The 121,896-nt window shown below is 37.3% G+C and overlaps 3 protein-coding genes across 4 annotated transcripts; all 3 read right to left on the reverse strand.

The window, feature by feature from the left end:
• Window positions 1–21,515: 21,515 nt before the first annotated feature.
• Window positions 21,516–44,803, reverse strand: LOC131152314 (probable ATP-dependent DNA helicase CHR12). Its single transcript, XM_058104138.1, has 12 exons — window positions 44,428–44,803; window positions 43,068–43,224; window positions 41,660–41,724; window positions 40,930–41,118; window positions 40,433–40,582; window positions 37,947–38,345; window positions 36,994–37,253; window positions 36,679–36,897; window positions 24,694–24,901; window positions 24,459–24,612; window positions 22,977–23,582; window positions 21,516–22,547 (listed from the first exon to the last, which is right to left on the reverse strand). Exons 1-12 carry the CDS (start codon window positions 44,626–44,628, stop codon window positions 21,850–21,852), a joined length of 3,306 nt encoding a protein of 1,101 aa, XP_057960121.1. The 5' UTR covers window positions 44,629–44,803; the 3' UTR covers window positions 21,516–21,849.
• A 25,249-nt stretch (window positions 44,804–70,052) lies between these two features.
• On the reverse strand, window positions 70,053–101,113 carry LOC131150185 (uncharacterized). Of its 2 annotated transcripts, none has more exons than XM_058100781.1 (11): window positions 100,746–101,088; window positions 100,330–100,377; window positions 99,866–100,042; window positions 99,685–99,751; window positions 94,886–94,950; window positions 92,614–92,692; window positions 91,649–91,767; window positions 91,431–91,510; window positions 86,325–86,394; window positions 81,925–81,992; window positions 70,053–70,220 (listed from the first exon to the last, which is right to left on the reverse strand). In XM_058100781.1, the coding sequence occupies exons 1-10, from the start codon at window positions 100,962–100,964 to the stop codon at window positions 81,939–81,941; spliced, it is 978 nt and encodes a 325-aa protein (XP_057956764.1). In that variant the 5' UTR covers window positions 100,965–101,088; the 3' UTR covers window positions 70,053–70,220; window positions 81,925–81,938. The 2 variants fall into 2 exon arrangements, with proteins under 2 accessions (XP_057956764.1, XP_057956763.1); XM_058100780.1 differs by lacking the exons at window positions 70,053–70,220; window positions 81,925–81,992 and adding exons at window positions 83,741–84,145; window positions 84,232–84,309 and having other exon boundaries at window positions 100,746–101,113.
• A 1,677-nt stretch (window positions 101,114–102,790) lies between these two features.
• Window positions 102,791–121,533, reverse strand: LOC131150186 (protein phosphatase 2C 70). Its single transcript, XM_058100782.1, has 13 exons — window positions 121,279–121,533; window positions 117,945–118,134; window positions 117,618–117,815; window positions 117,335–117,510; window positions 117,068–117,226; window positions 115,861–116,004; window positions 115,155–115,216; window positions 110,586–110,721; window positions 110,077–110,171; window positions 104,123–104,238; window positions 103,909–104,038; window positions 103,113–103,167; window positions 102,791–103,008 (listed from the first exon to the last, which is right to left on the reverse strand). Exons 1-13 carry the CDS (start codon window positions 121,405–121,407, stop codon window positions 102,850–102,852), a joined length of 1,749 nt encoding a protein of 582 aa, XP_057956765.1. The 5' UTR covers window positions 121,408–121,533; the 3' UTR covers window positions 102,791–102,849.
• Window positions 121,534–121,896: the final 363 nt, after the last annotated feature.

The following is a 121,896-nucleotide window of genomic DNA, read 5'->3' on the forward strand; positions in this document are numbered from 1 at the left end:
TTCTGAAAATATATCTGAAAATTCCTTGACTACTGGAATATCAGCAAGTTTCAATCCTTCCTTTGGCATCTCCTTTATATAAGCAACATACCCCTAACAACCTCCCTAAAGTAGCCTCCTCACTTGAATAGCCGACATTGACTGTGACGAGGAGTGCACATGTGATCCCACGAATTTGAATTCTTGCTCACCTGAGGGTCTGAAGATCACTTCATTTTTATGGCAATCAATACTGCCATAATTAGCTGTCAGTCAGTCCATACCCAATATTACATCGAACCCCTGCATGTCTAATACCACAAGATCGGCTGGTAATATTTTTTCCTGAATGCCTACTGGATAGTTTTTAAGTACCCTCCTACATTTCAGTACTGATCTAGTCGGTGTTGCTATTGACAACTCAGCATCTAACAGCTGTGCCTCAACCCCAGATAATTTAACATATCCCGATGAAATTCTCCTATATCTCTTTGGCTCGGTGTTCCCACATCCCTCTGATTGCTCTCCTCTACTACTGCGGCCCTGTCTACTAGTTTAGAGAAGTCTTGCACCTTTAGAACTACTACCTGTTTATAGATGTCCTGCCTCAAGCCCCTTTCAAACATCCTTGCCTTCTTAGCCTCATCCGGCACAATGTAAGGAGTAAAACGTGACAGCTCGATAAACTTTGCTGCATACTGCTGAATTGTCATCCGCCCCTGGGTCAAACTCAGAAACTCCTGCACTTTAGCCTCTCTGATAGTGGCGAGAAAATATCTGTTGAAAAATACCTCCCCAAACCGGCTTCAAGTCATAGCCACTAGGTATAAGCCTCTGCTCCTCTAATAATTTATAGCCATCCACCATCTCTCGGCCTCGCTTGTCAACTTGTACGTGGCATAGAGAACCCTCTGCTCATCAGTGTAGTGGAGCACCGTTAATACTTTCTCGATCTCCTGCATCCAATTCTCAGCAACTGTAGAATCAGCTCCTCCTGAAAACGCCGGAGGGTTCATCTTGGTAAACTTCTCTATCATACACCCCTAGACTGCAAACGAGCCTCCCTGCTCTCTGGAGTTCTGTGCTATCTTAGTCATAACCTGTTGAGCTACACTACGCAAAATAGCATCTAAATCCCCGTCGTCCATGCTAGAAGGCCCTGCACCATCATCGCCGCTAGCGTGAGCACTACTACCTCCAGGGTCCATCTTATAATAATACCAAATTATTCTAAGAATCCGAATCTCGTAATGCTACTTTTACATTAATCTAACTAAGATATCCTCATACCACCCATCACTAATTTAAGGTTTAGTCCCACCATATGGAAATAGAAACTGACAATAGTTTACTATGGTTTTCTTGAAATCGTCACCCCAAGAAAATTAGAGAAACCACCCCGAAACTCCTGCTTCCAGACTGCAGAACAGAACCCTAAATTCTCATCGTAATTTCCCAATATTAACTCACTAAAATTTCGTTCTATCCCAATTTCTATCCTTCTCAAGATTCTATTCCTATATTCTGGTATTGTTTTTCGCTGTACACTATAGTCTACATAACCTAGCAACCTAGGCTCGGATACCAAACTATAACAACCCAAAAATTCGTACCATTTTTTTTTAAAATACTTTAGAATCATACTAATATGAAAATCTACTATAAGTTCTTAGTCCCAAAGTGGGCACTGAGGAATACTTGTTCATAAGATAACACACCTATGCAGCGGAAAACATAAAATCATTAAACCATAATTACAATATCAAAATTTAATATTTTCCCAAAACATATATATACACATCTCTCTAGTATTCTCCACTAGATCATCTAGAATCTACACAAAAATACATCTCCCAGCATTCACTTACCCTACAGACAGGGCAGTACAAGATCCTCTCTATCTCCAAACCTAATCTGCCCATCTAGCTGGATTACCTGAAATGTGTTAAATTATTGGGACGAGACAACTTTCAGTAAGACGAAATATGCTATTATCAGTGTGTGGCAACTGAGTTTACATGAACAATATACTTTTGATCAACTGAAACTGAACATGTAAAATAAAATACAATATAACTCACACTTATGTGGCTTAAAATATAACTATTTCTGAACTTTCTATTTAATCATACTTTTAGTATGTATAGGTATATTTGTTGTTTTCTATAAATCTATATATATATATACACAAATATATAACTGTGAAAATTTCCCTAGATGGATAACTGTAAGTCATGATTTAACCCCTCATGACAGGGTTGTGAGGTCCGTGGGCAGGATTTAGCACTGGTTGGCCTACCAGGATAAGTCAACTGAAACCTCTTTCGTTAGATCAGCCGCCTTAACTCGGACTACCAGGGAGCCTGCAATCTATCCCAAGGCACGATCGAACTCATAAAATTCACACACTATCTGAGATATGTGGTTGCACTCTGAACTGAAATAGCTATGGTACTGTGCTCTGAGAGCTGATTTGGTCAATCAGGGTCTGATACTATATAATATTGAAACCTAAGGTGTAGTCCCAAAAGGGAGGGGGGTTGAATTGGGTTATTCAAAATTCCTGAGAGTCTTTTTATAAGTTCTTAATTTGTTTTTTACAATCTATTAAAAACTTCTTATATTTTTGTTGATTAGACAATCCACACAAACACTTACTTCAACTATTCAATCCACAACCACAACATACACAACCAATTGAATAACTATTCAAGTCAAACAAGCACCATACAAGTAATTAATATTAGCTTTGCAATATTCAACAACCCTGTTTATGAATGTGCAAGTCCTGTAGTTGGCCTTTGAACTAAAAATTTAAATAACATCCAACCTCTTTTTCAAAATCAGAATTTAAATAAACTTTCAGCTAATAGGTTTTGGGTTGTTAACCAATCAACGTACTCCTTAGCGATTTCCACAAAAAAAATTATTAACCAACTTACTCCCTTTTGATTTCTGTAAGTCTAAGAACAAATTAGGCTTTGGTTTATTTAATTTCTAATATGCATTTTTTTATAATTAAAAGAATTACAACATCCACGTAGTTTATATTTTTGTTGGAATTTAAAGAGAGTAAGGGAAATAGAGTGACACCGCTGTTTTTACGAGGTTTGACTTACCTTAGCCTACGTCCTCACCTTAGATCAACTACCTAAGGATTTCACTATACCTTGTTCCTTCTGGGTGGAACAAAAACCTTTACAATAACCAACCTCTTTTTCAGGAAGAGAAACCTCTCCAAACAACAACCTATGCTTGGTCCAACGATTCAACAATACCTTGAACCATCAAAGATCTAGTAGAAAGGAATGAATATCTGCGTACAAAAACACTCTCAAATACAGAACAAGTTGTACAAGTTAAATCTCAAATCGTACTTCAAAACCAAAACTAAATAGAAAATGTGAAGCTCAAGGTTTAGAAGTCACCAAAGTTTCTTTCTTATTGATATAAGAATTTTAGATGCAACTCAAAATCAGAACCCCTTTTTAATCTAGCAATTTTGTAGAGTTTTCCCCCAGCAAAGGTGTGATCAAGAATGAGTTTTAGGAGAATTTTAGCATAGAAATCATGTACTGCTTGAATGTATTCTTTATTTAGTAAGGAAGGTAATTATAAACCTTTTTGAGGAAAAGTTTCCTCATTTAACATAAAACATCTAGGTAACTTTTCAAAAAAATATTAAATTATAAAATTAATTTTGAAAATTTTCCATTTAGGTAACTTTTTAAAAAATATTAAATTATAAAATTAATTCTGAAAATCTTCCATTTAGGTAACTTTTCAAAAAAAAATATTAAATTATAAAATTAATTTTGAAAATTTTCCCGCAAGTTTGAAATTGAAAAATTCTTCGCAGAGTCAGTCGGCTGACTCACTTGACTAGGTCACAGACTCACTCGACTGGGTCTCTTAAAAATATTAAATTATAAGATTAATTTTAAAAATTTTCCCACAAGTTTGAAATTTAAAAATTTTCCGCAGAGTTAGTCGGCTTAACAATCTTTTCTTTTCAAATATTTTATATTTCTGATTTCTTTAAAATCTAGTTTACTTAAAAAACTTAATTATAACATTTCAAAAACATTTTCAAGAGTTTTTTTTTTTTAAATGCTAGTCTCTAAGTTTTTGTATCTTAAGGAGTTTCACATATCTAAATAGTGATAACTTGAAGTACTTACAAATATCCTTATAAGTATGATCTTCTTAATCACTAAGTCTTGCAGCCTCTTGATGTTCAGTCTTTACTTCAAGGTCTGCTTGGCCTTTAAACTCTTTATGTATCTTTTATTTCTTTAATGTTCTAAGAAGTTTTCATTTGATTGAATTTGATCTCCAACTTACTTCCATGATTAATCGTGAGTGTCCTTTTACTTAGACCTAAATTAAAACCACTCAACAACACATGTTAAAACATCATTCATTTTGTTATCATCAAAACAAGATTGAAAAGCCCAGTTAGGCCAACAAATACTATTATATATATATCTTACTATTTTACCATGATTCTATTTCAACTGATATAACCATAACAATATAATAACTGATCTGAATAAACTATAATATCTGAGTAAACTGTAATATCTGAATATTATGGTTCTGTAATCTGTATATCATGGTATTTTGTAAATGTTGTAAAACATCTTTCCGTGTGTATACTGAAAATTATAATTCTGTAAATTCTGTAAAATATCTTTCTGTAGATATACTGTAAATCATGATACTTGAAAGCTGTGTAAACTCTGTACTGAACTGATATTTACTCATGCCACACAATTAAATAAATAAAACCTATGTACTATAACCTATATTTTTTGATAATAAAGATAATTTATAATCTGTAGAATTTCCTTGAAAACACATAATTTCATACCTTAAAACATCCAGCATTCATATCCCAAAATACATATATTTTACTGGTAAAAATTTCTAAAATTACTAGCATAACATATTTTCCTTACCTGACTAACTGAGCTCGTTTACTAATTTCTAACTCACACCTACGATGTTCATGACTCCAAAACCCTGAGAAAATACATTTACATATTCCCAGTCAATCAATAGAATGCCTAGAATAACTATCATAGTCATATTTGCCCCGAATCTGCATATTCATAATTTCATAAACTATATACCATTATCATCTTTACCAGAGTCCCTGAGGAAACACCCACTAGGATCCTTAGCCTGCTTGTGGTGTTCAGAAGCCCAAACCTTGAAATCATAACACCCTAGTTTAATCAACTCAAACTTCACTATATTTTCATCTAACACAAAATCTGGGTTTAGAAAAACCCACTAACCATATATACCCTAAAATAACCCACTTACCCTGGTTTTGGGATGGTACCTGAGCTTCTCAAACCAAAATTCTGCTTCGGCTAAGTTGTAGAGAATCACCCTAGGATCATTGTGTAACTTCTGATCATCAAAATGGGGTGAATCGAAGCCGAAATCGTAGAGAGAAAGTAGAGAAACTGTAGGTAGAGAGAGAAAAAGAGAGAGGAAATGTTTTCCTTGCTGAAAATGTGATTTTTGCATATATATATATATATATATATAGACGGCTGTCCATGTGGCCTTGTCGACGAGACACATGGACTCATTGACGAACCGAAGAAGGTAGTTTGTCGATGAACCCATGAACCTTGTCATCAAACCTGAATGTTTTGAAACCCTGATCTCTATATCTTTTCGTCGACGAGACATGTGTCCTCGTTGACGGGTCAAAGAAGGCAGTTCGTCGACGAGCTCAGGGCACTCGTCGACGAAGCCCTATAGATTCACTTTACTCTTTTCCTTTATTACTTTCATAATTTAAATTTTCCGGGTTTCTACATGTAAGGAATCTGATTGTGGATGGAGAGTGTGTGCAATGAATCAGATGAAACATAGATTATTCGAAATCACCCAATATGGTGGTCTGCACACGTATTTGAATGAACTTCTCTCGCAAGACCATAACCAAATCACATCATACCTCATTGTTAGGTGATTACGTATCCAAATTGCATAATTAGGTGTTTAAAATCATGTATTAAAGATTATATTTTTAATTAAACGCTTAATTATGTTCAATAATTTAACATTGAGCTTGAATTACAATATTTGGATCATTACTCAATAATTTATGATTTCTTGGTAACTTATTATTATAAGATAATTTTTGGACATTAAAGCTGATATTAAAAATGTATGTACGTGAATGTGAGCTAGAGTTCAAATCAAGGTCATGTGCATGAAGCCAAATATTGAAGACCAGACCATGAGCCACATGCCTGCAAATGACGAGCCATGCACACAGTTGTTTGAAACCGTGTGCGTGTGTAAAAAGTGCTATGCAATGTGATAATTTTTGAAATTAAAGGAGTCATAAAAGAGAACCGAGTGCCATGTGAGAAGACTACGTGGGCATCATGCACATGAATCCGTGTCATGCAATGAAAAGTGGGCAAGAATCCAAGTCCAAAATTCGCTAGGAGACAGCCTGAACATATTTAGGTATTTTAATCATAACTCTTTAATCTGACATCGGATTGGTGTGATTCTAGTGACATTGAACAACTTACTAAGATATTTACAATTCATTTTGAAATAGTATTTTTCTAATTGGAACGTTTAATAGGTCAAAATGGGGCTTGAAATTGAAGTTGCCGCACTAGGCCGTGTGCAGTGCTTAAGGAAAAAAGGAGTCTTGGGCCACTAAAAAAATGACCCATGCAACTATCTCAAGAGGAGACACAGCAAAATATTAGAGGGGGAATAAGATATTTTATGGAGGAGGAGGGTTTATGGGGGAAAAAGGGAGCAGCGGGAGGCGGCGGTGCGCAGGGCAGTAGAAGACTCTCGGCCTCTCTCAGATTTTCTGCTATCTCTCTCTCTTCTCTCTTCTCTCTTCTCCCTTACTCTCTCATCTCTCTCATTCTTGGAACTCAATTTTGTTAAAATTAATTTTATTGTTAAGTTTTTAATTTATTCAAAGTTTGGATTAATTTTTGTTTAAAAATAGTTTGTTTAATTTAAGAACTTTTTTTTACTAGATAAATTTATGTTTAAATCTCTCTCTCTCTCTCTCTCTCTCTCTTTCTCTCTCTCTCTCTCTCTCTCTCTCTCTCGCTCTCTCTCTTGCATTTAAATTCTTGTTTGAGCATTATTATTATTAATTTCAATTTTTCTTCTTATTTAAAATTTTTATAGGGATTTAATGATTTTCTTTGGGTGTTTTTATTATTAAAGTTGATGTTTTTATTTAGAGTGTATTCTTGCTTAGGTTTACGTTTAAAGTTAATATTTTTATTTAGTTGAATGATTGTAGGGTTTAGTTCTTTCATTATTCTGGCATTGAATCTGGTATTTATTTAAGTTATTTCATGTATATTTAATTTTTAGTTAAAAATTTAAATTCTATTGCAAAAACCTCAAAAATCCTAGGAAACTGAATCTGAACTATGTTCAGTAAATTTTTCTTTTCTTAATTTCTTTTGGAATTACACGAGTTTGGAATTAAAATGCATTCCCTGAGAAGACATTCTGGCCTTTGGGCTAAGTATTACACGACTGAACTCCTATACTTGGGATAGCTTCCGACCTACTCATTTTTCAAGTGAGTCATTAGGAAGACCATGAATATAACCAGGGGAGATGCATTGATATCAATCACCACATTGAAAGAGTTCATAAATCATCATTTTGACTATTCGATCTAGTATAAGAAGGTTTGGTTGGGTAAATAGAAGGCAATTGGCCAAGTATTCAGCGATTGGGAGATGTATTATCAAACTTTGTCGAAGTGGATAAAAAGCGATGTGCGCGTACAATGCTGGTACTGTAGTCAAGTGGAGGTGGACTCCTATTCCAGGTAGCGAAAACACTGCAACATTTGTATCTGTATTTTAGTCGTTCGCAGTATCTATTTAGGGTTTTCGACACTACCCTTCTATTATATGTGTGGACGGGACACACTTGTACAGTAAGTACAAGGGTAAACTCCTAATTGCGATGTGCCCGGATGCAAATAGGCAAATATTTCACCTTACATTTGCTATTGTTCAAGAGGAAAGCCAGCACACATGGAATTGGTTTTTGTGTTGTCTTTGTTCCATTATCGATAGGGACGACATTTGCTTTATATCAGATCGGCATCCAGGAATTCTTGCTACAGTGCAACGCAATTCCGATCGGTAACCACCACGTGTCCATCACCGATTCTGCCTTCAACACGTGGTCAACAACTTTAATACAAAAGTACACAGTGTCAATCTTAAGCGTATGGCTGAGTGAGCGGGAAGGGAGCATCAGGTAAGAAAATTTGACAAGTGAATGGAGAGAATATTCATTGAGGGTGGAGAACCAGCAAAGTTGTTTTTCAATCAGATCCCTCCTCATATATGGACTCAGTGCCACGATGGTGGACGAAGGTATGAGAACATGATCACTAACTTTGTGGAGTGTTTCAACGCTGTCCTGAAAGGCATTTGTAGCCTCCCAATAATGGCCCTTGTGCAACTAACATTTTATTGCGTTGCACATTATTTCAATAGCTGACGGGAGGCTGCTCATAATGCAATATCTGAAGGAAATGCATTCACTCCGCATATCCTGCTAGCGAAGGAAAGAAGGAATCTGAAGGTGACCGGACATCGAGTTATGACGTTCAACCGGTCTAGGGGTAGTTTTAGCATCACTAGTTGGGGTCCCATAAAGGAAACAACGTCTAAACTTTGAGCATTCAGGGTAGACGCGAATGCTCATGTGGGAAGTGGCAAGCTTTACACTTTCCCTGTTCCCACCTTCTCGCTACATGTGCAGAGACGGCTAAACGCTGTTTAGTACGTTGAGTCATGTTGGAGCACTATTGAGCACTATACGACACTGCGTATTTTTATCCGATTATGCACGAGGAGTACTGGCCAGCATCCTCGTTGTCGACTTTACAGGCAAATCCTACATGTACTCGACATAAAGGTCGGCCTAGGAACTCACGTATATACAATGAGATGGACGCAAGGGAAGGTAGAAAAAAGAGCACGTGCAACATATGTCATCAAGAAGCATATAACCGTACAAGGTGTTCAAGAAAGACCCAACCTGGGGATACAATTGGACCATCACATTGACTTCGTATGCACTTATAGGACTTTTAGTACACTTTTTTTTTTTTATATATATATATTTATTGTGTTGCGCTTGTGCATTTTGCAAGATCGATCTAGGGTCGTTTGATCGAAGTGTTTTGACGATGGGCAATGATCACCAATCCAGCCGAGCGTAGGCTGATGGGCATGCCGACCCCTTGTTCTGCCGAGGGGCCGCGCAGTTTGCCGAGCGCTGGTTGGAGGCCGACGACTGCATCATTCAATGGATACGCGATGCAGGGTTCTACGGTATATATTGGATTGCCCATATTCAGTTGGATTAGCATCTCGTGACAGCTTTGGTGGAGTGATGGAATCGGGAGATGCACACGTTTCACCTACCGCAAGGGGAGGCGACCATCACACTCTAGGATGTTGCGATTTTTTTTCGGGCTGCTGATTGATGGGAGCCTCGTCACATGTTGTACTGCCGAACCAATAGAGGGACCTACAGACCGTTAAGGACGACTTGCCCTGCATACTATGTGCGAGAGGTAGTTAGGAGTCGTGTAAAAAACCCCAAAAAGAGATATAAAAGATTAGTGGATTGATTTTCAAAATAATAATAATAATAATTAATTAATTAACTAATTAATTAAACGAATTTAAAAATAAAAATAAAAAAAATTAATTAATTTTAATTAATTAATTTTTTTATTAAAAAAAATATTATTATTAATATTAATTAAATATTATTATTATTATTATTATTATTATTATTATTATTATTATTATTATCCTCCTGAAGCTTCAACAAGCTTCAGGAGATTCAAAGTATATTTATTATTATTATTATTATTATTATTATTATTATTATTATTATTATTATTATTATTATTATTATTATTATTATTATTATTATTCTTCTTCTTCTTCTTCTTTTCTGTTCTTTTCTTTTCTTTTCTCTGTAACTCTTTACAATCTCTCTCTCTCTCCCTCTCTCCTCAATTTCGTGACGGATTTTTGTCCGATCGAAAATCTGAAGATACCACTGGACTCCATTCCTTGCTGCCGTCATTTCTACCGAAGCGGATCGGTGGTAGGAGCGGCGTAGGCATATTCCCTGGGGTAAGTCATTTTTCCCTTTTTCTTTAATTTCTTACAAAATATAAGCCCAATTGACGAACGGACACCACCACGAGAATCTAGGGATGATTCTCTACAAGTTTAGTGGGACGAAATTCTCGTGGGGGTGTCAGGCAAAAACCTCAAATTTGGGGTGCGACGATTATTAAGGGGCTTATTTTTAATTAATTAGCATTAATATAGAAATGCTAAAATATTAAGCATCTAGGACTGAAGTAGGATTTCTGCAATTTAGGGCTCGAGTGAGCGCCGCGGGTGTAATTTTGGGACCCGCAGATAAAATTCAGAAAATTAAGTGGGGATATTAAATAATAGTTTAAATATTAATTTGAGGTATATGGAGCTTAGGGAAGGCTAGATGAGTATTATTTTGGAGAAATAGATTAATTAATCTGGGAAAAATGTAAATTGCAGGAATTAAATTTCAGGCGCCAAGGGCATGAAATTTTGGGTCCTAAGGAATTTCTCAATAGTTAGGTAAGGGAATAAACTAAAGCAGTAATTTTTCATACAAATTATTATTGATTATGAGTAAATTTATTTTCAGAAAAGCATATGTTATATTGTGTATTACGAATGAAATGTACGATTGGGATAATACTACTATGATGATTAAAATGTATATGTATGTATGAGATGTAAGGAATTCACGATTTTAGAATATAAAATATGACTTTTAAAAGCATATGTGTGGCATGAATATTATTTTATATGAAATGTATTATGATGTGAAAGATTTTACGAACAAAGCATGATTTCAGGTATTATGAAAATATGAGTTATGTTGTGATGGTTTTGACGATTATGTGATAAATGATGTATTTTTAGAATATATATACCTGAAATAATTTTGGCGCGAGGCCATATATTTATGTTATCGGCACGAGGCCGTATTTATGTTATTGGCGCGAGGCCATCTATTCGGCACAAGGCCATATTTATGTTATCGGCACAAGGCCGTATTTATGTTATTGGCGCGAGGCCACATATTTATGTTTTCGGCACGAGGCCGTAATTACTATATTTTCGGCACAAGGCCGTAATGATGTTATATATATGATCATGTATTATATGTTATCACCACCAGGATGTTAGTTTAGTTCAGTTCAGGGGCTCGGTACCGTAGCTATATGTGTAGATCAGATTTCTACGTCAGATTAGTGCTAACCATCCCACGAAGGGATAGGAGATGGATAGTCGATGTGGTTTTCAGTAGAGTGTGGACGTCCACCTGGCAGTCCGGACCAAGGTGTGGCGGGCTCATCGTACTTACAGACATATTAGATTCGGTAGTGGTCGGCCAGCCATTGTCGGGTCCCGCCTTCGGGCTGCACAACCCGTCATGGGGGGTAATACATTACACCAGCTAGCTATTCATCGTGGGTTTGTTTTCAGTACTACAGTTATAACAGATGATTTTATGTATGTTATGATTTATTAACAGATGTGAAAATATATGTTTATCCAGTACGATATGATGATGTTTATGGAATTATGAAATGTACTGTATACGTATAAATGCATTAAATATTCATGTTGCCACACAACTGTATTTAGTTTATTTTTCCTTACTGAGAAGTGTCTCACCCCCGAACATTAAATGATTTTCAGGAAATCCAGTGAGACCGGCGGGCTAGAGCCACCATTGAGTGATTGGAGCTTCCCTACTAGAAGGGTAAGCATTGAACTAGGATCGGGAGTTTTTGTTATTTAATCCTAGTGTTATTTTGACTTTTGGAGGTTGTATATCATAACAGTATTTTGATGTTATAGAAAGCTCTGGTATTATGTTTTATGATTGGATGTTTGAGATTTTATGTTTACTGCTGCTAGGTTTTCCGCTGTGTTTGACAGGTGTCCCCGCTACCCATGGGTTCGGGTTGACCATTTTATTTATTATGTGATATTTTATGTTAAGAAATTGAGGATCTTTACAAGTCGTGCCACCTGAAAATGAGTTGGTTGGTGCACACATTCGTATGTGGTTCCTCAAAGCGGTTATGTTTTGTCAGGTCTCAGCAGATGTAGATGCGCAGATTATAACGTGCCATGCACGAGCCCACCTGTTGCGCTTGATATGTGGGGTGCTATTTTGTGACGTTTCGGGGAGTTTAGAGCATCTGTTCTTCCTCCCACTCCTTGCGACCCGGAAGCGATTCCCTCGTACAGTTGGGGGTCCGCAACTTTGGCGTGGCTTTACAGAGAGATGTGCTGCGCCGCTCACCTGTCAAAGACACATATTGCTTGCCTGCTCCACTTACTACATATTTAGGCCTAGGAGAGATTTCTGTCCTTAGCTCCTACGAGACGAGGTTTCCTGTTGATTCAGAGGGGCCAAGACAGTCGTCCGGTTGACCCACTCCCACTTGCATACCAGTTAGTACCAACATCATTTATCCCTCCTCATTCGTTTTATAAGTACTACGAATACTAATTCGTAGTACTTACTAGTCGTTACATTCAAAAACTTACGTTTCATCTTGTGCAGATGGAGGGACGACTTGAGGGCACCGTCAATTGCGCAACACACATTGCCTTGGTACAGGTTCGAGTTGGACATGCACCAGGAGCATGAGGTATAGTCCGATTAAAGTGTAGCACATAATAGTCTTTTTATACCAGATACGTTAGTTCGCTTACTTTTTACATATGTTTAAGTGCAGTTCCTATGGAGGCCCTACACGGCTAAGATTATAACTGACCTACCTCCTGATTATACAGTCGGGAGTGACCTGTGGGTAGCCCGAGTGCCACTTATATGCTTTCATATTATCGAGTGGTATCTCCCTTACTGAATCATGCGGCAGTTCGGCTATCGGTAGGACATTCCCGACCACTTCTTGACGTTGGGGGTGGATGTACTTGGGGATGACCTCCATGGCATGGATGGACTCAGTCGAGGGGTCACAGACTGGGCAACTATGCACGAGATATTTGTGACTGCGTGGGAGTATCGGCGAGAGTACATCCTACTAGGAGTGGCGGAAGACGGTCTGATGCGTTCGGATGACCTATGCTTTACTTGGTATAGGTCATCACACGACGCTTAGTCTACAGCACCGCTATTGTATATCTAAGCCTCGTAAGAAGATTTTAACCCAAACTTACTTTTGATATGTATATGTTACGATCTGCATGTGTTAACCAATTTTTTTCGTATCCTGCAGGCTGACATACTACATGAGGCAGATTAGATCTCTCTAGATCCCACAATCCACCGATTGATGAGTGCTGCATTGGACCTTGTCCACAAGAACGGTCGACGGAGCCTAGCTACTCGACTTGAAGTGTAACGACCTACTTAATAAACTGGGTTTTATTTTTTTATTTTTTTAATACTATGATAATCTACATGCTTTGATACCATACTGGATTAAACCCAATTATCAACCTAAGCAGCAAGAAGCGGAAATCAAGTAAACATATCCATACATAAATATATACAATATAATACCAGAGTGCTAACATGTTTCCTAAATATACACACATATCTGTTTCCCAAAAATACCCTCAACTATACTGGGATATACAAAAATCCTCCACAATACTCACTTCACTGACAGGGCACTACTGAAGCCCCTCTATCTGCGAGCCTGGTCTGGTCGCCTACCTGGATCACCTGAAAAATGATTCAACACTAAGATGAGCCAACGCTCAGTGTAAGAACCCGAAATATGAAAAATGGGTTTAAATATTAAGAGAGGGGCAAAATTGGAAATTTCTCGGTTCAAAGGGCTATAAAGGAAATTCTCATTTCTTCCAAGCTAAGCAAACTTAGACTTTTATCTCTCTCTCTCTCTCTCTCTAGACCTCTCCCTACTCCTTCTCTCTAGAATTCTTCGCCGATCATTGACGAAATTGGAAAACGAAAGCTACCACAAGGATCGTGGAAGGATTCTCTACAACTTCTACGAATCGGAATCTCGTTTCAGAGATTTTTGGGTTTCGGCGTAAAATCGAGGTAAGGCTCGGTTTTCAATTCTGATCCGGTAGATTTGTAGGTAATTGTCTTGTGAACATATTCTGTACTGTGATTTGTAAGTTTTGGAACTCGGTTCACTGTTTAGGGACCTTGGAGTTCGGGATTTGCTTACGGGGTTAAGGTAAGGGGAACTATGTTTATATTGGTTATTTTTGAAATCGGACTCGGTGGAACTATGGTCTACTGTCCTGTGTGTGTTTTGGCTACTCATTTGGGGGGGATCTAATGGGAAAAAATATGGGTTTTTCATTATTACAGTTTTGGGAAAAAAGGGGCGAGCTGAATCTCGGGTTTTGTTGAAAATCGAGTATATGTGTGATTTATACTGTGATATTGGGATGGTCGTGCCTTGACTTTGTTTAAACTATATTTTTTTTGGAAAACCATGATTTAGATTACCAAATGAGTGTGGTTTGTTTGGTTATATGAGCATGCATGTGTGTGTGATACGTTGAAATGCTAGTAGAAACGCGGTTCCGAAATTGTCCCAGGTACTGAGAGTGTCCGGCTCTATATCCGAGGGCGTGTTATTGCTTGCCATGTAGGCAAGAGTGTTCGGCTATATATCCGAGGGCGTGAGCCTATTTCGACAGATCAGGCCGAAGGGTGTGGATCCACCAATTTAGCACGGGTACAATGCCATAGGAGTCGGGGACTAGCCATGTGCCGGTGGCGCCGTTTTCGGGGGTTGGCTACGGGCCAACGCCATATGCCGCGGGCCGTCTTTGGGCCGAAAAGTGTGACGACACTGAGGATTACTGATCATGTGTATGTATTGTGACGGGGCTGCGTATAAATGGCCGCCGTATGTGTGCGTGTATGCACTATATAAATTAGTACTGGAATGCATTTAACTGCATGTATGTTGTATCATGACAACACTCAAATGCCACACACCGATATAACCTGTGTTCTTCCTTACTGAGAGGTGTCTCACCCCTACTGTACGTACATTTTTACAGGTCCTTCGGGTAACCAAAACTAGCGTCCTGGTGTAGGGAGCGTAGTGGCCGGTGTATTGCATTAGCGCTTGAGTAAGTGCTAGGACTATAGTTTTGTTGGGTTGCCATTTTGAGTTGTATTTGGGCATCCAGTTTGTACATTTTGTTAGAGCCATGTTCTGCTTTTGTATAGACTCTAGTATGGTACTGCATATGTTGATATAGAATGACTTTTTTCGCTACATATATGATTATGATTGGATGTGTTTAGGGTGCCTAGGAACCCCATGGGGTCGGACCCTTATCCTTTGTACTGTATCTGTGATGATTTGTATGATACAAGGATAGGTTAGATTATATTTTCACCCTCGGGTCCCATTTCCGGGTTCGAGGCGTGACACTCAGTAAGACGAAATATGCTATTACTAGTGTGTGGCAAATGAACTTCAGTATTATGAAAATCTGTTTTCATATAATCATGTATAATTGGATACGTAAATACAGTACAAGTAATAAAATACACCACCCTTTCCATGTTCCTTAACATAATAGTATTGTAGGTTATTATTCAAAATACTTCTAGTGTACATAAATATGTTTCTTGTTTTTGTAAATTTGTACATACGTAATAGTAACTGAAAACTTTCCCTGTGGATAACTGTGTGTCATGATTTAACCCCTCATGACAGGGTTGTGCAGCCCGTATGCGGGATCTGCACTGGCTGGCCGACCAGGGTAAATCACTATACTCCATCGGTCTAATCTGCCCACTTCAACCCATATCTGATGGGGAGCCTGTCCATATCAAAGGCCTAGGTGATCGACCTACTACCACGTATTATCTAAATAGGTGGTTGCACTCATAACATAACATAATATCTGTAGCAACGGTACCGTCCTCTATAACTGCATAGTCCAACAGGGTTTGATATTATATAATATATCTCTATATACCACTATCTGATTAATCATGATTCTGAAATAACCGTAACAACCATGATGCTGCATAAACTGTAACTGTAATTCATACATCATAATACAAAGAACTGTATAATCATAATACTGATAACTACATAATCATAATACTGTAATTCGTATAATCATGGTACTGAGATTCGTATAATCATGGTACTAGAATTCGTATAATCATGATACTTAAATTCATAAAACATATCTCCATACTATATTCATATTCTCAAGTCACACCATACTTTAATACATAATTTCCATAATTTAATAAACTGTATAATATTTTAAAAATACCTAGCATAGCATATGTCCCTTATTTGACTAGTAGAAAGCCCCTATGGTATACTGGCCTAACACTTGCAGGGCCTCCTACACAACACCCTGAAACAATATTTTCTAGAACCAAATATCAGTATTTCTTCACCTACGTCATTTCCTATAACTGTCATAAGGCCAAAAATGGGCTAAAAGGCCTTACCCTGAATTTGGGATGAAATCCAACTTCGTTTCACCAACAATCCGCTCTGGTAGACTTGCAGAGAACTTTGCCAGGAGCGTTGTGGTGGCTTCGGATCATCGATTCGGCGTTTGGCGGGCCCGAAAATGAAGAGAGAAGTGAGAGGATCCATAGGAGAGAGAGAGAAGAGAGAGAGCGCTGTGGAAATGTGATAAAAATCCGATTTTTCACTGCATATAGGGCTAGATTCGTCGACGAGACACGTCACCTCGTCGACGAGTCCTTTATTAAATTCGTCGATGAAACCCTGTATTCGTCGATGAAATTCAGAGCAGCCCATTCTTCGCTTGGTAGTTTCTCGTCGACGAAATCTTGTGTTCGTTGACGAGGTCCTGAAAACTTTCGTCGACGAAACCCTGTATTCGTCGATGAAATTCCTTATGCACTCGTCGACGAACCCCTGTATTCGTCGATGAGTCCAGGCAATTCCTTGAAATTATTATTATTATTATTATTATTATTATTATTATTATTATTATTATTATTATTATTATTATCTCCAAAATGCGATGTCGTCGATGAAGTCTACGGCCTCCTTCTGTTCCTGTTCCCATTTTCCTCCTTCTTATTATTTAAATACTATTATTTTTCAGGTCACTACATGATGTACCTGCACGAGGAGGTCGACCAGCTCCAATACGAGGAGGTCATGCAACACCAGTTGGAGGGCGACATGCCTCCTCCGGTCGTCCAGTGAGTCCCATCTCCTCACCACTACTTGTACAGGAGGAGTACGTGTTCGGTCTGTCAGTACCATATGCGCTTTCGTTAGGAGCTGATATTGCGAGACCATCCAGTAGACAGGTTGACGCCCCTTTCAACTATGCTACCACCCCATCGATGTCATTTTTATTGTACAACATTTTTGGTGGGGAGAAGATCGATGCACCTACTATGCCACCTCGTTCTCGTCCAGAGACATCATAACAGTTCTTTCCCTGTGCGCTTGGCATGAATGATGATTACACAACACCTCTTGGCGGAGATGATGCACGGACAGGATGATGACTGGATAGGACACCTGATGCAGGTGACCAGCAGGGAGAGGGCAGACGCAGACGGCAGCCACCGCGACCCCAAAGACAACCTTGTTGTGGCACTGGGTAGTAGCATTATTTTCATTTCATTTGTATAACATTGATTATTTTCATTTCATTTATATAACATTGATTATTTTCATTTCATTTGTATAGATTCGTTATATTATTTATGAATAATTGGGAATATTTATTAATTTTTCCCAACATGTAAATGTGAATGAAAGTTGTGCAATTATCAAATTTCTATTACTTGTTTTATATTTGGTTTGGTAAACGAAATATGATAAGATTCAAGTAAACAATAGTTTATTTATAAACTAATAAATAAGTACTTTTAACTTTCATGAAAAGAAAAAAATGACTTTTTTATCTTTATTTTATTAAGAAGCAAAGTATACAAAGCTAACTTCTACACTAATTAATAATTAATGTGAAAGATTGAAGCAGATAAGACTATCTTCTATGTTAATTAATGTGGAAGATTGAAGATAATGTTGTGATTAAGCAAAAGGCCAAACCTAACGCTAAGTTATGAAAAGATAATGTTTCCAACTTAAGGGAAAAAATCCCTTTTGAACTTGTACCAAAAATAAATAAATTGACAATAAGCTTGAATTATTTTTTTCTTAAGTGGTGAAAATACATTTATTTGCTTTCCTAGTTTTAAGTTTTTTTTTTTCCAGTAACTACTTAAAGCATTTAGATGTTTTGTTTTTAATCATTGTAATTAAGTTACCCTTAAATTTTTCAAAATTTTGAATAAAATTTACTAGTAGGTTGTTTTAGAAACAATGAAAAGTTTAAAAATACAATAATAATAAAATAATTAGAATTAATTTTATTCTTTACTAGAACATCTTTTGATTTATGGTAATTTGTATTCTCATAATTATAATCATAGTTATTAATTTTTAATTAATTCAAGGACAAAAAATTTGCTCACAATTAAACAATTGTATTTTTAATTAATTTGGTTGACGCGTGGCAAAACTCGCAGGACCAAGCTGCGAGATTTGATTGACTAGAGTTATCCGAATTTTAATGCGTGGTAAATCTTGTAGGACCAAACTGCGAGATTTGATTGACGAGAGTTATTAGGTTTTTGATGGTGCTGCGAGATTACGAGAAAATTTTTCTCAAACGGTGTTTTATTTAATATTTTATTTTAAAATAATAATAAAACGGGAAAAAACTCGATGTAGTGGGTCGGCGGCAAATCCTCAAATCTTGCTACTTCATGTAGCGAGATTTGCACCTTCTCACTGGAACATCTCTCTGGTCGGATCAAGTGGATGGAGTTGTAGAACTGGGTTCCCTCCCTCCTTATCTTCACTGGGAACGTTGATTTGCCTATGGTAGACCAAATTTAGTTTTTGATCTCTATAAAACCCGACTCAAAGGGGCCGCCTCCCTCCTTTCCTCCTCGTCTTTATTGGGAACGTTGAAGCCATTGATCACCGGTGGAACTAGCACGGGCTCGGCGGCGACAACATGAGTGGGAGTTGCCGCCGCTACTTAATCAAATACATAATTAAATAATTACCAACACCCATTTGCATCAATCAACAGTGACAATGGCTGCCTAATTCCCACTTTGTTTCAATTTGCATCATCAAACACAAATTAAATCTCACACTCAACGGAATCCATGGTCGTAACTCCACGGAAGCTCCAAAAATTTCTCCATTTTTTCAATGGATTTGTTGGGTTGGTGGCATTAAAATTAAAGTACCAAATGAACATGATTTGGTAGGCAAAAAACAGTCGTAAAGGAGATGGAAATTAATCTGGTTGGAGAGGACCAGAGGACCATGTCTGATTGTGAAGCTGGAATCGTGCAGATAGCAAGCAAGCCAAACGGTCCCTGATTCGGATAGCAGCCGAACGCCAAACCAATTTACCATTTTGATTTTTGGATTCTATTAGGACTGGAGGAGTTTATGGGTGGGATTGATACACATGGGTGAACAGTAACTTGATCCAAAAGCTTAAGCCTATTGGATCTTGGATCCAAACATGTATATATGCACCCATCATCCACTCTAATTTTCCAATGTGGGACAAACTCACAAGTGGAATTCTCAACAATCTCCCCCTCACTTGTGAGTTCCAACTGCTCCCCCTTGAATGGAAATCATCTCCCTTATGAGAGTAAGCTCAATTCCCTAACAGATGCTCAAGTGGGCCTTACCACTGGTCCCTTATATGCCTCGAATTGCATTTCACGTGCTTCCGAACCAATCCTACCTCTGACGTCTTGACCCTATTCAAATCCATTCCCAGGCTAGATGATCCTTATAGGCTTCGGTCACACACTTGATCCTCCAACTATTAGCATGTCAGGAGAACTAACTTCATGTCTCGACTTTTACGATATCACTCACCCAGAGTTACGAACCGTCGGCTTTGATACCACTTGTTAGGACCGGAGAAGCCTATGTGTGGGCTTGATACACATGGGTGAACACCAACTTGACCCAAAAGCTTAAGCCTATTGGATCTTGGGCCCAACCATGTATATAAGCACCCATCATCCACTCTAATTTTCCAATGTGGGGCAAATTCACAAGTGAAATCCTCAATAAGTTCCTTATCCGTGAGGCAGAGAAGATGCTTTTAAGCTTTTTTCATGTCTTTTTCTAGTTGGAATCTCCACAACATTACTCTCAAACTTGAAAGAGGCTTTGGCTTTTCTCCATTGCCGTGGAAAAAATATCAACCACAACTCAAGACAAGAAAACAGAGACCTTGGCCCCCAGGGCGTGATTCAGTTGGTTGAGTGAATTCTGGGAGTGCCTCTCACGAGGTCAATGGGTTTCCGCCTCCCGGGTTCGATTCAGCTGTTGGGCTCTTGAATATTTACCCTCTCTGTGGGTTGTGGGGCCAGCCACACAGGGCGTGGGATTAGTCACAGACCGTAAAACGAACGTGGACACCCTGGACGTACCTAAAAAAGAAAACAGAGACCTTGCACTTTTCTCCTTGCTTTTAATTCCTTGCTTCAAACATCAAATCCCACTTTGATTTTCACCTACTTCAAGAAAATTTCTATCTAAATCTCCCTTTTTTCAAACATCAAAATCCCATCTAAATTCAACACACCCCCTCTCTTTGTTGCTAGCAGAAAATCAAGCAGAACCTCAGCGGGGCAAGAAAGACACTGCAGTTTTATTCTCAATAAAAGGTTTGCTGGCGGTCGGTGACCGGAGTGCTCTACTCTATTTTTCTCTTTTCTGGGTGAAAAACTCACTAGGCTGTTTGAACAAAAAAAGCCAGCAATAGTGAATTTTCAGCGGAGCCTTCTTGGCGAGCATCTTGCTTCGGCGCCGACAAATGGGAACAAGTCGCACCATTCTGATGTCAACGAAACGAACTTCGACACAAACATGGTCGTCGTCCTCGCCGCCAGTAAAGATGAGGAGTAAACCCACTTCTGCAACTCCTGCCAGAGAAATGTTGTAGTGGGAAGGTACAAATCTCGCTACATGAAGTAGCAAGATTTGAGGATTTGCACAACTCGCTCTAGCAAGGTTTACCCGCCTACTACCTTATTGTTTAAATCAAATAGCGAGATTACCAGAGTGTCAATGAGGAAATAATTTTCCAAAATAGAGTATTATTTAATATATTATTATAAAATAATAATAAATTAGGATAAAAAGAAAATGAGTCACCGATAGTCACACAATTACGTATTCATGAGGGTTGAAAACCCTGCCAAAATTTTGGCTTGCCCTAATGGAGAAGGCTACTCAAATGAAACATAATGTTTCCCATCAAACATAGAAGAAACAGCATTAATATTTTATCTACAAGAGAGTTGCAATCTAAGAATTTTGTGCTGTACATTCTTTGAAAATATCCGCTGGTAAACTGAAATTTTTTTATCGATGTTCATGTCTGTCATATTGGCAATCAAATCATACATAAAATTAAGAAAAATGAGAGCAATTACATGTTATGAACTTACAATTTGTACACGATATGCTAAGAAATGGCACTACTTCTAAATTATCAAAATAAATTGGAAGTGGCAGATCGCCAAAAATATCACTTCAACTTTCTGTTGCCCAGGAGCTGCTGAAAAAAAAAAAAAAAAAAAGGAAGCCTAAACCCACAGCTAAAGCTATACCTGAAATCCCAAGCTACAATCTTGCTATGTGAAGGCGCAACTAAATCATGCTTAGCCTAGTTATACCAATCAAAGCCACCCATTTCCTCTGCCACTTGTATTTGGCCCCCTGGCATCAGACGTCGAACTCGAGGCAAAGCTTGATCTCCTCCTCTTATGAGTCTTCCATGTCAAGATCTCCCCATTCAAGCCGCTTCTGTCGACCCCCTGATTTTCAGGTTTGTCAAAAGACTTGGACAACTTGGGGGCTGACCCAAACGTATCCACACTTGTGCCCTCACTTGTAACGGATGCATTTTCATGTCTGGATTCTGAAACTTTTTTCTCTGCCCTGGCATTATTATAAGTTGATTCATTGCCCTCAGAGAGAATGTGCTCCCTTCTCTTTCCTTTAATCGAAAACTTTGCCACACTTTCTCCATTTTCCATAGCCTTCAGCCACTGAGAATCACTAAGTGTGTCGCCATACACCACCTCTTTTCTTCGTCGCTTTCCAGTGAGGTTGCCAATTTCATGTTCAAAACTTTTGGTTTGATCTTCATTATCAGGTGCAGAATAGGCCCAGTCAGGTACCTCATGCTCTTCCATGAGACGAGATTTGTAGTTCTCCTTTTGCCGTCTCTCCTCATCCATTTTCTCAAACAACCAAAACTCTTCTTCTGATCGAGCTGCAAGGCGATTAATCTCTCTCTCACTAGGCACGTCTGTTCCAAGTGAGCTTGTGCCTTTACGCATTATCTCCTCCAACATCTCTCTTCTATCTTGAGCTGTGCAAACAAAGATGAATTGCCTTAATAAAAAGACAAAAGAAGATGAACTGCCTCACTAAAAAGATAAAAAGTGACATTGGGCAGGGAGGACTGGAGGAGCAAAACAGTGTTCATTTTAAATATGCAATGGATAGCAATCAAGACAGGACAGAGAATCATGCTTTTCTGCTAGCAAAACCTCCTGACAGCTGAGGCCAAATATTTGCCCCATGGGTTCCTAATGAGCTGACATCTTGTAGTTTGAAAAACAATCACGACAATTTATACACGTAAATATTCATGTTCCTTTTATCAGTTAGCAGGAAGCTGCAAACCTGTCAGTGCCTGTTAATCCACTTGCTTTGTGGCAACAATGAACAAACGCAAACCATTTCTTTTTTATTTCCAAAAAATAAGCACATGCATGAATTCGATATCATGACAAACCTGTGGAAGTTGTGTTGAACAGACCCGCCTGGATGACCTTGGCATCGATGCCCATCTTCTGTTTTGCACGCTCCAAGATTACCTCTTCAATTGATCCAACACTAACCAGCACAAAAACCCTCACTTCCTTTTTCTGCCCGATACGATGGGCCCTATCCTCTGCCTGTTGGTCCATTTGAGGGTTCCAATCGCTGTCAAAGATTATAACAGTATCTGCTGTTTGTAAGTTTAGACCTAGACCCCCAGCACGAGTGCTCAAAAGAAACATGAAGAAGGGAGAGTCTGGTGCATTGAATTGTGCTAGTAAAGAACCTCTTTCCTCAGTTTTGGTGGATCCATCCAGTCTAAGATACTTGAAATCATGAATTTGCAAATAGATCTCAAGAATGTCCATAAGTCGAGTCATTTGAGAGAAAAGAAGGATTCTATGCCCAGATCTGCGGAGTTTTGGGAGTAGACGATCAAGCAGCTCAAATTTGCCTGATGCCCTTACAATCTCCTCCTTGCGCCACATATTATATTCTCCCACAAACAGGTATGGGTGGTTACAACACTTTCTGAGCTGCATTGACAGGTTCTGTAAACTCCTGGATTTTTTCCCAGATCCTGCAAATTGTGTACTTGTCAATGAAAATGGAATAACATAACAGGATGTTTTAAAACACGATTTTGATCACATGAAAACAATATAATAATATCCAAATTCTATTGTGTTAAATGAAATGAAATTGACATTAATAACACAAAAAATTCATGAATATCCAATTCAAAAAAGATTAAAGGAAACCAAAACACAGTTAAGCTTCCATTTCACTATACAAAATGCTCAAAATGTCATTTGTCAGGGTAATATTTATGCTAAAATTCTTCAAACAAGGACCAATCCCCAAGAAAATTAGTATTTCAAGAGGACAAGTTCCATTGTGAAACATAGTTTTCATTTTCATTTTTTTTTCCAAAAAATTACAAAACAGCCACCTTGTTTTCCAATTTTCCAACAATTGCATAGAAAACTTGGAAAACAACAAAAAGATGTTTTACGACCTTTTTAATCAGATGTTGGAGAACTAGAAAAGCTAGTGGTAGTTCTTATTTCAAAAATTGGAAATGGAAAAATAAAACTCCTTGGAAAACAATTAGAAAAAAAAGTTCTATCAACCTTCTTATGAAAGGGCAGTCGTAGTTTTGTAATTATTTCAAAAATTGCAAATGGAAACTAAAAATTATTTTCCACTACTAAACAGGCACTCACATTCTTCACATGCAAACAGGCATGCAAGTGCATACAGACATGCCCACACAAGCGCTTTACGCAAATGTCATGTCTAGACCACATTCAAGATCGTCCATGATTCAGGCAAGTCCAGTATTTGAATGAAGTCACAACTAAATTTTATAGATCAGGTTACATCAGAGAAAACACCAAAAAACAAGCAAACAAACAAAGGCACAGCACAAAGCTATAGGGAAGAATCCACATACCAGTACCCGACCCTACTCTGCCCAAGTCTGTAACTTGCTGATAATATACCCTCTGCCATGCTGACATATCACATTTCAGTATGACCTGGGTTTTTCCGGGTAGGTACTTCTCCACCTCATCTTTCTTCCTCCTCAATATGAATGGCCTTATAACCTGGGAAATGAGAAGTTGCATTAAAAATTGACAGTAAATGAAAATAATAAGATGACAAACATATTAACAGCCAACACTGACATGATGCAGACGACGAATAATCAATAACTCTTCTTCATCAGTAAGAGAAACATCACTGCGATCTGCAAATGGTGCATTGAACCATTCCTCGAAATTCTGAACTGAATTAAAAATGTGTGGGAGAAGAAAATTTAGCAAGGACCACAGTTCCTGTAAACTGTTTTGTATTGGGGTACCAGTTAAGAGAAGTCTACGCCGAACACGATAGCTACATACAAAAACAAAGTAACAAAAAGCACATTTAGTTTTTTCTGCAAAAAAATATATATAAAAAATGTCTTGGAAAGACCAAGGAAATTAAAGAAACAAGTTGCACAGGGGCAAGAGAAAACTTCACAAGTGCTATAGGACACAGTACATACTATAGAACTCAGGTGACTTCAAACGTCACCTTCAGAGAGAGCGAATGAATTATGACATACCAATGAGACTGTCAATGCAGATGAAGAATGATGCAGTAGGTCAACTTTTTGTTTGCCATGAAAAATGCAAAGAAGCAACTAACAAGTTCAAATACTGCAAGAAGATGAACTAAATTGATTTTAAAAAGGAGAAAATTATTTACAAGAAAAATATCCTTTTCAAATCAACTTGGGGAAAAAAAGAAAGATGAAAGCTGACTGAAGAAAACTAGAGGTAATCATCAGAATCCAGCTGTAACATTGCATAGACATGCTAGAGATAATTACACCTTTATCCATTAAAAAAATATAAATTGTCTATTCTTTCTTGCTTAAAGAAACAATACTCCATTCAAAAATCCAACCAGATGCATCAACAGAGTGCAGAATAAATAATATCAGGCACTGATTCCCAAATTTAAGCAATTACACATGGATATGGGTTTGGCGACATTTACTACGAATTCTACAAGTAGAAAAAAAGAGAGTATTTTTATGAGTTAAGACCCTATTTAGCACCACCTAAAAAAAATGCTTATAGCACTTATTACTTAAAACAAGTGTTTGTGCACGGTAAGTGTCGTTTGGCACATTGAAAAAAAAAGTGCTTTTATATATAGCACTTAAAAAAAATTATTATTTTTAGTGGATTCAAATATTCAACGAATAATCTATTACGACTCAGGGCACTTTTTATGAGTGCTATTGTTATCACACGGTGGGAGATTGACAATAGAAGATATACCTACTAAGAAGATTAGTAGAAAAGTTTAGAGAAAAGAAGAGGGATTTGCATATGTTTTTATTGACTTAGAAAAAGCATTTGATAGAGTACCTAGGGAAGTTCTATGGTGAATTTTAGAAAAGAGGAATAGCACCTAGTGTTATGATTGCAGAAGGAGAATCTAGAGAATTTCCAATCACAATAGGTGTACATCAAGGTTCAACTTTGAGGCCCTATCTATTTGCTTTAGTGATTGATGAACTTTCTAGGAATAGCCTAAATGAGATCTCATGGTGTATTTTTTTTTTTTTTTTTTAAAAAGGTGTATGTTATTTGCAGATGATATTATTTTGATTGATGTGCGTAAGATTAGGGTAGAATCTAAGTTAAAACTTTGGAGAACAACCTTAGAGTCTAGAGGTTTTAGGATAAGTATAAATAAGACAAAATATATGAAATGTAATTTCAACCATGTAAGGAGGAATATTGAAGACAAGATTAAACTTGAAAATCAAGAAATAAACACAAATAGATTTCAGTATCTTGGAACTATTATGCAAGTGGAGGGGGAAATTGAAGAGGATGTAGCACATAGTGTCAAAGTAGGTTGGGTAAAATTAAGGAGTGCATCAGGTGTGCAATGCAATCGTAGAATATCATTAAAATTAAAAGGAAACTTCTATAGGACGACTATAAGACCAGCCATGCTTTATGAATTAGAATAGTGAACAACTAAGAAACAATACACTCAAAAAGTAAAAGTGGTTGAAATGCGCATGCTAAGGTGGATGAGTGGCATAACATTAAGGGATAAATTAAGGAATGAACATATTTGCATTAAGTTAGACATAGCACTGGTAGAAGATATGACAAAGGAGGAGCAACTTAGATGGTTTCGGCATTTGAAATGTAGGACAAGTAGTGCACCAGAGAGGGCGAGCTAGTCATTATAAATAATACAATAAGAGGGGATAGACCTAAAACAACTTGGAATGAGGTAGTAAGGTAGGTTTTGATAGCTTTTAAGTTGTCAAAAAAAACGCCCTTGATTGCGTGAATTGGCGGAAAAAGATTCATATAACTGACCCACATAAAGGGACTTAAGGCTTGTTCTAGTCGTCGTTATCACAGTGACATACTCGTAATTTTGTTCAATTGGACTCAACTTGAGAAAACTTTTTATTTTAAGAATAAATTATTATCTTTTGTAGAAGTGTTTTAGCCTATTTTTTATGCTCCATGAACTAGTAGTCACTAAGATGCAGTTTGGATTTTAAGGTATCTCAAAAAAGTGAACTAAAATTGCGGTATGTTCTATATGATCAAGGTATTCAAGATTTAAGGTCATATCACTGCAGATTCGGCTAGATCTCCAGACGATAGTAGATCCATTGCTTGATATTGCATATTGGTTAGTTGTAAACAAACTGCTGTTGCTAGATCAACTGCTGAGGCTGAATGGAGAGCTATGGCACACTAGAAGTGAGTTGATTTGGTTGAAGCACTAGAAGAACTTAGTTTTTTGAAGTGGTCACAGCCTTTGAATCTTATACATGATTACCAAGCAGCTGTCTATATTGTATCTACTCTGGAATTCCATGAGTGAACCAACTTCAAGTGAGGCAGACTATGTGAGTTGATTTGGCTAAAGCACTAGAAGAACTTGGTTTTATGCAGTTACAGCCTTTGAATCTTATACATGATTATCACGTAGCTGTTTATATTGTATCTACACTGTAATTCCACGAGTGAACCAAGTTCAAGCAAGGCAGACTATCAGTTTATTCAAGAGAAGCTCTTAAAAAATGTGATTCATACAGAGTCAGTGGTATCAAAGGATTGAGTAGCAGATTTTTTACCGAACCTTTGGGGAGGGGAGTTTTATAGTGACTTATATATTTGTAACAATTTGATAAGCATGATATATATGCTCCAAGTTGAGGGGAGTGTTAAGTGAGTTAAGGTTATATTTGTCATTTTCATAAATAAAAGTGAAGTTGACCTTAGGGTGCTGTGATGTTATCTCTCTTGCATGTACATATAAACTTTCTCCTCTCCTCTCTCTCCCTCTCTGTCTCTCTCCTCTAATAGCATATCTCTCTTCCTCTCTCTCACCAATAAATTCTCTCTTCCCATAATGTCATGAGCTAAGCTTGCTCAGGGCATTATGCTTGCCTATGACCGCTTGTCTTGTGTGCTTGGGATGGGTTTCCATCATGTAAATACTAGTGTAGGGTTATTTTCTGCTAGTAGTGTCTTTGTATGCCAAATAAGGCAGTATGACTCCTCGATCACTTTGATGTTTCCTAGTGCTAGAGTGGCAATGGCCTAGAAAGCTCTCTAGGGAGGGTGAGTGTTCAATAGTCATTGTAAAACTCACTAGCTATTGTCAACGTGTTTAGCCTGCTTGCCTCCCACGCTAAACACACGATGTCAACGGAGGTGTTGTTAATGAATTTCGTAGATTCAATGTTTACTGCTTGCTTGCCACTGCTTTCATGAATACTTACTATTTCCGCTGCCATTTGATTAGATGCTAATGAAAGTATTTCGTGGATGAAAGTTGGTAAACGATAGGCTGACTAGTTAAACAAGAGTGCTTTACCTAGCACCGCACGGCCCTTTCACAACGGTGTGAAAATAGTCAGACCGTGACACTTGGTATCAGAGCCAAGGCTCAGTTGCTACGAGAATTTAGTTACCTTCATTGTGGGATTTGGATAGCTTTGGTAAGTGACCATGGCACCAAACAATGCTGAGAGGATCAGCGTGCTGGAAGCACAGGTTGAGGCAACAACCAATATTGTGGCCGCAAAGGTGGCCTAGATGAGAGAACTTGTTGATGAAGTGATGGGATCACAAAAGCATCAAGCAAGTTTGCTAGGTGAGATGTCAGAGGACTTTCACCATACAGTGGAAAATTTGCAATCTCAGATGGTGGATCTAGATGCAAAGCTGAATCTGATGGTTCTTGCTATGGGCAACTCCAACACTCCGGGAGTTAGCAAGACCAAGGAACCAAAACCCAGGACGAATGGGGGTGCCCAAGATGCCAAGGAGTTAGAGAACTTCTTGTTTGATGTGGAGCAGCACTTTCGCGCTGTGAGGATGGCCTCAGAACAAGCAAAGGCGGATATTGCGACCATGTACTTGGTTGGTGATGCCAAACTGTGGTGGCGTACCAAGTATAAAGAAATTGAAAATGGAAGTTGTGTAATCGATAGTTGGGCAAACTTAAAGAGAGAGCTCAAGCCCCAATTCTTTCCTAAGAATGAGTATAATGCAAGGAGAAAGCTGAGAGATCTCAAGCATACGGGGTCAATCAGGGAATATGTGAAACAATTTTCTGCTTTGATGTTGGATATTCGGGATATGTCAGAGAAGGACAAGTTGTTCTATTTTCTAAAGGGGATGAAACCGTGGGCAAGAATTGAACTTCATAGGCAAAGGGTTTAAAACTTGTCAACAGCACAAGCTGCTGCAGAACGCTTGACTGACTACGCTGGTGATGATAACGCTCGTCCAAACGGTTTGGCGGAGAGGGAAACAGTGGAAAGTCTTTCAAAAAAGGCAAACCCAAGAGTGGGGGAGCCGACTCTAAATCATCAACCTCAAAGGAAGTTTCGTCGTCTTCAGGGTTCAACACACCCAATGGAAAGGGGAAGAGTAAAATTTTGTGCTACTTGTGTGGAGGACCTCACAGAGTGAGTGAGTGTAACACAAGGGATTACTCAATGCCTTACAAGCTTCCACTTTGGGAAAAGTGGTGGAAAGCGAGGAGGAAAAGGATGATGCCCTGAGGGTAGGTTCAATGCGGTTGGTAAGCGCATTGGAAAAGCAGGCGAAAGCACCAAAAGTTACACGAGCAAGAGGGTTAATGTTTATGGACTTGAGGATAAATGGGAAGAGTACCCGCGCTATGGTGGATACAGGGGCTACTCATAATTTTGTTTCGTAGTTGGAAGCATGGAGACTCAACTTATCCTTAGAGAAGGATACCGGACGCATGAAAATTGTTAATTCTGTAGCCCACCCTACTCTGGGAGTAGCCAAGCAAGTGACTGTAAAGCTTGGACAGTGGGAAGGTCATGCGAATTTCACAGCGGTGCCATTGGATGACTTTCCAGTCATTCTAGGAATGGGGTTCCTAAGGGGGAAGAGGGCAGTGCTGATGCCTTCGGCTGGTTCCTTGTGTCTGATGGGAGATCACTTGTATATGGTGCAAGTCGTTGCAACGAAAGGAGACGACGGGAAGTCCCTTTCATCCATACAACTCAATGAGGGAATGGGTCAGGGTAAGCAGACACGTCTAGCCACGGTGGTGGTAGACAAAGAAGTAGGCTAAGAGCTGGAGCCTATGACCATCCAAGCGGTGTTGGATGAGGATAAGGAGGTGTTTCCAAATAAGATGCCTCACAATTTGCTTTCACGACGAACTGTGGAACATGAGATCGAGTTGTTGCCATAAGTGGAACCACCTGAAAGGGCCATGTTGTATGGAGCCTCCAGAGATAGTAGAGTTGGGGAAATAGCTTGATAAATTGGAAGCAGGAAGTGTTTGCCCTTCCAAAGCACCGTTGGGAGCATTGATGTTGTTTCAAAGGAAACATGAAGAGCATCCGGAAGGTGTTCAACAGGCTAAGGGGAAACAATCTGTATGTGAAGAAAGGGAAGTTCTCTTTCACTCAATGGAGCAACAAATTCCTTGGTCATGTGGTTGAACAAGGTCGTATTCGGAGGCGTCTAGAGAAGGTAAGGATGATTCAAGAATGGAAGATCCCTACAAAAGTGAAGGAGTTGCGTTCCTTTCTTGGCCTTACTATATATTGTAGGAAATTCATATTCGCGGAGAATGACTCCAATGACAGGACTACTAGGGAGGTATTGTTGGCTGCACACGCTGGATGATGTGGTTGATTATACCAGAACTTGTCTCACTTGCCAACAAGACAAGGGGGAGCGGAAGAAGTATGGTACTTTCATGGCCGCACCAAAGTACTATTCGGCAAAGGAGACGACACAATTGTTCCTTGTGACTGTTGTGAAACATTGGGGTATTCCCCAAGTTATTATTTGTGACCGAGACTTAATGTTCACTGACAACTTCTTGACAGAACTTTTCATGATATTCAGGTCACATCTTGACATCTCTTTGAGTTACCACCGATAGATAGACGGACAGATGAAGAGATTCAGAGAGCTACTAGAAGAGTACTAGGGCTATTTTGTCAACGACAACCAGGAGAATGGCGTGCAACTACTTGATGTGGCTCCGTTCTGTGGCAATGCCCAAAGGAGCTCAAGAACCAATAAGAGCCCTTTTGAGCTTGTTACATGCCAGCAGCCGCTGTTACCTCACACAGTGGGCGAGCCGTACAGACGAAAGAGTCCCAGGGTGTACATCTTCACCAGAGAATGGAGATAGAATGCAGAATTTGCCCGAGCCTATCTGGAGAAGTTTCTAAGCAGATGAAGAAGTGGGCAGATCAGGGGAGAAGACCGCAGTTTCATGTCAGGCCTCAAGCCGTGCAACGCCGACACCAATGACCTGAGCAAAAGTTAGTCCAACAGAGCAGAGTTGAAGACAGTGCAACCTGACAAACATGAAGTTGAAGAGATACTTGCAGACAGAAAGTTCATATCCTCAAGGAAGAAGTGGCAAAAGTTCCTAGTGAAGTGGAAATGCCTTGATTACAAAGAAATCAATTGGATTTTTGCGGGAGATATGAAACCATTTGTGGAAAAAGTTGAAGTGTACCTAGCGCCAAAGTCTACAAGGACGTCGACCGCATAAGTGGGGGAGAATGTCACGAGCTAAGCTTGTTCAGAGCATTATGCTTGCCTGTGACCGCTTGTCTCGTGTGCTTAGGATGGGTTTCCATCATGTAAATACTAGCGTAGGGTTATTTTCTGTTAGTAGTGTCTTTTTATGCCAAATAAGGCAATATGACTCCTCGGTCACTTTGATATTTCCTAGTGCTAGAGTGGGAATGGCCTAGAAAGCTCTTTAGGGGAGGGTGAGTGTTCATCAGTCATTGTAAAACTCACTAGCCATTGTCAACGTGTTTAGCCTACTTGCCTCCCTCGCTAAACACACGATGTCAATGGAGGTGTTGTTAATGAATTTCATAGATTCAATGTTTACTGATGGCTTGCCACTGCTTTCTTGAATGCTTACTGTTTCCGCTGCCATTTGATTGAATGCTAATGAAAGTGTTTTGTGGATGAATGTTGGTAAACAATAGTCTAGCTAGTTAAACAAGAGTGCTTTAGCTAGCGGCGCACAACCCTTTCATAACGGTGTGAAAATAGTTGGACTGTGACACATAACCAGCCAACAAAGGGACAAAGAATTGCATCCTAGAGAATCCCATCCCTCTTCCTACATAAAGAGCCTTTCCATGCTTCAATCTCTTGATCAGCCTTCTTAGCTGCTACCCATTTGATGCCCAAAGTCACATAGATCAACTCCATAAAACCTTCGCCCACTTGTAATGTTAAAGAAGATGGTTGCCTGTCTCCTTCGTATCCTAACACAAAAAAACTATTAACTATACACAAACCTCTTTTCATCAAATTATCTTTAGTTAAAAACCTACCCAAAGTTTCCTCTCAAGAGAAATTCTACCCCGTGATTGAAAAGTTTGAAAATTGGCGGGATGGAAACAATGCCTTCTATCCAAAGATGGAAGCTAACTTTGTGTACCCTATCAAACTTAACAATTTACTATGTGTCAATTTTATTCATTCTAGTTTCAATGGTGAAAAGGTTGGAAAATATTCATAAAACATTCCTTTGGAGCACTAGTGAGGAGACCATAGATATAATTTAGTAAGATGGGGGCTTGTAAAGATCCTCTTGACAAAATAGGATAGGGGGTGTTGGATCTTCACATAATGAACAACGATTTGTGTGGGAAGTGGATGTGGAGACTTATGCAGGAAAAAAAACAATCTTTTGAGAACAGAAGTGAGTCAAAATTTTGTTAATCTTTGGTCGGTTAAAGAGAGTTGGAGAACACATGGTTTAGGCCTATGGAAGAATATTAGAAAATAGAAAGTGGTGGATAAATTTCTTCTTTAGATTAGTCTTTGACATCAGGACTGGAATGGAGGAGCAGTGTTCTTTTGACTGGATGTGTGGTGTGGTTAGACAACCCTGAAGGATCAAGATCTAGTTAGTAACCAATCCCAGTGACACAACTAGCAATTGGCTCAGCATGGAAAGGGATGAACTCGTGGGATTTGAGGCTTAGAAGGAATGATGCAGAGATGGGCAAGTATCTGCCTCTTGAATCCCCCTCAAGGTCGTGGGAAAGGAAGGGGGGTTGAGAAAGTAAGATGGACTCTCCCAAAGCCCTGAAGTTTCAAAGTCAAGTCTTATTATTCCAGGTTTCTAAAAGAGAGGAAGGGACCTGAGAAAGATCAATCAAAGCCTCAAAGTAAACAAAATCAACAGAATCATGACAAACCAACCTAGATGCCTCACACATTCTCTAGTGTAAGAAATTAAAATTCCCCGCAATGCACCATGGAACTGCCCAATCATCAGTTGCTCACCTCAATTCCTACCAAAGCTTTTCACTTGAGCCCATCTGAATTCTGTCCTTTGTCTGGTAACCCAATCTAAATCCACAACTCCCACAAAAAAAAAAAAAAAAACACCGAGTACATAATTCTCTAAATTTTCCCTCCCATGGATGGACCGCATAGCACAAGGGGCAAACTCAGAGCTCCTTGAGTTAATTTTTTAAGCCGCTCTCTGCAGGTAGCAGGATGCCACCAATCCAGTAGAATTTCAGCCCTTTCAAAGCTCCATTTCCTCTTAGAGCACCTCCTTAGCATCTTTTGTATTTTTGAACACAAAGGGGACCAATGAGCCATATTCCAAATCTCATTATTTATCCTTCAAAATCTTTATATGTCTCCCCCTTTCTATTACCCAAACTTGTGCACAAAACTCAAAGGTTTCAAACTCAAGCTACAAAATCTTGTGTGTGTGTGTGTGTGAGAGAAAGAGTTCGACGTTCCTCCATAATAAGTAATCCGTTATATGAGCTCGAGTCAATTGACTAGCATCCCATCCAACCAGGTGGGATCTATATTTATTTGCTAACCTAGAGGTCTATAAAAAATACCAAAAAAACCAAAAATAAGGCAAAAACAGAAGTATTTCCATTTCAGTTGCCATTTTCTATTTTCTAAATATTTGGTCTTTGATTTCGTTTCAATAAAAAAAAAACCAAAACACATACATTATTTTTATTTACAATTTTTATTTTTTTATCTTCAGAGATTGTTATATTTATTATTCAGGTTTCAATCATTATGTTAAATTCTTTTAGTATTATTACCTTTAATTTTTCTCAAAATTTTAGGAGAAATATAGCTAAGAGAAGTGAGGAAGGAGCAACACTTTATAGAGGTGGGAGACGCCCACGACCGTCATCCCTGCGTGCCCAGTAGCCTCAGGTACACTAATTAGAGAGGATTAATGTCAGATCCCCAAGGACAAATGATTGATTTAACCATTCAAAGCAGGGGGAATTACCTCCAGACGAGGGTACTGGGCCTCTCCCTCTATAAAAAGCACACCCCTGCCCCTTACCATCATTAGGCCAAGCCCCATTTTGGGCATATTTTGCCTGTTTGTGCTGTTGGCCCATTATAATTGGGCCTCTACTACTTAGCAATCCCAAGAATTTACCAATGTAGTTATAAATTCAAATTTTTTAAAGGGCTATTGGGCTTTTAATTTGAGCCCCTCTTATTTGAGAACTTAAAAAAATCAAGGAAAACAAACCAAACCAATGAACTGACAATCAGTTTTTTTAAAATTAAATTAAAAAATCAGCAGGTTTTATTTATTTATGATTATATTTTTTTAAAAAACTCATCCATTTGGTTGAAAATTTCGGTTTTGGCCAAAACTGAATACACCCTACTACCTCCTCATGCTACTTTTAGACGTTAACCGATCAGGGCAACATTTACCACATTGCCAATACAAAGCCTTTGTAAGTACTTCAAATTTCAAACATGACTTAATTATGAAAAATATATATGCATCCTATCTTTTGGTAAGCAATAACATGATATGATAATTCAAACAAGTGGATTTCCAAAACACTAAACAAGGAAAAAAAATTTCATAAGACTTTAGTTACCAGTTTCAAATTGTTGGCTTACATTTCTTAAATAAAGTCTGTTGGAAATTGCTAGGAACAAATAGATCAAGTTGCATATCTCATAAAGCTACAAAAAACAACAACAATTTGATGGTAATAACATTTTCTTACATAAGCATTACAGCAGAAATATGTCAGAATTTTGGATGTAAAAGGAATCTAGTGACCATGTCAAAAGATCCCAGAAAGTATCATGCAACAGAATTGACAAAGTGACAAACACAAAACACGTAACTGTCCACAGATTCAATAGTATGACGCTATGATGAGAACACCCATAAATCAAATGGGAAAAGAAATGCCATAGTCGCCATAATAATGTTTCTATATATTCTTTGAATGCCACTTCAGGTATTCCTAGTCCAAGTATCCTTGCAGAGGCATTTTCTCCAGTATCTTATAGTTTCTAGGGGTGTTCGTGGTCACTTCTAGTCAGTGTTGGAGGAGATTTTTACACCAAACTGAACATATCAATTCAAAGAAATTTCAGACTAGCACTGACCATATATTCCTAAAACCAAAATTATCAGTTTGAAGAAATTTGATTGGTTTCGGGTCAGTGTTATAAATTCCAACCAAATAGGAATGTAATTTTGAAGAAAATAAAAGTGTTCAACAAGCAACTGATAGAGTTCAATCTCAAATAGCCATGACTACAAGTAGCTAGAATGAACTAAAAGGATCTCCACAGGATCCACTAAGCTCAAATGGTTTTGATCGAATCTCTCAACAACCTTCTCCTTCAAAGTGCTAATGGTGAGAGATCTCCACAGAATCATCCAGCTTTGAAATTAAATGGATCAATTTTAGATGTATGGCAATTGTAAAGTCCAACAAGAGAGAAGATATATTGAATGATAGCCAGCACTGCAGAATAGGAAGGGCTGAATGAAGAGCAGAAAGTGGAAGGCGGGACAAGGAAAAGAAGAAACATTGAAGTATAAAATGGGGGATATAAGAAATGAGTAAAAAGAAAGGGGTTTGGGGAGTCAAAGCCACACCATGCTGGCAATATTGTAATTTAACCGCTAAAGCAAGGAAGCAAAGAGAGTCTGGAGTGTATGAAATATACACACACACACAAATGATTGAGTTAGGAACTTACGACTTAGAAGCAATACGGCCTCACTAGATAAAGAACCAATCACTCGGTTTTCCGATTCTCACAAGCAAGATTTCACCAAATACAGACTGAAACTGCCAAAATTAATTGGTTCCAGTCTATTCAGCCAGTGCGTGCAGTCATGTGAACAACCCTAATAGGCTACTAACTCCTCTCAAGTAGAAGATATTACAAATAAAAGTAATCCTCGAGCAATTAATTTTGACCACCCATTACATCACAATTCTTCCATGTGAACAAGCTTACTGCAATTTGAAAATGAAATTAGTGGAACATTTTAAATGTGCTTGATCAAGAAATGAATATTGGTTCTTAGGGTCTCAAAGGTGCCAAAATCTGGATCTTAGGGATAATATGAATGTGGTACCCAAATAACAAACAGTAACAAGCAGAATAAAAATAGCTATCCAAGGAGACAAACATGGTCTGATATAAGGAATTCAGACAAATTAGGGAAAAAATAATACACATCATCAATGGTCAGGTGTCCTACACAAGATGAAAAATAATAATCATATAAGCAGAGCCCATATCTTGAAAGTAGCATACCCTGCCTCAAATGTCTTTGCAAGTTCGCAGTCACGATTTTTTAGCCGATGTCCTTCGTCAACAATCATGTAATACCAGTGAATTTTTCTCAAAAAAGCTTTATCTTTCATAATAAGATCATAATGTGTGATCAGCACATTGAATTTCCCCTCTCCTGAGTACTCTTCTCTCATGACCTTTCTCTCATCTAGACGCCCATCATAAAGAATAACTGAAATACTGGATCAGGAAGACCATCTGTAAGTGATTTCAATCTTAACATTGTGATTGTGTGCACATACACATGCTGGTTTTCAAAATGAACATTGTGCATACCTCGGAGCCCACGTTGAGAATTCATTAAACCAGTTTGACAGTACAGCCTTTGGAGCCACGATCAAGTGAGGCCCAGCCACACCCTTGTTCTCCAAGAGATATGCAATCAATGAAATGGTTTGAATTGTCTTCCCTAACCCCATCTCATCCGCTAAGATTCCATTTAAATTGTTATTGAACAAAGAGAGCATCCACTGAAGTCCTTCTAGCTGGTATGTTCTTAACTCTCCACCTTGAAGCATGGACGGCTGCTCAGTCACCTATAGAATTTGAAATTGAATTAAAATTTTGTTTTTAGTAAGACTAAGAATTTCTAATACAAGATAAGTTCAATGGAACATGCAACTGCAATTCATTAAAATAGCAAACATTTATATGCAAAGGAGTTCAAGCTCACTAGCAAAAAACGCCTAAAGATAAAGGAAGTACAAAAAAATTACTCGGAGTGGGTGGCTCTGCCAGTGGACACAATTTGAGGCACTGAACTAAGACTACTTAATCCATTAAGACAAAAATTAGTTTATTAATCATGATCAACCACAAGTCTACACAATTTTAAATGTTCAATAACCAAAACAACCCAAACATTTCCAGTAGATGGGGAAGTTAATATTAGCAGTTTCAATCCATAATTTCCCTAATAACAACTTCTAGAAGGCATTGACGAGAAGGAAATAAATAAATAAATAAGAGGCCACATCCCCAGTGCACCAAAGATATCCATGATCTTTCCTTAATTTTAACAATTCATATAACATAGTCACAAAGACTGTTCTCATATAGTTGCAAAGACTCTTCCCATATCCTTGTGAAACTTTGCAGTTTATAGTTGCAATAGTTCATCTATGGAGCAGGACAACACATTCAAAAATAAATCACTTACGAGTTGAACATAATGAGTTCCATTAGATCCAGAAAAATAAAATACGACAAAATAAAGTTTTAATCATTACCTTTTCTTGAATTGAATGGATAGCTGAATTATATTGCCGCTGACCTTCAAGCAGATCACCCGTCTTAACTTGGTGATCAAAACCTGCGTCAACTGTGTTTGAATCTTCCGCAGGAAATGGCTCTCCAGGGGTTCCACTCTGTGTACCAGACAACTCAGGCAAATCAGCTTCTTGCCCTTTCAGAAGTTCAATGCCATCTGTTTCAGCATCTTTTTGGCGTTGAACAGCAGCACCCAGACGGACAAGAAGCTCATTTGTTTTTCCAAGAAGCATTGTTAATCTTTCATTCTTACTCTCCTCCACCATTTTCAAATATGCTTCTTGATCATCGGCTTTCAAAGCTTGGAACCTCAATTTCTCTGCCCGAGAAACACGTTGCCTTTGCCTTCCATGCCATGCCTGTTAAAAGAGACACATTGAATGATTCCAGCCTCAGTAAAGTTGTTGAAGCAAATGCAATGCATGTTTACACACTATGCACGACACCATAAATTATCCCATAGAAGAGATATAGCATGGTGGATCGTGCATTAAAATTTTAAAAGACTAGTATTTTACCTTTGTAATACTGTTTTATCCTATCTAAATCTTTGCTTTTTTAATGCTACCATTTGAACCTTAAAACAAAATCCACAATGATAAAAAAGCATGCACCTAGAATTGGCCTATTTTATTTTATTTTATTTTTTTAATTTTTTTTTTTTGTTTTCTAAAAGAAACAAAACAAAAGCATCCCGTTGCCTGAATAGTAACATACATGGCAATTTCTAGATTGACCTACATTAGCCTGAACTTGGTGCCTTCTGTTTCAGGAACAGCAATGGGATAGCATACAAAACATGCTATAAAATGTGGAACATTAGGGGTATACTAAACTAATGGTGAAAATTGAGTAAATAGATTAATAATGACCAAAAAATAAAAGCTGCTGAGATGCGAATGTTAAGGTGGATGAGTAGTTTAATATTAAAAGATAAAGTAAGAAATGAACATATACATAATAATTTAGACATAGCACCAGTTGAAAATAAGATAAGGGAGGGGCAGCTTAGATGGTTTGGGCATTTGAAACGCAAGCCTAGTAGAGCATCTGTAAGGAGACGTGAGTTGGTTATTGTGTCTAGCATGAAAAGGGGTAGGGGAAGGCCTAAAATAACTTGGAATGAGGTAGTAAGGAAGAATTTAATATCCCTTAATCTAATAGAGGAAAACACTCTTGATCGGGTGAATGATTCATGTAGCCGACCCACCTAGTGGGACTTAAGGCTTGTTGTTGTTGTTGTTGTTGTAGATTAATAATGACCAAAAATATGATTATCCACTTTTACTAAATAATAAGAAAAATATCTTTCAGCCAGAATATGCTGAAGTAAAACTTCAGACTGCTCTATTTCGCATTCCAGGGCATAAAGGTACCATGTTTCGGAACATTTGTGCCAATTTACAGATCCCAAGGGTGTTGCTATTCCTAGTACATAAGATTGACATCAGGTTCTGAGAATTCCAAATATGTGCCCATGCACTTGGGAAACATTTTAAAAATATTGGTAGAACTAAGAAATTTTTAACCAGAATCATTTATTGAACTCATGGGGAAACAAGTTTCTCATTATAGTTTTTTGTTTTTTGTTTTTTTGTTTTTAAGTGTTGGTAACTACCAAGCCTTAGAGAACTAGTGCAGCTGAGATAATGAGATAAGTGGCAATAAAAGAAGATATAAAATAAGAAATGACTCAATTGTTTGAAGTTTGAAGTAGCACTAATTGCAGAGAAAAGAGACAACTGGTTAATATGTTACAGGCATGTACAGCTTTTTTCAGAGTTAAACTTCCATTTATCCATATTTCGAGAAAAAGTATCTCTTGTTTTTCATTCCCATTCCCATAGGAATGAATATGATTCGCATTTCAAACAGGCATGAATACAGCATCTATGGGATAACTTCCGTCTTGAAAGTTATTTGGCATTTTTAGACGATATCTGCAATTCCTCTCGATTTGTAATTCAATACAAAAATCAATTTACTATTAGGAGAAAAGGAAGACCGAGGAGGCCATGGGTTAAGGCAGTAAAAAAAATTAATAAAATTTAATTTAGTAGAAAGGCAGTCCTTAAAGTCAGTTGAATGGAGAGAAAAGATCAATGCAAATAACGAATTTTAAATAGTTAGGATACAGGCTTCGTAGCTGTCTTTGTTATTTTTGTAACAGCAACCAAGCCTTTTGACATTGACTAAAAGTGATTGGTAAAAAATTGGCAAGAATTTCTTCTTTTCTTTCTTGAAGCCACCTTTTTTCCCATTTTTTTAAACCAGAATTCCTCACTAGATACTGTACTAGTCTTCCAGCTTTTCAATTTGATTCCAAACCAAGTCTCCCATCCTACAGATCCTTTATTTTATTAATTGCATTTCCTGCAAGTGTCAGTTTTGCATTCTAGTAACTTTTTGCAAGCCATAAAAAGCAGGCCCAGAGGAGTAGCAAAACCTGAACACCATCATTTCTTTGTTTCCGGCGTTTCAAAGCAGCTTGTACTTGCAATTGGAATTCACGGACTGCATTAAGTAATTCTGCAAAAAATTTCCTTTTCCTGGTCTCCACACGGTTCTTTTCCTCCTCCTCAAACCTGGACAGTCTCTGCAACAAAATATTTTGCGACATCAGCAGCATATCTGAAAGTCATTTTTAACAATTTAAACATTGGCAGCTAAGATGACCTATAACTCATATCTACATTTTTTTTCCCTTTTTATTAAAAAAAAAATGTTGACCTGTAACCATCTTAGTTTTCTTCCCTTCTGAATAGACTTAAGATATCAGAGGCCTAAGATATTTAGAAAAGAAAAATCTTGGACCAGCCATCAAATAGCTAGTGTCATCTCATTTCACAACAAAGCCCATACACCTAAAATCTTCTGATATTGGTTCTGCATAAGTGAAACTTCTAAGCTATAGAAAGAAATGCATGAGTTCTACTAATTTACCTCAGCATCCCGTTTCTTCCTCAGCTGATCATCAGCTTCCACTGCAAAAGCATCCCCCACACCATAAAATGGGCGACGGAACCGCATCATTTCCCAATCAAACAATTGTTTATTAGGATATGCACAATTCACACGAATCCAATGCTCTGAACAGACATCAGAACGAACTTTGCTCTGCAACTCTGCTAGCTGGCAGAAAAAAGTCCTTGCCCAGAAGGGCAGAATCAATGTTATAGCCTAGTAATATGGAAAACCAAATACCAACACACACATGCATGTGAATAGTATAGCTAAACGAAAAGAATAATGTTTCACCAATCATTATTAGTAGAAAAAGCTCCTTAAACTGCATTTATAAGAGTCTGAATATTTATGGAAGACAAAATAGGATACCGCATTATATAGCCAGCTGGCTCAATATTCAGGCTGTATTTCAAAAGTAACATATTAGATACTCAGTGGAATAACTCTGAAAATTCAGAAAAAAAAGTTTATTTTTATTTGGGGAGAAGACCAAAACAAACTAGCAGTTCTATTTCTAAATTTTTAATTTTCTCTCACTTGGCTGAACAGATTCTCATGGCAAGAATTGTTCACAGAGTGCATCCAAATGTTGCCTCAGCTAGTTCATATGACTTGCCATAGACCCACAGTAAAATATAACTATAAAATTCGTATCAATGTAAACACTTAAAAAGATTTCTAAAACCATCTTTAGCATCAATCTTACCTTTAATCCATAAAGTTCAAGCAAGCACTTTGTCTGCAGGTCCTCGCCTCTGCTTGAAGGTAATTCTGTTTAAACATGAATTCACAAGTAATCTGTTCATAACTGTATCCTGAAAAAAAATGATATATCTCTACAAATCTAGTAAAAATCAATGGGTCATATCATACTAAAGAACGCCCCAAGGACACTTGTTAACATTACCATTTTAGGAAATATTCTTTATTCACTGTAGTGGTAATTGCCCTATTCAACGTAAAAACTGGATCAAATGTAAGAATATTTCCTAAAATAGCACTTCAAAAAAGGCTCTTAGGGGATTAGCTAGTAAATTCCAAGATCAATTTGGAAGGACAAAGAATTTCCAATCACATTGTTCAGCATAAATATTAGAAAAATCAAGGGTCCAGATTCACGAAGAATATCTTTCCAATAAAGTATTACTTGGAAGGTACATTAAATTGATTCCATACAGCACCACAGAGAAAAAAAAAATACTCTCATTGTAAGATCAGTGGCACAAATATACAATAAAATAAAATTAACTAGAAACAACAGCTAGACAACTTACAATACCCAACAGTGTTGTAAAAACCAAGTAGGAAATAGGGTAAAGATTACATAAATAATTAAAAAGGGACCATCATCATTCAATGCACTTCTCTAAGTGAGTCGATCAATACCGTACTCATAGTACGATTTTTTTAAAATATGAAACTCCAGCACGCGCTTGAGAGCAGAAAGCCATCCAATAGGCAATCTAAAGGAAAATAAAAAATAAAAAAATCACTGAGCATAAGCTTTAACTTAGCATTTAGAAACTCACCAACTTTCTGATGGTTTACAAACAATGTCAAAATTGAGCTCTGACAAAATATCATGCACAGGTCTTACAACAATATATTAGTGAGCCATTCTTATTCCCTTTATGTTCCACGTGCAAAGCTGAGTATCATTTTTCCATGTTTACAAACCCACAGTAGCTTAACCAAAAAAAAAAAAAAATTCCAACACTTAAAAAATTTGGATTGGGGCTTCAATTAGTTAAAGTAAAGCAATGATAAAATGAGGAAAAGAACAGTGCGTGACCCTTCTTACAAACCAAAAAATTCCATTTTTCCCCAGGCATCAGTGTACCCTGCAAGATAAACTCTATAGCATTTCTCATGAATCAGAGCAAAGAATCATTAGTGATAACTGATAACCAAACAATAAGTTAAATGATCTAGATTTTTTTGCTTCCCTCTGATCATTAGAAGTCTAAAAACAGCATCATCTAATGCAAATGCTATAAAGGTGCAATTCATTCAACACAAGTTTCCCACAACCTATAATCAGTCTTAGGGGGCAATACTCATGAATACTGAAAAAATTAATAAAAATAGAAAATTTCTTTATAGACAAGGAAGACCTTCAAGTTCAGTCAACCGACGCTGAATCTGGCTTTGAAAACGAATTTCCCTTGATTTCAACAATCCAAAACCTGACATGCAATTTGGACGTTGTTTCACCAATGCATCCTCAAGATCCAACATTAAATCCCCTGCTCTAGAAATCTCAGGACCATCCTGCAACATAATTATTATATTAAAATTCCAAATCTAAGTGAGAGATAAATCATAAATATTGTGGTTTCTTTCCCTGCTTATGACCATTTTGCATGGATATCTCATCAGTTGCTACTAACATGAATCTATTTATGAATTGTGTTACCGTTCGTAAGGCAATTTGATAGAGTACGAATTGGCTGTGGCATGAAATAAGGTCGTGGCATTTCTACAACTACGTGTTTCCTTTTCCCTACATCATCAGTAGAGTTGACCAAACGTGTCTTAGACTGTAACATACACACTTCAGTGGACTGCCTGCGTAATCGCCCTATCACTTACGTGTTAGACCCACTTCACAGGCATCCGCAACATCTCTATTTGAAAACCATAAACCCTTAAAAATTGCTTTTCTGCCTCTAAGCTACAGAAAAAATAAAAAAATAAAAAAAGACCTACAAATTATTTTCTCAGCTCATAGGGGCAAAAAGGTACTTTAAACAGCTCTGATCATGCGTTAATGTCTATTAATCAAATTAATGATCAAATCACATTGCAAATTTTTTGCAAGTTAAAGAAGTTAAATGCCAGAATCAAAACAACAAGGACTAGCTGCACCATTTGCCATAAAAATTTGAGAAACACATGCCCTGCTGCGCACATGCGCACACCAGACACAAGGGAATGGAGAAAATGAGAAATAAAAACCCTCCATAGCTGAATTTTCATGCATGCGCACAATCCTTGGAACTACAACAACTAGTAAACAAGCAACGTCTTCTAATTTTTTTTTTTTTTTTTTCAGAAGGCAAATTCGGAACCTAAGCACTAGTATTCCTCAAATCAATCAGATGCATCAGGGACAAGGAAAAGAAACAAAGGAAATCATCAATAACAATTATAGAGCCCTTTTTTTAGGGAAAAATGCTAAAATAAATATCATAGTACAATATTTTTTTTTTGTATGATGGGGATGTCCAAGCCCCTTTGAGGGGCTCTCAGTACATATTAAGACTTAACCCCAAAATTCAACAATACAGGAGACGAAGAAGGGTAAGAAAAGCCAAAGGAAAGCAGAATTTTCAACATACTTGAACCCAAAAAAACACCAATTCACCCATAGAAGCTAAAAAAAAAACCGCAGATTAGGAGGAACAACTCAACCCTAACCATGTGCAACCCCTTACCGACAAAAAGGACAAAAGGGAAGTGATAGAACCATACCGAGACACCGTCGAGGTGGTCCGCGTGGTCAGATCCGGCGAGGGGGCCATCGTCCTGGTCATTGTAGATGGAGAAGACGGTGTGGAGGACGTCGGGAGGGAGGGGGAGGTTACGGGAGAGGAGGTTGAGGGCACAGATCAAGGTTCTGGTCTTCTGTACGTCGTCGAGGGAGGCGGGTGGGTTCTCCGGCTGAGCTCCCATGGCGGGAACCGTATATTAACGGCTATATAATTGGAGAAATTTGAATAAGGGGTTTATGTTAATTTTTGGTGACAAACGGCCCTCTCTCCCCCGCTTTGCTCTTTGCCTTCGCCAAAAACCCTCTCTCTCTAGTAGTTCGAGTATTGGTTCGTTTTCTCTCTCTCTCTCCGATTCTACAAGAACCAGAATAGTGCCGAATTACGGAAAAGTCCTCTTTTTACCGGCTTGGGCACACCTCTACCCACGAAATGACAAAACTGCCCCTTAAATAAATATATATATATTATTTTTTTATAATATTATGTATTATAATTAACTATAATTTATAATTTATCTCTCCTATAAAAAAAGGTACTTGGACTAAATATTTTAAAGGTTAAAATTCAATTTTTAGAATATGACATTCTATTTGTTTAATTTTTCAAAAAAACAAGCAAAGAATTTCTTGACATTTAATTTGTTTAATAAAGTAAATTTTTTGTCAAAAAAAATTACTCTTAACAAAACACCATTTTTTTACATTTTTCTTTCAATTGCGGGAGAAAAATAATATGAACTTAATAAATTAATTGAGAAAATGTGCCAGTTAAGTATAATATCAAACAAATCAAAAGATAAGTGAATCGAAAACTACAATCTCGAATTGACTAGGCGGATCAATTTGGCTCAACCATCGACACTCGTAACAACATAATTGTGTTTTTAGTTTAAAAAACATTAAAAAAAAAATTAAGACTTACTTATAAATCATAATACATATCATCAAAACACTAACTACAAAATATTTGTTGATCATATTGGAACCAACCAACTTTTTGGGATGAGGTGAATGTCATTCGTAACATAACAATCTCAATAAAATTGAGAAAAATCAACGAGTCGGTTGATTTGGATAAACTAGTTCAAATTGCAAGTTCAATCAACGAATATAAGTTTGAATTCTTTTTTAAATTCAATTATTATTTACATTTTAGACAAAAAGGACTAAAATTTAATTTTAGTCTTTCCATTATTTCATCTTTCCTTTACCATCATATAAGATTCTCTTTTCTTCTCTTACCTTCATGAGCCATGTTCATTGGCTCATCTTCTCACATATGGTAATTTGATGACAGACCCAATCACATGCACAAAAAGCATCAATGATACATGATACGAGGAGAGTTTTTTAGTCAATTTTTCTTTGATCCCCCGCCCTTTTATTTCTTTAACTATTAGACTCTATCCATTTGCATTGATTAACTCCCTTTCTCTCCTTTTTCTTTTGTTTGAGTTGAGAAATAGCATATGGAACATTAAAAAAACAAATGATAATTATAAAAATTGATATCTAATGATGCCTATTAATTCTTGCTTCATTTTTAAGGGAAGTCAACTATTAATGTTGTGCTTCAATTTGTTTGGATTGTTTGCAATCTCGACTCTTTATTTTAGAGGGATACTCATGAGCTTATTATAAATATCGGCTTCACTTATGATGAAAAACAACTTCTCCAAATTTAATTATGGTAATCTCGTCAAGAAAATGTTACACAATAATCTTGCACAAGTTCACTTTAGAGAAAAATTTCACTTTACACGCAGAATTAATGATATGTTCAACCTAGGATGAAAATATAAAGGAATTTTTATTATTGTGTTAATTCTATTTACTTCTTTAAGACTAAGTTTTTGTTTGTGATGATAATATTGGTTTATGAATATTAAGCATGTGGTAGTGACAAATAATTTTTTAAAAAAATTAATATAGCTATGTGTAAACCAAATCTTATTTGGGGAATTTTCAATAACCTCACAAAAATCCTATTAACTACACATAAAAATATATAATGATTAATCAAACAAGCTGTAGAATTTCATTTTACAATTTAAATTATTATTCTCAATTATACCTCATTGTGCTAACAATAATATGAACTAATTTGTAAATATTGGGGATGTGGTTCATATTCTGAGTGGAACGCATGCACCAGGGGAAAGTATTGTGAAGCGAGAGACAAAGAGAGGTTTGCAAGAAGGCAACTTTAAGGGTAAACCGTCGACGGTTTGGGTGTTATCATCGATGGTTTCAGGCAGTGTTGCAGGGTATTCTTCTCAGCTTCAAACCATTGATGGTTTGGCCTAAACCGTTGAATGTTACTGTAACGCCCCGACTTACCACATAGGCCTGGGGTGCTAGTTTAGTGACATATGTATTCCTGAAACCATATTCATCATATAAAAGCAGCGAAAATAAATTAAACATCCTCAAATGCATTACCAAAGTTCTAAACTACTAGCATATATAGAGGTCTCCAATTAACCATATTACAAACCAAAATAAAAGACAAAAACCAAACTTCATTCATACAACAATGTACATAAACTAGAAAAAACTACACTCAGCCCCTTTAGCATGCTAAGCACGATCCCTGATATCCCCTAAAATGTAAAATGATCATTAAGGTGGGACACCTCTCAGTAAGACAGATTAAGTTAATATCAAGGTGTGGCCAACATGAGTTTTAATAAAATCAGAAAACAGGGATTGCGCCAGTGAAGTCAAAAAGAGCAGGGTGGAAATGGGACTCCCTGCATACCTATACCGTTGAAAATACATATTCATTCCCATGGTATAAACCAGTTAAATCAATAGATAACACCATTTACATAAATTCACATATATGTGTAGAAGACACCCCCTAGAACAAACGACATGATTAACTCCCATGACGGGTTGTGCGGCCCGAAGGCTGGACGTAGCTTGAGTGATCAACCCAAACTAAATCAAAGTAACCATCTGCAAGTACGTCTGAAGACATCTGCAAGTTCATTTGCAGGTCCGATTGTCATACCACATCCTGGTTCGGACCCCAGGGAAGGTACAACAACTCTTTGCAAGTCAATCGGCTGAAACCCCCCTTACACTTCCACTATAGTGTGGGTGCACCTGGACAAAGAATTCCCTAGCAACGGTACCATGCTCATAATACAATCGGTCCTCATGGTTCTTAAATCATATCATGCAATTTAAGTGATAAAAATTGTAATATAAAACTCTTTTTAATCCCTTAGAACAAAATCTGTCACATCACAATCCGGCATTTAGTCGTCATATAAAACCGGGCTCTCAGTCGTCTACTCAAAACCCAACATAAAGTCGTCATATCAAAACCCCACATTTTCCATAAACCAGTATAGATCACAATTTCACGATATATTCTATAACGACCTCAAATTCTACATCATTCATTTTGTTTACATATATATATATATATACATATACTATTTTGATACCCCTTCTATGTAATCTCAGGCCCTAAAGAGGCACTAGGGTGTTCCTATACATAATGACCATACCTACGCAGCGGAAACATAAATCATACACCCATACATATCATACGATAATACCAGAATTCAGTATTTTCATACCATAGCTATATAATACATCTCTCCCCAGTTTCAACTACCCCAAAATACAAAATTCTTATACAAACTCACCCTACAACCAAGGTAAACGAGTAATCTCTATCCGCGAGCTTGATATACTCGCCTAACTGGTTCACTTGAAAAATGTTAAGGTACTGAGGTGAGACGACACTCAATAAGTGGAAATATGCTATTACTAGTGTGCGGCGACCAAGTTGTATAGTCATACTATTTAAAATTGTATAATCTGGAAAAATAGTAAAACACATTTATCTCATTTATAGTAGTTAAAATATAATTGTATCATCTAAACTTTCTATCATTCATACTGCTAATAACATACTATATTTAACAAATGTTGTAAAACTGTATACATATACATTACTATGCTCAACCCAAATAGGGGAGCTGCATCCTCTCTGAGCACGGTTTGACGGTACTCACACACTATCTGAGATATGTGGTTGCACTCTATCTGTATATAGCAATGGTACCGTGCTCTGTAAACTATATATATCTGTAATATTTCCACAGGGATCTGATACTATATAAGTACATAAATACATACATACATACATATATATATATATTTGTTGTTTTCATCATGTTTCCAAAATAACCATAACACTATAACTCTGTACTATAAATACTGTAATATCTAAATAATTGTAGCATCTTGATGCTACACTGTATAATCTGTCTTTATAAACTGTCTGTATAAATTGAGTGTTATGGCATTTAGGAAAACATGGCATTTTGTAAATACTATTCATACTTATCTGAATAAACATCTGTATATAGTTATACATACAACTATCTATGTAATCATCTGAATAAAATTGTAAATATACATATATCTGTCTGTATAAAATCTATGAATATCCGACTATATCTGTATATACTTTGTAACTTGTTTTACTGAAAACTGTATAAATTTCTATTCCAGGTAATATCTACTTAGGCCACACATACTTTAAAACTCATATTCTGTAAACTACATAATAACCGGCATACATGCATATATGTAAAATCTCTAATAACATAATTAAATTTCCTAGCGTAGCATATTTCCCTTACTTAGTTTCTGAAAAGCCCCTACAACACTCTGGCCTTACACCCGCAGAGTTCTCCACTTAACACCCTGAAAACAACATCTTCCAGAACAACACATCAGTATTTTTCTGCATACAACATTTCTTATAACTGTAGAGAAAGTATATCCTGAATAAAAAACCTGACCCTGAATATAGGATGAATTTCAAACCAATTTCACCAACGATCAGCTCCAGCAAACTTGCAGAGAACTTTCCCAGGAACGTCGTGGTGGCCTCAGATCGACCATCCAGCAAGAAACAGAGCTAGGATCGAAGAGAGCAGGGGAGGGGTGCGTTTTAGAAAGAGATAGAGGGTGATTTGCACTGAAAATCTGTCAAAATCCGATTTTTCACTATTTATAGAACCGACTTCGTCGATAAGACACGTCACCTCGTCGATGAGTCTTGAAGAAAGTTCGTCGACAAACCCTCTCTCCTCGTCGACGAATTTCAGACATTCAAAAAACCCCCTCTCGGTATTCTCCCTTCAACGAGACACTCAAGAACCCTCGTCGACGAAACCCCTGTGTTCGTCGACGAGGCGCTGAAAAATTCCTCGGGTTATTACATATTCTCATAATCATACTCAGGTTTAGTTATACAATAACCCATATAAATTATTCTCATGCCACACGGTTTTGTTATTAAAACATAACCAATTAACTAACCAGGAAATAACCACATAGTATATTGAGTTCATATGATGAAAACCAAGCTTTCCACCGTTCATCTCATTCAAAATACCGTAGGATATACCCATATTTATAAAGTCTACTTTTGAACGATTGGATTTCGAAATAACCATTGATACCATGAAAATATGTACCTACGAATAGTTTAATCAGTTCAATTTCGATAAAAGACCTGACATAACTTAATCCCATTACCTGTTCCTGAAAAATAGACCAAAAATGTTTGGAAAACAGAAAACCCTAGCTTTCAAACCCACTGTCAAAAGTGAGTCAGCAAGTTGGGAGAAGAGGGAGAAATGATTGAGGAGCAAGGAGGGGCTTTGGGTGAGCCTACGGGAGAGAGAGAGTCACGAGAGAGCGAGAGTAGAGAGAGAGAGTCCAAAAACCTAATTTTAGAGAGAGAGAGAGAGAGAGAGAGAAGGAGATGTTAAGTTATGAAAAAAATATATACCTTGCTTACTACTTAAGTAAGCCAGCCCGCAGAAAAATCGTCGATGGTTTTCCCTGTACTAACAAAATCGTCGACGGTTTGGTAGTTCAATGCCCTCAGTTGACTGTAGCTGTCGATAGTTTTTCCTAAGCTCATTGAAACCGTCGACGGTTTGGGGGACCTATGTAACGACCTGTTTAATTTGCTATATAATTAATTACATAAACATCTTGACACCACTAAATAGCCACAAAATCAACCCAAATCCGTGGGTAGCGAGGATACATACACAGCGGAAACTAAGCAGCAGTAAAAATAAAATTACAATCTCCAAACAATAAATGCCATAATACCAGAGTTATCTATAATCCATCATAATACCGCATGTATACACATATAAAATCCCCAAAAATATCAAAAGATACATCTAGGATCTGATATCAAAACCCACTAACCCTAGTTCAAAAGACTCACCCTCCTAGCGGGGTGATAAATACTACCTCAACGGCGACCTCGGTCTGCCGGTCTATCTAGGTTCCCTAAAATGATTTAAGCTGGGGTGAGACACCTTTCAATAAGGGAAATAAACTAAATATAGCTGTGTGGCAATATTTAGTGCTATAATAGATATACAGTACATGTCATATACTTGAAAACACTGTAAAAAGCATAATTGAGTAAGCATATAGTTTCATAATTATACTAAATCATACAGTTCATAAATCGTCTGATATAACTAGTAATTTTTGAAATTTACCTAAGATGAACAGCTAGCTAATGTCATGTATTATCCCTCATGACGGGTTGTGCAGCCCGAAGGCGGGACCTGACAATGGCTGGCCGACCACTGCCAAGTCAAAAATGTCTGTAAGTAAGATGGGCCCGCCACACCCTGGTCTAGACTGTCAGATGGACGTCTACAACTCTACACTGAAAGCCACATTGACTATCCATCTCCCACCCCCTCTACTAGTAGGGGCAGTTAGCATAAGTCTGAACTAAACTGAACTTTCATATATAGTTACGGTACCATGCTCCTGTAACTGATCTAAACTATCATCCGGATTCTGATAACATATAATACATGATAGTATACTGTTTAATGTAAATAGATTGATAACATATTTTGATTTCTGTAATAACGTAAATAAATATGGCCTTGAGCCAATTACATTCATATCTGCGGCCTTGCGCCGAAACATTCATAATTATTGCCCTGCGCTGAAAAACATACATAATCCACAGCCTTGCGCCGAACATAACATGCATACTAATCTGAATAAATGTATCATTTATCATGTATTCTGAAATCTTAATGTACTATATTATACTGAAATAACTGCAAATATACTTTTCATGTAAACTTGATTAACATAATACAATTTGAGTAAAATAATATTCATGCCACACAATGCTGAATAAAACCATAACTTCCATTCCAAAAATCTTATTTCCTGTATAACAGCAGTATTTTCCCAAATATGTATTTTTCTACCAATATACTCATACATATAATACATGCTTTCTGAAAATTAACTTGCTAATAAGTAATAAAAATTTTCATGAAAAAAATTGCTTTAGTTTATTCCCTTACCTAACTTCTGAAAAGCCCCTAAAATAAACTAGTCCTGCACCTGCAGAGTTCCCCATTCAATACCCTGAAATCAACATCTCTCAAAACAAAACTTCAGTATTTTCTTGACTACTACAATTTCAACAACTACAGGAAAGTCAAATACTGGATAAAGGGTCTTACCCTAAACTTGGGATGAAATCCAAGGCAATCCCACCAACAATCCACTCCAGTAGATTTGAAGAGAACTTTCCCAGGAGTGTCGTGGTGGCCTCGGATCGTCGAACCGGCAAGAATCCAGCCCGAAAACTTAGTGATAAGGAGGATGGGTCGAACAAGAGAGAGAGAGGGAGAGAGAGAGAAAGAGGAATTTGTGCGTGAATTTCAATTAAAAATAAAGTTTAGGCTTATTTATACACTGGCCTTCGTCGACAAGCCACGTCACTTCGTCGACGAAGTCAAGAAGGAAATTCATCGATGAATGCTTACTCCTCGGCAACGAAATTCAAAACTAAGATGTATCCTCTTGGTATCTTCTCGTTGACAAGACACGTCCCCATCGATGAGCCCCTCATGTGTGCTCGTCTACGAATTTACAGTGTTTGTCGATGAGGCCCTATTTAATTTCCTTCTTTCCCCTCCTCCTCTTATTATTAAATTACGATAATCATTCAGGTCTCTACATTCTCCCCTCCTTATAAAATTTCATCCTCGAAATTTACTATCTATATGATTCATCATCCCTTAAAGATAAACAGTTTACTTATTTTATTACTTACCCTCACTTATGGCAGAGGAATACCCCGGTTACATTCTAAGTTCTAGGAGATTACATATAGAAAATAATTTCTCCCAAAACTAAAACACTACTCACTAACTAAACAATTACATGTACCTACAAAAGAATTTTTACAGAATTACTTACACTTTCCCTGGTTATAACTGAACTTCCTAGAACAATTGTGGGTATTTCTGCCTTATCTGTTCCTCGAGCTCCCACGAAACTTCTTCTATTGCATGATTTCTCCACAGAACCTTTACTAGAGGAATCTTCTTACTATGCAGTTCCTTCTCCTTCCTATGCAGAATCTATACTTGTAACGACCTGCTTAATTTCCATATCTTTTTTCCCGTAATATAAAAAAATCAACATGACAAGCTCAGCAGATCATGATCAACTTGAACCCATGGGTAACAGGGATACAACTGAGATATAATACGGAAGCCTATGCAGCAGGAAACATAAATCATAATCACTATAAACATAATACCATCCACCTTAGTACCAGGGTTACTATATCCATTACATTTATATACACATCCCAAAAAGTGTCCTAGAGCCACTTCTCACCAAATCCAACTGGCCCTAACAAAATACTTACCCTTCAAAAAGGGCAAGTCAGTTGTATCTATCTCAACGGAGCTTTATCCGCTCTCCCATCAGGGGCTCCTAAAATGAACAAATAATTATTGGTGAGACACTTCTTAGTAAGGGAAATAAACTAATACTAGTGTGTGGCAACATGAGTTTTCCATGTTATACATAAATCATACATAAACATATTTAGTAAACTGTTATGTCATATCTAGGAAAACATATATCATCATAGCATAACAGAACATATTGAATTTTCATAAACATAATTCATCTCATATAATAGTAATAATAAAAACAACCCTGGTAGGTTAGCTGGTTGTTGTCATGTATTACCCCCACATGACTGGGTTGTGTGGCTCGAAGGCGGGACCTGACAATGGTTGGCCGACCACTGCCAAGTCAAAAGTACATTCTGTAAGTCCGATGGGTTTGCCATACCTGGTCCGTACACTAGGGGCGCTCACATTTCTTAAACCCACATCGACTATCCGTCCTCATGCTACTCCGTATAGCAGCGTTAACAAAATATCGTGATGATCACGAACACATAACAGCGGTACCGTGCAAGCGCTAGTCTAAACCAAGCCAACCAAGTTCTAATAACATATATCATATAATGAAACTATGATACATAGATATTTCATACTATTAATTGCCAAATCAATATCATCACATCATTTTACATATTTATATACATCATGAAAATCATCAGCCCGTACGCCGGCATTTCATATTTTGCCATAGTTCGACTCATACGCCGGAAAATCATATTCATAGCATGGCCAGTACGCCGGTAATACATGTAAAAATTCTAGGCCCATACGTAGGTTTTATTGTAAAAATCCACATCATTATCATATTCCCAGAAAACAGTATTTGATCATAAATTTTACTCATGCCACACAAAATGGGTTTTTCATAAATTCAGAATATCTCATCAGTTTTAACAGTATTTTCCAACATAATGTATAATTATATAAATATATATATATATATATATATTTCCCTAAAATCAAATTCTATAAAATTTATACTTATTTTTCATAAAGCATCTAGCTTAGTTTATCCCCTTACCTGATTCCTGAAGAGCCCCTAAGAAAACAGTCATGCACCCGCAAGGTTCCCCGATCAACACCCTGAAGATGATATTTTCCAGAACTAAACTTCAGTATTTCTACGCGTACTACGTTTTTTACAACCATCAAGAAGTCAAATATTGAATAGAAAACCTTACCTTAAATTTGGAATGGATTCCGAACTAGCCCCACCAACGATCTACTTCAATAGATATGTAGAGAACTTTCCCAAGAGTGTCGTGGTGGCTTCAGATTGTCGAACTGACAGAAGATTGGCCTGAAATCTTAGAGATAAGCAAGGGAAAACGAAATGAGGAGAGAAGAGAGACATCCCCGCAAGTTTTTTGCCATAAAATGAAGGTTAAAACCTATTTATATAATGGCCTTCGTCAACGAGCCACGTCACCTCATCGACAAGGTCATGAAAACGACTTGTCGACGAACTCTTGCCTTGTCAACGAAACCTGTTGTGTTCCCTTTTTAAATTTCCTTTTCCTCCCTCTTTATTATTTAAATATTATAATTTCTTTGGGTCACTACATGCTCCCCTCCTTATAAAATTTCATCCTCAAAATTTTCTATTCATATAACTCATCATTCCTTAAAAGTAAAACGGTCTACTTCTTTTATTACTTACCCTCACTTATGGCGGAGGAATACCGTGATTACATTTCAAGTCCTGGGAGATTACATAAACAAAATAAAATTCTCCCAAAACTAAAATACCACTTACTAATAAAACTATTACATGTACATGCAAAAGAAATATTACCTAACTACTTAAGCTTCTTGAAATAACTGTGGGTAATTCTACTTTATCTGTTCCTCGGGTTCCCAAGAAGCCTTTTCTATTGAATGATCCTTCCACAAAACTTTTACCGGAGGAATCTTCTTATCACATAATTCCTACACTTTCCTATCCAGAATCTGTACTAGTACCTCCTCATACACCAGTGAATCATTGAGCTCTAATTCACCATAGATGATAATATGAGAAGGGTCTGGGATGTATTTCCTCAACATAGATACGTGGAATATATCGTGAATTTTAGATAACACGGGTGGCAAAGCTAGCCTATAGGCCACCGGCCCCACTTTCTCTAGAATCTCAAATGGACCGATAAACCTAGGGCTAAGTTTACCCTTCCTCCCGAACCTCATAACCCCTTTCAACGGAGCTATCTTCAAAAATACATGATCACCAACATCAAATTCCAAATCCCTACGGCTGTTATCAGCATAACTCTTCTATCGGCATTGAGCTGCACTAATTCTATCTCTGATAAGTCGAATTTTGTCATATGCTTGCTGTACCAGCTCTGTCCCCACAACCCGCCGCTCACCCATCTCATCCCAGAACAAAGGAGAACGACATCTCCTACCATATAGTGTTTCAAACGGTGTCATGCCTAAGCTGGCATGATAACTGTTATTATATGTGGATTCCACCAGCAGCATGAAATGAGTCCAACTACCCCCAAAATCTAATACACACGCTCGAAGCATATCTTCCAATATCTATATCGTCCTCTCAGTCTGTCCGTACGACTGAGGATGGAATGTCGTGCTAAAAGACAACTAAGACCCTAGTGCTTCCTGCAAACTCTTCCAAAAACGTTACGTGAAACGCAGGTCTCGATCTGACTCAATAGATACTGGCATCCCATGAGAACGAACTATCTCCTGAATGTAAATCTTTGCCAAACGATTGAGAGAGTAGCTGATCTTGATAGGTAAGAAATGGGCGGTATTAGTCAACCGATCTACAATCACCCAAATCACATTCTGACTATGCGATGCTGAAGGCAGCCCTGAAACAAAGTCCATGGATATATGATCCTACTTCCACTCTGGAATAAATAACGGTTGCAACTGACCGGCTGGCCTCTGGTGCTCAGCTTTTATCTACTGACAAGTCAAACACTGGGCTACATATTCAGCAATTTCCTTCTTCATACCACTCCACCAATAAGACTCTCATATCTTCATACATCTTCGTACCGTCGGGATGAACTGTATACAAAGATCTGTGAGCCTCCTCTAAAATAGTCTTCATGATGTCAGCAACAGCAGGAACACACGATCTGGAACGAAATCGCAAAGCTTCGTCGTATGCAACACTGAATTCCTCCCCCTTACCACTCTGCACTCTATCCATCACCTCTGCTGATTCTGGGTCTTCTTTCTGAACAGCTTTAATTCTTTCCTGCAAAGTAGGTTGCACTACTAAATTGGTAATGTGATCTTGAAAACTACTCTCAACTAATTCGATGCCTAGTCTCTTCAGATCCATCATGATCGGATACTGGATCTCTATAGTTGTCAACACTGATTCCCTCCATTTCCTACTTAACGCATCAGCTACCATGTTTTCTTTCCCTAGGTGGTAACTGATAGTGCAATCGAAATCTTTACTAAGCTCCAACTACCGTCTCTGCCTCATATTCAATTCCTTCTAGGTGAAAAGTACTTCAAACTCTTGTGATTGGAGAAAATTTCACACCGCTCGCCAAACAGGTAATGCCCCAAATCTCAATGCGTGTACAACTACAGCCAATTCAAGATCATGGGTAGGGTAGTTCTTCTCATATTCTTTCAACTATATGGAAGCATATGCTACCACCCCTGCCATTCTGCATCAACACACAGCCAAGTCCTTTCAAGGACGCATCACTGTAAATGACATAACCCTCACCCCTTGACGGAATCATCAGTACTGGTGCTATGACTAACCTCTGCTTCAATTCTTGAAAACTCTACTCACAGGTGTCGTCCCACTCAAATCTGATATTCTTCCTTGTCAGTCGTGTTAGAGGCCCTGATAGTACTGAGAACCCCTCAACAAAATGATGGTAATATCCAACTAACCCTAAGAAACTCCTAATCTCCTAGACATTCCTCGGTCTAGCCCAATTCACTACCGCCTTAATCTTATTAGGATCCATAGAAATACCATCTCTAGAAATAACATGCCCCAAAAACACGACCTTCTCAAGCCAGAAGTCACATTTACTGAATTTAGCGTACAACTTCTTTTCCCGAAGCATCTGTAGAACCTGCATTAAGTGTGTCTCATGCTCCTCATAGCTCCTCGAATAGACCAGTACATCATCAATAAAAACAACAACAAACTGATCTGAATATGGATGAAAAATCCTATTCATCAAATCCATAAATATAGTAGGAGCATTCGTCAGACCAAATGGCATAACAATGAACTCGTAATGCCCATAGTTGGTCCTGAAGGTCGTCTTCGAGACGTCTTCTGCTTTCACTTTCACCTGGTGATAACCGGATCTGAGGTTAATCTTCGAATAAACCTGTGTACCCTAGAGTTGGTCAAACAAATCATCTATACGAGGTAGAGGATATTTGTTCTTGATCGTCACTTTTTTAATCTCCCCATAATCTATACACATCCTCATAAACCCGTCTTTCTTCTTCACAAATAGAATTGGAGCTCCCCATGGAGATACACTAAGTCGTATAAAGCCCTATCAAGCAAATCCTGCAGTTGATTCTTCAATTCTGCCAATTCTGCTGGTGTCATTCAGTAAGGTACTTTGGAAATTGGCACTGTACCTGGAAGTAGATCAATAGGAAAATCTACCTCGCGATCAGGTGGTAAGCCCAGTAACTCATCTGCATCTATAAACTCCTTTACCACCAGCGTGCTAGCAAGTTTCAGTTCATTCTCTAACATCTCCTTCACAACTGCCACAAACCCCTAACAACCACTTAGCAGTAGTCTCCTAGCTTGAATAGCTAAAACTAGCTGAGGCATGGATTGCACTCGCGACCCTACGAACTTGAATTCTACTCGTCCCAGAGGTTTGAATAGCATTTCTCGTGAATGGCACTCTATGCTGGCAAAATTAGCTGCTAGTCAATCTATGCCGAAGACCACATCAAACTCATGTATATCCAGCACTATTAGATCAGCAGACAAGATTTTCCCCTGAATATCAACTCAACAACCCCGAAGCACCCTACTACACCTCACTGCCGACCCAGTCAGTGTAGATACCAAAAACTCAGTATTCAACAACTGTGTTCTGCCCCACATAGTCTAGTACACTCCAAAGCAATGTGTAGCTCCTGAATCAAACAATGCAATAACTTTAAAAGAAAGCATAATAACCATACTTGTCACCACATCACCTGCCATCTCAGCCTCAACGTCAGAGTAAACACCCTCGCTGGAGCCATATTCCTCTACTGACCCCCACCTGGCACCTAGTAGCCTCCCCGGTACGGTCTAGGAGTGGGAGCTGCATCTGGTGGTGTAGGGCAGTCTCGCACCATATGACCTGGTCTACCGCAACAATAGCAGAGAGCTCCACCTACTCAACACTCTCCCCAGTGTCTTCTTCCACAAGTCTGATAGACAGAAAGACTCTGCACTGCCTGAACCTCGCGCCCTCCCGTCTCTTACCTCCGTCCTCTGCCATGGTTTCCTCTCCTACACTAATTCTGTCTAAAACCCTGCTAATAGCCTAAAGATGCAGATCTCTTCCTCTGTCCTTGCTCCTCTGCATCCAAACGCTCACAAACCTCTACCAAGGCTGCTCTGTCAACTAGCTCAGCAAAATCCTAGATCCTTAGCACTACCACCTGCTTGAATATACTCCACCTCAAACCTCTTTCAAACTGCCTCGCTTTCTTCACCTCATTAGGGACAATATATGGAGCGAAGCGAGAGAGCTCTATGAAACGCGTCGCATACTGCTAGATTGATAATTGTCCCTGCTTCAGACTCAGGAACTCCTCCACTTTAGTCTCTCTGACAGTAGCTGGAAAATATCTATCGAAGAACAATTCCTTAAACCGATCCCAAGTCATGGCTATCGGCGTAGTCCTCTGCTGCTCCAGAAGTCTCACAGCAGTCCACCACCTCTCAGCTTCCCCTATTAGTCTATAAGTGGCGAAGAGAACCCTCTGTTGTTCTGTATACTGTAGCACCACCAAGATCTTCTTAATCTCCTACATCCAATTCTCAGCAGCTGCATGATTGACCCCTCCTGAAAATGTCAGAGAATTCATCTTTGTAAACTTCTCTATAGTGCACCTATGGTCTGCCGATGGAGCACCCTGCTCCCGGGAGCTCCTAGCGATCTCAGTTATAACTTGCTTGGCCACGTTACGTAATACTGCATCAGAGTCTGTCCCGTTTGTACCTGAGGGCCCTACCCCATCACTGCCACTTGCATGGGCACTACCTCCTCCTAGATCCACCCTGAAAAACAACAAATGTAACTCAGTAATCCTATCCTTATAATTTACCCGCTAAACTTAGCCTCCTATCTCAAATCTCTCAGCTTATTTCTAACCCCAGTCCTACATTCTAGGAACACAACCCAACAATAGCTTACTATGGTTTTCCTGAAATCGTCACCTCAGGAAAAACAAAGAAACCACCACGAAATTCCTACCTCTAGATTGTAGAACAAAACCTTAAATCATTTTTTTATACTCTAGTATCGTTTCCGCTGCATTTTAAAGTCTACAGAAACTAGCAACCTAGGCTCTAATACCAAACTGTAACGACCTGCTTAATTTTCACATTGTTTTATTCCGTAATATAATAAAACCAACATGACAAGCTCAGCAGATCATAATCAACCTGAACTCATGGGTAACAGGGATACAACTGAGATATAATATGGAAGCCTATGCAGTAGGAAATATAAATCATAATCACTATACACATAATACCATCCACCTTAGTACCAGAGTTACTATATCCATTACATTTATATACACATCCCAAAAAGTGTCCTAGAGCCACTTCTCACCAAATCCAACTGGCCCTAACAAAATACTTACCCTTCAAAAAGGGCAAGTTAGCTGTATCTATCTCAGCGGGGCTTTATCCGCTCTCCTATCAGGGGCTCCTAAAATGATCAAATAATTAGGGGTGAGACACTTCTCAGTAAGGGAAATAAACTAATACTAGTGTGTGGCAACATGAGTTTTCCGTGTTGTACATAAACCATACATAAACATATTTAGTAAACTGTTATGTCATATTTGGGAAAACATATATCATCATAGCATGGCAAAACATATTGCATTTTCATAAACATAATTCATCTCATATAACAGTAATAATAAAAACAACTCTGGTAGGTTAGCTGGTTGTTGTCTTGTATTACCCCCACATGACTGGGTTGTGTGGCTCAAAGGCGGGACCTGACAATGGTTAGCCGACCACTGCCAAGTCAAAAGTATAGTCTGTAAGTCCGATGGGTCTACCAGACCTGGTCTGTACACTAAGGGCGCTCACACTTCTTAAACCCACATCGACTATCCGTCCTCACGCTACTCTGTACAGTAGCATTAACACAATATCGTGATGATCACGAACACATAGCATCAGTACCGTGCTAGTGCTAATCTAAACCAAGCCAACAAGGTTCTGATAACATATAGCATATAATGAAACTGTGATACATGGATATTTCATACTATTAATTGTCAAATCAATATCATCACATCATTTTGCATATTTATATGCATCATGAAAATCATCAACCTGTACGTCGGCATTTCATATTTTACCATAGCTCGGCCCGTACCCCATAAAATCATATCCATAGCTTGACTCATACACCGACAAACATATCCATAGCATGGCTCGTACGCCGGCAAATCATATCCATAGCATAGCCCGTACGTTGGCAATACATGTAAAAATTCTAGGCCCATACGTCAATTTATTGTAAAAATCCACATCATTATCATATTCTCAGAAAAACAATATTTTATCATAAATTCTACTCATGCCACACAAAATGGGTTTTTCATAAATTCAGAATATCTCATCAGTTTTAGTTGTATTTTCCAACATAATGTATAATTATATAAATATATATATATATTTCCCTGAAATCAAATTCTATAAAATTTGTACTTATTTTTCATAAAACATCTAGCTTAGTTTATCCCCTTACCTGATTCCTGAAGAGCCCCTAAGAAAATAGTCCTGCACTCGCAGGGTCCCGATCAACACCCTGAAGATGATATTTCCCATAACTAAACTTCAGTATTTCTACTCGTACTACGCTTTCTACAACTGTCAAGAAGTCAAATATTGAGTAGAAAGTCTTACCCTAAATTTGAAATGGATTCCGAACTAGCCCCACCAACGATCTACTCCGGCAGATATGCAGAGAACTTCCCCAGGAGTGTCGTGGTGACTTTAGATCGTCGAACCGATAGAAGATCGACCTGAAATCTTAGAGAGAAGTAAGGGAAAACGAAATGAGGAGAGAGAGAGAAACATTCCCGCAGGTTTTTCGGCCATAAAATGAAGGTTAAACCTATTTATACACTAGCCTTTGTCGACGAGCCACGTCACCTCGTCGACGAGGACATGAAGACAACTCGTCGACGAACTCTTACCTCATCGATGAAATTCAGAATCACAATAAATACCCTCTCGGTATTTTCTCATCGACAAAGAGCACATTCGTCGATGAGGACCTACTATGTCCCCTTTTTAAGTTTCCTTTTCCTCCCTATTTGTTATTTAAATATGATCATTTCTCTAGGTCACTACAGTACTGGTACCTCCTCATAATCTAGTGAATCATTGAGCTCTAATTCACCATAATTGATTACATGAGAAGGATCTGAGACGTATTTCCTCAACATGGAAACATGGAATACGTCATGTATTCTGGACAACACAGGTGGTAAAGTTAACCTGTAGGCAACTGGCCTCACTTTCTCTAGAATCTCAAACAGGCTAATAAACCTAGGATTAAGTTTTCCTTTCCTTCTGAACCTCATAACCCCTTTTAACGGAGCTATATTCAAAAACACGTGGTCACCGATATGAAACTCCAACTTCCTACGATGGTTATCAGCGTAACTCTTCTGTCGGATATGAACTGCACTAATTCTATCCTTGATGAGTCGAACCTTATCACACGCTTGTTGTACTAGCTCTGGTCCCACAACTTGCCGCTCGCCCATCTCATCCCAATATAAAGGAGAATGACATCTCCTACCATAAAGTGCCTCAAACGGTGTCATGTCAATGCTGGCCTGATAACTATTATTATACACAAACTCCACTAGTGGCAAAAACTGGGTCCAACTACCCCCAAATTCTAGCACGCATGCTCGTAGCATATCTTCTAATACCTGTATCGTCCTCTCAATCTACCCATTTGACTAAGGATGAAATGTCGTGCTAAAAGATAACTGACACCCTAGATCTTCCAGCAAGCTCCTCCAAAATCGTGATGTGAAATACGGGTCTTGATCTGACATAATAGACACTGGCACTCCGTGAGAACGGACTATCTCATGAATATAAATCTCCGCTAAATGGTTAAGGGAGTAGCTGATCTTGATAGGAATGAAATGGGCGGTCTTAGTCAAATGGTCTATGATCACCCAAATCACATTCTGGTCATGCAATGCGGACGACAACCCTGAAACAAAGTCCATAGATATGTGATCCCATTTCCATTCTAGGATAAAAAGTGGCTGCAATTAACCTGCCGGCCTCTGGTGCTCAGCTTTTACCTGTTGGCATGTCAAACACTGTACTACGTACTCGGCAATCTCCTTCTTCATACCACTCCACCAATACGACTCTCGCAGATCCCTATACATTTTCGTACTGCCGGGATGAATTGTGTATAAAGATCTATGAGCCTCCTTTAGAATGGTCTTTCTGATATCAGCATCAGTAGGAACACACAACCTGAAATGGAACCGCAAAGCTCCGTCAACTGAAATACAAAATTCACCTCCTTGTTCATTCTGCACTCTGACCATTACCTCTGCCAATTCTGGATCGTGTTTCTAAACAACTTTAATCCTTTCCTACAAAGTAGGTTGTACCACTAAACTAGCAATACGTGCCTGGGTATCACTCTCAACCAACTCTATACCAAGTCTTTCTAGATCCATCAAAATTGGACACTGAATTTCCAAAGTTGTCAATGTTGGTCCCATAGACTTCCTACTTAACGTATCAGCTACCACGTTTGCTTTTCCTGAGTGGTAACTGATAGCATAATCAAAATATTTAATAAATTCCAATCACCTTCTCTGTCTCATATTCAGTTCATTCTGAGTGAAAAAGTACTTTAGACTCTTATGATCGGAGAAGATTTCATATCGCTCGCTATACAGGTAATGCCTCCAAATCTTCAATGCATGTACTACTGCAGCCAATTCAAAACCATGGGTAGGGTAGTTCTTTTCATATTCTTTCAACTGACTGGAAGCATACGCTACCACTCTACCATGCTGCATCAATACAAAACCAAGTCCCTTCAAGGATGCATCACTATAGATAACATAACTTTCACCCCTTGACATGATGATAAGCACTGGTGCCGTGACAAGCCTCTACTTCAATTCCTGAAAACTCTACTCACAACTATCGTCCCATTCAAACCTGATGTTCTTCCTAGTCAGTCGTGTCAGAGGCCCTGATAATGCTGAGAATCCCTCAATAAAACGACGGTAACTACTAGCTAATCCCAAGAAACTCTAAATCTCTTGGACATTCCTCAGTCTAGCCCAATTCACTACCGCTTCAATCTTACTAGGATCCACCAAAATTCCCTCCCCTGAGACGATGTGCCCCAAAAACACAACCTTCTCAGGTCAGAATTCACATTTATTGAACTTGGCATTCAACTTCTTTCCCCCAAGCGTCTGTAAAACCTGTCTCAAATGCGTCTCATGCTCCTTATAACTCTTCAAATAGACCAGTACATCATCAATAAAAACAACAACAAACTGATCTAAATATTAGTGGAAGATTCTATTCATCAAATCCATAAATATTGCAGGAGCATTTGTTAGACCAAAAGGCATAACAAGAAACTCATGATACCCATACCTAGTCTTGAAGGTCGTCTTTGATACGTCTTCTGCCCTTACCTTTACTTGATGATAACCTGACCTATGATCAATCTTAGAATACACCTGTGTACCCTGAAGCTGGTCAAATAAATCATCTATACGGGGTAGAGGATACTTATTCTTAATTGTCACCTTATTAATTTCTTTGTAATCTATACACATCCTCATGGACCCGTCTTTCTTCTTCACAAATAATACTAGAGCTCCCCACGGAGATACACTAGGTCGTATAAATCCCTTATCGAGCAAATCTTGCAACTAATCTTTTAATTTTGCTAACTCCACTAGCGCCATTCAATAAGGTGCTTTAGAAATCGACGTTGTACCTGGAATCAGATCAATGGGAAAATATACCTCACGATCAGGTGGCAAGCCTGGTAGCTCATTTAGAAACACATCCGTAAACTCTTTTACTACTGACGTACCAGTGAGCTTCAATTCATTCCCTAACATTTCCTTCACAAAGGCCACGAATCCCGGACAACCACTCAAGAGCAGTCTCCTCGCCTGAATAGCTGAAATCAACTGAGGTAAAGATTGCACTCGAGATCCTATAAATCTAAATTATGGTCTTCTTGCGGGTCTGAATATCACTTCTCTCGAACAACAATCTATACTGGCAAAGTTAGCTGCTAGCCAATCCATGCCGAATATGACATCAAATCCATGCATGTCCAACACTATCAAATCAGCAAATAAAATTCTCCCTTGAATATCAACAAGACAGCCACAAAGCACCCTACTACACCTTACTACTGACCCAGTCGGTGTAGTCACCAATAGTTCAATGTCTAATAATTGTATGTCTACCCCACATAATTTAATACACCCCATAGACACAAACGAGTGTGTGGCACCTGAATCAAATAATGCAATAACTTTAAACAAAAATATACTAACCATACTTGTCACCACATTGCCGGCTGTCTCAGCCTCACCCGATGTCAACGCAAAAACCTTGGCTGGAGCCATATTCTTTTGCTAACCTCCCCGTGACACCTAATAGCCTCCCCAAACAGGTCTAAGAGCGGGAGCAGCACCAATCTGAGCCTGACAATCTCTCATCACATGCCCCGGATCCCCACATCGGTAACAAATACCTCGACCGGCATGACACTCATCCGGGTGTCTCTTCCCACAAGTCGGGCAAGCTAGAAGTGGTTGCATACCTTGGAAACCACAATTCCCTGTCTCCTGCCTCTGGTCTCTATAGTAACCACCTCTCTTCCACGAACCATGACCAACTCCCTGCTGGGAACCAGAAGGTGTCAATCTCTTCTTCTGTCTTTGCTCCTCAACCTCCAATCGCTCTCCAACCTCTGCTATAGTTGCTTGGTCTACTAGCTCAGCAAAATCTTGCAATTTCGATATCGATACCTACTTATATAACTCTCTCCTCAGACCTCTTTCAAATTGTCTTACCTTTTTCGTCTCATCTGGGATAATGTATGAGGCGAAGCGAGATAATTCAATAAACCTCACCGCATACTACTGCACCATCTGCTGTCTCTGTTTCAGATTCAAGAAATCCTCTATCTTAGCTTCCCTGGATGAGGCTGGAAAATACCTATAAAAGAATATCTCCTTAAATTGCTCTCATGACATCTCTATAGGCACTATCCTCTATTGCTCTAGGAGTTTCACTATCGTCCACCATATTTCGGCCTCTCCATTCAGTTTATATATAGCGAACAGTACCCTCTACTCCTCAATACACTGTAGCACCGCAAACACTTTTTCAATCTCCTGCACCCAGTTTTTAGCAATAGTAGGATCAGTTCCTCCTGAGAAAATCGGAGGATTCATCTTAATAAACTTCTCAATCGAGCTGTGGTGGCCTGTAGATGAACCACCCAGCTTTCTAAAATTTCTGGCAATTTCAGCCATGACTTGCTGTGCCACGCTACATAATACGGCATCTGAATCACCACCCGCAGCGCCTGAGGGCCCAGCCCCCTCATTCCCACTAACATGGGTGCTACTACCTCGAGGGTCCATCCTGAAAAGAAAATAAACTTAATTTAGGACCCTATCTCCATAACATATCATCTGACTAGTATATTATATCTTAAACTAATTCATCACCCCTGATCTTAATTCAAGGTTCAATCTTATAACCTAGATACCCAACCCGACAATAGTTTACCATGGCTTTCCTGAAATCGTCACCCCAGGAAAGATACACAAACCATCATGGAAGTCCTGCATCTAGACTACAAAACCAAACCTCAAATTCCCTATCCTATACTCTAGTATTATTACTGCTGCATTCTAGAGTCTACAGAACTTAACATACTAGACTCTGATGCCAAATTGAAACAACCTTCTTAATTTGCTATATAATTAATTACATAAACATCCTGATACCACTAAATAGCCATAAAATCAACCCGAACCCGTGGGTAGTGGGGATACACATGTCATATATAGCAAAAACCTAAGCAGCGGTAAAAATAAAATTACAATCTCCAAACCATAAAGTGCATAATACCAAAGTTATCTACAATCCATCATAATATCGCATGTATACACATATGCAATCCCCAAAAACATCAAAAGATACATCCAGGATCTGATATCAAAACCCACTAACCCTAGCTCAAAAGACTCACCCTCCTAACAGGGTGATAAATATTGCCTCAGCGGCGACCTCGGTCCGCTGGTCTATCTAGGTTCCCTTAAATGATTTAAGTTGGGGTGAGACACCTCTAAGTAAAGGAAATAAACTAAATACAATTGTGTGGCAACATGAATATTTAGTGCTATAATAGATATATAGTACATGTCACATACTTGAAAACACTGTAAAAAGCATAATTGAGTAAGCATATAGTTTCATAATTCTACTAAATCATACAGGTCATCAATCGTCTGATATAACTAGTAATTCTGAAATTTACCCAAGATGAATAGCTCGCTAATGTCATGTATTATCCCCTATGACGGGTTGTACAGCCCGTAGGTGGGACCCGAGAATGGTTGGTCGACCACTGCCGAGTCAAAAATATTTGTAAGTATGATAGGCCCACCACACCTCAGTCTGGACTGTCAGGTGAATGCTTATAACTCTACACTAAAAGTCACATCCACTATCCATCTCCCACCCCCTCTACAAGCAGGGGCAGTTAGCACAAGTTTGAACTGAACTGAACTTTCATATATAGCCACGGTATCGTGCTCTTATAACTGATCTAAACTATCACTCGAGTTCTAATAACATATAATACATGATAGTATACTGTTTAACGTAAATAGATTGATAGCATATTATGATTTCCGTAATAACGTAAATAAATACGGCCTTGCGCCTATTCATTCATATCTGCGACCTTGTGCCGAAACATTCATAATTACGGCCTTGCACCGAAAACATACATAATCCACGGCCTTACGCCGACTATCAATCACGGTATTGCGCCAAACATAACATACATACTGATCTAAATAAATGTATCACTTATCATGTATTCTAAAATCTTAATGTACTGTATTATACTGAAATAACTACAAATATATTTTTCCTGTAAACTTGATTAACATAATACAATTTGAGTAAAATAATATTCATGCCACACAATGCTGAATAAAACCATAACTTCCATTCCAAAAATATTATTTCTTGTATAACAGCAGTATTTTACCAAATATGTATTTTTCTACCAATATACTCATACATATAATACATGCTTTCTAAAAATTAACTTGCTAATAAGTAATAAAAATTTTCATGAAAAATAACTGCTTTAGTTTATTCCCTTACCTAACTTCTGAAAAGCCCCTAAAATAAATCATTCCTGCACCTGCAAAGTTCCCCGTTCAATACCTTGAAATCAACATCTCTCAGAACAAAACTTCAGTATTTTCTTGACTACTACAATTTCAGCAACTGCAGGAAAGTCAAATACTGGATAAAGGGCCTTACCCAAAACTTGGGATGAAATCCAAGGCAGTCCCACCAACGATCCACTCCAGTAGATTTGAAGAGAACTTTCCCAGGAGTGTCGTGGTGGCCTCGGATCGTCGAATCGGCAAGAATCCAACCTGAAAACTTAGTGATAAGGAGGATGGGTCGAACAAGAGAGAGAGAGAGAGAGAGAGAGAGAGAGAGGAATTTGTGCGTGAATTTCAGCCAAAAATGAAGTTTAGGCTTATTTATACACTGGCCTTCGTCGACGAGATTAAGAAGGAAACTCGTCGATGAATGCTTACTCCTCGGCAAAAAAATTCAAAACTGAGATGTATCCTCTCGGTATCTTCTCATCGACGATACACTTCCCTGTCGATGAGCCCCTTATGTGTGCTCGTTGACGAATTTCATGTGTTTGTCAACAAGACCCTGTTTAATTTCTTTCTTTCCCCTCCTCCTTCTATTATTAAATTTTGATAATCATTCGGGTCTCTACATCCTGCCAAACCAATTTCCTTCTTTTCTTTTCTTGTTCCTTATTTCCCTCTTCTTTTATTTATTTTCTTTTCTTTTCCGGGTTCGGGTCTCTACAATCTCCCCCTTTATAAAAATTTTATCCTTGAAATTTTTTAACTATTTCCAATCACACCCTCTAGAGTTTTCCTTAAATAATGATCTACCTCTATAAAAGAGTCGGTAGCCACCCACACAGCAGCCCCATCCCAAGTTTATTACATACCCTCACTTATGGCGAAGGAATACCGTGGTTACACACACTATCTCGGGAGATTACAATACCATAAAAAACTCTCCCAAAGACCATCCATGTACTAAAACTATAAACAAACTGATAGAATTAAATAAACCTACTTACATAACCTGTATACAAAACCGAACATTTACCTGTGCTGTCGTACTAACTTGTCTAGCGCTGAGCCTCTCTGAAAAGCTGTGGGACTTCGGACATATTTTCGTCTTTAATTCCTACGAAACTTCCTTAACTGCATGATTATGCCAAAGTACCTTTACTAACGGTATTTCCTTAGTACGAAGTTCCTATATTTTCCAATCTAAAATCTAAACTAGTACCTCCTCATAGGATAAGGTATCTCTGACTTCCAAGAATTCATAGCTTATCACGTGCAAAGGATCTAGGACGTACTTCTTCAACACCGACACGTGAAAAACATCATGAACCCTAGACAAAGCTGGGGGTAACGCCATTCTGTAGGCAACTGGACCAATTCTCTCCAGAATCTCGAATGACCCAATGTACCTATAGTCACCCCAATTTTAACCAGGCTACCCTGAGAAGGCCTAATATAGTAAGACTGATTTTAAGTATAATCGAACCCTGGTATTTTGGTTTGTATAGGAGTCCTGATCATTTTCAATTTAGTCATCTTTGAAACTTGAGTTTTTCTTTTAGGCTAGGTTTGGTGAAATAGGTCCAGGATTTCCAAAATAAGCCTTTTTTACTTCAAGTTTTAAAAGTTGGAAGATCCCTCGAAAATTGAGTCTTAAATCTTAAAATGAGTCTGTCTAAAATTTGAGTTCAAGCCTTAATTGAGTCCCTTATTGCTTTTTGAAAATTGAATTTCTTAATTCTTGAAGTTAAGTCCTAAATTGAGTCCTTTACTTCTTTTTTAAATTGAATGCTTGAAATTAAGTCTTAAATATATTCCCTCATTCGAGTTTCTTAATTTTTATATCTTAAAATTGAGTCCATTTCAAATCCATTCTCCTAATCTTAGAAATCGGGGACTTTGATTGAAGTCTTAAAACCACGTCTTGTTACCGGGCATTCTTAGGCAAAATAAAAATCGTTTTATTAAAAGAGGGGGCACGTGCCCAAGTTTCTAAGGTACAGGAGATTCCATATGCAGAAAGTAATAAATAAAAAAACATACAGGGAATTAAAAGTTACACAATTGAAATATAAAAGGAAATTAGGGTGGGGGTGCATCCAAATACAGGGTTATGAATAAAATAAGCTACATGAGCTTGTACAAACTGATGTTGCAGTAAGGAACTTGCGGGGGTACATACAATAAATTGCAAAAATGAAAGACAGAAAATACAAGGAAATCAAAAATCAAAACAAATCTTCAAGCGCTTGCCAGCTGGTCCCCTGATTCACCTGTAAGAAAAACAAAGAAAATCAGAAAATGTTATAAAAAAAAAAATGCAAAGGCACAAGAAAATAAGAAACCCTCCACTCATAGGCTGCCATGTTGGACTTTCCTTTTTACCTACGCACACAAAATCAGTGGAATCAGTTGGCAAGGAAATATTCCCTGCGCAGACCCCCTACCTGAGTTGTCGGACAAATAGTGGAAGCAGAAAAGGGGTCTTATGGTCAAATAGGCTACCCAGGCTCCCTATAAATGGGGAGTCTCGTACAGTGCCCCAATATAGGAAGAGAGCACCAAAAACTTCTGGAAAAATGGAGAGGGATTAGAAGGACATAGAGAGCACCAAGACACTCTATAGAAATTAGAAAGCAGTAGAAAACCCCTGTAGGAATTGAGAGTAGAGAGAGTTATTGCAAGCAAACTCTACCAATTTGTAGAGAGCAAAGAAGCTGAGGATCCGAGAATAGAGGGGCTGGAAAAGGAAGAAGCAAGAAGCCAAGAAGTAGGGGATCTCAACCAGATATTCAGACAGATGCAGAGGAACTGGAGAAAAAGACCGGAGGAGTGAGCAGGGAGGTAAAAATCTAGAACTGCATTCTCTATATTATCATATCTATGTAATACCTATGAGTGTGGGGGTGAATGCAGGTCTCTCTCTCTACCCAGGCCTCAGGTTCATACTTGAACCTGAACTTAGGAGCCACAACACCCAACCCAAACCCGAACTCAGGTTTGGATCTCACAACACTCACCAAACTCGAACCTTAGATCCCAACCTGCATGCGGGTTTGAAACAGTACCTGTCACCACATCTTCTGCCGCCTCAGCATCTCCCGGCGTTAGTGCATAAACTCGTGCCGGAGCAGTATTCCTCTACTGTCCACCTCGAGGTGCCTAATAGCCTCCTCTATATGGTTGAGGAGCAACCGCTACCGCTGGTGGTGTCTAACAATTCCTCACAATATGCCCCAACTGGTGGCACTGCTAGCAAACAACTTCCCTCGCTCGGCACTCTCCTAGGTGCCTCCTCAAACATCTAGGATAAGAAGGGGGCATCTTTCTGCCCTGTACTACTTGATCTCCTCCTCCCTGTCGTCATCCCCCTCTGCTGTCATATCTCCTCCACGGGCCTCGATTGGACCCTACCTACAAATCAGAAGGCACGGACCTCTTCCTCTGGCTTTATGCTGCTGCGTCTCTTTGTAGGCCGCTCTCAATCACCACAACCCTGTCCACTATCTCTGAGAAGGTCTGAGCTCGAAAACCTACCACTTGCTCATAGGTTCTACCTCAGGCCCTCCTCAAACTTATTTGTCTTCCTCTCCTCATCTGGCACCAGATACGGAGCAAACTGGGACAGCTCAACGAATCTCGCTGCATACTGCTGCACCGTCAACGACCCCTGTGTCAGATACAAAAACTTTGATACCTTTGCACTCTAGACCATAGCGGGAAAGTATCACTCGAAGAAAATCTCCCTGAAGCGACTTCATGTTATCGCTATAGGATCTGGCCTCTACTCCTCCAATAATCTCACTAATCAATTTAAATGTGGCAATAATTTCACCGTCAACGACCTCCACCAGTGCTTTGCTTCCCCGGTCAATTTAAATGTGGCAAATAACACCCTCTGCTCATCTGTACATGAGAGAACTGCCAGTATGTCCTCTATGTTCTGAACCCAGTTCTCTGCTACTGGTGGTTCCACTCCTCGAACAAAAGACGGGCGTCGCATACGCGTGAACTGCTTGATTATGCAGCTCCGCTCTCTGAGCTCCTGGCCATCTCAACCATTACCTGCTGAATGACGCTGCACAACACTGCATCAGGGTCTCCACCACCCACACTGGACGGTCCTACTCCATCAGCTCCTGTATTCGTGTTATTGTTCCCCGGATCCATCATACAAATAGAGCAACTAATCTCAGTATACAATTACTATCACACAACCCATACACCGCTATAACTCATAAATTACTCTTCTATCCTCATCCTTAATCTCCATTTAGGATTCAGCCCTACCACTCATAAATAAGACCCAGCGATAGTATCCATGGTTCTCCTGAAATCGTTACCCCAAGAAAAACATAGAAACAACCCCAGTACTCCTCTCTTTAGGCCACAAGATAGGACCCTAAATTCTCACTTCATCCTCTAACAATCACTAACTCACATTTCAATCTACCTATCTCCTATTTCCCACAAAATCCACTCTTATACTCTCGTATTGTATTCCGCTGTCTACTAAAGTCCGTAGAACCTAACAGCCTAGGCTCTGATACCAAACTGTGACGCCACGATTTTCGTATAAATTTTTTTAAAATAAATAATAATAAATAAATCATCACTCGTTATCAACAACATTCATAAATCAGCCACGTCAACAACCCTAATACCAGTCTTATGACTAGACCCGCATTAGGTACCGGGTAAAAAGTTATTTCGTTTATATAACCTAACAGCGGAAAACGGTATATACATAAATACTAAGAGTATCAACATACATATATATATCACTATAACAGACTCAAAAACAACTCAACTCTATGGGAATTACACCTCCCCTATTCCAAAAACTCACCCTGTCTATCAAGGTCCCAGCTCCCTATGATCACGAAGTTCTATCACCTGGCCTATCCCTGTTCCCTAAAAAATTTAGATAATTTGGGTGAGACACATCTCAGTAAGAATGAATAAATTATTTACAGTGTGTTGACATATGAGTTCAATTATAACATAGTTTACTTTTCAAATTAACATTTCATCTAAGAAAAATACACTGATAAATATATTCTCATAATCATATAGAAATACAACACAAACTTTTATAAGCTTTAAAATCATTACTCAAATTCAATCATTCCAACACATATTTACCCGCGAAATTCCTAAGAATAGGGAAGATTACCCGTCCATACAGGTAGCTTCCTTCTGCCCTACGTTATGCAGCTAGGTATGGCCACATTCGACACCTATTAGGGCACTCACCTTACTCAGTAAGCCCTCAGGCGGAGAGTTTCAGTTCACCTCAATTATTTATATTATTAACTCACACAGATCCATTTCTCAATTTATCATTCTCTATTTCTCAATTACCATTATTTCTTTCATTTTTCATTTTAGCCAATTTTATCATTCTTTCACTTTCCATTTTCATTTCACTATCCAGCTCATGAGTATCCTTGGTACCTAGTACCAACATCGCATTTGTAATTTATGGCTACCCTGAGGATCTTTCTTTTCACGCCATGCTTCCCCCCATGGTCAAGGTTGTGCAGTTCGAAGGCTGGATCTAACCACGGTTGGCCAACCCAGTTAGATCAAAATATCATATCACGTATGGCATCTGTAGTACGACTGGCCGGCCTATAGCCCTAATCCTGACTCAGGGAGCCCAACAACCCTACAAAATGGCTCAGTCGACTGTCACGCCACACGCTCCAAAAGTCTGTGTGGTTGCACTACACCACTAGCAATGGTACCGTGCTCAACATCATAATCATTCATAAGGGTTCACTACCATATACCCGCAATCATTATGCAGTATAGACATTTCATCAATCACATTTCAATTTCATATTGCAGTATTCATCATTTACATTTTCATATTTCAGTATAGACGTTTCAAAATTCACGTTCTCATTTTCACATTTCAATATTTTCATATCAAAATTTTCCATATCAATAAACATCATTAATCTCATACAAATATATCTCAATTCATCTCAATATAAATGTTCTCATCATTTTCTGTGCACATTTCATTATCTCATAATAATATATATCGTGTTTCACGTATTTCAATATTTCCCAAAATACTCATATCCGTAATTCGCAAAATCTCATTTTTCATGCAAAACATTTCTACTTACATATAAATACCATATTTCATTACATTCCACTAATCACATCAATAACTCTCTATTTCAATATTTTCTCTGAAATTACTCATCGTTATATTTCACATTTTTCATCTAATATTCAAAATATATTAATTCCATACTCCAAAATATCACAATTTAATATTACTCAAATGCCACACAATTTATCTAATATTTATATCATAATAATTTTCAAACAAAATATCATACGCTCATTTTCACATATTAATTCAATCAATAATTTTAAAAATATTGTTATAATTTATTCCATTTACCTGACTTACTAAGAGTCTCAATAACACTCAAATCCTACGCCCTTGGCTCTCGAAACTCAAATCCTGCAATTTACATTTTTTCCAAATTAATTAACTTATTTCCCCAAAATAATACCCATCTAACCTTCCCTAGGCTCCATATACCTCAAATTAACATTTAAACTAATATTTAACACCCCCACTTAATTTTCTGAACTATGTTTGTGGGTCCCGAAATTACACCCGCGAAGCTCACTCAGGCCCTAAATTCTAAAAATCCTACTTCAACCCCAGATGTTCAGTATTCTAGCATTTCTAAATTAACACCAATTAAATAATAATAATAATAAGCCCCTTAATAACCCCCTTATCCCGAATTTGGGGTTATGTCTACGACGACCCCACGAGAATTCTACTCTACTAGACTTGTAGAGAATTATCCCTAAATTCTCATGGTGGTGTTCGATCGTCAATTGGGCTTATAATTTGTAAGAAATTGAGAAAAAAGAGAAATTAGTTTACCTCAAGAGATACGCATACGCCACTCCTACCATCAATCCGCTCTGGTAGAAATGACGACAGTTGAGAATGGAGCCCAACGGTATCTTCCAATTTCCGATCGAGTGAGAATCCATCACAGAATTGAGGAGAGAGAGAGAGAAAGTAACAGGGGTAGGGGGGTCTCTACGTAGAACCAACTTGAAGCTTCTTTTGAACCTTCAAGGATGGTGATATAATAATAATAATAATAATAATAATAATAATAATAATAATAATAATAATAATAATAATAATAATAATAATAATAATAATAATAATAAATTTTATTAATAAAAATAAAAATAAATTTTAATTAATTTTTTTCCTTTTCTTTTTTTTTTATAAATTTAATTAATTAATTATTTTTATTTTTATTTTATTTTTTGGGAATTACCCCATTACTCTTGTATAGCCATTTTTGGGTTATTACACTCTCACTCAAAGCTATCTTGTTATCTGCTCTAAGCTCTGAATTGTTGCGAATTTCATTTCTTGAGAAATCTATGACCTTTTTACATCTTCTCTGAAGCATATGATTAGAGTTCTTGATCCTTATCAAGAGAAGTAAAACCGGTGATATTTACATTGAGTTTCTTGCTTCATTCCTTTGGTATTTTTGAATTGAAGTATATTAGTTTTTCAAGTTGTACTAATCAGCTCTTTGTGAGAGCATTCTTTGTACATCTATTTGATTTGTATCTTGTAGATTGACGATTCCAATGATTGTTTGGATCGTAGGCTAAGTGTGGGGATATCGCTTAGAGAGGCGGGCTCTAGCCTAATTGAATGAGTGACCGAACGAGGGTATATCGTTTGGAGAGGCGAGCTCTAACCTACTGAAGGAGTGTGTAAATGGTGTTGTTCCGCCCGACAAAGGAACTAATTTTAGTGAATCCTTTGGTGGTTTGTCAAAGGTGAGGACGTTGGTTGGGTATAAGTCGAACCTCGTAAAAACAACGGTCTCACTCTCTCTTTCCCTTACTCTTTATTTTCAGCATATTTAAATTGCGTGGATGGTTTAATTGATAATCATATATACTATGTATATTTGGAAATCAAGTAAACTTAAAATCTAATTTTGATTTGGGATTTCGGAAACCGAAAGGGAGTACGTTGGTTAAACCATACTTTGCGGAAACCATAAGGGAGTACGTTACTTGGTTAACACCCAAAGATAAATTAACTAAGAGTTTATTTGAATTCTAAATTTTGGGAAGAGTGTGAATGTTTTGTTGAAAATCATTTTGAGAAAGCTAATTCATTATCAAAGGGATTGCATTAACAACAGGGCTGCAAACAAACAAAAGCTGAAATCTTGTATCTTATATATCTTGATTTGAATATTGTGTTTGATTGGTTAATTGGATTGGTTGATTGATTGATTACTTGTTTGAATAAGCAATAGTATTGTGGACTAAAAGAACTAAGTTCTTGTGTGATTGGTAAATTAAACAAACAAGTCAAGAATTGATTAAAAGGAATAAAAAGAAGTCTTAAATGGAATTAAGAGAAAAATTTTAAAATCCAATTCACCCCCCCCCCCCCGGACTACACCTTAGTTTTCATGGTTCCATTCTAATGGGAAAAGATACGGTCTGCAAAGTTGTTTGAATGAGAGATATCAGGATTAAGATGTATGATGGTGTGGTAAGGATGTTATATGGTAAAATGCATGTACCTGATCTACGGAAGAATGTGATATCATTGGGCACTTTTGATTATAACGGGGATAGTTATAAGTCTGAAGGCGGGACGATGATGGTGTGTGAAGGCGTCTTGATGGTGATGAAGGGATAAAGGATAGCAAGGAATCTATATACACTACAGTGTAACACAGTTGTAAATGGAGCTGTAGCTGAGAGTTCTGAGTTAGATAATACCGTTTTGTGTAACACAAGCACAAGCAAAATGGAGGGTATTCTTAACTACATTGTTATCGATGTTTGGGGACCGGTCAGGTCAACATCATGAGTTAGACATGGGTACTTCATTAGGTTATCACGAAAGGTCTTGGGGTATCTCATGCGGCACAAGTTAGAGATGTTTTCCAGGTATAACTTGTGGCTGAGGTGAAGTACTAGACCGGGAGAGAGTTCCTCAAGTAAGATACTAGAGCTCAATACGCTGGTGTTCATGGAGTTTTGTGAGCAAGGCATGATGTCTGTAGAGCTTACAAATAACTTCTTAGTAAAGTCAGCGATTATGATGTGTTTCTCGGTTAATTGATTGTCAAAGGTATCGCTAGATGACAGAGTTGCAGGAGAGGCTTGGACAGGTTATGCGGTAAACTTCTTTGGTTTAAGAGAGTTTGGAGGTCCAGCCATGCATGTTTCTAGTTAGGTGGGATCTAAGCTTGGTGTGATGTCCGGACAGTACATCTTTTTGGTATATAAGAAAGATGGGATCAAACTGGATGATCCAATGGCAAACAAGGTGGCGATTGGTGGAGACATGGTTTTAGGTGTTAAAGCCATGGGACAACATACTCAGGTAGATGAAGAGAAACGGGTGCCAAAAAGCTATAGTAGCAGTAATGAGCATGTTGTGCAGGTGGAGTTGGAGACTAAGAGAAGAAGTGCGGGGAGTTCTAGCTCAGGAGATTTGCAGTATCACAACATAAACTAGAGCAGAAATTAGATTGTGATGTAGGTGGAGTTACAAAATTAGGGTAGAGATGACAATGGTCATAATGCAGGGAGTTCAAGCTTGGGAGACCAGCAGGATCATAATGGGTTCACAGGCACTATCAGGCCACCGCCTAGGTATAAAAATTTGATGTCTTATGCATCCATTACTACTAGGAAGGATCATACTACCTTTTAAGAGGTAGTGCATGACCAAGAAAAGAGTAGGTGAATAGGTGTCATGGTGGAGGAGATGAAGTTACTGTATAAGAATCAAACGTGGGGGTTGGCGGAGCTCCCGAGGAGGAGAGGGAGATAGGATGCAAGTGTGCAGCTTATTTTCTTATTTTATGTGAGTGACATGTGTATTGTTGGGAAGGTTCCAACTAAGGTAAATCAATCTGAGACTCTGTTGAGAAAGGAAGTTGACATAAAGGTTTTACCAAAAGTATTCTTGGGTTGGAGATTCACAAGAATAAAGTTACAAGGAGATTGGGATTATCTTGGGGTGCTTTTGTGGTCATAGATACAGGGAGATTGGAGTTATTTTAGGGTGGTTGTGTGGACAAAACTACAAGGAGATTATGGTTATCTCAGGATGGTTTTGTGGATCTGGTGTTTGAGATGTTTAGCATGGTTAATGTTAAAATGGTCACCGATACACCATTGGCGAATCTAAGTAAACAGTCCACCACTCAACACTCAAAGATGGACAGTGATGTTCGAGACGTGTCAAAGGTTTTCTATGCCAGTGCAGTGGGGTACTTCAGCGGGCAATAGAGTGATCCGTCAGTTGTGAGGTTCGTGGATGGAGACTATATAGAGGACTCGGATGACAGGAGGTATACATCAGGGTATGTTATGGGAAGACCTAATTGTTGAAAGTCCAGGGTATAATCTTAGGTTACATAATTTACAACTAAGTCGAAGTACTTAGCAATGACTGAGACTATCAATGTAGCATTGTGGGTTGAAGGATCATTCAAGGAGCTAGGTATTCAACTAAGTGGAGTTCCTATTACCACAGACAAGCTCAAGCATCGCTTGGACTTGGTTTACGTCTCCAGGTGTTAGACGGGAGGCGGTCCCAATCTACTGGCCCGGGTGGACCAATGGGCGTTATGCTTTCGGATTTCTCCTAAGTGGTGAATATTCGCCAAGGTGGAGATTGTTGGGGATGTGACTCATATTCTGATCGGAACGCATGCACCAAGGGAAAGCATCATGAAAGGAGGGACAAAGGGAGGTTTGCAGGATGACAGCTTTGAGGGCAAACTGTCGACGGTTACGCTCACGGACGTCATAAAAGTTCGATTTGAAGATCAGTGGATTGAGAGTTTTTTGGAGGAATTTCCTTCAGGGGATTGCTACAGAAGTGTTTTAGATATACTAGAGGTCTTTTGTACACAGTAGAGTAGTATTTAATCATTGTTATGTAACCCTATGGGGTAAGCTTCATGTAAGCTTCACAAAGCTTGGTGTAAGCTTTATTGTGATAGTGAAAATAGTTGCTACTCCTGTAGACGTAGGCAAATTGTCGAACCACGTAAATTCTTGTGTCATTGGTTATTGCTTTCATTGATTCTCATTGTTGAGTGATTGTTTGTTGAGTATAATTCATCATCGAGTGCTTTCTTGCTTGTTCCATTGATTGTTTCTTGAGAGTTCATGTGAGGTCTTCTGCTACGCACACTCAACAACGACAATTGTTATCAAAGCACCAATTATTGGCACAACAGTAAAGAGTTGATTATTCTTAACCCGTGAAAATACTATTTGTAAAGTATAAAATATATGTAACACATGCAACGAACATGCCCACCACTAGTACAAATTAAAAGCCAAAAGTTCATGGGATATAAAAATTTCAGCTAATATTTCCTAGTCTTGGAAGCAAATCTTAATATTCAAACCTTTTGTTTATCCTTATAATAGAGCATACAATTGGCAATGGTAAATCTACTTTGGTATTCTTCGATAAGTAGCTTTCTTTGAGCCCTCTTTTACAACACCATGGCACTCATCATATGCTAAGGTAAGCCCTACGATAAAGATAATAATTGGAAATGGCCTCGAAGATTATCAAATAATGTTTCTGATTTAAAATCAAACATCAATTTGCTTCCTGATGAGAAATCTGAGGATGAACTCTATTGGAGTCTTATTTCCAGTGGCAAATTCTCCTTGGCATCCACTTGGAAGAAGGGAGGAATGCTGTGTAGTTTAAATACTCAGTCCATAGATTTTCCTTCGTCACTTGGTTGGCTGTTCCTAGTAGACTGAATACTCTTCAGAGAGTCTTTAGATGGGGACGTGCAAATGATACTTGTAAAGCTTGTTTAATGGAGATTGAAAGCAGAGGTCATGTCTTTTTCAGATGTCAAACTCTTGGGCAGATTTACATGGCTGTTCTTTCTGATTTTAATGTTCAAGGTGCTTTTTGGGTATTGGATTTCCTGTCTGGGTAATTCAAGTACTGTCGTATTGATGAGTTATAAAAGTTGATATTTGAAGTATACTCATATTTGAAGGAGCTCCTATTAATATTGCCAAGAGTTCAACTCAGATAATTCTCAGTATTCATGAATCATGGTGGATGTTTTGGGGATCAAGAATTTTGATTCTTTGCCTATTTGAGTTATGTTTGACTGGTTTTCTTAGTCTATTTTTTTTTTTTTATCTATTTTCAACCCTTTAGTTCTTATTTAGGTTCTTTGGCTAGCTCTATTGTTGTTTTTGTTTGTAATTTTGGCTTTTCCCTTTTCTCTGTTAAGCTAACCTTTGGCATGCGGTTGCATGCAAAGTAGCAAAACCCTAAGATTCCTTTGTGCCTATGCTTTGGGATACATACTCACGCTCTATAAAAACCTGTAGACACTCCATTTTGTTCGGAACTTTATATTACATAATTTGGGTTTTTTTAGAATTAATTTTAGTGCCCTTTTGAGTTTTTTCTTAGTTCAATTCCAAACTTGTATATGTTTTTTGTAAATATTCATTAATACGATGAAAATAGAAAATATATGGAAAAATATATATAAAAATAAAAACTGAATACATGTTAAATAAAAAATTGAATACATGGAAAATAAAAAAAACAAAGAAAATTTGGTAGGCCAACTTTGTATGCCTGCACTTGCACACACATCACAAGAAAGTTTTCAGCTAATAAATCAAAATAAAAAAATCTAATTGGTTTTAAATTTTATTGAACAATTAGAATTGATTGATCAAGTGAATTTAATAAAAAAAAAATAGTTTTAAATTTGACTGATCACTTAAAATTAATTGATCAATCAAACTTAAGTGGAGGTTCTCATCCTAGCCTATAAATAGAGATTAAGGGAAAATTTGGGAGAAGAGCTGGTTATTGGGAAAAGTGTGGAGAAAAAAATAGAGAAAAGACTTGGATACTAAGAGTGAGAGAAAATTTGAGAGATTGAGAGTATTCAACGAAAAAGGTTGAGTGATTGAAATTGGAAGGTTGGGGAAGAATTGAAGATTGAAGGTTCAAGTTACAAAGGCTCGAAAAGGCTTGGTAGTAAAGAATTAGAGGAGTTTGTACAAAGAGAAAGAACAATTCTTCATACAAGAATTCAAAAACATAGGTTGGTACATATTCTTTTAATTTTGGATTTTGTTTCAATTTTTTGCATGTTTAAAATTATTGAATTTTAAATTCAAGACTTTGTAATTTAAGTTTAAATTTGGACAAAACCTTTGAACAAAATTTGATTTTGACTTAAAAAGAATTCCTCAAGAATACTCCAAATAAGCCTAGGTATTTGACCCAACTTCGAAGCCCTGACTCATTTACATAAGACCCAAGTCAACTTTGACCTGGATCCATTGACCACAGATCTCGTCCCAAGTCCAATACCTAAAAGCCCATTGGGCTCAACCTAACCCAAGTCCAAACTAGACCCACTTACTAGACCAAACCACTCCCAAATTAAGTCTCATTGGGCTCGGCCCAACTAGCCAAATTTCATTTAATTAAGCTTAAGCTCACCTAAGCCCATACCCAATGGTTTAACGTAGGCTCAATTGGATTAAACCCAGAATGCCCTAGGCCCAACCAGGGTTTTGCCTGGTTAAATTAGCTCAAAATAAGCCCAATTAAGTCAACCCAATTAATCCAACCTAAGACCAACGACTCAATTTAATTTCAAGCCCAATTGGACCTAGTCCAATCAAACTTAGTTTGGTCCTAGCCCAACCAGCTTAAACCCAACTAGTAACTTAAGTTTAACCAAATCCTAACCCTAGCTTCATTAATCAAACCAAAGTCTACCCTTGTTTGTTTCTAAGGAAAATGAAAGAAAATTAACAATAATAATAATAATAATAATAATAATAATAATAATAATAATAATAATAATAATAAACAACATAGGAAAAGGGGTCTACCTTAGGATTTGGATTTATGCCGAGAGAATGGGGATCAATTTGCTTTCTGCTTCTTCTACTGTTTGAATCTACAAAATGAAAGGTGAGTAAGATTGAGTGAATAAGAATAAAAAAGAAATCAAAATTGAAACCAAAAGAAAGAGAGAGATGAGAGTCAAAAAGAGAGGGATAGATGTCGAAGAGAAAGAGATTGATCTTTGAGAGAGAGAGAGAAAGAGAGAGATACCAATCAACGAGTAGTAATTAGATGAACTAATCACACTTAGGAAAATAACAGGTTAGTGGCGACTCCATTGAACCTTTATTATTATTCTCCCTTGCTATTCTGGACACTTCTCCGGGACATTGGGAGAAAGCCCAAATATTTTTAACTTCCTTTCTCTTAATTGAAAATCCTTTCATTTTGACACAACCCCATAAGGCTACTTAGGCCACCCCAAAATCCTACTCTTTCCTTTCTTTTTTCTGTTGGCTTAACCTTATTGGACCAAAGAATTTATTTTTTATTTTTTATTTTTTTAACGTGCGACTTGTCTCCCCATTGAAAAAACCCTAATTCTCCTCCAATAGGGACCCTCCAGCTCCATAGCCGTCTTGTCCTCTTTACCTATAAGAATACTTTTGGGGCATTGGAGAAGGGGATTCCCCATGCCTTTCCTCCCTCGTGCAGCCATGCAATTGTTCTCCCTACCTTGCTCCTTCCTCTTGCTTTAACTTATGCTTCCACTGCCAAGCTTGGAAGCCTATTGCTATACCGTTCTTAAGGGCTTCTCCTGCTTTGATTAAGGTTTCCAAGCAAGGTAGACACACCTTCCACCCCACTTTTTAGGTATAAATCCATGTGTGACGGAATGTTCAAGTGTTGTTCTTTCATATTTGAAAATGGTTAGGCATCCCACCCCCCTTTTTTCGTCTTCATGGTTGGATGGTGTGATGTTCTAACCTAAGCATTTTTTAGATTAAAGAGGAGACAATAACATATCTTGAATACCTTCATGAAATGTTCATGCATGTAATGTTACAGCTTAGGTTGTTCCCATGAAGTCGAGCACTCATGTTGATGCGTTCCAAGTGATTTCATAGTGCATGCTTAAGTGGGCATTTTTAAATGATTTCTATTTTGGGTGAGTCCATGAGATCATGATATATATGTATCTTGAGTTGGCATCTTCATGAATGTGCACGAATCATATTCTAAGCAATTTCAAGTGACTAACACGTGCTTAAACTTGCATTCTTAATTATCCTAAAATTGTGTTTGATTCGCAGACTTTCTATTTTTAAGAGTAAATTAATTATTTTAAGTTAGTTATTATTAATTATATAAGAAATTATGTTATTATTATAAAACAAATAACAATGTAAAATATTTTATGATCCATAATAACGAAAAGATAAAGATTAATTATTCCCAAATCTCATCATAAAAATGTATTCCTTTCTTATTGTATGTTGAATGAAATAATTAGGAATATACAAAAAAATAATTATTCCTTCCATTCCCAAATTTTTACACTATTTCCTATCTTATTCTAAAAAATACCTATTCTGTCAAACCAAACAAGCCACCAAGGATTAATGCATGCTTGAGTAATTTCCTAGGATTAACCCATGTTTGAGTTTGCATTTCAAATTATTCAGGTGCATAAATTAGTCTTTCGAGTGATTTATTGAGACTGGCGCAAGGGGTATAGGGGAATGTATTGTGAATATAATGTGTAAGCTACACTACCATGTCTGCTGGTTTTCAAGAAAATTAAAACAGAGAGAGAGAGAGAGAGAGAGAGAGAGAGAGAGAGAGAGAGAGAGAGAGAGATGGCACAAATGTAACTGAAAAAATAATAAATAAAATTACAGAGTACAACACTGAGGTACTGCAAGAATACAAAAACAAAAACAAAACATAACAAAAAAAGCAACTAAAGAATACAAAAAATGAATGTCAGATATTCTAAAAGACTAGACATCATCATATCTAAACGACTGAGAATCGCCATTTTAATTTCTGGTTGATAAATGTATCGCATGGGCAACCAGCTTTGAGACCTGAACAAACCGTGGATTGAGTAGAGAAAGGACTCTGAAATGAGAATTGTGGTTGTCAGATGTCTCAAGGTTACCCTGTTAAATGACTTCTCGTCGACTAATTTTGACATTCAAACCTCTTCAATGCACGATTGATCGGCTCTTGGAAATACTGAAGCGATATAAAGATCGCTTCCTGTTGTACAGATGCAAATGAGGGTATCATTAAAATTGATAGTTTAAATGGGTAAACTGATGGGTACTCAAGATTGAGTAGAGTACCTCTGTTCGAATTGTACGACTTCCTTGATAAGGACATGTGTTCAAGTACAAATCAAACACCTGGCGCACATCTTTTCCCTGTAAAATGAAGTTTGAAAAAAAAAAACACTAAATTTAATCATATTGTTGTCCATTTTTAAGTTGTGCAATTATACTTCTGCCTCGATTAGCAAGCACAGGCTGCCCGAGGACATGTTAGGTACAGAAAGCACAAGAGTCCAGAGGACCATAGTTGCCAGGACTTCCAAGTTCCAACCATAGCTACACCGAATCACCGTATCAACCAATCAGGGATGTATGAAAAAATGACTCGGTGAGATTTAAAAAAGGACAGAAGACTCCGACCTGCTTGAGGTTTGACAAAAAGAGAATGGCCTTCCCTGAAGTTTCGATAATTCTAAAAACCTTCCTGAGATTTCAAGAATTTCAAGTACCTCTCTTGAGATTTACCAAAAAGACACAATTTTTCCCTCATATCTTGCAAAAATAATTTTTTTTTGAGAAAGTATATTGACTTTTTGGCAAACCTGATGAGAGATTTATGACATTTTAGAAACCTTAGAGGAGGTCTATAGCATTTTTGAAACTTTATCTGTCTTTTTATCAAACCTTAGAGGAGAGGAGTGTCTTTTGTCCAAAAAAAAAAGAACTGAAACATTTGAGAAAAACAAGGAAGCTTAGGGTATGTTTTCTATCATTTTCGTTCCTTGTTATCTATCATCCATTGAAGCACCACAAGAAGACAATGACCACAATGCATTTGCCTATATCGCTGTTTTCAGTTTCTGTATCATTTGCGTTCCATGTTATCTATTATCCATTGAAGCATCACAAGAAGACAATGGCCACAATGCATTTGCCTATATAGTATTTCTACAGTCGTGCCAAATACACTAAATCACCATATCAAGCAAATCAGGCACATGTAGAAAAATATGATTTGGTTTTTGGTGGTTGGGGGGGGGGGGGGGGAGAGAGAGGAGGAGGAGGGAGAAACAGAACAGGTAACAGGTGGGTAAAAAAAACAAAGGAAGCTTAGGTACCATGTGGTATCATTTCTTTCTTCATTTTTTTTTTAGCACCATTAGGATAGAGTGGTTGCACTACATTTGTCGCTAGTCTTCAGTTTCTATTGTATGATTGTTACTGTTGTGGCAACTAAAATTCTAGAAAACAATTTCTAGATTCAGTGCCAAAAAACCTTTAACATGTAGGATTCCCATTTTCTAATTAAATTATTGTGTACAGAACTTTTTTAACACAGAAAAATTAAATTATATTGAAGCAATTTTTGAAATATTCAAATATATATATCTTCTTTTTTTTTGTTATTTTTCAACTGCCAATTATAAAAGAATTGTTGTTATGGTACTAAAGAGAGAATTTAATATTATGTAAGCTAAATTATTTTATTATGATTCTTTTAAATTACATTATTCAACCTTTTTAATCACTCTTGTTGTATTTTAATTGTTTAAAGCTTTAAATTTATTTCTAAATGCAGGATGTATATGGTTTAGTAGTGGAACCATTAAGTTGCTTAGGACTTGAGGATGAAAAAGAAAACTGGTGATTTAAAGGGGGCAAGATAATTGTTACTTGATCCAAGGACAAAATGAACATGCATTTTTCAATCAGGTTGTTGGTTTTTGTCGTAGTGCTTGGAATGTAACCAGGGTACTAGTTTCAGCTTTTAGTTTTGATTGCTGATTTTCAGTTACTCTAATTTCATTTTCAGATTTTTGACAGTGATACTGTAAAACTCCTTAATTAACAAAACCAAAAAAAAAAATTAAAAATAGATGCACCCATTTACAGAGGACATGTTCAGCCATGGAAAGTGAATTGTTTTAACATGTTCAATTTTAAATTTGGCCGCAAAGCCATCATCATCAATGGCCATTGTGAAATGGCCTCCATCCTGACAAAATAATAGCAGAAAACTGATATGGGCAAATTTGCATGAAATGATTAAAGTGACTTAACCAGATATAGTATGGCTCGAATTATTTTGGCAATCACATCTTGACTGATGGATTAGAAGTTTTAGAAGCAACTGTATGCAGTAAGAGAATATATTTAATTTTTTATACCTTCAAGCTATTATCTTCTTCAATGCACTCTTCCAATCCAGCAAGTCCACCAAAAGCAATCAATAGATGCCTACCAACGATCACATACAATCAAATAAACAAAAATAAATTAGTCAATCCAGCCATCAATCCTCATAACTGATTTCCAATATAAATAATCTCTCCTCAATAACACTTGCTGCCGCTTAGAGGCAGTGTGTTAGGGAGTGACAATGTAATGGGGTAAATGGGGGATGGAGAGACTGCTCTAATTATATTCTCCAGGGATTTATAATGAATCTTTGATTGCTTGTGTTAATGTTTGTATGGTTATTCTCTTGGATATGAATAATATAAGTAGTCATTTTCATTATGGTGTTTTGTTGCCTTGGATTGTGATGTATCTTATTTCTTTAGCATTATTCTGTGTATATGAATATCTTTGCTCATGTGATATCCTATCATTCCTAGTTCCTCATGGATATTGAGACTTATCTGGTGCTCGTGCTTGCAGGCTTGAACATGTGACTATTGGCTGACTCATAGGGGGAGAGCTCTCAACGAGTGCCGCACGACCCTTACTTGAGTCCTATTTTGGAGGTCTGTAACAGTTAGTATCAGAGCACAGTGTGTGCAAGCACCATGAGTGGTAATATGAGAAACAAGCCTGGAAAGAACGCATTGAGACGCTTGAGACAAAGGTGGCAAAACTTGAAACCTTGGAGACAATGTGCTTTGAACTCCAAGGGTTGGTGGCAAAATTGTTAAAAAAGAAAGGTGTGTCAATAGAGCTTAAGGCCGCCAAAGAAAACCCTAGAGGAAACCTCTATGGTGTATCGAAACTTGAGGAAAGAATTGTAGAACTTGAGAAATTCATTCCACATATAAATCCCTTGTTGTTAACGAAGAAGGTCGACAACAACAACAATATCTGGTTCAATGGATGGGGCTAGGAGAAGAAGAGAAAAGTTGGGAAAAAGGAGGAAACCTCCAGCATGCCATGCAAAAGATTCAAGATTTTAGAAACTCAAAGACAACAACACCAGCATCAGAAGATTGAAGAGTCCTTCTACAACAAATCGACGAGGATGTCAATAAAATGAGTGGGGGAGGATGTTAGGGAGTGACAATGTAATGGGGTAAATGGGGGAGAGAGAGACTGCTCTAATAGTATTCTCCAGCGACTCTGTCTACAAGGATCTCCTAGACATCTCTGTTTACAATCTACCTTCTGGAAATTGTCGATCTCCTTAACTTATGTCAGTGCAGATTTGCTTCATCAATGTGGAATAGCTTTAGGTTTATGATGTGAAACACCAGATGGACCAGTCGTCTATGGCTCTTCATCCACTCTAGTTGTTCAAGTCGATAAGATGCATGTCCCACCATCTCGATCACCTTGATTGGACCTTCATAGCAATGTCGAAGCCTTTTATCTTTACCGCGAGGAAATCGAAATGTCTCTGGTGGCACTTTTACAAGAACCAAATCTTCAACTTCAAATTGTTGTGGTCATCGCCATTTGTCTGCCCATTTCTTCATGCGCTTTGATGCTTTTTCTAACTGAACTCGAGTAACTTCTATATTTTGCAACCAATTCTTTGTGAATTGGTATGCTTTCAGGCAATTTCCTTTGTATGAACCATTGTGCAGGAGAGTCAATTGTTTACCTGTCACAATCTCAAAAGGGCTTTTGTTAGTCGTAGAAGATTTCATAGAATTAAAACAAAATTATGTTGTATGCAATAAGGAAACCCAATTTTCTTCCAACATCCCACTAAAACATTCTGTTTGACCATCTGTCTGAGGATAGTAGTTGGTCGAAAGATTAAGGCTTTACCCCATCAAGCGAAAGAGCTCGCCCCAAAATCCACCAGTGAATCTGACATCTCTATCACTGATTAGACTCTTTGGAACACCCCAATATTTCACTACATGTTTGAAGAATAGTTAAGCTATCTTCATGCTGAGCATGGTTTCGAAATTGGTACAAAAGTTGAATATTTTAAAAATCGATCAATTACCACCAAAATCGTGTCATGGTCCTCTACTTTTGGCAAGGAGGAAATGAAATCTAAAGAGACACTCTCCCATGGCCCTGTAGGTACTACCAAAGGCTCCAACTATCCTGAGGTCTTCTTTCTTTCTACCTTGTCCTGTTGACAGATCAAGTATGTTTTTGTATAACTCATTACATCATCTTGCATATTCAGCCATTAACATATTTATTGAGAAAATGAGTACCATGGGGGTGGTCAGAGGATTGTCAATCAGCATTTGTTGAACTACAGAAGAAGATTGCAGGATATCCTATGCTAACCCTTCCCGATGTGACAAAGTCTTTTGAAATGCAAGCAGATGCATCAGACTTTGCATGAGGGGGAGTTCTCTTATAGGAAAGGCATCTAGTTGCTTTTGAAAGTCAAAAATTAACGGGTGACGAACGGAACTATACAACCCAACAGAAGGAGCTTCTAGTCGTGGTACACTGTCTTATGCTAACCCTTCCCGATGTGACAAAGTCTTTTGAAATGCAAGCAGATGCATCAGACTTTGCATGAGGGGGAGTTCTCTTATAGGAAAGGCATCTAGTTGCTTTTGAAAGTCAAAAATTAACGGGTGACGAACGGAACTATACAACCCAACAGAAGGAGCTTCTAGTCGTGGTACACTGTCTTCGTGTGTGGAGGCACCACCTCTTGGGGTCCAAATTTGTTGTGAAGACAGATAATATGGCGGTTACTCACTTCTTGTCACAACCAGGACTAGCTTCAAAACAAGCCGGCTGGCAAGAAACACTAGCTGAATTTAATTTTGATTTTGAATACAAGGCAGGAAAGACGAATCAAATGGTTGATGCTTTAAGCAGGAAAACTGAATTGGCAGCACCGAAGTTCATCAGTCATTTATCAAATAGTCAGGTAACTTTATCGCTGAAAGAACTTATCGGGGAACACTTAAGAACAGACTAGCAAGCGCAGACATTGAGGAAACTGATAGAAGAAAGGAAGACACAACAATTCTAGGTAGAAGATAGGTTGATAATGACTAGAGGTAGGCGACTTTACGTGCCCAAAACTGGGAACTTGAGGAATACCTTACTAAAAGAGTGCCATGACACGTTGTGGGCTAGACATCCCGAATGACGAAAAACTCATGCTCTGATTACACAGGGGTATTATTGGCCGAATATGCAAGATGGTGTATTGAGTTATACAAAAACATGCTTGATATGTCAACAAAACAAGGTAGAAAGAAAGAAGACCTCAGGATTGTTGGAGCCATTGCTAGTACTTGCAAGGCTATAGGAGAGTGTCTCTTTAGACTTCATTTCCTCGTTGCCAAAAGTGGAGGATCATGACACAATTTTAGTGGTAATTGATCGATTTTCAAAATATGCAACTTTTGTACCAGTTTCAAAGTCATGCTCAACAAAGAAGGCAGCTTAGCTATTCTTCAAGCATGTAGAGAAATATTGGGGTGTTTCAAAGAGCCTATTCAGTGATAGAGATGTCAGATTCACTAGTGGATTTTAGGGCGAGCTCTTTCGCTTGATGGGGTAAAGCCTTAATCTTTCCACCAGCTACCACCCTCAGACAGACGGTCAAACAGAACGTTTTAATGGGATGCTAGAAGAATACTTTAACATTTTGTAAACTCCAATCAGAAAAATTGGGTTTCCTTATTGGATATAGCACAATTTTGTTTTAATTTTATGAAATCTTCTGCGACAAACAAAAGCTCTTTTGAGATTGTGACAGGTCAACAACAGAGTCTCCCACACACTCATGATGGTCCATAAAAGGGAAATTTCTTCAAAGCATACCAATTCACAAAGAACTGGTTGCAAAATATAGAATTCACTTGAGCTCAGTTAGAAAAAGCATCAAAGCGCATAAAGAAATGGGCAGAAAAAGGGCGACGACAACAACAATTTGAATCTAGAGATTTGGTTCTTGTAAAAGTGCCACCAGAGACATTTCGATTTCTTTGCCGTAAAAATAAAAGGCTTCTACATCACTATAAAGGTCCAATCAAGGTGATTGAGAAGGTGGGACATGCATCTTATCAACTTGAACAACCAGAGTGGATGAAGAGCCATAGACGACCAGTCCATGTGGTGTTTCACGTTAGCAACCTAAAGCCATTCCACGTTGATGAAGTGGATCTGCACCAACAGAATTTAAGGAGATCGACAATTTCCAGAAGGCAGACTGTAAATAGAGATGTCTAGAAAATCCTTGCAGACACAGTTGTCAACGAAGAAGGTCGTCAACAACAACAATATCTGGTTCAGTGGATGGGGCAGGGAGAAGAAGAGAATAGTTGGGACAGGCAAAAAACCTCCAGCATGCAATGTAGAAGATTCAAGATTTCGGAAACTCGAAGACAACGACACCAGCATCAGAAGATTGAAGAGTCCTTCTACAACAAATCAACAAGGAAGTCGATAAAATGAGTAGGGGAGGATGTTAGGGAGTGACAATGTAATGGGGTAAATGGGGGATAGAGAGACTACTCTAATTGTATTCTCCAGAGATTTATAATGAATCTTTTATTGCTTGTGTTAACATTTGTATGGTTATTCTCTTGGATATGAATAATATAAGTAGTCCCTTTCATTATGGTGTTTTGTTGCCTTGGATTGTGATGTATCTTATTGCTTTAGTATTATTCCGTGTATATGAATATCTTTGCTCGTGTGATATCCTATCGTTCCTAGTTTCTCATGGATATTGAGACTTATCTGGTGCTCGTGCTTGCAGGCTTGAACGTGTGGCTATTGGCTGACTCGTCGAGGAAGAGCTCTCAACGAGTGCCGCACGACCCTTACTTGAGTCCTATTTTGGGGGTCCCTAACACATTGCATATTGTGTGTCAAATCTCTAGACAATCAGAACATATCATACATCCATTAGAATTGTTCTTTGAAAAATAGGGAGGCATAACTATATAGAACCAACCTAGATATAATGTGCAGAGAGAATGAGGGATGAAATAGTCTCAAAGAGAGTCTACCCTGAGGAAGTTACAATTATAGCACCCTAAACCAATCTTACAGTCTCACTAAATCATGGACTAAATATTATTTTGATAAGTAGATACACGAATCAAACATAAACATACTTGGAACTTGGTAGAGTAAGCTCTGAGGAATTAACAATAACACCATGCTCCGAAGTACCAATCAAATTATCATAGCCACCCTAGAAATTAAAACATCCACCATCAACAAAGGAAGGCCGTCCAAAATAGTAATTAGTGAAACGCCAAGGGTGTGTGTGTGCGTGTGTTATTTGGTGCTGCCTCAAATAGATGGATAAAAACATTAAAATTGAAAATACCTTGTATGGGCAGCTATTGAACACAGAACTGATGTTGGAAGCATATCTCACTTTATACCCCCAATAAGTGCCCCCTTCTTCCCTGGGTTTTGAGGATGAAACTACCTGATGCAATAAATCTAGAAAAGCAATATCAACCTATAGACTCCTTCAGTGCATAATGTAATTCACATGAAGGTTTCAAACAATGTGCAAGAGAAAATACTATTACTAGTGAATATAAACCAACTTTTAAAGCTTCATATTATTCGAAACTTGGGAGTATGAGATACTGCAAACCATTCCCATGCACAAAAAAGGTATTGACTCTCTTTTTTATCTGATATTTCATGTTATAAGCTAGATAGAAAAGAAATTAGCATGCGTAATGCAACTTTAATACCCTGCTTTCTCAAACAACACTTGGCAAAAATATGGAAGCTCACAGTCAACATTTTTATCATGCCAATCTACTCTAATAATCTGGTGCAAGTACCTAAAGGGTAAGCAAACAAATGCTAAACAGGCCAACATACAACAACATGACTATGACTTGTTATATATTCATTCAATTAAACCATAGGCAGCTGCATCATATTACCAGAGTAGATCATTGTGACAGAAAACTTGAGTGTGAATTTCAATATTTTAACCAATTGTTGTCCAAGAAACACAATATCAAAGCAGCCTTATGCATGATAATTCCTTCTCTCTGGGGCTTATAAAAAGAAACCTTGCATTGAAAAGAACTTTTTCTGAAAGTGAATACACCTCCATGTTGATTTGTTTTTGTGTATGTGGAGAGAGGGAGAGGAATGGATAAAGAAAAAAATTATGTCAAAAAACAAAATACTTCCAGAGTGTCTGAAACAGGGATGAGCATCCACATGAATTGACAAACATAAAATTTATCAGACTCATCATTGCCGAGCTCATCTCCAAATTGAAAAGGTCATAAATTTTCAAAAGAGAGCACACTGCATTACCAGCATCCAAGCTGCGGTTGGTTCCCATAGCAACAGTAACTCTTTGTCCAGGTTCAAATACTTGATCAATGACAACATTCTGCACAATTGGGCGTTGAATCAACAAACCAAATTATTGACAATTTCTTTATCCAGACTTTAAAATGGCAAAATAAGTTCTAGATCGTCTTAACATAACAAAAAAGTATAAGATGTATCAAACATCTTGAGGGGGTAACATAATATAGGGTAAGCTTGTGATTTGCACACTTATGGAAATAAATAAACCAAGAGAGTACCCTCATTACATTCACTATGAGATGTAACCATGCTTCAAAACAAACCCATGGAAAAGCTTACCATCATAAGTTCCATGTTTTTGCCAACTACATAATGAATTTCTGCCTTTTCTTTCTCCTTAAACATTTTTAACAAAAAAGCTCTATAAAATGTAATCCTTACCCCTCCCTTCAAAAAAGAAAAATTTTTATATACACACTTCAACAGTTCAACACCCCCCCCCCCTCCCCAAAAAAAGGATTATCCCTATATCCATCACCACCGTCCAATAAGAAGAGAAATGCATACAAACACAAGCCCCTAAAGTTCTATACAAGAAAATTTTAAAAAGAACATTCCATGTGGGGTATGCCAATAACTACCATTCAAGCATCGAGCCCATCAAGTTAAAATTCCACCTCCTTGAAGGGAAAAATACATATTAAAAAATGCAAACAGAGCGCAGTGAGCATTCTGGCCCTAATTTTAGTGAGGGTAACATGAGCCCTAAACTAAATGCTTATCAAGTTAACTTCCACCACTTTTAGACCAAGACAAACTGCTGTGAGTCCGCAACTGCCAGTTAGGGTTGACTTTTCATGTCTTGACTGGTCAAGTACAAAGATGGCCTGTCCCTAAAAGTGCATCCAAAATAAATCCCATGCTTTCCTAAACAGAGGCAAATGCAGCAACACACACATAGAGACACAGATTCCATCATGCATAAATTGCAGCCCCCACACCCCCCCCCCCCTGGGGGCAGGGGGGCGGCGGCACCCCAACCTCCCACAAAAGCAAAAGCAAAAACAAAAACAAAAACAGGAAACACACAGAGCCCCCTAAAGACAAGCTCAGCAAATAACATGTACTTGCCATAATCCCATTTCTTGGACCCCCTCCCCCAACACATAAACACATGTCAAAAGAAAAGGACAGAAAAAAGAATGTATACTCAAGAGACAACACCCCTCTAAAGAAGCTTACTCACCAATATCAAATGCACTGAATAATCATATAACTTACTATCTTGCCAAATTGCAAGGATAGACTACATTGCATTACCCTGACTGCATCCCTTAGCATAGAATGTTGACCCTTTCATCTTTGCTAAGGAGTTTTCTAATAATATTAAACATTAAGTGCTGAATGCTGAAACAGGTTCTATCTAATTAGAACTTGCCTCCGAATTTGAATGCTGAGCTCTTTTAGTTGTTCAGTAACTAACCATTTAATATGCATGTAAGATAGGATTTGGGAACTAAGAAGTGTGTCATGTAGTACTGTGGAATTTATATTTTCCTTTAGGAGCGAAAATGTCCAACAGTGCATCTGAATTAACCTCTTATTGAATCGGCAGTGAGAATTTATTCAGTTCGGTCAAAGGTAATTCAGCACCAATCAAGAGGTTTACCAAACAATAATGGTTCATTGAATTTTAGACCATTCAGAGCCCAGCCTCTATTTTAGACGCTCTTAAGTGCAAACAAACAGGGCCTAACCCATCCACACCAAACCCCAAACCTTCTTCCAAAAAATCTTATAAAAAAATTTTAAAAATTAAAAATAAAATAAAAAGAAGAAAAGAAACATATACATGCTAAAATGAATTTCGAGTAAACTAGGACATGCATTCCCAGTTCCCACTGAGCAGATGTCATCAATTAAGCTTCAGGTATTAAATACATGTTAAAACACAAGAAAATATTGCAACACAAAAGATTTAACTAGGCGAAAGAAAGCTATTTGTTTGCCATGGTTATCTATCTCTTGAATGACTTGAGTCAAGTAAAAATTATTTGTGGTGCCCAGATATCATTGGCCCTTTTTGATGACTGAGGGGGCAGCACAATAATATGTGACTATTAAAGCAGCCCATCAAAAATTTATTAATGCCAAATTTATTTCTATGTGAAAAAAAAAAATGAACATGAAAATAAAAAATAAGGTAAACTTCAAATTAATGTCAAATGTATCAACAGTTTTAGGCTAAAACTCAGACTACATGTCAACATACCTTATTTAGACCCACATCAACTAGCGTTCCCACAGAATTTGGAGGCCTTTCTTTTAGTGTGACTCCTATAAGTTATTGTAAGATATGAAAAGCTAGGTTACAAATCAAGAGGAAAAGGACAAAAGAACCGACATACTGAAAAAATTAGGGGGAAAATAAATAGTAAATATATAAATGCAAAATCCAACCATCGAGAGAAAAAAACTCCATACAAAAGCTATTATATAGAAAAGTTCTGCAACACAAATAAATAAAGTATTTATGCGAAATTAATAAACGTATATAAACCTATCTCTGCCTTCAAGTATCTTTTTAAATTCCCCACCAAAAATATAATAAAAGGAGGAATAAAGAGCAAGAACATAGACTTTGCCTCGCATCTATTTTGCTATCTTGTAGACTAATCACATCTTTCAAGCTAAACCCTTTAAGAATTATGCTCCCTATGACTCAGCTTTGACCTTTCCAATCACTAAACAATGAAAACAAATCAATCAACCGATATATGCTGTCTTGGGCTTCAATAATCTTGTCTTGTCAACAAGGAACTTTTATCCCAATCATGAATCATGCCTTTCATAAATTCATAATACAAATCAATTCAGCTTATCCATGGAATCTGACAGCCCTTATCCTCAGAAACAATGCCTACAATTAGATTCTTCTTATTAATGATATAACCAAAAAAACTCAACCATAAGTCTCACTACATGGGGTGGATTATTGAATCCTTTTCCACAATTAGATAATAGTCTTAAAGTTTGAATGTCATCAAATCCTTATTTACCAATGTTTAGACTTGATATACATTGATGGCCCACAACCTAGTAGGTTAAGCTTTAGGTAAAGTAGTAATCTAACATGATATTAGGGCTATGGTTGCCAAGAGGTCCTGAATTCTAGTCTCGTTGCCCACACTTATTTCAGTTTGCTAAGAAAATTATTGTGCTCCTCCCAGTATGGGTATTATTCATTTTGTTTGATTGTCTCTCTACGTGCAATTGTGATGCATGTGCAGGGGAGTGTTAAAGCTTAATATACATTGTTGACACAAAACCTAATAACTTAAGCTCTTAGGTAAAGTCTTAAGTGGTTACTTAACAACTACCTTGGTCAAACTTATTCTAGGTCTACCCCTCCCCTCCTACTACTTAAATTACTTATTATTTTTGGAATGTTACTTGGTCCACCTAACAAGTACCCAAACCATCTTAGTCGCTCTTCCTATATTTTATATTCTATAGGTGCTAGGCCAAACTTCCCACGCATATGTTCACTCATTTATCTTTTAGAGCACACTTGAATGAGGGATTTTAAAGTATGATTTCATTAAAACTTCAGGTCTTCAAAATTTCATCTACCAAATCCAGCTGTCTGTCTGGATCACAAACTTGGAAATAGGAAAATATTTTTAGGATTTCAAGAAAAAAATTTTAAGATACTAGAGTCCAGTCTTCAAAATCCACCTTTTTGGATTTTTTTTTTTATAATAAAACAAATCTATTAGTGAGAAGAAATAAATACAATGTACAGAGGATAAGAAAACCTCCCAAAAAGAAGCAGCAAACAATTAAATTAAAAAAAAAATTACATCAAAGTTGCCTGCCAATTCCTTTGGACATCGGACAGCATTAGACCCCCAAAACCCAAAAAAGAATGTGCCCAAAAAGAAGAAAAAAAGGTTAACTTTCTCCCAAAGCAAATTGGGAGAAGTCTTCTAACCTTTGAAGATTCTAGCATTCTTTTCAAGCCAAAGCAACCACAGCATTGTAAAACTGGACAATCCCAAAAGATCCTTCCTCTTTTATTCTTCCCAAAACCCCAAAACTTCATCATCAAGAAGTCAAGAATAGTTCCCAGAGGCGCCCAATCCTCTTGAAAATATGAAGAGTGCTCCACGTATATCTCACAACCTCACAATGAAGAAAGATATGGCTAGAAGTCTCATTGACTCGCAGCACAGCAAGAAAATGTCTGGACTAAGGGCTTTGTACGGCCTCCTTATCTGTAACACACCATTTGTATTGATCTTGCTGAGTATTAGAGTCCAAATGAAAGTCCAGATTTTAAATGGAACCATTGCTTTCCAAACAACTTTGTTTAAAAGAAAGGGACTGGGATTTATGGATTTTGTAAAATTTGAAAAGAAATTCTTTGAAGAGAAAGATCCCGAAGTGTCCCCAATCCAAAGCATTGAGGCCCCCCCCCCCCCCTCTCTTTCCGGCCGCAAATTTGGCAAGAAAGAATCCACCACACCCAATAAGGAAGTTAACTCATCAGCTTTTCTTTCATTGAGACTCAAAAAGTGGAAATCACAAAAATAATAATAATAATAATAATAATTAAAAAAAAAAAGGAACAGAGCCCCCTTCAATGAAATAAAAAGATGAAATTGGTGCATTATGAACAAAAGAAAGTCTAAACAATCATGGCACCAACAGCTCCAGCAAAGACTCACCAACTCAAACATCCTCCCAGAAAAACAATTTTATCCCCAATTCCCACTTTGAAACATGTGAAAGGAAAGAAAAGGCAAGCTACCTATGAAACAAACTTCCAAGGACTTGCATGAGTAGGACATTACCACTCCCTCTGGAATTCCACTCATTCCTATGCATCGCATTTTTACTCTTTACATGATGCCACAAGGAAGTAGATTCTAATGGAAACCTCCTTAACCATTTCCCCAATTAACGAGATGTTTCTAGAAAGTTAGAAACCACTTTACCAAGCCCCGATACACCTCCCCCACCCTCTTAGACTTAGGCATCCTAACAACATGCCAGCTAACTAGGTGGTCCCTCTTATTCTCCCAAGCATCTGACCACAAGACATCTCTCATAATCTTCTCCAACTTCCCAGCCATCCTATGAGGTAATTTGGGAAGGGATAAAAAGTAAATGGGATGTTGGAAAAGGAGGCACTAATAAGAGTGATTTTACCCCCTTGCAAGAGACAAGCCTTCTTCCACCCCTCCAATCTTTTGCCCACTCTCTCGATCATTGCATCCCAAGCAACATCAAACAAAGGATTACCCCTAAGAGGAAGACCAAGATACGAGGTATTCACAACCTGCTCAAGATCTAAAAGACTCTAAATTCCTACTACACAAATTGATACCTGCTAAGACACTCTTAGACATTAATCTTCAACCCAAAAATTTTCTCACAAATTCTAAACAAAGTTAGAACCTAGTGAAATTTCTCAACATTATTCACAACCCTTTTAGATGTAGCTTGTAAAATCCCACAACGGGTTGAAGAGATGCTTGCAGAGGAGCTCAACCCCTACAAACCTGTATTTTTCTTGATAGTTGATGCACCCACACCTAGAAATTGGATAAAACCACCTACTCCCTGTCACTGTTATACCACTATTGAGACCTCAAATCAAAGATATATATTAGCAGAAGCCTAGCGACACTAATACCAACAACATATTTACTTCAGCAATGCACAGCAGCTCCTAGCAAGGTTACATGTGACCACCTCTCAAAATGCAGTATGTATACAAGAAGTAATTAAAACCCTAGCTCCTGGTCCTAAATCTGGTCGCTTCAATCTCGATTTTGTCTCCGGCCACACATTCTCTCTAAATTGCCTCCTTGGTTTCATAATAATGGAGAAATTCATATCCATGATTGTCCTCTCTTATTTGATTACCTCCCCCCCCCCCCCCCCTTCTCTTTTTATTGAATAATATGGATTTCATTCAATAAAAAATAAAACATGTTGTTTCATGCATTCTAATATTTTCATCAAAACACATCATTTGCAAAAGTTAACCAAACAATTGATTCCATAATTCTAGGATTTCAAAATATTGAACTTCTAATTTCAAATGTTCACAAAATTTCTTATCCAAACTAGCTCTTACAGGCATTCTTCATCCATCTTATCATTCTCGTTTCTACAAAATTAACCTTTTAGACAAGTTGTTCTAAGTCGCCTAACACTTTGATTCATATAACATAGCAGCTTTCATAGTTATCCTATGCAACTTTAGTTTTAATAGTAGAAGTAGCATACAATCACACAACACACTAGGTGCACTTACTCATTTTATCCAACTTTAATTAGCTCTATTTTTCATTTCTTTTTCAATTTCACCCCCTACTCACACAATAGATAAAAGAAACTAAATCCATCACTGCAAAAAATGTCTTAACCATCAAATTTAAAGTTTTCTATATTATTCCTCTTGGAAATGCTAAAATTGCATTTGATGTATTCCATCTTATTTATACCTCTCTTAAAACCTCCAGACTCTTAAAACTTCTCTCCACAATTCCACATTACATTGTACTCCATGTCTGGTTTCATCTGTCAAGGCAACATCATCAACAACATATGCTATAGAACCTCATTTTGGCTATATAGCTATTAATTCTTCCATAAAATCAAAAACATACAAACCCTTAACGTACTATGTGAGTGAAAATTTCCTAGCTTTTTTCTGGTAATCCTAACACTACCACTATATGTATCTTGCTACCTAAAACTTCCTTTTTAAGAAGCCATCATAAAACGTGCCTAGGTGTCTTATCATAAGCTTTCTCTAGATTAATAAAAATCATGTACAAATTCTCCATTTTCTTGAGTCAAGATACTTGAAGAGTTACATCCAGATTTATTTTAAGATAAACTAAGAGCAAATAAAAACATAAGAAGGCTGACATTTGGAATGTCAACCCAAGGGCAATGCCTCATACAAGATAAAAAATCAATAAATGGACAAAATTCTGCGCATCTGCATATATTATGCATTATATAACATACTAATTGAGAGAAAAATACTACCTTCTCGATATGGAGCCCATTCATGCTTGCGTAGATGATGAGGAGCATCAAGTGGGGGCAACATACCCTACAAAAAGACAATTGAAGATATTTATAACCTTAAAGAACAGCAAATGAAAATTGAACAAAATAAATGTGCCTGTCATCTAGATGTAAACAATGGGCAAATTTGGATACACACCACAAATCTTAAGCTGTTATTCTTTGGAAATAGACTCTTTCTTAAATATTGTGGTGTCTCAAGATACTGCAATATCCTTATAAGAAAAGCTGCACCACTTTCATACTCGTCTGAATTTTCAGCTGCTATCACACTGGAATCCTCTGCTGAGGTGCTCTTATTATCAAAGACAACAACCTATAAATGAATCCACGTCTCCATAAACAAAAGAACTATGAACTTCAAAATTAGTTTAACATTAGGGCCTTATTATGGTAACAAACCTAAAACTGTCTGGTGAATCCCAATTACCAAATAATAAGACAATAAATAAAGTTCAAAACTGTCGTTCAAACTAAACGCATTGAAGAAAAGCCTCCATCAGCGTTTATAAACCTCTCGCATAGGAAGAACAGTAAGTAATTCAGCAACATCAATCCACTAACTATAATTAATGCATTATGTTTGAAAAACTAAAGTAAAACCTCGTCAATCCGGAAAATGGCTGCAGCGCGAGCAATCTGACCAGCCAACTGAACCAAAAAAACACAGAATTTAGGATTAGGAAAAGAAACTTGCACAGGAATTTTTTTTTTAAAAATACATGTAGAAAAAAATCAGCGCGAATAATCCTGGGTACATGGTGCCTTGCTTCACAGAGAACGAAATACTCAATCCAGCTAAACGATGGGGTCGTATCAAACTCGGGGAAAAATATTCTTACGTTCACCATTCTTGAGTCCCAATCAATAAAACATCAAGCATCAAAACATAGAAATTTATTTTCCTTTCCAACATTTTCTCAGCAACCAAATGAAGTACAGGTGCATACAGCCAAAGGAAGAAAAAAAAAAGTACTTTCAAATCAACAAATGGAGAGAGAGAGAGATAGAGCGATTACTCTGGTGGCGAGCTCGAAAGATTGAGCGTTTTCGATGATGGAACCGGGGACTGCGATGCTGACCGTAGGAATCTCTTTCTCTTTCTCCCGCTTCTCCTTCTTACTCTTCTTCTTCTTCTTATTCGTCTCTGGGGAGTCGCCATTAACAAGCTCCAGCTCGCTTTCAGGCTTGCCTACTTCTTCTGCCTCTGCTTCCTCTCTCTTCTTCTTCTTCGCCATTTTTCCGCAGTCTAAAGCGCCCGAGAGTCCCAAAGTCGGAAGATGGCACTTCGCTTCATCATGGGCCTACGGCCCCGCGGTCAGGTCACCCAAACCAAGTTCATATTCTTTTCTTCTTTCTTCTTCTTCTGAAAACAAGCTTGCAATAATGAAGGCGAATTATATTATGGTCAATTTTTATTTATTAAATTTTTAATTAAATTTGAGTTTACTCTTTTAAAAATGAACTTAAATATTAAATTTATTTATTTATACTTTTAAATGTGTAAAATAAATATCAAACTACTTACGAATAACATAAGGAGGTTCATTTGATACGAATGATCGTTAAATAAAATTTATGTTGGACATAATTCGTTTCATAACTGAACTGATCACATATCAGAGCGTTTGACTCTAAATTTTCTTCAAAATTTCTCTAATAGACCTCTTTTATAATTTCATCCTTTATAAAAAAAATAAAAATAACAAAAAATTCAATATCCAAGTGATTAAAATTAAAATAATAAATTTATTTTTATAAAATAATAAAGTATATTATTATTTATAATTATTAATTAAGTATATGACAAGAAATTATTCATTAATTTTATTAAATATTTATACTCTTAAGTATTGAGAATGTTAAAATTGAAAACTAATACATATTCAAATGGTAGGTACCAAATAATCAACGATCAATTCAAATTCAATTTAGAACCGACTCACAAAATCATATTTTAATACAGTTTTCAGCACTTAACACTTAATTTTACCGAACATCGCCCCTGAGTTCTTCTAAAATTTTGGAACAATAATTTGTGAGGGATGGTGGACTGATCTGATGTAGGAGGAGCAAATATAATTTCAGAGTTCTTCCTCTATTGGTGAGTTCTTTTTAAAAAGCCGTTTCTCTGTTCACCACCATCTATGCTCATCAAACGCTTTACTCAATTCACCTAGATTGTCATATTCTTCTCCCTTGCCAAGACAGATTGCAGTGCATTTGACCCAAATGGGTACTTTTTGTTATTATACAAGTAATAACTATTATCTTTATTCTTAAACTTCTCACTATATCCTATCTTATTCATAAGATACATGTGTATAAACAGATCTATACACGCGTATCTTGGATCTATACATGTGTATAAACGGAAGTCGTGTTAATGAATTGCATGGATTCAATGTTTACTGCTTGCTTTCATGAATGCTTACTATTTCCACTTTCATTTGATTGAATGCTAATGAAAGTGTTTTATAGATGAATGTTGATAAAAGATACTATGTCTAATTAAACAGAGTATTTTAGCCAATGAGTATATTTTTAAATACTAAGTTTATAAAATTTTATTAGTAAACTTAATGATCAAATTTTAGACTTATGACAAATACAGCTAATACACATGTATTCATCAATTTTTGTTCTGATTTAGAAACATTTTTTTGGGCATTATCAACAATCATAATAGCATAACCACACTGACTGCTCTTCCAAATTTCAATTTTTGTTCCACTTTCATTTTCAAAATTTTCAGTCCCTAACGAATCTCGACTTATTTTAGAGAATATTTAACAAAAATAAAATATTGCAAACGGTTAAAGAACTTGAGTTTTGAATTCCATATGATTTTATATTAACTAAAACCATTTTAGAAAAGACCCATTTGGTTGGAGAAATGAAGAGTGATGCAATTTTCAGTTTGATCTGGTCTTTCCATTCAGAAAATATCTTTGGGAAATTCTGCTTTTAACCAGAACAGAAGCAGAGGGATGTAAACCTGCATTCAACTTTCTAAATCACCTACAAGATTGTGAACTAAGGTAGAAATTAAGGGCAGAAAAAATTTTCAAAAATAAAATAAAATTATAAAACTTGTAAAACTAAACCATTTCTGTTCATTTTCTAAGAATCGAATTTACAGGAGTTTCTAGCCGTGGTGTCAAATTCTAACAATATTATAGAGGTGTTATCCTTTGTACGCAGCGTTCTAGCCTCACTTAACAAATAGTTCGCAATCTTCTCAGTTGAATTTTCTTTTTCCGTGGCATATCGCTCCCTCATCTGTGCACCATAAAGAAGTTTCACAATCTCATTACCACGAACACCAGCCATTTTCCCGGATAATAGATTCAAGAAAAAATGTGGGCTAAAGCAAGGAGCCATACCTGAAGGACAAGCTGAGTTGCCTTCCTAATGCTGATAACATCCCATAAGCCATCGCTGCACCAGAATTCAAGGTCACATTTATGCACCAATGAGAAGAAAAAATATAATAATTAAGCCTTCATCCCAACTATTTTGGATGACCTACATGAACGCCCTTTTTCTCTATCCAACAGTTTCAAAATTTTAATTTCATTAAATGTTTGCACTTATGCAGTGATAAGAGAAGAAATCTTAAATTGCTTAAAAGCAAAGAATAAAAACAAGAAAAATGTATAAGATGCTTGTTTTGTGTTTCTAAACAAGAAAAGAGGCTTGCTCAAGAGATGCAAAAAAACTCGTTCAATAGGCACATTTTTGGTTTATGTTACATTTGATAGGCACACTTTATTCCTGTTGTGAAATTAACAAATAAATGTCTACATTTAGAGATGAAATCTTAATCACTTTAAAACAAAGAAAGAATAAAAATACAGAAAATATAAAATATACTTGTTTCATGCTTCTCAAGGAGAAAAGACGCTTGCTCTATGAGATGCAAAAGAAAAAGTCATTTGATAGGCACATTTGATTATCATTAATCTTAGCGAGCATCATATCCAATGGGGTTCATTAGAACATTAAAAGGAAGATCCGTCCACATAGGCCATGTCAAGAAAAAGAGGGGGAAATTTTAAGTTGCAAAGACTAATATTAATGGAAAGGAAGCATACTACTAAGTCAACATAAATAACCAAAAAAAGGTCAGTCAACATAAATAACCAAAAAAAAAAAAGCCATCATTGGGAGTAGAATCACCTTGCCAAGAGTGCAAACGCCCTGCTTGCTTGATCCATATGTACAACTTGACTTATATAAGGCTCTGAACTGAAACGGGAATCTTGTTGTTTCAAAAATTTGTCTCCAAGCATCCGAGCAAGGTTTATGCCTGAATAGTACAACAATGAAAGTAAGCAGCAAGGAACATCCAAAAATGCTATTGATAAATTAGATGAAGTTAATTTGCCATCACCACACAGACGTGTCTCCCCATCTTTCAATGGTTCTCCTGTTTCTTTGATGCGAAGCCTTTCAGAATAACTAGTTATTTTATGGTCTTCTGTCATCTTAATCTGTTCTCCATCAATACTGCCACAATAAGATTGCATCCAGTTGTAAAGATGGTGTCAGATGCATAGCCAAAAGAGCAAACATAAATTTAAGAACCATATAGCATTTTTTCTTTTAAATACAAGGAACTATACTTCAGATAATAACAGCCGTGCAATTAGTCCGGAGCAAGTGAAAAGTGAGGCACAAATATCACATTTCCAATAATAGCCACCGACTTCAGACTACCACAACTAAACAAACAATGGCTGCCACTGGCAGAATTGACCCCAAAAAACAGCTGACATCCTGTTATTTCTCCTATGTTCTTTCAAAATAAATGTTAGGATAAAGATTCAGTCATCTTTGTCACTGCCATCATTGCCATTGTAGTTTCAAATGAAAATTGAAAAATCAAATAAAATTTGATAGTTGAATATAATAGGAAGCCTCTACAGCATCTGCAGTAAACAAAGCAAATACCCTCCACCTGCCTGCCTCCCAAGGATCCTATCAGTATAAGCCATTATATAAATGCATAATAATAGTCATATTGTAATTTCAATACTCAGAATCCTACCTCCTGCTTCTAATTGGTAGGGAAGAGATGGCAAAAAGACTATAATTTATACTGGAATGCAGTGCATGCCTCAGCAAATTTCTGGCAATCTTAAGGTATGATAATAGGTACTTCCTCCCCATTCTAATGAAATTGTCTACATACTTGTCACTGCATTAGCACAAGTTTGCTGGGCTCAGCCTATAGAAGTGGTAAGTGCTTTATGAGTAGCTACAGCATATAATGTGGATCTATATATGTAAAGCAAACCCATTTCCTGTACCAATTTCATGTGTCTTGACCCAGAAAAGATGTCCAGATGCACTGCACAAATGTAATCATTTGATGTGAACATTTCATGTCTCTCCCAATTGTTTGAAAATACATCAAGCTAATTGGCTTCTAATAAATACCAGAATAATCTTAAGACGGAAAATGGGAACACCATGCATCCAATGATTTGGAACTACAAAGACATAATTGAAGGATTAGGTTACTAATATTTCAAGTTATCAAGTATTAAACCTAAATTTCAGTCTACTGAATAATGAGCTGCCCAAAAGGGTTCTGTAGAAAATAAACACTATATGCAAAAGGACTTGCCATTGCAAGCTGCACATGGTTAACAAATAACACAATTATTTGGCAAAACACAAGCATTGCTATCCTTGGAAGGATTATTGCTTTGCTTTTTCTATACCACCAGCATATCATGGTAATGCCATTGTCAAAACAATTGCTTCATACTGGCAATCACCACCATTGCCAAAACATACACCAAAACTAGGGGTGCAGTTGGTTTGATTTGACTCAGTTTTAGCCTAAATTGATGATCAAACCAAACACATTAGTTCTTCAAATGTATAAACCATAAACTGATGGTTCAAACTTAAAAAAAAATAAAACAAAAGGTTTCGGGGTTTGTCCAATTAATTATCAATTTTTAGAACTTCTAATTCGTAAGGATTGTTGGGCATAGTTTTTGTTTTCTATTTTCATTTCTATAATGTGAAGAAACATATTATGACAATGTGCTTGATTGCATGGCTAGTTTTAAGTTTCTTTTGCTAGTTTCCAGCTGTTTTCAAAATAAATAAATAAACATCAGATTTTATGATTTTCAGTTGTTTTGGCAACTTGAATTAACTTTTGTGGACTAAATCGTTCATTTTTTCCAGACATAATTTTTAATCAAAATAAAATTACAATGTGGATTTAAAGAATAATTAAAATAACATATTCATAAATTTCTAAAATCTTGAAAGAAAACAAGTAGTCATTTAAAAAATATTTTTTACTAGAAAAAATTGTGTACAATAATATTGTTCTTGTAGCCCTAAAAAGTGATTTTCAAATATAATAATTAACTGAAATAATTATAATAATTTTTATCTTTATTAAAATATTTTTTTAATTTATATTCCTTTTGTACTTTTGTTATGATTACAGTTTTAATTGTTATTTGAGTCGAGCATTTGTTCAATCAAGTTTTTAATTTGTTTTAGTTTTGCAATGTTTTTCAGCTTTTAGTTTTTGTTTCTAGTTTTTGCTTTCATAATTCTTGATAATGATATCAAACAACCCCTAAATTATCAACAAAGATACTGGATAATTATTTTAATAATTTTAAACCATTAACCAGGATAAGAGTAAGTAATTAAGTCATAATTACCGTAATTGAGATGAGCCCAAGTATTACATATTGCTAGTGAGCTCAGCTTCCAAATCTTGCTTGTTCTGTTGGGATCTAGGGTTGATACTTATAGGAGGGGAAAAGCTCCTCTTATCCTACACAATCGATGCGGGACAAATGCAAGGGCAGCACTCCAAGTAGGTCCAGTGGGGGCAGGTGTGCAGGCAGCCAGCATGCAGCAAGAGCAGCAGCACTGCCGCACAAGAGCTGGGCACTGGGCTTTGGGCACCTCCCTTGTCCCACATCGACAAAGTGAAAGGTTGGGGAGCCTCCCAACCTCAATAAAAACTCCACCCATCTCATATGTTTTTCTTATTTACATTAGAACATTTTTCAAGGAAAATTAAATCAATAAAACTTTTAAGTTTGCAATAATTCAACACATACAAGTAGAAATATTAATAAATTATGATTAAATAAATATATGAATATAAAAAAAAAATAACATTTACTTTTTGGTCTTGCCATCACCACCCACTAACATGCTAAATCACGAGAAACAATGACTTCCAACAATTTCTAACCAGAAACACCCCCTAGAACAACCATGCCAGTACTTTCAAAATTCAGTCTTTCAAAAATCAGTTACCAAGACAACTAGCATTAGCTGCATTACCACCTTCATCAAGACCACCATGTCCAACACCATGCTAGCACCAAAAAACCACCACCACCCATCAAGACCTAAGCAGCATGAGCAGTAATCTGTCACCACCTCACACAACCACCCCTAATAACCCATTGGTGCAATGTGAACACATTCATCATCTCCAAAAGTAAGCATTAAGGTAATCATCAACAACAACAACAAAAACCAAGCCTTAAGTCCCATTAGGTGGGGTCGGTTATATGAATCCTTTTCTGCCAATTTATGTGATTATGAACCATTTCTTTTGACAAGTTCAAGGATATTAAATCCTTACTATATCCTCCCAAATTATTTTAGGTCTACGCCTACCCCTACCCCTTCTACTACCCCCCACAGTAACTAACTCATTCTTCCTTACTGGTGCACTATGTGGCCTACGTTACAAGTGTCCATACCATCTGAGTCGTCCCTCCCTTATCTTGTCTTCTATAGGAGCTACACATAACTTACCAAAGATATGTTCATTCCTTAATTTATCTTTCAATATTATACCACTCATCCATCTAAGCAATCTCATCTCGGCAACTTTTACTTTTTGGATATTATGTTTCTTCGTCGCCTAACATTCCAATCCAAATAGCATAGCTGGTCTTATAGCTGTCCTATAAAACTTTACTTTCAATTTTAAGGGTATTCTACGATCACATGGCACACTTGAAGCACTTCTCTGTTTTACCCAACCTTCTTTAACTCTATGCATTACATCATCTTCAATTTCTCCTTCAGCTTGCATAATAGATCCAAAGTATCAAAATCTACAAGTCCTATTTATTTCTTCATCATTAAGTTTAACTTTGTCTCCAATATTCCCCTTATCATTACCCAACCTGCTTTAACTCTATACATTACATCATCTGCAATTTCTCCTTCAGCTTGCATAATAGATCCAAGGTATTGAAATCTACAAGTGTTATTTATTTCTTCATCATCAAGTTTAACTTTGTCTCCAATATTCCCCTTATCATTACTAAAATTACATTTCATATATTCTGTCTTATTTCTACTTATCCTAAAGCCTCTAGATTCCAAAACTTCTCTCCATAATTCTAACTCAGCCTCTACTCTGTCCCTGATTTCATCAATTAATACAATATCATCTGCAAACAACATACACCATGGAACCTCCTTTTGAATACTCTTAGTCAATTGGTCCATCACTAAAGCAAAAAGATAAGGACTCAAAGCAGATCCTTGATGTACACCTATGGTGATTGGAAATCTAAGGTAATCATACTTCTAACAAAATGTCAACATAATTGTCACTGCTATTACCTACGAATCCACACTCACTTTGAATTGACTATTTTGATCATATAAGAGGGAGTCCTTTGGTACCATTATAGAAAAAAGTATGAAAACGGAACAAAAATTCAAAACTAAACTGTTAATACTCTCAACACTAAAAAAAATTTAAAAAGCATAATTGAATGCATGTTCATTTTTGTCCTTGGATCAAATAAAAATGATAAAAATATATGATTAGAATAATAAAAATGCAAAAAAATATAAATTAAAAAATAAAAAATATTAGTGATCATTTGATTAATTATTATATTTTCAAACACCTCTTATTTCTCCAAGAACTAGTACATGACGGTTGAAAATGGTGGACATATCTTTTGGAAGATTTTTCAAACTTTTTTGAGAAATTTCATGGATATTTTTCTTTCAATTTTATTTTATATTCACATGGTAATTTCATTTTCATTTTTCATTAAAAAAATTGTGTACATAATGATTTAATTCACACAAGTGAATTCTAGGACCACTACAAATGAAAATTATAAAATCTGGTTTCCAATTTTACCCATAACAGCTAAGACCAGCAATGTAGAGAAATGAGTTGTTGTCACTTGTCTCTTCACTACGGAAAGAGAAAATAGAATGATACCAAAGAGCCCCCACACTCTTATGCATATTTGCAAATAAAAATGGGAGGTTGATAGAGGGCCATATGGGCAAGTTTGAACCTCAAGACTTCTGGTGCCTAAAAGCATTGCTTTGGTTGTAAAATGGTTGTGGGAATGATTTACTTTAGAATCAAACTGCATATGGCATGAGGTTATGAAGATTATGAATTTCAACAAGATGGGGCAGGATGCGAGAGAAAGGTATCTAAGCTACACTGCAATCCCTAGGACATTTATAGGCGATGACAGAAAGGATGGGAAAGAAGATAAGGTTCTATTTCCTTCCCGTCAAATATTTAATAATCAAGTTATGCATGGGTATACAGTAAAAGTCTTTTTTTAAAGGCAGATATACCCACACCCTAAAACCACAGACATGCACACATACAAAACTTCCTGTAATGGGAGTCGAAATCTTGGCTTCCCTTCTGGGAAGTCAAGAGATGGGCCACATGCCCATGCACAGCACAAGATAAAAGGTTCAGAATATCTCCCTCTCCCTATAAATCAAAACAAAGAAAAATGAAAGCTTTTTCACTTCCTTTTCCTTTCCCCCCCCCCCCCAACCCAACCCCCAGTTTTATTTTCAGTTCCTTTCTCCTCTAATGCCCATGAAGTGAACTTTGGCAATCAAGTCTAAGTAACAACAAATTTCACCAAACCTCAAAATATTCTGTATGCAAACAAAGTTCTTCTAATTTAGCAAAATACATAGCCACCCCCAGATCCTTGTCTTTTGAAAATAAAAAAAAACAAAGCATACAAACAACATATAGCAACAAAAATGAAAAGTTTCCTACATCAAATAGTAACATTAATAAAGTTTCAGGCTTATCCAAAAAAAAAAAAGAAACTTAGCGGGGTGGCGGAGGGGAGAGAGAGAGAGAGAGAGGAAGAAGAATCATGATACGATCATGATAAATCTTAATCCACTATGGAACTACTTGTAAATTAATTAATAAAATACAGAAAATGAAATTATCTGCAATACCAACTGATGCAGATTCAGATAATGTTTGAACATAATTAACCCATAAAGGGAAAGAATGACAACATGAGCACATACTTAACTACACAGGCTGAGTCCCCAACATTTGCACATTGCACAAAGAAATTTTCTTGACCATCAGCCCAAACCAAAAGCACTGTTGCCGTACAACCCTGAAAGGAATCGATTATTATGACATGCAATTGAATAATGTTTTTCATATCTATTCAACTGAAAAGAGACATGCTCCAACTAAATCAAAAAAAGGATCAACAAGATCTCGATATTGCATGCAGTTGCATAATTACTACCAATTTCAACAAATCAGTTAAAGTAGCTCCTATGATTACTTGTTAATTGACAACAATCAGGCAAGAAAGAGAACAGACAACTAGCAGCAGCATTCACAAATTACAGTTCTTCGTTGCTGGGCATTTACAGATTCAACTTCATTTCTCCTATGATATGACAAGAAAAAATATGGGATACATTCAAAAAATGCAAAAAAAAAAAATCCAAAAAAGTGAGAGAAAAGTCTTTAAAGGAGAATTTCATAAAGATGAACACAAGGGAAGGGAGGATAGAACCTCATAATGGTGATTCAGGCATGCTTCAGTTTGAGAAAATGCATCCTTAAGGACATCTGAAGCATCATATAGTGATAAAACCCTTTCCCTTCTCTGTGGATCAGACAGGATAGTAGCAACTATCTCGGGCATAATTCTGGATAATCAAATTATAAAAATGTAGTAAGTATCTGAATGCAGTCGAGAAACATCAAAAAATGCATAACTGGAGAAGATCAATGAAAGTAGTCTTACTATCTAGATGCATGTAACAGGAAAACATGAGCCCCTCCCCACCCCCCCCCCCCAAAAAAAAAAAAAAAAAAAAAACATATAAATAATTAAAAAAATACAAGAACAAAACAGGAAAAAACAAAAAATCCAGAAAGATCAAAATAAAATATTTTTAGTTCGGATCCTCAATGACATCATGATGTAGGATGGGAAAAGGGTAATTGCTACCCAATTTAGAGACCAATTTCAACGATAGAACCAAGGGTTACCCAAATTTGTATAGCTAATAGTAGTTGAAAACTGAAGTATGCATGTTCCCTCCATTGTACCTCCATCCTCCTCACTTCTTCCTTCTTCCCTCTCTTTTCCTCTATTTCTCTTTAGATTCCTCTCTTGGCAGTAATTCCCCATTGCTGTTCTTCATCCTCTTTTTCTTCAGCTCACATCAATTCTAGCACCTTTATTTTCCCTCTGCAGATATCAGATTCCTGCAGAATTCTTGAACCAACTTCTCTTCTCCATCTTTGATTTTCTTCCTTCTATTATCAATTTCCTTCTCTTCCCCTCCTACATTTAATTTGTTAAAATTGTTCATCCAGAGAATTGCATCCACTGCCCTCTTTTCTTATACCACCTTTCAAGTATCATTTTGCAACACTACAACTGCTATTGGAAACAGACTTTTCTGATCAAATCCTCCACAAAGTTTCATTGCCCTCTGACCATGAGTATCGCCCTGTGCACCATTAAAATATTCCCCACCCGCCAACCCTTCAAAATACCTAGTTTTACAGCCCTCTCTTCACACCACCATCATCACTGAAATTCCCATCCCTCCATTTACCAACAACAGGGGCACTATTGCTGGACTACCACCACAGCGGCACCACAAGCCCCATGCTTTAGTAAATGTACATTACCAAAATCAGCATTTGAAATTTTCATGTGCAGAGCAATAATTTGATTCCAGACACGATCCATGTGTGATATTTTGGCAGGAATAGCTAGAAAATGAACTGTCATTATACCATCTGCATTTTGAAGAGTCAACTGTCACTGCCAGCAGGGCCCAGCATAAAGAATCAGACTCCATTGCTGCATTTTGTAATTCTAGATGGATTTGTTTAATTTCTGCATGATACTCAAAACTAAATGTGAATGGAAGATAGTTCTTGAGAAATTGGGAGTTAGGTTTGTGGTTTTGCATAAGTAGAATGAGAACTGAGGCTAAATTGTCTAATAAGGGTCCTTGGTGATATATAGTTGCAGACTTGCAGTAAATAATTCTTTGAAAAAACAAAAAAAAAATGAGCAGCATGGTGACTAATGTTGAGTTGTCGACAGAGGTAGAGTTATTGTCTTGTTGAGTACAATATATGGAAAAGGCTTTGGAGAGTTACTAATGTGTTCAATGAAGTTGCAGCCTTAGGCAAAAGGCCCATTTGATTTTTCTACCACTCAGGAAAGTGGTATAGCTGCCGTTGCTCCTCACACTTTTAAGTTGCACAAAGGCTGTTGATCATTTGAATAAAGGAAAGATTTTAGTGGTGATGGTTCTGATGATGAATATGAATGATTGTATTTCTTGGAGTATTATTTCTCATAGTATGACACGAATGAAGCTCAAAGTTTTACTTGGCGAAAATCAAAATTGAAAGGAACTTCTCAAATTTGATGGATTGAACATGTGGAGATCTTCAAAAGGATATACGTTAACTTAAACATGGATTAGATGAAGTGAGCCATGCAGGAGCAGTTTGTACCTTCCAATTACCAACAAAATGTTCATCTGCATCTCTTTGATTTGAAACAAGAAGATAAGCTAGCAGCAGATTACACTAGCAGGTTCTATCATTTGGCTACTCAGGCCAAGATAGAGTGGAAAGAGGATATTGAGATAGCCTTGTATAGGAAGGGGTTGAAGCCAGCTATTGCCTCCAAGCTTGCGGCATGTCATCTCATTACAATTGGGGATGCCATGTAGGTTGCCACTGAGATAGAGGAGCACATGCAACATATTCCTCCTAGGGCTACATCAACCCTTTAGTTTGAAATACTACAAGTGGGGTTGTGCCCAAGTCAGGTGAATAGTTGGGTAGAGGAATTCAGACAACTGCTCCTCGGAAGACTCTAAACTCCAAAAAGAACTATGGTCCAACTGCCAATCAAGGGCTTTAGGCATCAAGTTGCACAATGTCCTAATCAAGTCAAGGCAATAGCAGACCAAGAAGACGATGATGATGCCATCCAAGTAACTGAAGATGAGATAGAAGTCCCAAGTGACTAAGATGAAGATAGCAACTTGAAAAACTGTTTACTTCTTCAACCTATCCTCTCTTCTGGGTCTTCCCACAAGGTAGAAGAAAATGAAGATAGGAGATTAATTAACATTTTTCAAACTCAATTGATTAATCATACGCAACTTTGTATTTTGGTTGGTGAGTGGTAGTTGTAGTGTTGTACAAATGTAGTCTCTCAAGAAGCGTAAATCCTATAGGGAAGTTAAAATTTGGGGGTTGAACCACATACTAATCCGTAGAAGATTTTTCTTGGGTGAACAATACTAGCTTGAAGGTCCATGGTAGTTGCTTCCTCACTTCCAAGATTTGTTCAATTGTGGAGACTGTGTAGTGAGATACCCTTCCTCTCAAGATTTGTCATATCCTTTTGGGCTGTCCATGGTTGTTTGACAGGAGGGTTAAGCATGATGCTACTAAAATTCATTGTGTACTCCAGTTGGTGATCCTGGTAGTTGTAGTGTTGTACAAATATAGTTTCTAAAGAAGCTCAAGAAGTCAAATTGTGGAGGTTGAACCACATCCTAATCCATACAAGATTGCTTGGGTGAACAATACCAACTTGAAGGTTGATGACCATTGCTTTCTTGATCTTAGCTTCATGTAGGCTTCTTCTAGTTAAAACGAGGTAGAAAGGCTCAGGAAACTGTGGTTGAGATAGATGACAACACCTCTTTTTCACCTTCAAGGCTTCAAGATTGATCCAATCGGGGAGAGAATGCAGCATGTATCCTTCCTCTAAAGATTTGTCATATCTTTTTAAGCCATCCATGGTTATTTGAGAGGAGGGTCTAAGCATGATGCCTATGAGAATTCTTACACCCTCTCTATCAACAAGGAAAAATATAAGTTGATGCCATCTTGAGGTCTTCCATTCATCAAATTGAAGTGCACTTATGAAAGGAGATGATTCTTTCCATGATGATGGACTCCTTGGTGCTTCACCCAACTCAATTGAATCAATTTCTTTTCTGACAAAGGGAATTAAGCAGGTAATTGGATGGATCAATTTGACCAAATTCAGACACCAATTTCAAAGAACAGGGTCAAGGGATTGTTGGGTCCAAAACTCAAAAATGTTAGTAGTTATTATGTGTGTGTAGTTCAATTTATAGTCGGGTAATAAGTATTTGGGGTTTGTTTGTAGTTTAATTAATAGTAGGGTAGTATGTATTTGGAGGTTCGTTTGTACTTTCTACCAGATGTGTGTTTTAGAGGTTTATTTGTAATTTATTGTATCTTAAGATTTTTGTAACTTTCTTATATCTTTAGGCTTTCTCATAAATAGGCTGTGAAAGGCACCTAAGAAGTAGTTTTTGGTCCATTTTGAGAATTGTAGTGAATCTGTTCCCCCCATGGTTTTTCCTTCACTCCTCTCTTCTTCCTTCTTCCTTCTTCCTTCTTCTTCCTTCCCCTCCCCACTCCCTTATTTCTTCTCAAATTTCTCCCTTGGCAGCAATTCCACATTACTGTTCTGCATCACACCTATAAGGTAAAATGATTGCTTGGGATTGAGCTTGCCAATTTCAAATCTGACCAACTTTCATGGCATGCATTCACAGATTGCTGCAGGTTCCAAAGTCACTGATAATAACTTTACAGCAAGAAATGCAACCAGATATTTTATTTTTTTTTAAATATTCAAGTTTGGGCAACTAAAACAGGATAATAAAAGGTTTGCTCCCCTTTTATTCTGCCCAGTTGGCATACCATAATCAGCTGGTGCATTGAGTTCCGGACTATCTCAAAGTATTGCAGCAGTCTGTAGTTTCTTCATTCTCGACCATTCTGTACTTCTATAATTTAACATGATTATTTTAAACTGATGAAATCAAAACAAAACAATTTTTATTTGACATACATGATATCAACTGCATCAATAGTACAAAACTAGTGACAAACTCTACAGCAACTAAAAAGGTGAACATCAAAGAAAGAACATATTCAAAAAGGTTCCCCTAATAATGCAAAACCAAAATATCAGATGATTAAGGTTTCATGGTGAAAATTAGCAACTCCTAGTACGACCACATGATTAAATTTGGCAGGAAGCACTGACTTGCTAGCTGATTTGGCAGCCTCTGCTCCACCATGTCCATCAAAGATACCAAACAGTCCAAACTGCATGATAAACAACTGGGTGAGATTTGACTTTCATGGAAGTGTGTATGATGATCAAATAATAAAAGGGTTATAAATCAACTCAACCCCCCAACTTTGGGTCACCATATCAATTTATCCACTAGGCTTCAAAATCAATCAATTAGGACCATCAAACTTTTGAGATGCATCAGAGACGGGCTTCTTTCTAACCACATTGTTAAACTTTTAAAACGCAATATATAGGTCTAGCCTATGAATCACAATTGAGTTGAAAATTAAAAGATATATTTGACCTCATTTCCCCCCTCAAGTCCCATTGTATTCCTTATTTCAGCTTCTTCAATTGATTATAATGGTAGATGAAATAAAGAATATGGGTTTTAAGAGGAATAATCTATCTTTTTACATCTTGACAAGTCAATTGATAGGTATGGACTTTCATACATGTGCTCGTTGGATAGATTGTCCTATTTGATACATAACAAAATGTCCTGATTGATTGAACCCATGGGCGAACTGAACTAAAAACCAAAATTAAAGGCGCCACACAATAATAACACGTAATAAGACAATAACAAATATGCCAATCCCAAATATTCAAGGTGGGCAACATGACTCGCCAAACAAATGAATAATAAAATACCAAAAAAGAGACAATAGACCTGATCAATCCCATATAAAGGCCAGTGATAAAAGCACACATCTTCCATAGGAAGCTTTTTTGCCCCTCGACGCAAAGCCATGGGATCTGCAGCAATTCCTACTCTAAAGGGAATCTGACGCTCAGTATGTGATGTTATTTGGACCTGGTACACAACCAAAAAACAAAAATTCTAAGATCAATTAATTAACGAGAGATTTTACAAGCACAAACATACAAAAGCACATCCTACATTGACCAATTGAGGTAATCACAGAACTACCTTTTCAATAAATAGTCACAAAAACTCGGATTCATAACAGAAGTAAAGAACAAAGGGGAAGAAAAATGAGAAGGACAAAAACAAAATAAAAGGTGGACCTACAAAAATAAAGGTGGACCGACCTACAAAAATCAGCAATCAACTTGCAAATTCAATGGATTTAACAATTCATAGTTTAATGGTCTGTTGGGTATCATATCTGTTTTCTATATTATTATTTTTTTCTGTACAGTGAAGAAAAAGATTATGAAAACACATTTGTTTACATTATCAGTTTTTTTTTTTTAATCTGTTGTTGGTTTTCAGCTATTTTCAAAAAAAACTGAAAACCAAATTTTACGGTTTTCAGTTGTTTTCAGCAACCTATTGCCAAAATACTTTAATATCCATAATTCACTTTTGCAGATTAAATCATTCATTTTACACATAATTAAAATTAAATGACCATATGAATTTAAAATAAAACTAAAATAAAAATATACCATTTAGAAAATATTTTTACAGTTTTTTAATTGTCATGTACAATAAGATTGTTCTTGTAAAGTAAATTCTAAAATATAATAATTTTATTTTTACTATAATACCTTTAATTTTTATTTTTCTTTACTTTTATTATTTTAATCATATATTTTAAATTTTTAATGGATTCAAGGAAAAAAATGAGCATTTGTTCAATCTTGTTTTTAATTTGTCTTAATTTCAGAAATATTAACCAAATAGGTTGCTGATTTTCAGTTATCAATTTTTTCTTCTAATTTTTAGTTTTTAGTTTTTGTTTACGAATTTCGTTTTCATAATTTTTTACAATGATAACAGCAACCCCTTAAACACTCTAAGCTCTAATAAATTTAGTAAACTTACAAATTTGAAAGGAAAAATGAATATTGAAACATGCAGAATCTTTAAGTCTCAACACAAACACTCAGAGAGGTAAAAATCGACTTACATAAACATTTGAAGTTGTGCCAAGAGTTATTATGTCTCCATTTGCAAGCTCAATTGGATCGCCCCAGTGTCTACTCCCAGAATCGTGATGGTGTATTGCCCGAGAATTCAAGAGTGTGCCATTTAGACTACCCATGTCCACCAGCTCCCATTTCAGTTTCTACAAGAAGATACGAGTTCAACATAGTTAGGGAATCACAAAAAACAGGCACGAGCTTTAAAGTTCAAGCCAAATGTTAATCGAAGTGGAAGTTCTGTAAAATTTTACATTCAAATTCCAGCTTATTAATGCATGTTTCCCAGAAACTTCTGAATCCTTTAGTAATAGATCACTTGGGTAAACCCTTCCAAGAGTCAATGGAAGCCTGGAAGTATTTGTTGACTGTACAGAACAACGAAGCCCACAAGAAGGTCCAGAGATAACCTCCAGGGTGAGGCTGCTTCCTGCACTTCTAACAGAAAGATATAATGATGTGCTTTACAAACTTGGCCAAACAGATAGACATACAAAACATTAGTTTTCATATAAAAGAGAGAGAAAGAGAAAATACTTTGATCTTTAATGTCCTTGGGCACAAATGCTTTAAATCTATCATTTTCAATACCAACTTTCAAGTCATAACTTAAATCTTCCTTTTTAACAGGTTTTTGTTCCTCAGCTGAGAATATTTTTACTGGGCGTTTCAGCGTCTGACCAACAAAAACTTCTTCGGGAGGGTCAGAAATGAGATCTAGAACCAAGCTTTCACCTGAGATAAGTAAAATATAAATTTGATTCACCGCAGCATAAGAGGTCAGCTCAATACAAAAACAAACTTACCTTAAAAATAATTTTTTCGTAAAAAATAAATAAATAAATAAATGATAAAAGTGTATACCTTGGACCAAATGGGGGGCTGCAGAGGGAAGCCTCTGTTTATGAACAAGGCCATGAGTTCGGGGTGAACTGAAATGCCCTTCAGTTTGAGGACATGACCCCTCTAAAACAGAATTTCTTGCTGATTCGTCGCCTTGGCTTTGAACCAGATCCAAATCCTCTGAAACAAGAGGCCTCTCTAGATCACCAACCTATAAAAGAAGGAACCACAGGGTGCAAAAAGCATGGAAGTTATTATAAATTGTCAATCAGAAGCCACAACCATGCCACCTAAAAGAGTGAGGTTACCATGTAGTCATCAACATAAAAATGCAAAAAGAACCAACAAATGTCAACACACAAATATATATGCAATCTCAGATTCTTAGAAAAAGGCATATTGACATACAATTCAACAAGATATATCACGAATTATCACATGAAACAAAGAGTAACAGTTAATTTAATAGAAGAGAAAAAAAAGGAAATGAGTTTCCTTTCCCCCTTCTCTTCTCGTAAATGGAGAGAAGACCCAAAAAAAAAAAAAAGTGGGGAGAAAAAAGGGTGAAAAAAAGCCACTTATTTTTTCTCCCCAATCTTGAGAAAATGAAGAGAAACAGCACATAAAGACTGAATCACCTTTGTACAATTTTAAAAAGTATCCCTCTAGGAGGATACTTTAAAAATGGCAATTGAATTTTGTTTTCTTTTCCCATTTTTCTCTCCAAACTCTATCTTATTAAACCAAACAAAGCGGGGAAAAACTATTTCCTTTATCTTCTTTTCTCTTTTCTTCTTTTCCATAAGTTTCTTTTCTCCTCTCCACTTCTATACAGCCAGATGAACTGTAAAAAATCAATGCAACTTGACTAACTCCTGATGTTCAGCTAGCACATAAAATGATAAAAGTACAATTTGTCAAAGCAATAAATCAAGTACTCATATGTAAAGAAAATGGTACAACATGAAAAATATTTTTAAAAATGCTGCATTGACCTTCAGACTATAATACAACTGCTATAACAGTTCACGGCAAAATCCTTATCAATCCTTGTCGAATTGCTCCCAATGAGAGTTCTCAAGTTGAGACTCAAATGTGGATGCAAGAATAACTTCATTCAGAAACACATTACAGAAGCTTGATGCAGAGGAGAACATAATAAGATAGTCAATATGTTGTTGTTGTTGTTGTACATGTACAACATCATCAGAATTGAAAACAATAAGAAACTTGTGCCACAGGAACAGGCCTAAATAGAACACCTCTAGGCTTATCCCACCAAGCAGGCCAAGCATCATGGATCACAGCTTAAAGCATAGTGCCTACTCGGGACACAAAATCTAACACACGAAGCTCATTATCTGTAACTGTGTACATTATAGTTTAGACCTAAACAAGGCTTACAAGAAAAAATTTAAACAAAAAAAAATGCTGCTCACAGAAACAATGACAGAAATATACTCTTGGAAAATCCTTCAACTGAAAGTCTGGACCCTAAGCTCTGTCAAAATGAGAGTAATTAGCTTGCTTTTGACATATAGAATTCTCAATGTTTCGAAAAGTCAAGAGTGGTGCTTATGCTTCAAGTCACAACTACATTTCACTATATCCATTGACCTGGGTGGGTGCCGTAATGAGCTTATGTAGACCCAATATTGGAAAAGGAAACTTAACTATGATATTTGTTTAATTTTGGCAACTAAAATTATCTTCCATGGTTATCAAAACTATAGAATAATTAGTGTCCTACTCTACTAATTTGGGTTTTTTTAGGTTGCAAGAAAAAAAAAATAAGAATATAAATTCCAACTAGTCGCAGAAGTTTTTGTTTGTTGATTGTATTCAACCAAAAGATTTCTCTTCACTTTTTTTTTTGGAGACTTTTGTTTTCTGTTTATGTTTGGGGCGTAAATAGCCATAAAGAATCCCTTGTGGGTTGTCTAAGGACCAAGCAATAATGTTGTGATGACCCTAAAATTTTCATTCCGTCATGATTCCATCATAATCATTAAGACCAACAAAAAATTGAAAATGAGTGTGCCAATTCAATTTGTGAATGTATTACGCTGGTATGTATAAAAAATTTCAAGGACCACAGGTCTACAAATAACACTATAGCTTTGGGAAAACTGCGTCACAATGTATATTAATATTAATGGTACCCCATCAGAGCTAAACATTAAAATTGGATCATGAATCAATGTTCAACCCCTCAAAAAACAATCAACTTATCTTAATACTAAGGAGAATTGCTTCGGACATATTAAATTCAGAAAATTCTTACAAAAAATGGATATTGTAAAATAGATCTCACAAACCAATATATGAAAATGAAAAAAAAATTCCACCCCTTACTGAATTCACCAATAAAATGTGATTAACAATATATTCTCATGACCACTCCAGCAACCTAAGAGCTAGATTGGAGTGACAATCAATGTACAGCAACGCTTGCATTACTTGTGTCTAATGCAAATGATATTTGTTTCTTGCACAATGAATCCACTAAAATGTTACAAAATTAAATAGAAAATAAAATGATAACACCCAATAAATGCTTGGGGAAAGGGGAGAAATGAAAGAGAAACAAAGAAGTAAGAAAAGAAACCAATATATATACCAATCCTCAATCACAAGGTATCCTTGTGATGTCTGGACAAGTGCAGTGGGCAGAATTCGCAACTGCTGATTGGCCAAGTGGAAGATAAATTTTTCAAATGAAAACTAGATTCCCAAGCTTTAGTTCAATATCATTGTGACAATAAGAAAATTAGAAGTGTATCCTCCCGGCTTCCATTGAAAAGCAACTTAATTTAAGTCAGCGTAACAATGGCCCAGACAACACTGCTAATTCCATTTAATTGAGCAAAAAGAACGTTTCCATTCCTCACTAACATTTATACCAAATTGAACTCAATCCATAGCTGCTTTGCAGTGCCAACTCAACGAGTGCAATCAAAATCCGCGAATGCATAAAGGGCGGCACCCCTCCTCAGACAAGCTAGCTGGCGAACAAACATGCACTGACCCGAGATTTTCAATTAAAACAATTGCAACACCAAATGCGGAACGAAGACATAAATTCAGGCACCAAATAAGCCCACCAAAAAGAAAGCCATACTAATAACCCCAATTAAACCCTAGTATTTAAGATCATTCGCCATGCATAATACCCTTTCGCGTCCGAAACCCCACCCACTCATTTCCCCGTTTTAATTTTTCGCGAACGCATTTCGAACCAAATTGACGAAAACGCACACAGCCAAAACATTAACAATGCGAGTAGAATAAAGAATCAGAGAGCAAGGATTGGGGGGTTGCAGCGTACGGCGGAGTGGGAAGAGAAGAGAGTCACCTTGATCGGGCGGGCGCGGGAGGAGCGGGAGAGGAAGAAGCGCCATGGTTTGCAGGCAAGAAGGAGGAGGAGGAGGATCAGAAGCAGCATAAGGAGGGAGAGGCCGACGATGCTCTCTAGCATCGCCATCGTCCTCGCTCCGCGGGATGAGGGAGAAGAAGGGGCAGGAGAATGGGGGTGGGGCTGGAAATTGCGAGAACCCCGCTTTGAAATGGTCGCATTAATTTGTTTCTCCCCAAACGACTTTATGCAACTCTTGCCCTTCACACATGCCATGCTCATCTCATCTCGTCTCATCTCATCCCATCTCATCTCTTCTCTCCACATGTCCATCTCACCATGCAAAGTAAGAATCCCAAAACCCAAAAAGTAAGTTTCTTTTCTCTTTTTCTTTTTTTCTTTTTTGCAAGAAGAAAAGTGGGTATTATTCTAATTATAGTAAATTATTATTATTATTATTATGGATAAGGAAAAATGGGTGCTACTAGTATTAATATTATATGATTTTATGTATGTATGAGCTTCTTGAAGGCATGCTTTTATGCCATATATTCCAATGACAAAAGAATATGCAGCATGCATATATATATGTGGTAGATGAGATTGAGACATATATGG

The sequence above is a fragment of the Malania oleifera genome, chromosome 3 (genome assembly GCF_029873635.1).
Source record: "Malania oleifera isolate guangnan ecotype guangnan chromosome 3, ASM2987363v1, whole genome shotgun sequence".
Taxonomy (NCBI): Eukaryota; Viridiplantae; Streptophyta; class Magnoliopsida; order Santalales; family Ximeniaceae; genus Malania; species Malania oleifera.

Bases quoted from the DNA above. Each gene is read 5' to 3' on its own strand.
- LOC131150186 (XM_058100782.1), bottom strand. From the start codon at position 121,407: ATGGCGATGCTAGAGAGCATCGTCGGCCTCTCCCTCCTTATGCTGCTT. The intron at 116,005-117,067 runs GTAAGTCGATTT...GTTGTGTACCAG, and splicing joins GCACAACTTCAAATGTTTAT to GTCCAAATAACATCACATAC. The intron at 115,217-115,860 runs GTCTATTGTCTC...TTTATCATGCAG, and splicing joins CTTTATATGGGATTGATCAG to TTTGGACTGTTTGGTATCTT.
- LOC131150185 (XM_058100780.1), bottom strand. From the start codon at position 100,964: ATGGCGAAGAAGAAGAAGAGAGAGGAAGCAGAGGCAGAAGAAGTAGGC. The intron at 99,752-99,865 runs GTGTGTATCCAA...GTCTTTTTGTAG, and splicing joins ATAACAGCTTAAGATTTGTG to GGTATGTTGCCCCCACTTGA. The intron at 91,768-92,613 runs GTAATGCAGTGT...TTGCTTTTCTAG, and splicing joins CAACCGCAGCTTGGATGCTG to ATTTATTGCATCAGGTAGTT.
- LOC131152314 (XM_058104138.1), bottom strand. From the start codon at position 44,628: ATGGGAGCTCAGCCGGAGAACCCACCCGCCTCCCTCGACGACGTACAG. The intron at 41,725-43,067 runs GTCTTCCTTGTC...ATGTTTAAACAG, and splicing joins TCGGTTGACTGAACTTGAAG to AATTACCTTCAAGCAGAGGC. The intron at 22,548-22,976 runs GTTTGTCATGAT...TTGTTTGCACAG, and splicing joins GTTCAACACAACTTCCACAG to CTCAAGATAGAAGAGAGATG.